The sequence below is a fragment of the Magnolia sinica genome, chromosome 5, assembly GCF_029962835.1.
Source record: "Magnolia sinica isolate HGM2019 chromosome 5, MsV1, whole genome shotgun sequence".
NCBI classification, from domain to species: Eukaryota; Viridiplantae; Streptophyta; class Magnoliopsida; order Magnoliales; family Magnoliaceae; genus Magnolia; species Magnolia sinica.
The window spans coordinates 104866806-105010984 of record NC_080577.1 but is presented as its reverse complement, the minus strand read 5'-3'; the positions used below and the strand labels follow the sequence as shown (position 1 = coordinate 105010984).

General features: G+C 41.7%; 2 protein-coding genes across 9 annotated transcripts; both read right to left on the bottom strand.

Annotated features, from left to right (window-relative positions):
- Nucleotides 1-23147: 23147 nt before the first annotated feature.
- Nucleotides 23148-103086, bottom strand: LOC131246540 (uncharacterized). 5 transcript variants are annotated; one of them, XM_058246769.1, is made up of 4 exons: nucleotides 103058-103086; nucleotides 40150-40226; nucleotides 25895-26267; nucleotides 23148-25363 (listed from the first exon to the last, which is right to left on the bottom strand). In XM_058246769.1, the coding sequence occupies exons 1-4, from the start codon at nucleotides 103069-103071 to the stop codon at nucleotides 23332-23334; spliced, it is 2496 nt and encodes an 831-aa protein (XP_058102752.1). In that variant the 5' UTR covers nucleotides 103072-103086; the 3' UTR covers nucleotides 23148-23331. The 5 variants fall into 5 exon arrangements, with proteins under 5 accessions (XP_058102752.1, XP_058102753.1, XP_058102754.1 ...); XM_058246770.1 differs by lacking the exon at nucleotides 103058-103086 and adding an exon at nucleotides 26406-26535 and having other exon boundaries at nucleotides 40150-40219; XM_058246771.1 differs by lacking the exon at nucleotides 103058-103086 and adding an exon at nucleotides 26406-26520 and having other exon boundaries at nucleotides 40150-40215.
- Nucleotides 82209-103103, bottom strand: LOC131246542 (uncharacterized). 4 transcript variants are annotated; one of them, XM_058246778.1, is made up of 3 exons: nucleotides 102980-103103; nucleotides 84902-85259; nucleotides 82209-84362 (listed from the first exon to the last, which is right to left on the bottom strand). In XM_058246778.1, exons 2-3 carry the CDS (start codon nucleotides 85240-85242, stop codon nucleotides 82334-82336), a joined length of 2370 nt encoding a protein of 789 aa, XP_058102761.1. In that variant the 5' UTR covers nucleotides 85243-85259; nucleotides 102980-103103; the 3' UTR covers nucleotides 82209-82333. The 4 variants fall into 4 exon arrangements, with proteins under 4 accessions (XP_058102761.1, XP_058102758.1, XP_058102760.1 ...); XM_058246775.1 differs by lacking the exon at nucleotides 102980-103103 and adding an exon at nucleotides 88023-88320 and having other exon boundaries at nucleotides 84902-85274; XM_058246777.1 differs by lacking the exon at nucleotides 102980-103103 and adding an exon at nucleotides 88023-88053.
- Between the last annotated feature and the right edge of the window lie 41076 nt (nucleotides 103104-144179).

Genomic DNA, 144179 nt, shown 5'->3' with positions numbered 1-144179 from the left:
GTTGAGTGTCCCGACGTGGAAGTGGGAGCACGTATCTACAGATTTCATTATGGGTTTGCCGAGGACTCAGCGCGGTCATGACGCCATCTCAGTTGTCGTTGATCGTCTGACGAAGTCGGCACATTTTTTTGCAATTCGTGCGACTTGGCCTTTGGACTGGCTTGCGAGAATATTCATCGAGGAGATTGTGAGACTGCACGACGTTCCAGTCTCGATCGTTTCTGACTGAGACCCGAGATTCTCGTCTCACTTCTGGAGGAGTTTTCAGAGAGCTATGGGCACTTATTTGCAGCTTAGCACCGCGTATCATCCGCAGACCGATGGCCAGACCGAGAGGGTCAACCAGATCCTTAAGGATATGCTTCGGGCCTGCGTGATTGACTTCGGGGGTAGCTGGGATGAGCATCTGCGATTGGCTGAGTTCGCATACAACAACAGCTATTAGGCGACCATTGGCATGACTCCTTTTGAGGCATTGTATGACAGACCATGTAGATCTCTGAGTTGTTGGACTGACGTCGGAGAGCGGCGTCTCCTAGGTCCCGAGCTTGTGCAACAGACATCAGAGGTTGTCGATATCATCAGGCAGAGGATGCGCACTGCTCAGAACCGATAGAAGAGTTTTGTTGATCGCCGGCGTCGTCCCTTGAAGTTTGACATAGGGGACCACGTGTATCTCAAGGTCTCACCAATGAAGGGCGTAGTTCGATTTGGAGCGAAGGGCAAGCTTGCCCCGAGATTCATAGGACCTTTTGAGATCACTGAGCGCATTGGCGATGTGGCCTATCGGCATGCCTTACCATCTCAGCTGTCTAGCGTCCACAACGTTTTCCACATCTTTATGTTGAGGAAGTGTAGGTCAGACGTAGTTCCTGTTATTGATTGGCAGCCGTTGGAGGTTCGTGAGGACGCTTCTTACATTGAGCAGCCAGTTCGTATCCCTGATCAGAAGGAGCAGGTCCTTCGAACCAAGGTCATTCCCTTGGTGAAGGTTCAGTGGGGTCACCATTCTATTGATGAGGCATCTTGGGAGCACGAGGCTGAGATTCGAGAGCGTTATCCCCATCTCTTTGACGATTGATTACATGTTGTATCTTATATGATGTCTCTGATTTTATATGATGATGCTATGTTTCCTCATCCTTATGAGTTATGCTTACTTGCAATGATTGTGTAAATTTCGAGGATAAAATTTTTATTTGGAGGGGAGAGCTGTAAGACCCATATCCTAGTCCACACCGTTTTGTTAACTTCTGCGGTCTTTCCGGTCGAATTCCGGCAACCTTTGCACCATATTCGACGTTTGCGCACGATTCTAAGCCAAGTCCCGCATACCGAAGTTGGTTCAAACCAAAACTTGTATCTTAACGACCGCACCGTCGCCGCAGTTCCAACGCCGCGACTCACGCACCGAACCGATACCCAGGCCAGGAGATGTGGGCCTGCGTTCATTCCGAAGAAACGCCGCGTGTTGCGAATATCGAGAGAATCTCTACCATATGTCTCATCAATCAATCAATCAATGTCAAGTACAACCATACCCCAAGTACAACACCTATCCCTCCTTTTCCATAAGTCAACTCTCTCTCTCCCCTCACCATTCCTCCTTTACCAAAATTTCAACCCAACCCATACCTCTCCTTACAACTACCACTCCACTCATCCCTTCATCCATTAATTCTTCATTTCTCTTATTTCTTAAAAAACTCTCTCCCAAGCGACAAAATTTCACATGTCCAAGCATTTCCAAGTTTTCTCAAAAATCACAAGTGTGGCCCACCCTCTCATCTCTCATCCACACCATCAAAATCCCATCAACCACCATCAAAAGTGAAGGCAAGGAGCATAGAAGGCTAATGGAGTAAGGAGGAGGCCTAGAGGTGGGTGATCTACCGTTGTTTTCAATTTTAAGGGCCACTTGTTGTGGGACCCACTTGATGTATCTGTTGTATCAATGGAGGGCCTATAGTGGCGGGGTCCCTCCTCTCTATCACCGTATGTCTCTCTCTCTCTCTCTCTCTCTCTCCTCTCGCTAGAATGAAGTGGGCCCCACCAAATCATGTTAAATCCACTCCATTCATCAATGGTGAGGCCCACCACATTTTAGGCAAATCCACCATCCGGTGGGAAGTCCCACATGCTATACATAATATATTATAGTTATTTTATATTAATACTATATATATAAATATATATATACATGCGTGGAGGTGGGTCACGTTTATGTGGGACCTACCTTGACTAAAATGTGGGCCACGTGCATGTGGGGCCCACCACGATGCTGTGCATATCCATGCTGTCCAGCGTCCTTGGACGCTGGACGTGAGGCAGTGTGGTTGGCTAACAGGGAGTGTATGTACTGACATGGGTGTGTACTAATAAAGCTAACAAAAAGAGATTTTGGCTTTTGGAATAGGCTACCCATGTAGGCTCCACCTCGATGTATGGGGATGATCCAAGCCGTCCATCCTCTTTCTCAGATCATTTTAGGCGTTGAGCCAAAATTTGAGGTTAATCTGATCATCGGGCGGACCATAGTATAACAAATTGTGTTTCTACCATTGAAATACCGTCGGATGTTTGGGTATGCTAAAACCTGTCCAATATTGGACTCGTTGGGATTGTATCGAGCCACAGGGACCAATGACTGGGTTGGATTCGTCCGAGGTGGGCCCTACCTACTAAAAACCACCGAATTTAAGTTTTCAAAAAAAAATAAAAATAAAATAGCAGCAGTGCTGCTGTCAGAAGACGCAGGCACTGCCTGTGGCTGCGTGGGCGGGCGGACGGACAAGCTGGGCCTCACGGCCCTAGCACCGTGATGCTTTTCGAACATCAACGCCGTGCATTAGGTGGGCCCTTAGGGCAGTGGGCCCCCTGCCAAAAATCAGCCGTATACAGAACTAAGGTGGGCCATACCATCTAAAATCATGTGAGGACATGCCTAAAACATATAAAATCACTCGGTGGGGCTTACCTGAAATTTGGATGCGGCTGAAACTTAGTCTGTACCCTCAGCCAAGTAGGACGCACATGATGAGTGGGCTGGATTTGTGAACCACATCACGGTGGGCTCCCTGTCCACGTGATTAAAATAATAATAAGAATAATAATAAATAAATATTACGGTGGGCCCCCGCCCCCTGACCGTGTGACCTTAGAAATAGTTTGGGTGGAAAATAAACATTCCAGTGGGCCCTAGTCCAGTGGGCCCTACCCCAGGTCCACGTGACCTTATAAACAGGTTCAATGGCAAATAAATATTGCAGTGGGCCCTACCCTGGTCCACGTGATTTTATGAATAGTTTGGATGGCATGAACATTACAGTGGGCCCTACCCTGGTCCACGTGACCCCTTTGAACAAATTGTGTGGCAAATAAACATTACTGTGGGTCTAGGTCTGAGTGACCTTATCAAAGGGTTGGATGGAAAATAAATATTACAGTGGGCCCAGGTTGTGTGGCAAATAAACATTACTATGGGCCCCAGGTCTGAGTGACCTTATCAATGGGTTGGATGGAAAATAAACATTATGGTAGGCCCCACATGGGACCCACTTGTGTATGTATTGTAATCCACACCCTCCATTAGTGTGGGCTCCACCATGATGCATGTGTTTCATCCAAACTGTCTAATCATTTTGGAAATTATTTTAAGGCCATGTGTTGAGGCATATCTTGGTGTATTTGTGGGCCGTCCATTGAGGCCCACCTTGATTTGTATAAGGCCCATATTATGGGGCCCATTGTGATGTATGCAAGGCCCATGTGACTAGGCCCATCTTGATGCATTTGTGGCCCGTTGTTGAGGCTCACCTTAACACACACACACACACACACACACACACACACACACACACACACACGAGACCCATGTATGAGGCCCGTTTGATGTACTGGAGGCCCATGGGTTAAGGCCCAATAGGACGTTAATAAGACCCATTATACTGTGTTTCTACTGTGGTTCTTGTGATGATCTCGATGGCGGGCTGTGCCTTGGAAGCAATGTTGGTTTGACGTCCATATTGTAGGATGATGTTGGTTAAATGGCCGCATTATCACTCGCCCTAAGGCCCATTGATAGGCCCATACTTGTAGTGAGTAGGCCGTCTAAGCCCATCTTCGTTTTGATTAGAGCTCATCACCACATGACATGTTTAGTATAGATTCATGACTCATGATCATATGCATCATATGTATGTCTGATATGACAAGTGACTGATCATTACATATGCCTTCGGGCAAATAGTTTATGGGCTCCCTGACAGGCGGAGTTGCCCCACATGAGCGCTCGATACGCGCAGGATTGTTGCATGTCTGATAGTATGATTCATGCACTTGCATTAGTGTGATTGTGATTATTGTACGCCCTAGTGACATTAGAGTCATAGCCTCCACAGACACATCGTGGGTGGCTGAATTGGATACCAGAAATATTGTTACTAAGCATCGGGGCGCCATAGATGTCCCTGAGTGAAAATTTCTAAACCCGATGGTACTAGAGGATGACTCCAACGTCGAGATCGAGTGCATATATGAGCGCACGAGGGCCAAATACCAGGAGGCCGCATCTCCCACTGTGTCGTGGTCGGTTGGAAAGGGGTGTGGCCTTACTCGCCCAAGGGTAGGGGGCAATACTAGGTTATGCTCATTATGAATTAAATTGATATTAGAAATCCTCCTTATAGGATCCCAGGATCGGAACCTGGTAAATGGGTGCCGGGAGCCGAGAATGGGGTTTTATGGAGGCTGTCGGCGCCGGAATCGGCGATCGTGAATTTTGTGAGCCCGGTTTCCGAGTTCGGGGCATGACAGATGGAAGGTGTGGATACAAAATATACATCATGGTGGGGCCTGCAGAACTTGGTAACATCACTTCAGAAGCGAGTCTCGCTACTCGACCTGTCAGTAGCTAATCTGCGATTGCGCTCGAAGTGGATAATAACGGGAGCGCATTAGATACTGAACGCTTCATTAGCCTATTAGTATTGACTACTGTAGTGACGTGGTGAAATAAACGTCTCTCTCCGTTTGGCTGGCAGTGCACACACTCGACCACGTAAGGGTAAATGCTGAAGTGACGTCACCATGATGTATGTATTGTATCCACACTGCCCATCCATTTCGCAAGATCATTTTAGGGCATAATCCAAAGAGTGAGAAAGATCCAAATTTCAAGTGCACCCCACTGCAGAAAACAATGGGGATTGAACGCTTACCATTAAAACGTCTTTGGGCCACAGAAGCTTTCGATCGAGTTAATATTTATGCTTTACCTTATTCCATGTCTTTTTTAACTTATAAAAAAGTTAAATCTCAAATAAACATCATGGTTGGCCCCAGGAAGGTTTCAACGGTGGCTGTCACTGTCCCACTTTTTTCCCTGGCAGGGTCCACTTGAACTTTGGATCAGCCTAATTCTTTGGCTCGCTCTTTAAAATGATCTCTCCAAATGGATGGATGGTGTGGATACAACACTACATCATAATGGGCCCAAAGAATTTAGATCTTTCTCACTCTTTGGATTATGCCCTAAAATGATCTCACAAAATGAATGGGCGGTGTGGATACAATACATACATCATGGTCCAACAGAAAGAGCATTTACCCTTCTGTGGTCGAGTGCGTGCACTGCCAAACTGAGAGAGAAGTCTAACCGAGGTTCAACGGAAAGAGCATTAATTGTAAGGCAACGGACTCTTAGCATTAAACCAATCCTATTTCACCACGTCACTTCAGTACCCTCGTGGTTACTAAAGTGTTCCGTATCCAATTGCTCCCCATAAAAACAGTATGAATTGAACTTCTTTCATTGAAAAATTCTCTAAGTTGTCAGGATTGCACTCTTTACTGTCATGGAACCGTAGTGTTTGTGAGAAATCCACCCCGTCTATCAGTTTTTGGAGATCATTTTAGGATACAGGGACAAAAATGAGCCGGATCCAAGACTCAAGTGGGCCGCGCTAAATTAAAGGGTGGGTAGGAAAATTTCTACCATTGAAACTACCTTGGGTCAAAAGTGATGTTTCAATTGCATCAATACCGTTCATGACAATATTCCTACTTAGATGAACTGAAAATAAAAATATTATTCTAATTTAAAACTTCTGTGGCCCCACAAATATTTCAACTGTGGACGTTCAATCCTCCCGTTTTCGGCCCACTTGAGTCTTGGATCTGGCTCAATTTTGGCCTTGTCCTAAAATGATATGGAAAAATGGATGGACGGGGTGGATTTCTCAAAAAAAAAAGGACCACGGCTAGCCCCACATAAGTTTCTAGCACAAGGTTTTTGGCATAAAATAAGCCTGAGAGAGATAGAGGTGGAGGGGTATTTTAATAACCAGTTGCACCGGTTTTGTTTATCCAATTTTCCTATAAAAATTTCCGGTTTGTTTAAAATTTTCACCATCCGACGAATAACGTGCCGCCAGCACTCAACCTTATGTAAGGTATAATATGGTCGAGCGTATAATACCTTTTCCATATATATATATATATATGGGAAAAGGTACTATGCGCTCGAGCTCATGGGAACTTCCCATGAGGTCTAGCTGTGTAGGCCCCACCGTGATGCTTGTCGAACATCTATCCCATCAGTCAGATGCACCATTCCATGGTGGGCCTAGGTCTCAAAAATCAAGTCAATCCGTGACTTTTGTGGGCCACACCACATATAGAAGTTGAGAGGGGCTACCCACCATTAAAACATTCATAATCATTTGTTGGGCCCACAAAGATGTAGTTTGCAAATCCAGCCCATCCATTATGTGTGTCCCACTTGGATGAGGGTTCAGACCAAGTTTCAGACGCATCCAAATTTCAGGTGGCCCCACCAAGTGCTTTTATATGTTTTAGGCATGTCTTCACACCATTTTAGATGGTATGGCCCCCCTAAGGTCCGTATAGGGCTGATTTTTGGGATATCCCCATAATTTAAAGGGTACCCATCAAATGCATGGTGTTGATGTTCAACACTCATCATGGTGGGGCCCACACAGCTCGACCTCATGGGAAGTTCCCATGAGCTCGAGCGCATAGTACCTTTTCCCATATATATATATATATATATATAATATATCCACTCCGTCCATCAGTTTTTACATATAATTTTAGGATGAGAGCCCCAGAATAATGAAGATTAAATTTACAAGTGGGCCACACCATAGGAAACAATGGGACAGAAATGCCTGCCATCGAAATCTTCCAGGGGCTCACCGTGATATTTCTATGCTATCCAAGCCGTTCATAAGGTGAGTCCAAAGTTGGCGAGGGGAAAAAACAAATATCAACTTCATGTAAAGCCTTTGTGGCTCCAAGAAGTTTTGGACAGTGGGGGTTTAATCTCCACCGTTACTAGTGGTGTGGCTCACTGTAGTCTTTGATCTCCTTGGCGAAACTGATGGACGGAGTAGATTCCACGTGGGCATCGCAGTGGGGTTCAAAGAGCTTTGGGTTTCCAGAGCACACGGTAACACCTGTTCGCGAGGCATGTGTTTGAGATCCGAACCATTAGTGAGGTCGGCCAAAAGCGGATTGGCTGGTGTACCTCACACCAGCTATATAGCTGGTGTATTGACGTCAGCAAGTTATAGGTCTAACCATGAGGTATGTGTTATATCCAAACCGTCCATCCATTTGGCGATTTAGTCTTAAGGCTTGAGACAAAAAATAAGACAGATATAACTATCAATTGGACCACACTACAAAAAGCAATGGGGGATTGAACGTCTACCATTGAAACCCTTTTTGGGGTCAAAGAAGTTTTGGATCAATATGGAAAAAAATTTCCTCTTCATTCAGGTCTTAGTGACTTTATGAACAGATTGAATGGAAAATATATGTTTTGGTGGGCCCTACGAATTTTTAACGGTGAAAATCATTATCTCTACTGCTATTTGTGGTGTGGTCCAGATGATCTTTGGATATGATTCATGTTTTGGATAATGCTCTAAAATGATCTCTAAAAATAGATTACATGTGTCGATATAATAAATACATCATTGTGGCGCCCATGTAACTTTGATCTCCTTTGAACCGTTCGTATGCGTCAGTGCTGGTCTTCTCACGACACGCACCATACCCTAATGGTTTGGCGTCCGAAGCTGTTTTTAATATTTTTTATTTTTTTAGTGAGGGGTGACGTGGACCAATGAGAATTAAGGTATCAGGAATTCTCTGTTGACCTGATTACAGAGGATCCGGACTCATATAACTGATGTTGATGTGAGGTACACCAGCCAATCCGCTTCCCCTTGCATAAGGCTCGTACATAGTACAGCCGTACAGGAGAATAAGCTGCAGTTGTCGTACTACCCAGCAAAGGACGTGTTATTATTGTACATGAATAAAGATATTGAGAATGATTTTCATCATGGAACCATTAAGCTGCCAATGACACAGGTCATTTGATGACGGGGCACCTTCGAAAAACTCAAGAGACAAAAAGTCGCTGAGCAAAAAAGGATTGCTAGAGGAACACAATTCAAGAAGAAGAGAGGAGACCTGGAGGTGATGAGTTAGCTGCCATAGCAGTTGAATAAAGAGAGAAATATCTTAAAGATAGGTGCAAATCAAATCTACAAATGATAAAGTATCCAACAAAATAAATTTTCTTACACCAATTCTATCAAACTTATCAAATTATCTATCCTAATGGTAGTAAGAATCTAGTAACTATAATTCTTAGTTGTAATCCAGTAACAATAATTTTTAGTTGTAATCTAAGTATATACCTTTACAATGTACAATTCCCAATTCTAATTCCAATACAAGCAATTTATCTTTTAAGAACGCATCTTTTATAAAGACAATAAAATTTTTATAGACGATCTTGCACATTTCTGGCAGTTGCCCAGTGAATTGTGTAAAGACTATATTACTTGTTAAAAAGAACAAAAATTTGATGCAAAGTAGTAATAACTGAGGCTAAATTTATACAACGTGCCCAAGATGGTTTGGAGTACAAACTCCATAAAATTTTTGTTGAAATGGAGTTTGTATATCTATATAATTTAATTTGAAATGTATCCCAGTATGAAGCTCTCCTTCAAAACGGAAAAAAGCCAAAAAACTTGTCAGCCAGAACATACTAATATGATCCTAACTACGAGGTGGCAACGACTAAAGTAATGGTCAAATAGTCATTCATTTATTTGGTGTTGCTTAAAGTAGAAGCGACTGTACTGCCCACACAAAAAACTCAAAGGATATATACATTTGATATTACCTGTGTCGATGAGATCTTCGATATAATCTTGGCCAGGAAATTTATTAAAATTCTAATCAACCATAAAATACCCACGATCGATAGTTGAAAAAGAATGAGTATTGCAAATGGCATGGAACTCATTCCCATTCCCCTGATAGTTATGTCGTTTTCAAGAATTTTATCAAAGACAACATTGATCGAAGATTGCTTAAATTGTCTGAGAATGAAAAAGAAGCAATGCAAATCGACATAGATCCATTTCCACATAACATGAAGATTAACATAGCAATAGTCAATCCTCAAAAGTTGGTTCGACTGTGACAAAAAGTCAACATTGGGCTTTGTGATGAACAAGTTGAGATGCGACAATCTAGAAAAGTATTTAGGATGCCTTCATAAACGGCTATGAGAGCGAAACGTGGCCGAAAGTAACTTCATTCATCAATTGCAACAAGCCACATTTGTGAGAACAATGTGCAAGGCCAATTCGACCGACTGGACTGTTTCCTCGTCCAAATAACCAAACCAAATCTTGGTTCGTGCAGATGGAAGGAGGTGACTCTTATCTTCAGTGGAGAGCTCACCATATCCATTCTCGACCAGCTCCAATACTGAGATGTAAGATGGTCAAACCTGGCCCTACCCAGGAAGGAATTTGGAGGAGGGTTAGTCACCCTAAGTCCCCAATCGTGCCTAATTAAAGGGATGACCCGCACTCAGAAATGGCATTGGCAGAGGCAACAGACCACTAAGCGTAGAGAATTGGCTATTGTAGGGAATAAACCTCAGAAAACGACTATGCGGCCACGACCAATACTGACTATTCCCTAACCAGGAGATGAACAAATAACTGTGAACATGGTGAATTTGACTATATAGCCTGCGAATGATTATAGAGCCTGTTTCGCATAAGTCATCTTCAAATAACCAGCAACCCGATAAGGAAGGTGGTAACCTTGAAGAAGCGATCGAGAACCTTAGCGATGAATGCTTTTCGGGTGACGATCTGTTGATCAAAGAACTCCTCACGAAAACAAAATCATTAAAGGAAACTTCACCTAATCCTGGTGGAAAAGGGGTTTGTTCTGACAACTAATGATTTACTTGTGATAAAAAATATGAAGGAACGACTGAATTTTGAAACACCGTGGGGGTAATGTCTAAATTTTGTAATGCAATTTGGGTCGCTTCCACTAGTTGTATTGGACTATAACATGGTATTCACCCTATTGTTGCGTTTTCACGCTAAACCATCTCAGTCCAGCAAGATGGAAAGAGATGTGGAGGAACTCAGTCCTCTTATAATTATAAAACACGATTCCTTTTACTTTGAAGAGAATGTCAATAATGTATCGACTGTCATTGTCGAGCTAGGCACGCCTTCTGAAAAAGTAGTCATAGAAAGAGTTGCTCACAGTATGACTCAACATTTGAAGCCGTTATATATTTTATTTCACTTAGAGGGACGTCTAGTCACCAGGATCCTGGTCGACAATGGCGCAGCTATGAATATTCTCCCGGCTAGAATAATGACAAAATTGGGGGAAAAAAACTCAGGATGTCTAATTTTGACCGAAGCCACGGTCAATAATTTTGTTGGAGTAGTAACGCAGACGCATGGTATCATGCCTATCGATTTGATTGTGGGAACCAAGAAAGTGTTCGCTGCTTTCTTCGTAGTTTACACTTCATCAAATTACAATGCTTTATTGGGGAGAGATTGGATGCATTCTTTCTCATGTATCCCATCATCCTAGCACCAATTCGTGATCTTCTTGAATTAAGGCAAGGTCGAATTGATTTTAGCTGATATCAAGTCATTCTTAGCCACATCCAATGTGAGCGAAGCCTATTTTTATGGAAATGAGCTTGGGCCAATACGTTTTATTGGAAGAGATAAATATGAACGTCCAACTAGGATATATGTTGTAATCAATTTAAATAACATAATGCAAGATATTGCTACTATGTTACATTTAGATAATGATTTGTCAAAGGCTATAATACTCTATTCGGCAATCACACGCTGTACCATAGAAGAAGTCTTGTGATAAGTTCATCATTAATTAAGGAAAGAATGACCGAGTTCAAGACTAGAATAAGCCAACTCAAGGAAAGCTTGAAAGAATATGATAATGGATGCTTCGTCGACATGACAGGAATTATAATACCGACCGATGAGGTAGCCGAGGATGGCATAGAGTTGAAGGATTTGAAACGGGCCCCAGAAAAGTGACGATTCTCAAGCCTTAATCTAGGATCCTCTAGTTAGAGTAAACTTAGGAACATAACAAAATCCTAGGCCTATTTTTATCAGTGGTTTATTGGAGTCAGAAGTTCAGGCCGAACTCATTGATTTGCTCGGAAAAGTTGCCGACTGTTTTGCGTGGGACTACAATGAAATGTATGGACTAGGCCAAAACCTAATCGAGCACAGGTTACCAATAAAAGAAAGGTGTTAACCGCAGAAGCAACCGCTTACGCGAATGACGACCAAAGTTACTCAGAAAATAAAAGAAGAAATCGAACGATTGTTAAATGTAGGATTTATTAGACCCATCAAATATGTCAAATGGATTTCTAACATGTTCTGGTTATCGAGAAAAATGGTGAACTCCAGGTTTGTATTGATTTTAGGAACTTTAATCAAGCCATGCCTAAGGATGATACCTAATGTCCATGGCTGATCAATTGATTGATAGAATAGCAGGGCATAACATGGTTTCCAATATAAGCAATTCATCTTTCAGAAAGGTTTCTTACAGTTGCTCTCTATGATCTATTATTGTAAGTATTTCCTTTGTATCCGATTGTTTCTACATATAAAAATTCTTTCATATTAAAGGCACGGTGCAACCCATTTTCAGAGGAAGAACTCCACCCTCCAATAATCTTGCACGTTGCTGAATAAGCGATCGATCTTCTCAAGTCTCGATCATATATAATCGCATTTGACATATCAGCCTATCTCAATGCTTGGGGTCAAGTTGTTCAGTTTGAATTGAGCCGCATGATCAGTTGTGACACACCCCGCATGCACCATACGTGACCAAAACAAATGGAGAGCCAACGGAGGTGGGCCACATTCATTTCAAGATAACAAACCGTTAAGGAGAACATCAACAATGAGTTAAGGTCAACAGGCTCATGTGGTCCACTTGAGTGGGGCATGCTCACATAGATCTCCTAACATGCGCATGCTCCGGAAGTTGCACATATGCCGCATGTCATTGTGCTTCACCTTCTCTCACCTCATGCGAGTTGCTAGCGATGCTCGGGTGCGTTCACCATAGCCAACAGATACACCGATTGCGTAATGAGTAAACTATGGGCCCACTGTGATGTATGTTTCTTATTCATCCCGTCCATCCGTTTTGTCAACTCATTTTAGGGCACGAACCCATAATTGAAGCATATCCAACCTATTCATTGTGGCCCTTTTAAGGTTTAAACGGTGAACATCATTATTCCACCGTACTTGTACTTCCTATGCTCAGCTCTAGCTGCTCCATTAGATAATGCATTTTATGCTTTGTGCATTTAATGCAACTCAACCCAAGCATATCCAACCTTTTTGGGCTTATACATTAAATGATATGAGAAAATGGATGGATGGCATGAATAAACAAATACATCACGGTGGGGCCCACAGGAGCCCCTATATGGACAGATAATTGCCCAGCCGAGGTCGGACACAATCCGCTTTCGACTTAGAGCTCTTCCTGCATTTAATGTATGACAAACATGAAAGCTAAAAAACACCATCATATTTGTTTTGACACAACAATCTCTTCCTTATTTTAAAATATTTTTCTATAGAACTATGTAATTAGGAAAAAATAATAATTTATATCCATGATTTAACCTAATTCTTACAGGAATATCAGTTAATTGAGTTTTGAACTAATATTCTTTTATTATAAGATTTAAATTAATTCACTCGTATATTTCAATCGATTAATAGATTTTCATAACCAATCTACATGTTATGTCATGTACAAAATTCTATTTCATGGATGTTATAGAGATTCAACCCAAAATTTCACATGAAATAGTTCCACTTCTACAAATGTATAGGTGAATCTACCAGGGACATCTTGTAAACAATCTCTCTCTTTTACAGTTAAATTAGCTATCTCACGTTGTAGTAGTAATTGTTATTGCAAATTATAGATTTACAAATTCTGTAAAAATAATAAATAAACCGGAAAAATAAGGATAGGCTGAAGCACATGTAATCACGCTATTCTTAAAGTGTTATTCGCTCATTCTCAAAGTGAATGAGAATGTTGATAAGTTGCAGGCAAATAGCTTCTAGGACATGATGAACCTGTATGTGGTTCTGCGTTCAACAAACATGAGTAACCATGAATGGAACTCTGTGTACACAAATTTATTTCTGGCAGATAAATGAAACAAAATCCCAGATCATAGAGAAAATTAGAAAATTTGTTGTTGGTTTAGACCACTACTTTCGTCTATTTCTTAAGGACTGTTGGCTAAGGTTCATATTGAACATGGCTGGCTTGATCTTACTCTACTTGTTGGGTCGTATGTGAGAGTAGTTCATATTGTTGGTGATGGTCTAATGAACCACCCATGCACTGTTTATGTAGGCCAGGTGACGGAGGGATGAATGTGATGAGGTCGATCACCGTCTTCCTCAAGAGGATAACTACTCCAAATCCACGGAGCTTCTCTGGACTCCTCACAGAGACTTCTCGAATCCACGAGGAAAGAAAGCAGAAAATAGAAATAAATTTAATAAATTCAAAATTGATTAATTAATTCCAATAAATGAGTTCACAACCCTTTAAATAGGGATACCAAGCAATGGGAGAGAAATCAGAAGCAAACTACAACTAAAACTCCTAGAATTCGCGACTTACTATAAATAGTAAACTTACTATTTATAGACGGTCGTGATGTCTACTAGTGCGCAAGGTTTTCAGCCAAAAATAGTGTCCTATTTGGCTTCACCCAGCCATTCTCCTAATTATTCTAAGATCTTTTCACGTTGGATGCAACTCCTAAAGCCTGATGGATGAAGAGTTATAATCAAACTAAAACTTACTATTCAGAGTAAAAACGAAATTAAAATAGGGAAATGACTGTTGATCCAGGGGTATTTCACAAATCCGGCTTGCACAACCCAACATAGCTGGGTTGGTTGGCTAAAGTAGCTCGTTCTACCCCAAAATCATATATTTTACGCCCATAACTCATTCCGGATTGTGAGATACGCCCGATCTAAGGTCCGACAGTCCGGATCACTTCTATCGTCGACCGACCCTTTTCTGATCCATCTTGGCCATGAAACTATCCGCAACCCACTCTACATCAGTCCCCTCCACTTCAAAAGAACTTGTCCTCAAGTTCTCATCCTGCTTTGGTTCATGATACTTGGTCAGGTTCGCGACGTTGAAAGTCTGTTGGATCGCCAAGATCGACGACATAAGCGTTGTCATTGATCTTTTGAATGATTAAGACGGGTCTAATCTTCTTATTTTTTAACTTGTTGTACGTCCCGTTCAGAAATCTCTCTTTATGCAGATGGACCATAACGCGGTCGCCCACCTCGAAAACTTTTTATCGCCGGTGCTTGTCCGCTTGTTCCTTGTACTTCTCGTTCGAGGCATGTAGCTTGGTATGCACTTCCGCATGGATGCCCATGATCTTGTCTGTCATATGTTCTGCTACAATGCTTGTGCCTAGGTGCTTGGGCAGAGGGACCAAATCAAGTGTCTGGCGAGACACTCGTCCATAGATAATCTGGAACGGTGATTTTCTTGTCGAGTGGTTCACCATGTTGTTGAATGCAAACTCTGATTGAGATAAGGCCAAATCCCACTGCTTCGGTTTTTCTCCTGAAATACAGCGAATGAGGTTTCCTAACGTGCGATTCACAACTTCAGTCTGTCTATCAGTCTGTGGGTGGTAAGCACTGCTGAATTGAAGTCGTGTATCGAATCGAGTTCACAAAGTCCGCTAAAAGTTGCTAATGAACTTCGTGTCACGATCAGAAGTAATGGTCTTGGGGACCCCATGTAGCCATACGACCTCCCTGAAGAATAGATTCGCCACGTGTGTTACATCGATGGTCTTCTTGCATGTACAAAGTGCGCCATCTTTGATAAACGATCTACCACCACGAACACTGAATCCATACCGCGTTGTGTTCGTGGGAGACCAAGTACAAAGTCTATTGATAAATCCTCTCAAGGACCATCAGGCACAGGTAACGGGGTGTAGAGGCCCGTATTCTGAGATTGCCCCTTGAAGGTCTGATAAACATCACAACGTTGTACGGCTTTTCCCACATCACATACTAATTGCGGCCAGTAATACCGTTCTTCCACAAGAGCTCGCGTCTTGTCTCGCTCAAGGTGTCCACCAAGGCCACCTCCATGTAGCTCCTGAATAATTTATTCCCTCAGAGAACTTTGGGGAATGCATAATTGATTCCCTTGGAAGAAAAAGTCGTCCTGTATATGAAGGTCACTGGGGTGACCTTCTTGGCACTTCTCCAAGAATCTTTAAAGTCCTCATCATCAGCATACAGCTCCTTGAGACAGTCGAAGCCGACTACCTCGTTGCTCATCGTAACAAGTAGTGATGCACGACGGCTAAGTGTATTAGCCACCTTGTTCTGCTGCCCTAACTTTTGCTTCAGAACGAACGTGAATTCTTGTAAAAGCGCAACCCATCCAGCATGCACACGATTCATGTTAGTCTGACTATTAATAAACTTTAATGCTTGATGGTCAGTGTACAGAACAAACTCTCTTTGAATCAGATAATGCCGCCAATGTCGCAGTGCTTGAACAACTGCGTACAACTCAAGCTCATAAGTCGACCACTTCTTTCGGGCTTCGCTGAGCTTCTTGCTGTAGAAGGCTACCGGCCTGCCTTCCTGTAATAATACTCCTCCAATTCCAACATATGAAGTGTCACACTCAACCTCAAATAATTTGTCGAAATTAGGAAGCACTATGACCGGTGTTGTAGACAAACAATGCTTGATCTCATGAAAGCTCTTGTCAGCTTATCGGTCCACTAGAACGGTTCTTTTTTCATGCAATCTATTATAGACGCGACTATGGTTCTAAAATCTCGCACAAATCGACAATAGAAAGTCGCCAACCCGTGAAAACTCCTCACCTCATGAACATTTGTCGGGATCGGCCATTCCCTAATGGCTTACACCTTTTCATCGTCCACACGGATGCCTGTGGACGTTACAACAAACCATAGAAACAACAGGTTGTCAGTTAAAACACTATATTTCTTCAAGTTGAAGTACAACTTGTTAATTTATAGGACCTGCAGCACCTGCCTGAGATGTTTCCTATGTTCCGCCTCATCTTGGCTATATATCAATATGTCATCAAAATATACTACCACAAATCAGCTAGCGAACGGTTTTAGAACTTGATTCATCAAACGCATAAAAGTACTTAGTGCGTTCGATAGGCTGAAGGGCATGACCAGTCACTCATACAACCCTTTCTTGGTCTTGAATGCCATTTTTCACGAATCTGATGGTACCCGCTCCTTAGATCTAGTTTAGAGAATACCTTGGCCCCTTCTAGCATATCAAGTATATCGTCCAACCGTGGTATTGGGAACCGATATTTGATGGTAATTTTGTTGGTTGCCCGGCTGTCGACACACATGCTCCAGCTTCCATCTTTTTTTTTGTATTAATAATGCTGGTATGGCACATGGGCTCATGCTCTCTCTCAAGAGACCCTTACGGATCAATTCCTCCACTTGCCCCTGAAGTATCTTACATTCCTTCGGACTCATCCGATAATGAGGACGGTTGGGCAGGCTAGCCCCAGGGACGAGGTCTATATGATGTTGGATGTCCCTCATGGGAAAAATTCATCGGATAAATCTTTAAGCCAGACTTCTTTGAATTCATTTAGCAACAGTCTTAAACTTGGAGGGATGTTTAAGGGTTCCTCTTCCTCGCCCTTCACCACTACGACGTATACCTCGCCGGTTTCCTTGGATTCATCCATGAAATCCTGAATGGTTAAGAGGGAACTCCCCTCCACTTTATAGGCTTCAGGGTGGTTCTCTAGTGTCATAGGGGCAATGATTATTTTTTGACTATTCTCGACGAATATGTAGACATTGTCTCGTCCCTGATGGGTCGCATCACGATCTGACTGCCAGGGTCGACCGAGTAGCATGTGGCAAGCTTCCATGTCGACCACGTCACAAAGTATTTGATCCTTATAATTTTTGCCAATTGAAAACGAGATAGTGCATTGTTCAGTTACCTTGGTCTCATTCACCTTTTTTATCCAGCCAATTGAGTACGGGGAAGGATGTTTTGTCGTTGGTAGCTACAACTTGTCCACCATCACTCTTGAGATGATGTTCTCGCTACTACCACTGTCTATGATCACATCATAGACCTTTTCATTGACAGTGCACCGAGTACGAAATATATTGTGTCGCTATGGATGTAATTCCTTTCGTAGGGTATACAGTAATCGCTTCACAACTAGAAATTCGCCACGATCCTCGCCCGTCACTTCATCCTCACTTGCTATTTCTTCAGTGGTTTGTTCATGTTCATCAAAGCCATGGTCTTTTTCTGCGGCCTCATATTCAGTATCCCCTTCGTTTTATAGTCAAGTGTGCTGTGGGACGTTGAGGACAAGTATTTAATAAATGACCTGGTTGGCCACAGCAGTAACAATTATTCGACCTTGGCCAAGTATAAGGATTTAGAATCTCACTCGGGCTCGCTATTGTGGGTGCTACACGTTGAGGTCTGGATGAGTTGTTCCCCGTATTACGGTTTGCGGTTGTAAGAGGTTGAGGACGTTCTCCTACTGAATCTTTTCCTCGTGCCAGCACTGGATCCTGTGTGAGACCCGTCATGAGGAGTCGAGTTGAAGGATAGGGACGAGCAAGAACTCTTGCAAGTTGTGTTTCCACCTTACCCACCAATTGAACTGCTTCATCCACGGTCCCGACTAGGTACATCTAAACTTGGTCCTGAATTGTCGATCACAACCCACCTATAAATCGTGCCACCTTCTGTGACTCAGATTCTGACAGATCATTTTGTATAGCCAACCGCTGGAATTCTTCAGTATAATCTGTGACGGTTCGATTTCTTTGTCGGTAATTTTTGTATTGTTAGAATAATATCTGCTCATAATCACTAGGGAGAAATCGTGATCGAAGAAGACATCTCATCCGTAGCCATGATGAGATGAGTGCCTTGTTATAGCGGGCTCGTGAGAGTTGTAATTGTTCCCACCATTCAGAAGCACTAGATTTTAATTTAAACGCTACCAATTTTACCCTTTTATGATCTGATACGTCCATATAATCAAAATATCTCTCTACGTCGGCTAACTAATCGAGGAAATAATCTATACGTAATAAACCATTAAAACTAGGAAGTTCAGCCTTACCTCAATAGTCTCTTTCAGCACGATTTAGATGATCACCTTCATGGATTGGTCGTCGGGCAAAACCCTCATTAAGGTCCTCGTCGCTAGAACTTGAATCATCTGGTGTAGCCCTACGGTTTGCCACTGGTAGTGCTCTACGAAAATCGGGGTTGTGTCGTACAACAACTATGGGTGGTGGAGCAACCATAGGTGGTACAGCACCGCCTAGGGCTCGGGGCGGAAGTAGCGCATCCGTAAGACAGTCGAGGGTTACCTGCAATCCTTGCATGGTCGACTGACTCTCCCGGTGGAAAGCTTCCATTCTTTCCGAAAGATAACGAATCTCTGGATCACCATCCACAGGATTTTGATTCATACCTTCATTGTTTGGCATCGGCCTGAGGGGGAATCCTCACTTTGATACCAATTGACGCAGGGATGAACGTGATGAGGTCAATCAGTCTTCCTCAAGAGGATAACTACTCCGAATCCACGGAGCTTCTCTGGACTCCTCACAGAGACTTCTCGAATCCACGAGGAAAGAAAGCAGAAAATAGAAATAAATTCTAATAAATTCGAAATTGATTAATTAATTCCAATAAACGAGTTCACAACCCTTTAAATAGGGATACCAAGCAATGGGAGAGAAATCAGAAGCAAACTACAACTAAAACTCCTAAAATTCACGACTTACTATAAATAGTAAACTTACTAATTATAGACAGCCGTGATGTCTACTAGTGCTCAAGGTTTTCGGCCAAAAATAGTAAGTGTCCTATTTGGCTTCACCAAACCGTTCTCCTAATTATTCTAAGATCTTTTCACGTTGGACGCAACTCCTAAAGCCCGACGGATAAAGAGTTATAATCAAACTAAAACTTACTATTTATAGTATAAACGAAATTAAAATAGGGAAACAACCGTCGATCCAGGGGTATTTCGCAAATCCGGCTTGCGTAACCCGGCATAGCCGGGTTGGTTGGCTAAAGTAGCTCGTTCTACCCCAAAATCATATATTTTACGCTCAATAACTCATTCCGAATTGTGAGATACGCCCGATCTAAGGTTCGACGGTCTGGATCACCTCTGTCGTTGACCGACCTTTTCTAATCCATCTTGACCATGAAATTGTCCGCGACCCACTCTACATCACCAGGGTTGCTGACCATTTTGGTCCAGGATCATAACTAGGCATTTAGACTCACTGGCTAGCCATTTTATGATAGTTGGGCTAGCCGCATGCAACAATTTATGCAAGGTCTAGTTTAATGTTGCATGTGCAGTTAAAACTCTCTCAAATGGCTAGTTTTCAGCCTCTATAAAAGGCACACTAGTCTCATTCAAACCACTTGCCCACTCCAGCCACTTGACCATATTCTCTGTTGCACCATGACTCGCATCAGTTCGTGTAAGGTCGCGAGGGAGCGACCCAATACGCACGTGCAAAGTGTGCCACTACCGCCTTTACAATCACATTGCCTCACATGCCTACACCCTCGCATTGAGCCCGAGACCGTGCGCCTGGAACATGCAAGCCCCGATACTTCACGTATCAACCAAGCAAATAATAAAGTGCACAACACCCCATATATAAACACAATATTTTCTTCTGTTCTTTTCGATATGGGACTATTCCAAAACACTAAAAACCAAGTTTTTCCCACAAAAAATTATATATATATCTATATATATATATATATATATTAATCGACATTTTTCACAACAGTAAGACTATTTCACACCTTAGGAGTGGGACTCGAGAGTGTCAATTCTCATTTTCATGGGATCTCAAATTGCATGCCGGGTTTTTAATCTTAAAATTTAAATTTTTTTACAAAAACTATTAAATTAATATAGAATTTACATTCCGGTTCCTCTTCAAGAAGGTTTAAAAAAAGCTTCCTCATTAATTGACATAATTATCAACTTTGGTGGGGCCCATTGTGATGCCAAGGGTTTAGTTAATGGTTGCACATGGGGAAATGCGTCATTTGGTTGATGGTGAATGGTAGTAATTAGAATCAATGTAAAATGGAATGCAATAAAATTATATAAATTAGAATCCTCTTAGAAGATTGAGAATCGCATGTAAATGCCATGAACAACCGGATTTTCTAAAGTGAGCCCACTTTTATAGGCTACCCAAGGCTTAGAATTTCCTTACCGTTAGCCAAAGTATAGATTTCCATGGTGCTTATTACAATTAGTACGTCAAATGTCAATAATTCTAATTTGGGGTATCAAAACTGATTTACTTAATGCATTTCCATTACAAGCATCCAAACATAATTTTTGGATTCCAATGTATTCTAATTACAGCCATCAAACATAATTCAGGATTCCAATTCACATAAAGTCCTTTTACCATGTGATTTGGATTCTATTGTATTCCAATTACAAGCATTCAAACAAGTCCTAAAATCCACCCCAACTGTCAGGTGCTTCATCTCATGTTCGAAACAGTGTACAAGGCAATGATCACCCTTCAAATTGTTTACCTTGGTATGGCCCACCTAAATCACAGATGGTCCTTTTTTTAAGCTCAAAGCCTAAAGTTTAGTATGACATCTAATGTTTGGAGTGGATTTCATATAATCATCATGGTGGGCCCTATAAAAAGCAAGGTTGGACATTTCTCTTCCAACTATTTTCTTTGGTGTGGCCCACCTGAATCACAAGTCATCTTGATTTTTTTACCTTTGGGCCTAAACAAGGATTATGCTTCGAATAGTTAGAGTGGATTTCGCATGTACATCATGGTGGGCCCTGCGAAAAATCAAGCCTTGACGTCCCATAGGAACTGAAAATGGATATTATTTAGAAACATAGATATTAAAAGGGAACTCTATCGGACATTGCTCTTTATTTTAATGGGGCCCACCATGAGGTTTATGTAAGATCCACTTTGTCTGTTAGATATTTAGTCCCATAAAAAAATCAGGATGACTTGTGATCATGGTGGGCCACATTATAGGAAACAATTGGGAGAAAGACACTCATCCTTAATTTTCATGGGGCCCACTGTGATAATTATATGAAATTTATTCCAACCATTAAATGCACACCAAAATTTAGGCCTGAAACCTAAGAATTAAGCCCATTCATGATTTAGGTGGTTCACATCAAGGGAAATAATTTGGAGTGTGAGCATTGCTCTATACATTGTTTCCAATCGTGTGGTCCACCTGAATCATAAATGGAGGCGATATTTGGGCCCTTGGATCAACATGGGGTGACACTGCAGATGGTTCGGGTGAATTTTACATAAACATCACGATAGGCCCCACCCGAGCCAACGACCAATTTGCTCACATAATGGCAGTGACCAAAGGTACTAGGATGATAATTATACCGATTAATGATATAGCTTTTTGAAAAAAAGAGTGATATAAGGTGTTGGAATGATAATTATATCAATTACTGAGGTAGGTTTCTGAAAACCTTTTTGAAAAGGTACCAAACGTAAATTCTATATTAATTAGGTTGTTCTTTTTATAAAATTTCTTGAATTTTAAAGATTGTAGTCTCATTTCCCTTTATGTATCTTTGATCTTTTCCATTGCAAGGTTTTGTTAGAGGATAAGACAAATTCTGGCATGACCTTACAAAGTCGACAGTTATCACAAAGTTATGGCCTTAGATGTCATAGTCAAATGAGATATAACTGCCTGTTTTATTTTTTTTTAAAAAAACTTCCAAGAGATTGCACCTCCACTCCACTTAAAGTGACAATATAGGCACTAGTAGATTTAGACTCCTCAATGTCACAACTCCAGTCTACATCATTGAACCCTTCTCAAACAACAATATAACTTGGTGGCTAACCTTTCTATTGACATACTCTCCTGTCGACTTGACGCAGTCATGCTAGTTGCGCGCCTAGGTTGGAGAGGGAGATTTGAGCCTAGAACCCTTGTGAGAAAAGCTGCACTATTAATCAGTGCACCATGCTCATTTGAACTATCAACTTCAGACAGTTTTATTACTTAGAAAATTTGTTATTATAATTATTTCTAATGTATCAAAGTATGCATATATCTTTAAACTAATAAATTTTAAAATTTGTTATTATAAATATATCTAATTTAATACTTTAGTTGAGTCAAATAAAGACTCAGCTAGGTCTTCCAGTCAACTTGACGAGATTGGACATCGAGTTGATTCGAGTATATAGTTTTTTAGTTGTTCAAAACCTAAAACCTCGATAAAAAAGGATACTAGAAGGGTTTTAGTCAATTAGGTAATTTAGAGTAAAGTTGTGTCTTCATCCTGTCTCCACCACATCACCAAAAGAGTACTTTTGACAACCTCTTCTCCTCATCTCCCATAGCTTACACACAGCTTCCTTCTCCACATGTATTACTGGCAAGTAATAGATTAGATCATGTGCCTTTATTAGACAATGGGGCACATACTCTTAAAGGATTCCTTGTGCACTGAATAAGTAGAAATTGAGATCAGCTTCTCGAGGCACAAGTAGCTGAAGCAACATGACTTACCAGACACACCTCAACTTTTAAAAAAGTTAATCCCATATTTCACAATTAAGAATGTTGAGCTCATTTTGGTCAAAAGATCCAAGGGTTGATCTTCAATATGGTTTTAACTATCTAAACACTCAAACACCAATACATTCACCTCAAAGCATTAGTATTTAAATCAAACTAAATCGCTACTAAATACAACTGAAATTAACACCTATTCCACCACCTCTCTGCACTTTCTCCTATTGTGCCCAGAACGACCACACCTACCGCAATTTACATGAAGCAATAGCCTCCTACTTGGATCAAGCAATTTTGTCTGCTTCGATTTTGGCCTTGCAGGTGGTGGACTGGGTGGACGAACAATTATTTCGGCGTTGGAATCTTCACTTATAGGATTTCCTATACCTGGTATTGGGTGGATAGATTCTGAATATGTAGAACGGTAACAATCGACTGTGAAGTATCTTGAGCAGTAATCATAAGTATTTCTACCTGTACGATCGAAAACTGCAGCTGCGTGAACGCATGGCAACCCAGACATCTTCCATCTCTGGCATGTACAATCCCGTGTCTCGATGTCCACAATGTTGACTGAATCATCACGGACTTCGAACACGCTCCCTGACAAAAACAACACGCTGAGCGAGTGTGAATTGTATATCTCTAACTCTAGTCTTTGCTCCATTGAAGGTGTGAGAATCGTCGACCATGTGCTTGAAGCCTCTCGACGGGCATAAATCATCTCCATCATCTTACACCGTATCATGTCGATCATATGTATTATTGATAGGTCGCGCTCCTCTGATATCCAACTGTAGAACAACTCTGCAACATTCGATGATAGGTGGTCATATCGCAAGCCCTTAAAGAATGCATTTGACCAATGTTCAGGCTTGCTTTCCAACAAGACCCAGGATGCGACATCGTGTGAGAAATTCCGGATGTTGCCAATGCAAGCATTGAAATCGGTAATGCTGCATGAGTAAGCAGCACGTTTAATCTCATCGGCCAGTGTATCCTTCATCGGCTGTGATGGGCCCTTCAACACCCGCTTGAAGTACTCGGTAAGGTGATGCAGAGAATAGGCATGATAGCTGTCCTCGAAAACCTGCGGCACAGCCTCCTCTAAACTGTTGCGTCTATCAGATACAAATGTTATGGTCCGATTTGTTGACACGGCTGATTTCAATTCTGTCAAAAACCAAAGCCAATTATCATAGGATTCAAAATCCACTATAGCAAAGGCAATGGGAAAGACGGCATCATCCCCATCAACTGATACTGCAGCTAACAATGTCCCTCGCCATTTCTCTCTTAGAGATGTTCCATCGAGAAGAATGAGGGGGCGGCAACCATTATCAAACCCATGCCGTGAAGCATGGAATGAGACAAAAAGGCAGTGAAAACTCAACTTGTCTGTTGTTGTCAGAGTTACAAGACTACCAGGATTTGTCTCCTTTATCCTATTGCAGAACCAAGGCAACTGACTATAAATGTCTGACTGGGAGTCTTGAAGCTGCTTCTGGGCCACCACCTTCCCACGCCGCGCCTTATCATATTTGACATTGACTCCATACTCCTGATATATGTCATTCACGATTTCCTTTCCCGTATACTGTGGCTTATCTCGTAGCTTGTCTTTTATAATGCTCGCAATCCAGTTTTTTGATGCATTCGGATGGTGGTCTTTTCCAACCCCACCTCCACATTTGTGCACATTGTTCATCTTTCTAATCTTGAACCTCTTCGTGGGTGTTATTCTGGAAGCATGCACCCGCCATGGGCAGCCTTCAGCTCGACATTTGGCAGTCACACGGGATTGAGTACTACAAATGGTCGCAAATGCATACCCTTTTGCAATGGCATACCTACGCAATGCATCACGGAAGTCACTGACACTATTAAATTCTTTGCCCACATCAAAGAGAGTGTTTACTGGTGAACTGTATTGAGCTGGCTGCTTATCATTGCCAACGGCAGGGATGGTGGAAATTGGGGTGGTTGGGTCAGTGACTGTAGCAGCATTTGATGTAATCTTGCTCTTGGTCCTACCCGCAATGCTATCACCCCTGGCAGGGTCATCCATGACAGCATTTGAAGCCACTGGATCAGGGACTGTAGTTCTCCTTCCTCTCCCATCACTGTCGACATTTGTAGGAGCTTGCGTGATTGAGTCAGTGGCTGCAGCCCCTTTTGTCGTCCTACTTGTGGGTCTACTTGTTTTACTTGTGGCTCTGTTTGCCCTGCAAGAGAATGCACCCCATTTAATTTCATGCGAAAAGTATAATTCATATAGGGTTCAGCATTGTCAGCAATCACGTATTGCTGATACAAGAGTCCATGGTTCCGTAATCAAAACTATTGATCTGATGACCCCACCAAGGACGGAGAATGCCTTGAAAAAACTTCCAGATTGGAAGATCCCAACCTTTCAGTCAATGGCCTACACCTAGACAACTAAGCAGAAGAATGCAGGAACAGTCTCCACTCAATGGAAGTTTAGTACAAAGATCGAAGGGTTAGGATGTGGAGATTTTCATCACCCACAGTGAGACCTGTTAAATCAATGTTCTGGATCTCAGAACCAGGGGCATCACATTAGCAGGACCCTGTAATTCCTCACAAACAGGATCTTCAGATGTGGGGATTTTCAGGGCATGCCCCATCCACAGCGGAGCCTGTGAAATCAGTGGTATATATCACAGAACCACGGGTCCCATGTGAGCAGGACCCTGTTATTGATCGCAAACAGGAGTTGACCAAGGAAAAGTTACCGGTTGTTATCCATTTTATCAGCATTCTGAGCAATAGTCTCCCCATCCAATACGAAAACATCTATTGTCGCTGAATCCTCGTGAAAATCAATCATGCACTGCATGTGCTTGTCGTTGGATACTGTGATCGGAATCCTTCTGTTGCTTGGGAGGAAGTACTTTATCAATAAGGTACTTGCATCACGATTGCACATTTCAGCTATATCTGACTTGAATTCATCGAATTTCATGTTGGGAACAACCGGTATTGCATATGCTTCTCCACCAGTATATGACATAGATCCATCGTTGTTTGTTACAAACTCGCCACCAACCTGGCAAATAGCAACAGCTTTCCCCATTTTCTGACTGCAACTACCTATGAACAAGCAATCTAAGAGGAATTTAATGTCAATTACAAATAAGGAGATATGAAACCCAAAGAACAATATGATCATTTCTTTTCTAATCTAGACTATCTCGATGAATTCAAGTCAGATATAGCTGAAATGTGCAATCGTGATGCAAGTACCTTATTGCATATGCTTCGCCACCAGTATATGACATAGATCCATCATTGTTTGTTACAAACTCGCCACCAACCTGGCAAATAGCAACAGTTTTCCCCATTTTCCGACTGCAACTACCTATGAACAAAAAATCTAAGAGGAATTTAATGTCAATTACAAATAAGGAGATATGAAACCCAAAGAACAATATGATCATTTCTTTTCTAATCTAGACTATCTAGTCTACTTGAACATGCATTTAAATACACGGAAGGATGACCTTGACCTCAGAAGACAATATACTAGGATTTTCGGTTTGGACAAGTCGAGCCTATAATTTAGTGATGCGGAATAATCATTAGTTGGGACCATTGGTTGATGAATCCTCAATATTATCCATATCTCCAGCTCAGCGATGCTGAGAACACTGGTAGTATCAGAAATTCCAGGTATTGGTGATGTATCGCTAAATATCGCCAAGGTATTGATATCGCCAATATTTTTTACTATGTAAATTCCAGGCGTCGCTTGTATTGCCATGTATCAATATCACCAATATTTTTTACTAGGTAAATTGCAGGTGTTGCTTGTATTGCCAGTGTATCGGTGATACTTCAATAATATCGCCAAAGTATTGGCCTACACCGTAGTATACGATGTTCAATTTCTCAACGATAATATCGATAACACCGCGATATTATTGTTATCACAACATGCGCGATATCGAGACCACGATCTTTCGTTTCCTTTCCAGTTGTCGATGATTTGTCGACAAATATCGTGTGTTGTCCATATTCTGAAATATCGATGGATGTTTGGATAGAAGGTTGGAAGGATAGATGGGATGGTCAGACTGATTTCTTATGACAACACATGCTTTTAGGCCCCTGTTAATTGGAAGCTTATTATTTATATATTCTTTTTGCGATATTTTGATTCCTAAATATGCAAATATGTGTATTTTAGCATCTCCTGAAGTTTCACTTAAAAAATTCCACCGTTTTCCCATGTTTCCTTGCATTTCCATTTTTTTGAAAAAGCATGAGCTTTATTAAAAGGCACACTCACACCAAAAAAAAAACAGCATAAATCACAAAATGAAACCTAAAAATACAATAGACCAGCTCTTTGGTCAAGGATCCCAATCTTTGAGCATCAAAGAGACTTTAGTGAATGTATGATTAAAGGGGATGATTGAGGTCTCTGAAACAACGATCGTTCTGTTCCTTTCAAATGCTCCAAAAAACTGCCAACAAGGCCTGCCGCCATTTCTTGCTATCTTTCACGAAAGGACAGCCCCCAATCCAAGAAATCATCATCTGTTTGATAGACATAGGCATAACCCAATTGATCTTAAACATAGAAAGGATAGTCTCATATTCCCATTGCAAATAAGCAATGCAAGAAAATATGATCCAAAGATTCTGCTGCTTGCATACAAAGAGGGCAAACATTGGGTAAAATCATACCTTTTTTGCGAAGGTTATCTAGAGTGAGAATTTTACCCCTTCCAACAGGCCAACCGAAAGCTGGAACCTTGGTAGGGTCTTGAACACGCCATATAGAGAGGCTAAGAAGTTGAAACCGGACCCCAAATCAACCGGCAGATCACCTTCATGAATGATCGAACTGAAAAGCATCCTAATTTGTCCGCACTCTACTAAGGGGCATCTCTCTCTCGTCAAGTGAAGGATGCACGCCCTCTAAAAGAGCAAGCAATCTAATTATCTCGTTAGCTTCTGTGTCATTCAGATTGCACCTATAGAGAGGAGTCCACGAACTCCATATACTCGTGACTGAAAAGCAATCTGAGACGGACAAGTCTGTCGTGGACTCAAAGCAGCAACCAGGGGAAATTGGGACCTGAGACTAGAGTCCCCCAGCCAAATGTCGTCCCAGAAGCAAATTTTATCCCCCACCTAAAGAGAAGCCAATATGAGGAAAGATTTTGTTAGCCAATCTAGAGATCTATTTCCAACAATGAGAAGCCCTACACATAGATGAGCTTTTGGTCCATCTTCCCTGAATTGAAACACCATATTTGCTGGCTGTAACCTCTCGTCATAAATTGTTTTCTTCCTCCACAAATCTACACACCCATTTACCTAACAACGCACTGTTAACTTGCTCTAAATCTTTGATACCTGAAAACCTCTTCCCAAGAGAGAAGGTGGAACTTGAAAGACAGATTCCCCTCCTTGCCAAAGAAAATTCCTCCGCAGCTTATCCTTCTTAACCAGAACAGATTTGGGGCAATGGAATAGGGAGAAGAAATAAGTGGGAAGATTAGAGGAGGAGGACTTAATCAAGGTGATCCTACCTCCTAACGATAACAATTTGCCTTTCCACAGATCCATTTTTCTATCCATTCTCTCTAACACCCTATCCCATGAGGCGAGAGGAGGTTTACCAAGACACAGAGGGAAACCCACAGCGAAAGACCCAAGTATGAATTGGGGAACGAAGCAGCACGGCATCCCAGAACCTCAACCAGCTCACCTACGGTCTTGCCCTCATTGTTTACACTGGGCAACTCAGATTTAGAGAAATTGACCGTGAGACCAAAGACAAGCTAAAAACAATGAAGGATGAGACTAAGATTGAAGACCTCAGAAACCCCCACTTCACAGAATATTAAAGTATCATTTGCAAACTGAATATGGGATAAGGAAGACAAGGAATTGGATACTTTAAATCCCTAAAACAGACAAAGTTGTTTCCCTTTTTCCAGCATCATACTAAAAGCCTCCGAAACAACTATAAAAAGGAAAGGGGAAAGGTAAAGGAAAGGAGATCACCTTGGCAGAGGCCCGGATGTATCTGAAAGGAGGCCCGTTCATGAGAACAGATAAATGAGCAGAGGACACATGCATGCATCCATCCCTGCCATTTTTCTCCAAAGCCCATTTTACCCAGCATGAAGTCTCCCAATCCATGTGATTGTAAACTTTGGCTAGGTCCAGCTTGTAGACGACTCCCTTTGTCCCAGCTCTATGACAAGATTCTATACTCTCATTAACTATGAAAGAGCAATCAACTATCTGCCAGTCAGCAATGAAGGCCATTTTGTAGGGGGAGATTACCTTAGAAAGCACCGATCAGATATGATTGGATAAGACCTTAACAAGGATCTTATATGCATCTCCTTCTTCAAGCTTGGCATGGGTTAACATTTGGGAAGAAGAAGACTCAGATTTGGAGCATGGCCCTCCTCGCTATATGGTGGTTGGTTTGGACCGAGAGAAATGAAAGATCTTTTAGAAATTCCTCCTCCTCAGCGGAGTCCGTTTCTTTCAAAGCCTCGAACTTGGTGATCGAGTGGGCCACGTACGCTGATTCCCATAGGGAAGAAGACTTCTCTTTTCTTGTTGCTTAAGGGCTTACGCTATCTCAGCGTTGCCCGTTTGTTTCTTTGGTTTGGTTTGGTTTGGTTTGTTTTCTTCTTTTTCCTGCTGTTCTCTCTTTTAGTTTAATGAATGCGTAACCTTTCAAAAAAAAAAACAAGGATCTTATATGGACCATTGATTAGACGTATTGGCCTGAAGTCGTTGAGAGAAGTAGCTCCCTCCAACTTAGGGATAAGAACAATGAAGGAGCTTCCCATTTCCTTAAGCAGCATACCGTATTCATGAAATTCCGTCACAAAATCCACTATATCAACTTTGAGAATTTCCCAAAAGACTCGGAAAAAGGCCAATGGAAATTCATCGGGGACCGGGGCTTTATCACACTCAAGGCCCATCACCGTAGTTCTGCCTTCCAACTCTGTAAAAGGCGATTGAAGGGTGTGGGCATCTTCCTCAGAAATCTGCTTGAAATTTAGAAACTGAAGTTTTGGCCTAACAGTATCTTCTTTAGAGAGGTACAGAGACGTGATCTGATTCTTCTTGTTGGTAAGCTTACTGTAGACCCATGGAGGAGAGTCTGTTATATCTGGCCTGCGCATTGGCAATGCTGTGAAAATACCTAGTGTTTCTGTCCACCTCTTTGAGCCAGACAGATCGCCACCTCTGCCTCCATTTGATTTCCTCTTCTAGCAGCCTTTTGCTAAGCTTCAGGCCTATGTTTCTTTTTGCAATTTCTACTTTAGTTAGAGGCCCCAACTATTCCTTAGCGTCTAAAGACTCTACCACTTGGGAGCAGGCTCTCCATTTTGGCTACTCTCTGATCATAAATCTCCTACCTCTAGGATTTGAGTTTACCTTTAACACATTTGAGTTTTTGACATAGCCTGAATACTGTTAAGCCCCGGACTTCAATAGATTACCACCACTATGCGATCAAACTTGAAAAGCCTTCGACTTCCATCCAGGCCAATTCAAACCGGAACGGATTTGGGCCCCAAGAATCAGCCTCCAACCCCAAGGAGATAGGCCAGTGATCAAAGGTAGACTTCAGAAGCACCACCTGTCGCACCAAGGGAAAGGCCCAAGAATCAGCCTCCAACCCCAAGGAGATAGGCCAGTGATCAAAGGTAGACTTCAGAAGCACCACCTGTCGCACCAAGGGAAATGAATCCAACCAAGATTGGGACACTGGGAATCTGTTTAAGCTGGACATGGTGAGATTAGATTGGCCATTAGACCAAGTGAACTTTACTCCCCCCCCCCCCAAAAAAAAAAAAGAAAAAAAAGAAGAGGGAGATGAACAAGGTTTTGGCTCTGGATCCACTTAGAAAAACCCCTCATGCTACTAGAAGTCTTTCTTCCCTTGTACTTCTCATGAATGAACCTCACTACATTGAAATCGCCCCCCGTGCACCAAGGCAGATGCCATTTATCCCAACTGAGGATAATTCCTCCCAAAAAGATGACCTAAGGGAAGGCTGATTTGGTCCATACACCCCTGTAATCACCCAACTCACCGCAAACTCAGCACCTCTGAAAACAACCGATAGAGAGTAAGAGCCTGACCAACTATCTTCTTTGATCCACACAGCTAGGGGATGATAATTACTCCAGAAGCTCCATTGGCTGGCAAGATCTCCCATTTGTATCCTTTGTGCCTAAGAAAATAATCAACTGGCAAGATCTCCCATTTGACTTCTGCAGGATTTTGATTACTAGAAGCCTCTTTTGAAGACTTCCCAACCCCCTGACATTCCAAGAGATGATCTTCATGAGGAAACAATTCTTGCCCCTCTTCCCTTTCTTGTCCCCCTTGGCAGTGCCTCCTCTGAATTAGCCATGGAAACTCCAAGATTATGTGACTCCATTGGATTGAAGGGGGAGGCGATTTATATTTTATATTTGTAGAAGGCAAAAAAGAATTGAAGGAGATCTTAACCAACCCTTGAGCCTTGACATCATGCAACAGCGACACATAGTCAATGTCACAGTCCTCGAACACGACTCTTAAAAACTTTTTGACATGCACCAAAGCCTCTCTGACCCACCACTTACTACGAATCAAAGCCACCATGTTGCCATCGTCCAACAAAGAGTGAGGAGGAGGGAGTATATGACGCAGGGATGAACGTGATGATGTCGATCACCGTCTTCCTCAAGGGGATAACTACTCCGAATCCACGGAGCATCTCTGGACTCCTCACAAAGATGCCTCGAATCCACGAGGGAAAATAAGAAAATAGAAATAAATTCTAGAAATTCGAAATTTGATTGATAGATCATAAAAACAAATTTACTACTTAAATAGTGATACCAAACATTGGAAGAAGTTTCAGAATCAAACTCCAACTCAAACTCCCTAAAATTCAAGACTTACTATAAATAGTAAACTTACTATTTATAGACAATCATGATTCCTACTAGACTTCATGGTTTTTGGCCAAAAATAGTGTCTTATTTGGCTTAACCATGTTATTCTTCTAATTTTTCTAAGCACTTTTCATGTTGGACACAACTCCTAAAGCTCAAAGGATGAAAAGTTACAATCAAACTAAAACTTACTATAAATAGTAAAAACGAAAATAAAATGGATTTTCGACCGTCGATCTGATTGAATCTCGCAAATTCGGCATGGGCAACCCGGTAGCCGGGTTGGGTGGCTAAAGTAATCATATATGGTACATTGAATAACTCATTCCAGTTTGCGAGATATGCCTGTTTTAGGGTTCTGACGATCCTGATCACTTCCGCCTTCGATCAGAGGCCTTCTCTGGTCCATCTTGGACATGAAAGTGTCCGCGACCAACTGTACATCAGTCCCCTCCACTTCAAAAGAACTCGTCCTCGAGTTCTCGTCCCGCTTTGGTTCATGATAGTCGGTCAGGTCTGCGACGTTAAAAGTATGCGAGATTTCCATGTTATCCAAAAGATCAACAATGTAAGCGTTGTCATTGATCTTTCGGAGGATCGATACCGGTCCAATCTTCTTGTTCTTCAACTTGTTATAAGTCTCGGTTGGAAACCTCTCCTTACGTAGATGGACCATAACTTGGTCGCCCACCTCGAACACCTTTTGTTGTCGATGCTTGTTGGCTTGTTCCTTGTACTTATCATTCAAGGCATGCAACTTGACTTGCACCTCTGCATGATTCGGTCCATTAAGTTTTCTGCTGCAATGCTCATGCCCGGAGGCTTGGGCAAAGGGACCAAGTCAAGTGTGTGGTGAGGTACTCGACCATAAATAATCTGGAATGAGGACATCCCTATCTAGTGGTTCACCATATTATTAAATGCGAACTCTACTTGAGATAAGGCCAAATCCCACTGCTTCGGTTTTTCAACTGAAATATATCAAAGAAGGTTTCCCAACGTGCGATTCACAACTTCAGTCTACCCATCAGTCTGTGGGTGATAGGCGCTACTGTACTGAAGTTGTGTATCGAACCGACTCAACAAAGTTCGCGATAAGTGGGTAATGAACTTCATATCACGGTCAAAAGTAATGGTCTTGGGAACCCCGTGTAGCCGCACGACCTCTCTGAAGAATAGATTTGCTGCGTGTGTTGCATCGAGGGTCTTCTTGCATGGGATAAAGTGTGTCATATTTGATAAACGATCTACCACCATGAACACCGAATCCATGCTACATTCTGTTCGTGGGAGACCAAGCGCGATGTCCATAGATAAATCCTCTCAAGGGTCGTCAGGCACAGGTAACAGGGTGTAGAGGCCCGTATTCTACAACTGTTCGTTGGAGGTTTGACAAACATAACAGCACTGCACTGCTTTTCCCACATCACGTACAAATTGCGGCCAGTAATACCGCTCATCCACAAAAGCCCGCGTCTTGTCTTGTCCAAGGTATCCACTAAGGCCACCTCCATATAGATCTTAAATAATCTGCTCCCTCAGAGAACTTTGGGGGATGCACAGTCGATTCCCTTTAAAGAGGAAACCGTCTTGCATATGTAGGTCATTGGGATGACCCTCTTGGCACCTCATCAATGCATCTTTGAAGTCCTTGTCCTCAATATACAGCTCCTTGAGACAGTCGAAGCCAATTACCTCATTGCTCATTGTAACAAGTAGTGAAGTACAACGACTAAGGGCATAAGCCACCTTGTTCTGCTGCCCTGACTTGTGCTTCAGAACGAACGTGAATTCCTGCAAAAATGCAACCCATCTGGCATGCACATGATTCACGTTAGCCTAACTATTAATGAATTTGAGAGCTTGATGGTCTGTGTAAAGAATAAACTCCCTCTGAATTAAGTAATGTTGCCAATGTCTCAGTGCCTAAACCACTGCGTACAATTCGAGCTCGTAGGTCAACCACTTTTTGCGTGCATCACTAAGCTTTTCACTGTAGAAGGCTACCAACCTGCCTTCTTGAGATAAAACTCCTCAATTCCGACATATGAAGCATCACATTTAACTTCAAACAGCTTGCCGAAACTGGGAAGAACCAAGACCAGTGTTGTGGACAACAAATGCTTGATTTCAGCAAAGCTCTTGTCAGCCTCATCGGTCCACTGAAACGGCCCCTTCTTCATGCAATCTATAATAGGTGCGACTATCGTGCCGAAATTCTGCACGAATCGATAATAGAAGGTCGTCAAGCCGTGGAAACTCCTCACTTCATGAATGTTCGTCGAGATTGGTCATTCCCTGATGGCTCGCATTTTTTCATTATCCACACGAATGCCTGTGGATGTCACGACAAAGCCTAAAAATAATAGGCTATCAGTTAAAAAGTCACATTTTTTTAGATTGAGATACAAGTTGTTTTCGATGAGCACTTGAAGGACTTGTTTGAGGTGTTCCATATGGCTTGCTTCATCCTAACTATATATCAAAATGTCATCGAAATAGACTACTAAAAAACGACTAATGAATGGCTTTAGAACTTGGTTCATCAACCTCATGAATGTACTAGGCGCATTCGAAAGACCGAAGGGCATGATCGACCATTCATACAATCCTCCCTTGGTCTTAAAAGTTGTTTTCCACTCATCACCCGGCCGTATTCGAATATGATAGTAGTCACTCCTTAAATTCAATTTAGAAAAAAAATTTACACCCTCAAGCATGTCCAGCATATCTTCCAGCCATGGTATAGGAAATCTATAATTGTTGATCACTTAACTGTCAACACACATGCACCAACTCCCATCTTTCTTAGGAGTTAATAGGGCCGATACGGCGCATGGGCTCATGCTTTCTCGGATTAGACCCTTACGGATCAATCCCTCCACTCGCCCTTGCAGAATATCGCACTCTTTCGGACTCATCCAGTAGTGAGGATGATTGGGTAAATTGGACCCATGGACAAGGTCGATATAGTGCTGAATATCTCGCATGGGAGGCAATCCATCGAGTAACTATTTGGGCCAGATTTCCTTGAATTCGTTCAGCAATGGCCTTAAACTTGGGGGAATGTTTTAAGGGTTCAGATTCCTCGCCCTTTACCACTACGGCGTACACCTTGCCGATTTCCTTGGATTCCTCCATGAAATCTCAAATGGTCAGGAACTCCCCTTCAGTTTAAAAGCTTCGAGGTGGTTCTCTGGTGCCATAGGGGCAAGTACCATCTTTCAACCGTCCTTGACGAAGACATAAACATTATCTCGTCCTCGATGAGTCGCATCTCAGTCCAACTGCCATGGCCGACTGAGTAAAATACGGTATGCTTCCATTTTGACCGTCCTTATAATTTTTACCAATTGAAAATGAGACAGTGCATTGTTCGGTTACCTTTGTCTCGTTCATCTTTTTTATCCAGCCAATTGAGTAAGGGGAAGGATGCTTTGTCATAGGTAGCCGCAACTTGTCCACCATCACTTTCGAGACGATGTTCTCGTTGATGCCACTGTCTATGATTACATCACAGACCTTGCCGTTGATGGTACACTGCATACGGAATATATTGTATCGTTGTGAGTGCAACTCCTTTTGTGGGGTGTACAATAATCGCCTCACGACCAAGGATTCGTCATAATCCTCGACCATCCATTCCTCGTCACCAGCTCATTCCTCATTGACTTGTTCATCTTCATCAAATCTGAGGCTTTCTTCCGTTGCATCATCTTCAGTGCTCCATTTGTTAATGGTCAAGTGGGTCGGGCGCCTTGTTCTGTCGGGCACGTGAGAGTTGTGATTGCTCCCACCATAAAAAAAAAAACACCAGAATTTTAATTTGAACGCAACTAATTTCATATTTTTATGTTCTAGCATGTCCATGTAATCAAAATATCGTTTTACCTCGGCTAGCGAGTTGAGGAAATCTTCTATACGTAATAAGTCATTAAAACTAGGAAGTTCGGCCTTACCTTGATAGTCTCTTTCAACACGATCTAGTCGATCGCCTCCATATACTGGTCGTCAGGCAAAGCCGTCATCGATGTCCTCGTCACTAGAGCTAGACTCATCTGGTGTAGCCCTATAATTCACCACTGGTAGTGCCCTACAGATGTCTGGGTTGTGTCGTACAACAACCACAGGGGGTTGAGCATCGCCTTGGGCTTGGGGCGGAATTAGCGTATCCGCAAGACGGTCAAGGGTTGCTTGCAGCCCTTGCATGGTCAACTGACTCTCTCGGTGGAAAGCTTCCATTCTTTCCAAAAGATAACGAATCCCTATATCACCGTGCACGAGATTTTGCTCCATATAGTCGTTATTTGCCATCGGTCCGAGGGGAGTCCTCACTCTGATTCCAATCGACGTAGGGATGAACGTGATGAGGTCGATCACCGTCTTCCTCGAGGGGATAACTACTTCGAATCCACGAAGCTTCTCTGGACTCCCCACAGAGATACCTCAAATCAATGAAGGAAAATAATAAAATAGAAGTAAATTCTAGAAATTCGAAATTTGATTGATAAATAATAAAAATGAATTTACAACCCTTTAAATAGTGATACCAAACTTTGGAAGAAGTTTCAGAAAACTCCAACTCAAACTCCCTAAAATTCATAACTTACTATAAATAGTAAACTTATTATTTATAGACGGTCATGATTCCTACTAGACCTCATGGTTTTCGGCCAAAAATAGTGTCCTATTTGGCTTAACCATGTTATTCTCCTATTTTTTCTAAGCACTTTTCATTTGGACACAACTCCTAAAGCTCAAAGGATGAAGAGTTATAATCAAACTAAAACTTACTATAAATAGTAAAAATGAAAATAAAATGGATTTTCAATCGTCGATCTGATTGAATCTCGCAAATTCGGAATGGGCAACCTGGCATAGCCGGGTTGGATGGCTAAAGTAGTCATATATGGTATGTCAAATAACTCATTTCGGTTTGCGAGATATGCCTGTTTTAGGGTTCTGACGGTCTTGATCACTTCCGCCTTCGATCGGGCCTTCTATGGTCCATCTTGGGCATGAAAGTGTCCGCGACCCGCTCTACATCAGTATATGAACTCCGCTAAAACAAGGAATTGTTCTGTTTGGAGGGGAATGACTTCCAGCACAACCTCTTCCCCAACCTAGATAGAGGGGGCATCCTCTCCGATTACAAGTTCCCCAACCCCCTCAGAAAGCCATAGCCTATCGTCCTTAAAGGGGAGTCGAAGATCTGAGACATTGGATGCAACCATTGAAGAAATTGGAGGGATCATGAAGAGTTCTATCACTGAGAATGACCCCACGGTTTCTGAAAGGACGCACGGGTTGGAAAGAAAACCAGCGCCAGTATCAGAGGAATTAGCAGGATCAGGAATATTGTCAATCTTCTCTTCGACCATTATTGTTCCCGAGGGTATATTTGGCAGGAATTTTATAGTTAGACACATGTCAATTTCTAGGCTAGTCACTACCGAACACGCGTCGGCTATCGATGAGGCAAGGGGCGAGCAATCAACTAAAGGTAGAACTATTGGCCACGCATCTGCTATCAGAGGAATCAGGGGAAAAAACTAGGTATCGGTACCAACGGAGGACATGCATCTATTCTCAGGGGATCGAAGGCCGGACACGTGTCTGAAAACAAAGGGAGATGTCGAGATAACAGTCACGACTCTACTAGTGAGAGAAGAAATCGGGTGGATGACCGCCATCTGTCCTGTCCCTGAGCCTCATCGAGAGCTACCAACTGTTGAAAAGATTTGAGACCCGCATCATTACTCGACTTAGTTGTCTCTTTCTCAAAGGAAGTAGGTGATGTGGCTTTTGAATCCTCCACACACGTAGACAGGGTGGCGTTCAGAATCTCTCGGGAGCACCGAAATCTTAGGTCGAAGGGCTCAAACTGGGGCTGTTGAGATCATCAACCTTAGACTAAGTTTCCGAAGCAAGAGAATGTCTCCCTGACTATGCGAACCATGATCCTCTCATCTCCCACCTGGATAGGAACAGAGCCAAGAAGGATGGTCTTCTTCCTCACCCGAACTCTTACCCTAGCTCGGCTGAGATTTCTCCATTTTTCTGTATCTTCATCAATTGGGACCACCTCACCAAAACAAGAAACAACAGTGGTGAAGACCAAGACAAACCAGAGCTCAAGGGTTAAGTCCTAGATCTGGACCCATGTCTCAAAAGATCCAAATGGCGACCACTCCTCCCACCTAGAGATGGAAAGGACAAGGCCATCCCTGTGAATGAAACTCACCAGTACGCATCGATCAATGTTTTCATTAGAGAGGAGACTAAGGTTGTATTGGACCTAAGGGTTCTGAAGTTTCTCTTAGAATCCTTAATGCCGCAGCACTCCTAGAGCCACTCTCCCACATCGTCCAGAGACGATCCTTCCTTAGCCAATATCAGAACACTCCATTTGAGATTTTCCCAAGCCTTGGCAATGACTTGTGGTTGGACATTGATGACACATCTTGTTGTCTCCTCCTCCTTCCAAACCAGTAAATCCTTGGGAAGAAGGTGGGGCGAAGTAATCTTTTGAGTCGGGGGCTTCTGAAAGTCTGCCTGGCTGATAAAAAGTAACGCATCCCGGACATTCTAGCTCCCAAATAGGGCCAAGACTCGAGGGCGGGGGGATGGTTTTCTTGTCTGCCTTCCACCTCCGTTTCTCAAACCTCTGTCTGACCATTATTCCAGGGCCTCATTCTCTATTGATATGTTCAGGGCCGTAGTGTGATTTCTAAACAAATTCTTTAGGCCATTTTAAATTCCATGAAGCCAAATGATCCCCAAATTATACTGGCTATTTTTATTTTTTTTTGAAAGGTAAGTTAGACTGGGTTTATCCATGCAATTCTCAAATGCAAACTTATGGATAAAAAGACACAACAAGATCTGCATCCATACAACTACTTTGAAGAATTCTTCCATGCCCATATATGTCTATCTACTAAACCCATAGAAATGAGCCGTCCATGGGGTAGGATCTGAAATTAAAATAAAACAGACATAAAAATAAATAAAAATATAAAGTAAAATCCCAGCTGGATAATGATCAATGGAATAAGGATTAGACTAGATTTAGTGATATATGGTATTTGTTAGTATCTTTGGAATATCTAAATCTTAGATAGGTCCTAATTTTTATTTTTTTTTTGTATATCTTGCTATCAAATAATAAAAAAGAAATTGATTCCCATAAACCATTGAGTGTCTTGTGCACTTGAAGAGGATCAAGCACTCGTCCCTACTCCTGGAACAAGGACCACATCACCATGCAGGATCTTAGATCTTAAGTCCAAACATCTCAAAATCCTAGGATCTAGCCCAACCTCTAAGATCCACGTTAAAAGACTCCAAACACATTGGAAAAACTACTTCCATATCTCTTTCCACAACTACTGGACGACTAAATAAATAAATAAACAGAGAAGATCATATACCTGAACAAAAGAAAACCCTAGTTTTCCAGAATCTCCTAAAAAGTAAACCTCAGATGAGGGAAAGACGTTCCAGAAGATTCCTTAAACATAAAACAACAAAACCCTTAGATAACCCCAACAAAAAAAAAAAAAAAACCCTGAAGTTTCCAGAAAACCCAAACCATGGTCCTAACCTAAACCAGAAAGAAAACCCAATAAGTTTTCGAAATTTAAAATTTCAGAAATGCTTCGAGATCCCACAATAAATATCCAGATAACCCCTTCCTTTCACAAAATATTCAAGAAAATCCATATCTTTAAATCTCCAGAAAAGCACACAGAATTTTTCCGGACAACCCAAAACCCCAAAAATTTCGAGGAAATTTCTAAAAACACCTAAATCCTGGAAAAGAAACCCCTAAAAAATAAAAAAAATCCAAAAATAAACCACTTAAATTCCTAAACATCCCTAAAATTTCAGGGGAAAAAAAAAAAAAAAACCTCAGCCCTAAAATCGAAACCATTCCATCCATTAATCTAAGAACGGGCAAATGAATCAAACAAATCCTCCCAATTGCACGAGGAAAAAAGAGATCGAAAGTAGTAAAATTTTAAAAATAAATATAAAGAAAGAGTACCTTGGAGGCGAGCATTTTCGAAGAGGGAGAGAAACCCAGGGGGCTTTTTGGCAAAATCGGAGGGGTCATCATTTACGCTTTTCTTTTTCATTTATTATAAACATTAAACAGGGACTAAAAGGCTCAAGGACGTCCAAGAACAGGTCATCACTGAGTGTAGGGGCTTTTTCGTTAAGTGTTCCTGAACGTTGCAGATGTGCGGGACGTGACTTAGGTTTATGTAAGGGAAATTGGCCGTGCTAGCCTCAATGAATGGTAAGATTTTCTAAAAAGATTTAACCTTCAAATATTCTAAGGGTGGCCTTTTGACAAGCTTTCTAAAATTATTTAGACCAAAATGCCCTTTGTCCTTGGTTCAAAAGTTATACAGTTTTTCAATGAAGTTTAATGACGTGAACGGGACCCTATTTTTGGGCATGACAAGGCCAAACTCATAGGGCCCACACCGATGTATGTGTATAATCCATGCCACCCATCCTTCTTGCCATGTCATTTTAAGGCTATGATTCAAATATCAGCTTGATCTAGTGCTCGTGTGGCCCACATAATAGAAAATAATGATAACTGCTGAAACTTTCAAAGTCACTATGATGTTTGTTAGAAGTGGACACTGCCAAAGTCAAGACTTTTTGGGCACACGTCAAGTTGTCCGATAAGGTGTATGGATCGGATCACCCCATTGTGGGTCTTAGGATATGATACTAATGACTATGTAATAAAGGAAGTGAACGCGTTCAAAACCACGATCCATACAACATGATAACCACGACCCATATAACATGACAACTACGACCCATGCAAACTACGATCCATATGGGCCCACATTGATGTATGTGTAGAATTGTAACGCCCCAATTTTCAAAAACCCGAGTACTTGATCTGTTCTCGAAAACCCGGTGTTAATTAGTGATCAGAATAGACAATTTATCAGAGTGCGATTTGTGGAAACAAGTGTAGCATGGATATATCCCTACTCAATGAATATTCAGGGCCACTCAGCTAGGGCCATATACAAAATCCTAAAAATATAATTGTTCAAAAAGTAACCATGATGAATAAACTATTGGTTTAAACCGAAGTAAGCAGCCGTTTCTTGATGCGGCTCCTCGTCATAAAACTCATCTTCGGTGGTAGCTGACTCTGGGTCCGCCACACGTTCGTCAGCTCCTGTACCTGTCTCATCTGTACGATTGAACATTGATGAATGAGTAGTCAGCGTAGTGTGATCTCCCCTCAAGATTAAACACCGCCGCCTTAGACAAGGAATAACATACAAGATAAAGGCAAGCAAAACATTGTAAATGCAGTCTTGTTATACGTATGAATGTGTGAATGCAATCAACGCCCCGGGATGCTCATCCGTGCGGAATTTGGGCTCATCACCCATGCAATGTGGTCGGTCACTAGCGAAAGTACATAATACGTGCATAGTATCGAACTCACCAACCTGACCGGTCACCGGCGAAAGTACATAGTACATGCGTAATGCCAAAACTCACCTATATATCTAGTCATTAGCGAAAGTACATAGTACGTGCGTAGTACCAATTTACCAATATATCTGGTCATTAGCGAAAGTACATAATACGTGCGTAGTGCCAAACTTACCAACATAGTCATATGTTATGTATGCGTGATTAACCAGCCGTTATTAATTCATTTACAATCTGTAGTTTTTCTTAGCTCAAAGGTCATTACGGGGAGCGCACTGCCCAGCATAGGCCGACTGCTCGGGCATAGGTCCCATACCACCATCCCGGCTCATGAGGCTATCACCTTAGGGTGTGTATAGGGTGCATCAGCACATGGCCAGTCAATTCTCAATATAAGGGAACTAATCCACCACTTAACCTTCATGTTAAGGGCCTATACTCATCATAATCCGTTCAGTTACATCCTAAGCATGGACTCTCTTAAAATAAGAGTTCCATAGAGAGGTTTCAAATGATGTATGACTTACAATCAATACAATATTATAAGGATTCAGGCATGCTTTGATATGTGAAGTAAAACTCATGTATACAACTGGTTCAAGAATCATATATTCCTATCTTATCAAGTTCTAAAGTATGTGTCTCAATTAAGCAGTCGAGTATTCTAGTAAGCCTGAATCATGTTTTCAAGTTAAGTCAATCAGCAGTTTAGCGTGATCCAAGACATATAATAGAGTAAACAACTCAAATGATTGGTCCCATGACATGTGGTAAAACAAATACAAAATTTGATCACTACTAAATTTTATAAGCAATAGTTGGCCAATGACTAAACAGAACATGTATTCTAACCCAACAATTTGAATGATTAACCACTCCTAGGATATCATTAACAAATGTTATAAAAGACTATCCTTAATCTAGTTTAGTGATGGAAAGCTCAAGGGGAAGAAAATCATCACCAGACGATGAGTAGTGTGCCACTCGATCCAAGTCCTCATGAGCGTCTAGTGGCCCAACACCAAGCAAGGAATTTCCTGGTTATCATTTTCGATGTAACAGCCCATATTAGATAAGTGTTTCAAGGTTCCTAATTCATTGAAAGTGTATGAGACTTATAGGGCTCATTATGGGGGAGATTTGGGGTTGAATTAAAGTGACCAGGCCCACCATATACTTATCCAAACAAGGTGGCCCTACTAGGCTCAAGCTCATCATCAACTATGGGCTAAACTGGGCCTGTTTTGGCCCAGTTGTTGGGTCTAAATTAAACCCAAGTGGGGCTGGCCCTCAACACCTCATGATGAGGCCCACCACATTCTATGGTGAGGCCCACTCATTTGCATGGTGCAGCCCACACACTTTCATGATGCGGCCCACCTGAATCTTCATGGTGTGGCCCACACATTTGCATGGTGCGGCCCGCTTAACATCAGCGTGCGGCCCTCCTGGTTCTGCACAGGGTGCGGCCCACCTGACGTCAACGTGGTGAGGCCCACACGTCTTGATGTGGTGTGGCCCACCCCTGTTGATGTACAAACGCAGGGCCTGCTTTGGCCTAGTTATGGGTTAATTCTTGTAACACTCCGAAAATCGGCACCCGAGTACAAAGACTCCGATCTGGAGTTCCCAGGTGTTAACCTAATGAGAATACACATGTGACCTCGTTCAGATTCACATTCATTCAACACACGGATAATCAGAGTAATGCAATTTACTTAGCGGACCCAAAGCGAGGTAGATATAGCGATAGATTCAGAAATATAGGGCTAAGAGTCAAAAATACATTTCAAGTAGTGATGATCGCCTAAAATGGGATTATACAAGCCACAATATACATACCCAAGATGATTAAAGTGTAAAGCTTTCAGTTTACGCCCAATTCTCCAAAGCATAACAGTGTCGGCACAACCCGATATAAGCTTACTTGTCTGGGGTCTCACTAGCAACTGCATCAATGATATGCCTGGTTGGTGTTTTAAAACACCGTCCCAGGTGGGAGTGAGTAGCTAACTCAGTGATTCCATTAGTTCTAAGTTACACATGTTATCGACACAATCGGCGCAGTTAATAATAAACAAGAAACAAATAATTTCTAAATACTCTTATTAAATGTGCATATGAAGCTATGACATGATGCATGCCCTTTCTAAACAACACTCCCTCACACGTGACTCCAACCACCTGTTTTGCAAATGATAATACTTTCTCATCATGCGACAACCATACCTGTTTGCCACATTCTAAGCTAATGCAATGTAGTAAATGATCATGTTAGCCGAGTAATTATTAAGTTCAATTCATCCAACATATTGGCGAAGCTAGGATACCTACGTTATATCATGAGTCCTTATCCGGATTACGTGGCTCATTGTCCCACGTAGCGACTTCTTACTAGTGTCTCTTGATCTAAATTTAGGTATCACCCGTTTATCTCACAAATCAACAATTCCAAAGGTACGGTATGATACCTGAATGTATGAAGATAAACCCGGTATGAATCATCATCCAATACTGGGTATGATCACTCAGTTCCGAGGTGCGAGCTTGTCACGTAAAACCAAAACACAGAGGAAAAGGGCTCGTCACCTTCACACCCGGGTCGTTCAAACGGTACTCTAACACGCAACCATCGGCCAGATAATTTCACGAGGGTTGTTCGAACAATGGTCTATCACCTCCATCAGTGCTCACTGGTCACTATGGGAAAGCTCGTCTTCCTAGCATAGGCCGACAGCACGAACACGGTGTCCCATGCCACCATGCCTGGCTATGAGTCTTAGTTGTTCACTGGTCACTACAGGGAGGCCCGTCACCCAAGTGTAAGCTAACAGCTCGGACACAGTGTCCCATACCACCATGCCCGGCTCATAAGTCTTAGTGGGATCGTATCGTATTAACGATTATGAATGGACACATTCATTGGGAACGAGGTATCCTAGATTCTATTTAGTCGTGTCATACATTGTGAACATACATGATCAGTCGACTAGTGGACTAATTTGGTTGATCTGGGAGAACCACGACACACCGGCATTGGTTGCAAGCAGCCCGTGTAGTCCAGCTACTATTGGTCATCCGTGTTCAACCCAAGTCAATCGAACAAGTCCAAGGTGGCTTCCTTAACTTGGGCCACCCTTTTAGTTCATGGGATTAGCCAACTGACCCAACATTGTAGCAATCCTAAGTATCGTTATGGATTAAACACTACATCACACAATTATAGCATACGTTCCACTACACAACCACTATGAGACTCGTATCCTAGTCCGTACTGTTCCGTAGGCTTCCGCGGTCTTTCTGGTCAAATTTCGACAATCATCGACCTGTATCCGACGTTTGCGAGCGATCCTAAGTCGAGTCCTGCATACCAAAGTCAGCTCGACCCGAAACTTGTACCCTGGCGACCCTGCCGTCGCCGCGGTTCTAACGCTGCGACTCCCGCACCGATCCGACACTCAGACCAGGAGATGTGGGCCTGCGTTCATTTCTAAGAAACACCGCGCGTTGCGAATTTCGAGGGAATCTCTATAACATGTCCCATCAATCAATCAAAGTACACATTCTATCACAAGTACAAGTCAAGTACAAGCAACCCATCTCTCTCCATTTCCCCAAAGTCAACTCTCCCTCTCTCCACCAATCCCTTCCTTACACCACCATACCTCACACCCCATCCCTCTCTCTCTCTCTACATCACCCTTTCTCATCTCTCTCTTATTCATTCATTTCAAGCTAACCCCATGAAAATCCAACGTCTAAGGGAGAGGAGAGAACTAGGTGTGGCCCACCTCCATATCACCCAATCCCACCATCCAAAGATCATTTCCACCGTTGAAATGCATCCCCCAGAGCTCTAGGATGCATTGATGGAAGAAGAAGTCCAAGAAGATCAAAGGTGGGTGTTTCTATAGGCCTAGATTTCATATTTTTATGATGCGCCAAGTAAGGCCTACGGATTGATGGTATGGATCTCACTTTGGACCCTAGATGTGGCCGATGGCCATCTTGATTCTCATGATCATTCCATGATGGGGCCATCCTCCATGGACCCCATCATGATGTTTATTCTCCTTGCATGAAGAGGGTCATCTAGACCTTACATTTTTTGTGGAGAAATGATCTCCACCGTTGATTTTCGATTTGATGGGCCCACGTGTAATGGGACCCACTTGATGTATGATTGAATGCAAGAGAGGGCCCATAGTGTCGGGGTCCCTCCATCATCACGTGTCCCTTTCTTACTCTCTCTTTCCCTCTTTTTTTTTAAATTTTTGTGCAATGATGTCGCCGTGTGGCCCACCCGGATGGACCCTATCATGATGTATGTCATATCCACATCATCTATCCATTTGGTGGCCCACCCAGACAACTCATCTGTAGGTGGGGCCCACCTTAATATGTGTTATACCCAAAACCGTCCAACCTCCCTGGACGCTGGACGTCAATGAAGTGTGAACTGACCGTGTAGTGCACTGTGATGAGAACAAAAATATCAGTTTGAGTTGAAACTTGGGGTGGGTCGCTCATGTAGGCCCCACCTTAATCTATGGGTCCAATCCACGCCGTCTATTTTATTCCTCATTTGATTTCACGCGTTAAGCCGAAAAATGTAGCTAATCCGCTCATCGGGCGGGCCATACCTTTCAAAACAGTGATTCTCACCATTTAAATTCACTTTAATTTTGCTACACGTCGAAATATATTCAATATTGGACTTGTTTAGCTTGTCTTAAGCCATGAAATGCAATGGCTGCAGTGGATTCACCTGATGCGGGCCCCACGTGTGAAAATCCTCAAAATTTCATTTTTTTCAAAAAAAATCATATAACAGCAGCAGCGTCTGTTGCTACTGCTGACAGAGGTAGTGTCCTGCTGCCATGGACGCTGGAGGCAGGGACCATGGGTCCTAGTCGTGGCCCCACCTTGATGTGTGTCATCATCAACACCGTGCATTTGGGTGGGCCCCTTAGGGCAGTGGGCCACCCCCAAAATCAGCCATATACAGCACTCAGGTGGCCCACATTGCAGGAAACCGTGGTGCTGAACGTCACCATTAAAACCCTTTTTTTGGTCCAGAAGTTTTGGATCATTATGAAATTTGTTTTTCCTCTTCAATCCGGGTCTGTGTGACCTTACCAACAGATAGGACGGTAAATAAACGTTATGGTGGGCCCCACGTGGGACCGCACCTTGAGGTTTATGGTTGGTCCTCACCGTCCAGATAACTGGACGGTGGCTGTACCATGAAGTATGTGTTTCATCTACACTGCCCCCCTGTACGCAAGCTGCGTCCATGCAGCGTGGGACCTACATAATATATGTATTCTGACCACACCGTCCTCACCATTTGACGGTGGGACCCACTATAATGAATGTGTTTTATCTATGCCGTCCAACCAGTTTGTTGGGCTGTTGAACGGCTAGTGGACCCCACCCTTGATGTCTTTGTTACATCAAAACCGTCCATCCAGTTAGAAAGCTGCCTTAAGGCTTGAGATAAAATGAGGTAGATCTGCCTGTTAGTGGACCACACAGCAAAAAGTAGTGAGGGATAGAACGTCTGCCATTGGACACCCATGGAGTCTAGAAGTTTTGGATAAGTATAATATTTATTTATTTATTTTAGCCTTTGTGACCTTATTAATAGATTGGATGGAAGATAAACGTAGTGGTGGGCCCCACGCATGAGGTATGTGCTATATCTATACCGTCCACCCATGTGGACCCTACCCTGACGTATGTTTTGTGCAGCCATACCGTCCAGACCTTGGACGGTGGGACCCACCATGATGCATGTGTTGTACCCATACCGCCCAACCATTTTGGAAGATCGTTTTGTGGCATATATATATATATATATATATATATATATATATATATATATATATATATATATATATATATATATATATGATGAGACAGATCTATAGTTCAAGTAGACCCCACCATTGAAAATAGTGGAGACAGTGACAATCACTGTTCAAACTTCTAAGGGCCACGGTAATTTTCCAATGAAGTTGATGTTTTGCTTTCACTTCATCTACCTCTATGTTAAAGGTCGGATCTCAAAAATACATAAGGGGTGGGCCCGATTGATATACATGAAGCCCATTTGACTCAGCCCATTTGAATCAGCCCATTTAATTCGGCCCATTTGATTCGGCCCATTGATACAACCCATTTGATGTATTCAGGGCCCATGGGTTGAGGCCCATTGTGATGTATTCGAGGCCCATGGGTTGAGGCCCATTGAGAGGTATTTGGGGGCCCATAAGTTGAGGCCCATTGTGATGTATATGTGGCCCATTGTGATGTATTCCCGGCCCATATGATGAGGCCCGTTGTGATGTATTTCTGACCCATTTGGAAAGGCCCATTGTGATGTATTCAAGGCCCATGGTTGAGGCCCAGTGCGATGTATGTATGGCCCGTTAAGTTGTGTATGAATCCCTTGTATAGGCCACTCCTTAGGAGCAATGTTAGTTAGATGGCCACATTGTTGGGCAATGATGGTTTAATGTCCACATTGTGACCTTCCCTTAGGCCTTATTCGGCCGATTCCAATTATTGAGGCCTAATGTGATATATATGCGGCCCATATTTGAGGCCCATTGTGATGTACATTCGGCTTGTGTTTGAGGCCCAATATGATGTATATGCGACCTGTATTTGAGGCCCATTGTGATGTGTATTCAGCCCGTGTTTAAGGCCTAATGTAATAAATATGAGGTTTATGTGATGAGGCCTGTCGTGATGTATTTGAGGGCCAGGCGATGGAGTCCATTGTGATGTATATTAGGTCCATGTGAGAGGCCCATCGTGATGTGTATTACGCTCTTGAGTAAGGCCCATGGTGTTGTATATTAGGCCCTTGTGCGAGGCCGTGGGTCCACTATATGTTAGGCCCTGTGTGGGTTATTCCTTGGGGGCAATGTTGGTTAAATGTCTACATTGTCCAGGCCGATTGTTGATGCCAGTTATTAATACCGATTATGAGTATATGACAGCATAGCATCATAATACATGCTCATACGCATCATTTGCATGTTTGTTATGAGATATAATTGATCATTGCATATGTTATAGTGCCAGTTGTTATGAGACTCCCTGATAGGCGGATATTGTCTCACATGAGCACACGGTATGCGCAGGATTGATGCATGACTGGATTGTATGACTCATGCGTCTTGCATTGTGTGTTGTGATTATTGTACGCCCTAGCGACATCAGGGCTGTAGCCTCCATAGGCATATCGTGGATGGCCAGATGGGACACCGAAAATCTGTTACTAGCATCGGGCTGCCATAGATGGCCTTGGGTGAAAATTTCTAAACCCTCTTGGTACCAGAGGACGCCCCAACGTCGAGACCGAGTGGATATATATATATGCGCATGAGGGCCGAATACCAGGAGGCTGCGTCTCCTACTGTGTCCTGGTCGGTTGGGAGGGGGTGTGGCCTTACCCACCTGAGGGAGTAGGCGTAGCTAGGCTGAGTTTGACGAGCTCGTGAATGGGTCCGCTATCGACGTGCTCGGTAGATATTGGCTGACTATTGGTCAGACAGATAGTGAGGTCTCTTTCACTTACCCAGTTGTGCACTTGATGGGGTGGCAAGCTGGTGTAGAGTGTACTAAACCCCGGTGATGATCCCAGAAATGAACTATACTGATATGTGGGCTTATTGAGCAGGAGTTGCATACTCATTCATTCATTCATTCATTATCCACTCGGGGTGGTGGTGCGCAACTATTTGTTACGTGTACCTTCGCAATGGCCAGGATTTCGGTAGGGGGCGCGCTACTAACCTGAGATCAGGAGTTTACCACATTAAGTCTAACTATCCAAATTAGGTATGGGACTAGTTTGGATAGAAGTCCCTTGTGATGGACCCCATAGCCTGCGATACTACGTACTATCATCCCGACTTCATACTCTAGCATGGTCATTCCATTCGCACTGCATACTTCATTACAACCCCAGCATATGGCATTTTGGATTATTGTGTTTCTGCATTTATATGGTCTAAACACGCCTGACGATATTTGTGAACTCATCAGGAATTGTATATTGCATTGCATCCTCGGCATTCGATATTTAGCTCTTTATGACTCCTCATTTACATAGCTGATCTGTATTGCGTATTCTGATATTGTTTGACTCATGGACTTGTCAGTATTTCCGCTTACTCTGATATCGTATGATTCATGATCTTACCAGTATTTCTGATATTGTATGATTATGACATTATATTGAATATTTGACACTTACCTTGTGCACACACTTACACCACCCTTTAAGCTTTCTATAAGCTTATGCACGATAGATGCGTGCAGGTGATGTTAGGTTGCAGCAGCGTGGAGATTGGAGCATGTAGCTGACTTATGGAGCTTTGATTTTGACATATGTATTTCCTTTTCAATATTGTACTCAAATGACTATATTAGTGGATATGCGGTGATAAGGTTGTTCTTATGATTCAGGTATACTTGTGGTTATGTTTATGATGAGACAAATTCATGTTAAAAATTCTCCTTATAGGATCCTAGGATCGGAATTTGGCGTATGAGTGCTGGGAGCCGAGAATGGGGTACTACGGAGGCTGTCGGCACTAGATTCAGCGATCGGGATTCCTGTGAATCCGGTTTTCAAGTTTGGGGCGTGACAACCACTTAGGCATTTCATCGAACATGTAAGCATACATAAGATACTATGTTCACTAAGGCATTAAATCAAACATGTGAGCATGCATAAAGTAATACAATCACTTAAGTATTAAATTAAGCACATGAGCATCAAAAAAGCAATACATTCCACTATTCAAGCATTTCATCAAACATGTGAGCATCCATATCTAAAAAATAACATATATTATAGACAAATCAAATGTTTACATATTAGCATATACAAATTCATCTACAAGCATCTAATCATTAACTGAGACCCTCAAGGGTCGATAAATGATAACCTAGAGATAATGGTCCACACCTTTTGACGAACCGCTCGATTCACGGTGCTCGTAGGGTTAGGGTGTTAGGAAAACATGTCGAAAGGCCTAAATAAGCATACAAGCTTGTAAGAATTGGAATGGATTAAACACAAGACCTAAACCTGCAAACATAACTCAATATTTACCTTCAATCGCCGCCAAATCGACACCAATGAAGGACAATGTTGTTATAGAGGAGATGAAAGGGTGAAGGTGCACAAACCCTCATACTTTCAAGCTCTTCCTCTCTCTTTATCCTCTTTTTTTCTCTTTCTCTTCTCCCTTTTTCCTTTTTTTTTTCTTGTTGAAATTCGTATGGGATGAGGGGGTGCCCAAATAAGGGCATTATATAGTGCTAGATGTTGTGCAAATGGCCCTAAGGGCTAAGTTTTCATTATACTAGCCCTATGGGAGAGTGTTTCTAACCTCTAGGGCCCATTATGGGGTGTACATGAAGATATACACTGTAGGATAGTTAACCCTAATGATGATATATGTATGGATATGATCGGCCCGCCATTTGGATGCGCTGATCAACGGGTATGATCAGAAGTCTGTTCAACGGTCACTGATGGTCGATCGGGGCCGCAGCTACATGATTATGGTTTGGATTAACTATGTTCATAATGTAGTTTATTCGTAATTAGTGGAAATGACGATTCAGTTATAATCACTCTAAACCATTAGTTCGTAGGCAAAATGGATAATTAGGTCACTTTGGTTTGCTAATTACGATCTGACCCCTAGTCGTCTTAACTTTGGGTAGATCTTTAATTTAGTTGTTGTCGTCTTGATTAGTCAGTAATAGGTTTGCTAGATTTGGGTCCTATGTGAACAAATCATGTGGTTAAACTCGATGTTTAAGTGATCGGTCGGATTCGTTGGTTTCTTATGGTTGATTAATCGGGTTTGTACGGTTCTTTATTGGTACCACCCATGTATAAACTAACATTGAGTGTTAATGGTCAGTAAGTGATAATATAATATATAAAAAAAAATTCAAGGGTTTTTGGAAATCCAAAACAGTGAAAATCCAGGACGTTACAATCTACCCCCTAAAAACAATTTCGTCGCCGAAATTGCCTAATGTTAATAAGTAAAGATATTCAAATTTGTACACCTATGTTTTATTAATTTTATGTTCATATGTGTGTTAGGGTGTAGGCTGAATACACTAGCATAACTTATTATATTACTACCCCCCTTAAAAGTTTTTTCCCTCAGTTTACTTCAATTTTTCAAAAGATTTGTATTTGTGACGACTGTTCCCCTCTATCTAGACTAAAATTTTCAGTTCTTGGTGTTCGGCCAATACGGAGAGACGGTTGTAGTGGGCTTGAAACTGATACGTCGATCATCTACCTGACCAGGGTAGAAAGCTCATTGTATCTCTTCCTAGTCCTGGTGGATCCTGGTCTTTTGCTCGGTCAAAGTAGTGAGTCCGTTAGTAGTCACCTAGGATTGAGAATTGGGTCAAGCCACGAATACTTCGCAAGTGTATGGTCCCGTGATTCGGTAGTCTGATCAACCTAAATGTTTAGGGAAAATCACATATCATTGAGAAGTTAAAATCTCCTATTTATAAAGTTGTCATTCGGGTCTTGTACAAAGAGAGTTCTCGTCTTACTTAATGTCCAAATTAGTGATTAATAAATCTTTCACTGTGCCTATGGTCAAACAATTATCTTAAAAAGGTTTTCAAGAGACTAAGATTGTATCTTTATGTTATCGTCTCGATCCTATGGCTACTGGGTTATGAGCAAACCGTGCTTGGGTTTCGTTAATTTCGAGAGAGAGTAAAGAATCGAAAGTTGTAGGATATTTCAGAGGTTTGAAGGGATGGTGACCCTAGAAAGGCCGTGGGAATAGAAAGAGGAAGAACATCATCTCCTCAATGTGTTATGAATCTTGAATCCATAAAAAATAAGAAAACTTACAATATTTTAGTGAAGTCCGCCTCGAATACGAACTTAGAAAGTATTAAACGATCAAACTCAACCTTATTCAAGAGTCGTAGTTCAATCGTACTAGAAACTACTTGAAGTAGAAAAATATATTAAAAATAATCTAATTTAATCATACAGGATCATCCCTGGCATGATTAGAAGCAATTTCTAAAAAGACACAAAGTTCTAAAACTCAAATATAAAAAAAATACGTCTGGACTATCGTTAACTCGAAGTTATAGAAATTTTTGGTTTCAACCCATCTATTATTCATAACATCATTGTCACATTTAGTTACTAAATTATTTTTATAATTTTTTTTGTAATCCATAATTAATTTAACACGTATCTCACAAAATTTACTGCATTTTAAGCTCCAGAAAAATTATAAAATTTTTTGGAAGTAACGGTTGTCCAAAACCAATGAATTTTGTATGATTTCAAAATTTCTCTATTTCTTTTAACGTTTCTTATATATATTTAGTAATTGAATTATTTTTAAAATTTTTATAATATTTTATCATTAAGTTTAAACTCACTTCATAAAATTTTATTTTATTTGGAGCTGTGGAAAAAATATTAAAATTCTAAAAGTAAAATTTGTCTGAAACTGACAATTTTTTGTATGATTGCAAAATGTCTCTATTTCTTGTAAGTTTTCTTATACTATTGGTAATTGAATTATTTTTAAAACTTTTCTAATATTTTATCATTAAGTTTAAAACTATTCCACAAAATTTCATCTAATTTGAATTTGTAAATAAATTATTAAAATTCTAGGAGTAATAGCTATCCAAAATTAATAATTTTTATATAGTTGGCAAAACATCCTAAAATTTACTATATTATAATTTTATTATATTTTTTTTTACTTATTTTTATATAAAACTAGACTCATCAACTTTCAATCTGGCTTTTGAATCACTTAAATCGGAGTTGTAACGAACGAGATATAAATTTTTTAAGTTGACCCAAAAATGCAGGAAATTCCGGGAGTGGCGCGCCGATTCCGAGGTGGCGCCGCTGGATTTTTGTCCAGAATCGGTGGTGGCGTGTCGATCCCGCGGTGGCCACACCACTGCTGGCCAAAATTGGCAAGGTCACGCCGATTTGGTGTGGTCCCGCCACTCTTTTTTTTTGAAATCATTGTATCTTGCAATCCGGGATGAGTAACTCGACGTGCCATATATGATTTTGGGGTAGGAGGAGCCACTTTATCTAAAAAACTTAGTTATTTTGTGAGATTCCATCAGGTTAATGGTCAAAAATCTATTTTTTTTACACTTTTACTATTTATAGTAAGTTTTAGTTCAATTATAGCTCTTTATCCTTTGAGCTTTAGGATTTGTGTGTAACATGAAAAATACTTAGAAAAAATTAGTAGAATAAAGTAGTTAAGCCAGATAGGACACTATAAATAACAAATTTACTATTTATATTAAGTTACGAATTCTAGGGAGTTTGAGTTGGAGTTTGATTCTGAAACTTCTTACAAGGTTTGATATCGCTATTAAAATTTTCTAGAATTTATATGTATTTTCTTATTTTTTCTCGTGGATTCGAGGTATCTTTATAAGGAGCCTAGAGAAGCTCCATGGATTAAGAGTAGTTGTCTCCTTCGGGAAGACGGTGATCGACCTCATCATGCCCATTCCTTTTCTTTATTTCTTAGATTTTCATTTTCTTAAGGGCTCGTTTGGAAGCGTGGATTTGGAATCCTGTGGACTGGGAACCTCATGGATTGGAAATCCTCCTATTGTATATGAAACCATTAATTTGGAATCAACTTTAATCCAAAAGTAGTTATACATGGTATATTTAAAAGGGTTTGAATTTAATTACTAAATCAACTTTAATATCTCTAATTAGTGAACGTATGTAATGTTTGACGTAATAGTTGTAATAATCCCATTGAAATATATACTTTGCTCGAAAATGATGAAATTCCAAGTATTGGAGGGACCACAGGCACAAGATCATATCCGGGTGACTAATGAACAACTTTTAACCATTGACTTACATGGATAATGTTTGGATGACACTGATCATTATATTAAAGTTATTATAGTGATGCAATTGATAATCCAGTTGTTTTAGGATATCATTAGTGGGTCATGTGCCCAATGGTTTAATGGTCTAGTGACACACGTATTACACGCAACTCTTGGAAGCATTTTAGATGTAATATAAGCTCTCCCCAAGGATTTCGAATCCTTTCTTTGAAGAGATTTGAAACTCTCAGTTACTTTATGGTGCCAAACAACCAGGGCAGTCCTAAGTTTCTGATTTCTAAGTTAAAGTTCGAAAGCATCACAAAATTGAGGATTTGATCCTATTGTTCATCATTTTTAAGTTTAAATTCAAAATCATCCACATAATAGGAAATTTAATCATAAAATCCAGTGTCTGAGTTTTGAATTTCAAAGCATAACAAACAAGGGAGTTTGGTCCTAAGGTTCATTGTTCCTAATTTAATGGATTTATTACACTGTCGGATACTCCTAAAATTGAGAGAAACTCATTCAGGTCCAAACGTCAAATCCTGAGTTTCTTAACACCTAGTCATTGTGGTTTGTATAGTCCGCATTCCCAAGGTCCTGGTTATCTCAATATTCCGCTCTGATACCAACTTGTAACACCCCAAAAATTGGCACCCGAGTACAAAGAGTCCAATCTCGAGTTCCCGGGTGTTAACCTAATGAGAATGCACATGTGATCTCGTTCAGATTTACATTCATTCCGTACACGGATAATCAGAGTAACGCAATTCACTTAGCGGATCCAAAGTGAGGTAGAGATAGCGAAAGATTCAGAAATATAGGGTCAAGAGTAAAAAATACAATTTAAGTAGTGATGATCGCCCAAAATGGGATTATACAAGCTACAATATACATACCCAAGATGGTTAAAGTGTAAAACTTTCAGTTTACTTCCAATTCTCCAAGCATAACGGTGTCGGCACAACCTGATATAAGCTTACCTATCTAAGGTCTCACTAGTACATGCGTCAATGATATGCCTGGTTGGTGTTTTAAAACATCGTCCCAGGTGGAAGTGAGTATCTAACTCAATGGTTCCATTAGTTCTAAGTTACATATGTTATCAACACAATCAACGCAGTTAATGATAAACAAGAAACAAACAATTCCTAAATACTCTTGTTAAATGTGCATATGAAGATATGACATTATGCATGCCCTTTCCAAACAACACTCCCTCACCACCGACTCCAACCACCTATTTTGCAAATGACAACACTTCCTCATCACGTGACAACCACGCATGTTCGCCACATTCTAAGCCAATACAATGCAGTGAATGATCATGTTAGCCTAGTAATTATTAAGTTCAATTCATCCAGCATATTGGCGAAGCTAGGATACCGATGTTATATCAGGAGTCCTTATCCGAATTACATAGCTTGTTGCCGCACGTAGCGACTTCTTACCAGTGTTCCTTGATCCAAATTTAGGTATCACCCATTTATCTCATAAATCAACAATTTCAAAGGTACGGTATGATACCTAAATGTATGAGGATCAACCCGTCATGAATCGTCATCCAATACTGGGTCTAATCACTCAGTTCCGAGGTGCGGGCTTGTCACATAAAACCAATACACATAAAAGAAAAGGGCTCGTCACCCAATTCCATTTACACCCAGGTTGTTCGAATGGTACTCTAGCACACAACCATCGGCCGGGTAATTTGACGGGGGCTCGTCACCCAATCATCAGTGCTCGCTGGTCACTATGGGGAGGCACGTCACCCCAACATAAGCCGACAGCTCGGACACAGTGTCCCATACCACCATGCCCGACTCATGAGTCTTAGTTGCTTACTGGTTACTACGGGGAGGCTCGTCACCCCAACGTAAGCTGACAGCTCGGATACGGTGTCCCATACCACCATGCCTGGCTTATAAGTCTTAGTGGGATCGTACCATACTAACGGTTATGAATGGATACATCCATTGGGAACATAGTATCCTAAATTCCATTTAGTTGTGTCACACATTGTGAACATACATGATCAGTCGACTAGTGGACTAATTTGGTTGATTTGGGAGAACTACGACACAACCGGCATTGGGTGCAAGCAGCCCGTGTAGTCCAGCTACTGTCAGTCATCCGTCTTCAACCCGGGTCAATCGAATAAGCCCAGGGTGGCCGCCTTAACTTGGGCCACCCTTTTAGCTCATGCGGTTAGCCAATTGACCCAACATTGTAGCAATCCTAAGTATCGCTATGGATTAAATACTACATCACACAATTATAGCATAAGTTCCATTACACAACCACTTAGGCATTTCATCAAACATGTAAGTATACATAAGATACTACGTTCACTAAGGCATTAAATCAAACATGCGAGCATGCATAAAGTAATATAATCACTTAAGTATTAAATCAAATACATGAGCATCGAAAAAGCAATACATTCCACCATTCAAGCATTTCATCAAATATGTGAACATCCATATCTAAAAAATAACATATATTATAGACAAATCAAAACATTTACATATTAGCATATACAAATTCATCGACAAGCATCTAATCATTAACTGAGACCCTTAAGGGTCGATAAATAATAACCTATAGATAATGGTCCGCACCTTGTGATGAACCGCTCGATTCACGGCGCTTGTAGGGTTAGGGTGTTAGGAAAACATGTCGAAAGGCCTAAATAAACATACAAGCTTATAAGAATTGGAAGGGATTAAACACAAGACCTAAACCTACAAACATAACTCAATATTTACCTTCAATCGCCGCCGAATTGATACCAATGAAGGAAAATGTTGCTATAGAGGAGATGAGAGGGTGAAGGTGCACAAACCCTCATACTTCCAAGCTCTCCCTCTCTCTTTCTCCTCTTTTCTCCTCTCTTCTCCATTTTTCCATTTTTTTTTCTTGTTGAAATTCGTATGGGATGAGGGGGTGCCCAAATAAGGGCATTATATAGTGCCAGATGTTGTGCAAATGGCCCCAAGGGCTAAGTTTTCATTATACTAGTCCTATGGGGGAGTGTTTCTAACCTTTAGGGCCCATCATGGGGTGTACATGTCGATATACACATAGGATAGTTAACCCTAATGATGATATACGTATGGATATGATTGGCCCGCCATTTGGATGCGCCGATCGATGGGTATGATCAGAAATCTTTTCAACGGTCACAAATGGTCGATCGGGGCCGCGGATATACAGATATGTGTGGAAAAATATCCTTACTCTATGTGTGAAGTTTGGTCATAAACCGACGGTCCAAAATTCTCAACTTTGCGTAAGAGTGGACGACCCAATTCACTTAAGTTTCAGCTTCTTCGTTTAGGGTACTTGCACTTCTCATGCATTTGTCCCTCGGCTCAAGTTGAGTGGTTCTGGATACTATCTAGGTTCGAATCCCATGATGGACGTTGAACCCAGTAAGATGGACATTATTCTATAGTTTTGAAACTAGTGGCCCAGTAACAAGCGGTTTAGAACTTGTTTGTATAATCAAGACATTTCTTGAATGAATTAGTTAGCAAGATTTCTTGTGCGCAATTATTAGAGTTTGGATTAACTATGTTCATAGTGTGGTTTATTCGTAATTAGTGAAAATGACGATTCAGTCATAATCACTCTAAACTATTGGTTCGTAGGCTAAATAGATAATTGAGTCACTTTGGTTTGCTAATTATGATCCGACTCCTAGTCATCTCGACTTTGGGTAGATATTTAATTTAGTTGTGGTCGTCTTGATTAGTCAGTGATAGGTTTGCTAGATTTGGGCCCTATGTGAACAAATCATGTGGCTAAACTCGGTGTTTAAGTGATCGGTCGGATTCGTTGGCTTCCTATGGTTGATTAATCGGATTTGTGTGGTTCTTTACTGGTACCACCCATGTATAAACTAACATTGAGTGTTAATGGTCAGTAAGTGATAATATACGTTAATTATATAAAAAATTCAAGGGTTTTTGGAAATCCAAAACAGTGAAAATTCAGGACATTACAGTTCTCAGCCCAGAATACAGCCACTGTAGTGCTGATTCCAGGTCTTTGTAGGGCCCAATATTGCTGCCCACGTAAGACCTATTTGCAAGGCCTGATTTCATTTCCTATTTCAGCCATTTGCAAGCTGAAAAATTCAGCTGCTTTCAAGTGCCCAATCTCAACTGTTTTAAAACAGATTTTTAGTTGTTTAAAGTTGAAGTCTCAGCTATTTTCAAGCTGATTTTTTCAGTTGCTTTCAAGGTACAAATCCCAGTTGCTTTCAAGCTGAAAAATCAACTACTTACAGGTACATTTTATAGTTGTTTTTAGGCTGAAAAATCAGCTGTTTACAGGTGCATTTTGTAGCTGTTTTCACGTCAGATTTTCAGCTACTATCAGCCTGATTTTTCAGCCTTTCATATGTCAGATTTCCAGCGATTATCAGGCTGGTTGGAGAGCTGATTTTTAGCTGCATTCCTCAGCCATTTCCAGGTTGGTTTTCAGTTGTTTTCGAGCTAGGTTTTTAGCTGTCTAACCAGCTGGTATTCAACTATTCATCAGGCTGATTTTCAGCTTATACCATAGCCCAAAACGTGGTGGGTTTCGACCCTGTTTCAGCCTGATGAACGGCCCAGCTAGGAGCTGTTTTTCATTCTGAATAATGGCCCAGTTAGGAGATGTTTTTCAACTCCAAGCATAACCTGCCTGAGTCCATTGCAGGGCCTAGATAAGGGACTGCTAGTAGCCCAAATCCAGGCCTATTACAGCCCGAACCTCAGTCCATGACAGAGCCTCAAATAGAGCTCATTTTTGGCTCTGTCAAAACGTCTCTACAACCAGCTTTCTAGCACAAAACGTGGCAACCAATCACGGATGACTTTTATACCAAATGAAGGAGAAAATGGAAGAAGAAATAGGGAGTTTGGCCGATTTTACCTGGCCGGACAAGGTGCTCATGCCCACTCTTTCTCTCTCTTTTCTTTCTCTCTGTTTCTCTCCTCTTTTCTTTCCTTCTATCCTTTCTTTCCCTCTCTTTCTGTGCGAATCTGGGAGAGCTGAGCTTCCCTTTTATAGGCTAGGAGAGGTGCATCTGACGGTTGTAAAAAGCTCTCCACAGGCAACGGTTGTGATCGAGAGATGGCTATGCATGAGGCCCATCTATGTTTGGGGATGCATTGGTGGCATCCAGGGCTACCTAGAAGTACAATTTCTAGGCCTGGCGGGGTCCATCTCGTGATCGTGTTTGGATGGGTCATTGGGGAAGATGACTCACCCATCAATGGTGGATTGTTAGTTAAGGGGTTTTAAGGTAATCCGGACTGTTTGATCGGTCTAGATGGGTCTCATAAGAGGTGTGGGGTCCACTTTTCGGACCCCACGCGATACTTGGCTCCATCTCATGAGAATCTTCTGATTTCTCCTCTCTTTCTCATGAGATGAGAGAGTTGGTTATCTCATCTCGTACCTTCCACTTGGGAGGGCTAAGATGAAGTCACGTGGCCCATTGGATGGTCAGAAGTGTGACAGCCTTCACTATCCAAAAGAAGGAAATCTTCTTTTTCTTCTTTCTTAGTCGTCCAACCATTTTTGGGCTGTGAGAGGACTCCTCTTAGCTAACAAAAGGGGAGAGCCATAATCCTTTGCTCAATAGGGTGTTGGCTTGCCCAACAAGCCACCTGATGGCCGCTCACATTGAATCTCAACCCCACGTGAAGGAATTGGATGGTTGGGGCTGATCTTCACTTTTTCAATGTATGGGTCGAAGACCCTATATCGTTTTGTTCAGTGGGCCACCATGAGTATAATGGACGGTTTGGATCATCTGGAGAGTGGCCAGGGCCACTTTGGGGTTTGAAATCTATCAGATTCAAATCTTTGAAATGGCGGGAGGGAACTCCTTCTATTTGCAAAATGTATCGGTCAACAGCCATTTGACTGCTAGTTGTGGTCCGGTGCACCCCGCACAAAGTAATTTTGTGGTGCACATGCACCGTGTATGGGGTCCATGGCGATGCTCACCTCAGATCTATTCCATCCAAACCCTTTAGGGGCCCTATTTGGAGGTCCTGGCCTACTTTGGATTGATGGTGAGGTCCAGGTGGGCCATATTACACACTTTGGAGCTTTGTTTGGTCCATACATCGTAATCCAATGGTCGGATGGGCTCGATACTCATTTTCAATGGTTAAGTATGTATTTAGAGTACGGTGGTACTTCATTGGCTACCCACTAACCCTCATCGAATGAGTTTTAGAATATTGCTATCACTAGTGGACTTAGAAACTGATCGAGCTTAAGGTATTCACTCGAGGTTACCTCCTTGCCTGGTGTGGAGTGCAGCTCGAGCTTCTAGGGGTCATGGTGGATGGTCTCATCGTTGACGGAGGGTCTTACAGTTGGTATAAGAGCATAGTTTGGACAAGCTTGGCCTTGGGAAATGATCTTATACAAACTTTAAATGTCTCAAATTTGGATGTTGGAAATTAGAAATTTGAACTTAATCTTCCCTAGACTTAGAGAAATTTTGAAGAATCTAAAAGCCCAAACTTAGTTTCCTTCATAAATAATTAAGATAGTTAGTCCCTTATATGTAGAAGAAATTGAGAATACAGGAACCCCAAAACTTTAGGCCCCCTAGAAATTTGTTTGGAGGACTGAAGAACTTAGGAATGAACTTAGGTCCCCCTTAGAAATTATTAGAACAATCATTTGAACTTAGAGACTAAAACCTTGGTCCTCTTGCAAACCATAAGAATAATTGTTGGACTTAAAGACTAAACCTAAGTGCCGTGGGAGGACTAATACCCACTACGATGTACATAACAACAAACAAAGACATTCCCTAGACTTCACCCCCAAGAAATAATTCTTAGGGACTTAGGATTTGGACTTTTCTAGAAATTTCATCAACTAGGAAAAACATCATCACAACATTCAACAAATGAAATGAACTTAGACATTTAGGAAATCCTTTACCGATCATATTGTACTTTAGGTTAAACTTAAGTATTCCCTTACACTTAAGAAAACTTATTAGTAATTATAACTTGAATTCCCTAATACCTACCGTTAATTGGAAAATGATAATTCTCATAAATTTCAACAATTAGGGTCAACTAAATGTGAAGATATAGAATTTTGGGTGAATTTTAATCTTAAACTAGGCATGAAGGAGCTAGATTCGGGAAGACAAATAAGACTTAGAAGAATTTAAACTTAGGTTTCATGTAGGAAGCCCCGTGAGATCATCTTAGGGCATGAGCCTAAGAATGAGAGAGATCCAATGCTTGAGTGGACTTCACCGCAGAAAATAGTGGTCTTGAAATTTTTACATTAAGCCTAGGTGATCAGAGTGTGCAATGGAAGCGTAATGGGCCACATAGACTTGTCCTTTATAAGGATATAAGATTACATGATATTTTCCATGAGTCTGAAATAATCGGGATCATGAGTCGATGGAACCATATTTATGCAAAGTTTATATGGTTTGGCTTAAGTTCTAAGTCCTAGAAAATCTCAACGATCTCAATGCTTCGATCAAGTAAAGGATCGAGATTTAACGAGATTATGAATGGATACTAAAATCTTCTGTCCTGCGTAGACAGATGATCGATGTATCGAGCTCAAACCCACTACGACCATCTATTTGTGTTAGCCTGAACACTGAAAAAATAGAAATTGTATTATACTTTGGACAACGGGGAACTATCATTGAGACAAGGGAAAGGAAAGATAAAACATTACTATTATCAACCACATAAATGAGCTTGTAATCCTAGTAAATACTATAATATTGGTAGTTGGGTGTATATCATCAAGTCTCAGGGTAAAAATTTTCTTTAAGGGGGGTAGATTGTGATGACCCTGTCCTTGAGCACTTGCATACACAAATAAACTTAATATGGAGGACTAGCGGATGCATACAGACACCATAAGATAGATTGTCGTTCACATTCATAGAGGAAGTGCTGAATTTCGGGGGTGAAATTATCTTTAAGGGGGGTATATTGTAACACCTCGTACTTTCAAATACTCGGGTGTTACCTTTTAAACCCACGATTATTGACACCCAAGACTGGTTAACCAAATGACTTAACACGTACAGGGTAGGATTTTCAAGTGACGTTGAGACAATCCTCCATGACCCTGGAGACTCAGTTTACACTCCACACCAGTCAATGAGGTAAGCATGATCGAATCACTTAAGTCCAATCAGTTTTTAGGACAACTTGTGTTAGCAATATTTTGAAAACTCAATCCACAAAAGTCAGTGGGTAACCAACAAAGTATCCCTATGTTTTAGACATATATTTAACTGTTGAAAACAAATATCAAACCCATCTGACCCTCAGATCCCGTCATATGGGCTAAATACAGTCCCAAGAGGTGTGTAGCGGCCCACCTGGGCCTCACTTGTGCCCCAAACTGGGTCAGGGCCCCTATATGTGGACCCCTAAACATATGAACGGTGTAGATTTATCACGAACATCACATTAGACCCCACACGCGATGTATGTGTAACATATACCACCATGCGTGAGGTGCACCGAGCCAAGCTTGCTCGGTCAAACAACTTTGACCCAGCAAAAACGGAAAAAGAAGAAAAATTACAAAAACTCCCGCCATTTGAAATTTAAACTAGGAGATTTTCAAACCCTAAATTGGACCACCCTGGCTACTTTCCGGACGATCCAAACCGTTCATTTTACTCACGTGGGTCCACTTAACAAAACGGTATAGGGTCCTTGACCCATGTATTGAAACAACAAAGATCAGCCCCATCTGTTCATTTCCTTCATGTGGGGCTGAGATTCAATGAGAGGAACCATCAAGTGGCTTGTTGGGCAAGCCAACATCATATGGACCAGAGGTTTTCAGCCTTCCTCTTTGCCAGCTGAGAAGAGTCTTCTCACAGCCCAAAAATGGCTGACAACTAAGAAGGAAGAAAAATGAGATTTTTCTTCTTTTGGAAAGCAAAGGCTGTCACATTTGTGACCATCTGATGGGCCAAGTGGCACCATCCCAGCCCTACCAGCAGGGTGTTACGAAATGAGAAGACACCATATCTCATCTCATGAGAAGATGGTGAGAACCAAGCTTTCTCATGAGATGGATCAAGAAACACATTTTTTATCCGATAAGTGGACCCCAAACTGCTTATGGGCCCCATCTTGACCGATCAAACGGTCCAGATCGCCCAAAGACCCCTTGAAGGACAATCCACCATTAAAGGGTGGGTCATCTTCCCCAATGACCCAGCAAACTACGATTGTTAGATGGGCCCCATTAGGCCTGGAAATTGTACACTTAGGGAGCCCAGGGCTTTATTAACACATCCCCAAGCATGGATGGGCCCCATGCATAGCCATTTTTAATCCCAACCGTTGCATGAGATGGGCCTTCTCCCAACCGTCGGTGATCTAAATAGAACACCACTGGCTTCAGGTTCCACACAGAAAGAGAGGAAAAGAAAGGGGAGAAGAAAAGAAAAGAGGGAGAAAGAAGAGAGAGAGAAAGTGTGGACGTGAGTGCACCAGTCCGGCCAGGTAAAAACGGCCAAACTCTGTTTTTATTCTCTTCCATTTTCTTCTTCATTTTTCCATACTGGTAGCCACGTTTTGGGCCGGAAGGCAGGCCGTAAATGGGGCTGCGATAAACCTTTGGGTGGGGAAATGGGATTGCGTACTGTGTTACTCAGTACGCTTTTATCGTACTGAGTAAACTCAGTTGGGCCTATTATGGATATATGTAGATTATCTACGCCATCCATCCGTTATTAAAGATCATTTTAGCAGTTGAATCCAAAATATAAGTATGCCCAAAGCTCAACTGGACCATACCAAAGGAAACAGTGGGAATAATGACTTCTACCGTTGAAACCTTGCTAGGGCCGAAAGTGATGTTCATTTGTCATCCAACCTGTTCATAATATCACAAAGATATGGATAAAGGGAAAACACAAATATCATTTTGATCCAAAACTTCTGTAGGCCTCAAGACATTTTCAACCGTGGACTTTCAATTCACACTGTTCCCATGGTGAGGTTCACTTAAGATTGATATGTTTTATTTTTGGGCTTCAGCCATAAAATTATCTGTTAAAATGGGGCCCGCACTTCTTCATTTTTCCATACTGGTAGCCACGTTTTGGGCCGGAAGGCAGGCCGTAAATGGGGCTGCGATAAACCTTTGGGTGGGCACCTAATCTCAGCTAAAATCAGGCCTGAAAAACGGGCTGAAAGTCAGGCTGGGATCACACCAAACCCGGGCCGCTTCTGGGTTGGAAACAGAGCAGAAAATGAGCCTCTGCTTGGGCTCTAAAACAGACTGAAAACGGCCCAAGAGTGGGCCGCGTTTGAGCTGCTAATCGGGGCCGGAAATGGCTCTCAGTTGGGCCATTAGCGGAGCAAAAAATAGTTAATCATTCCACTTAAAAATAGCTAACGATCAGACCTAGGTGCTGCCATGGAAACAGCTTGCAAACAGCTGGAGTTTCAGCTCAAAAACAGAAACAGAGGGAGCTGAAAAACGGCCTGCAGCATGGGCCGTCTGCACGTTGGCAGCAGGTGGGCTGCACTGTCTGGTGGGCCGCACCATCGAGTCACGGTGGGCCGCACCAAGTTCAGACCGTCCATCAGTGGTTCCTGGCCGTCCACAAATGGACGTTGTGTCCATACCGTCCATCACTGGACGTCCAGCACCGGACGTGTGACATGCATATTGAAAAAAGAAAAAAAAAGAAAAAGGAAAGAAAAAGAGAAAACAGCCTATATATATACATATAGTACCATATATATGGGGTGGGTCCCACGTACGTACTGTACCCAGCACGTGGGACCACCGCGGTGCATGTGCTTCCCTCACACCGTCCAGCCGAGGACGGTGTGGCCCACTGGGACGTGTATTACATCAATACCGTCCATCTGTTTTGCATCCGGCTGTGAGGCCCATATATGATGAATATATCATATCTAAACCATCCATCCAAATGGGCAAGCTCGTCTCAAGGCTTGAGACCAAGATGGGACAGATTTATCAGGTGGACCACACTGCAAAAATCTGTGGAGATTGAACGTCCACCATTGAAACTGTTTGGGGTCACAGAGTCTTTTGTGACCTTATGAAGGGATTGAATGGAAAATAAACGTTATGGTGGGCCCTGTGCATTGTTAATGGTGGAAATCATTATCTCCACTGCTATTTGTGGTTTGATCCATGCGATCTCCCGATATGACTCATTTTTGGGGAACGCTCTAAGATGATCTCTATGAATAGGTGAATGGTGTAGATAGTCCAGTTAGGCCCAACTCAAACTCATGGGAGCCAAGCCTAGTTTTTGGACCACCTTGGAGCCCCCAAGTTGGGCCAGATCAGGCCCAGGTTAAGCCTAGTCAAGCCACTTGTTGGGGCAAGTATTTGGTGGGCCTGGTTCTCTTGTCGAAGGTCCAAACAATTTTAAATATGGGCCTTTCAAGCCCCACCAATCCCTTATGTGCTTAAAGCTTTAGGAATCGTTGTCTAATATAAACGAATTCTCTAGGGGACTAAGTGAGTGATTTGGAGCCACTAACTTCACGTGGAAAAATTGAATCAAGAGGTGTACTACGACTCTTCGGTGATGATTCTTCCCATTGAGCTTTCCATTTTCCCATTAGCTTAAGTTATAGTCTTTATTTTAAATTTATAATTGATATCTCCATTTCATAGTTACATGTGTTAATTGTTGGAATTGAATTGCTACATTACATGCTTAATGTTTATCCTACATATTTATTCATGCTTGTGGATTATTTGTGGATTAGTTATGGAACTTAAACTGGTACATCAGTGGGAAACCCCCACTTATAAATGTACACCCATACTTGGGATGCAACTCGATTGATTGTGGTTGTAACGGGCCTTCGACTTTGTGGTTATAGAATGGTGGTTTAATTTAGATATTAATGTGGGCCTACCATTCAGGGTCGTTGTGTCTAAGTGGTTTTCAAGGATGGTCTTTTATCGCATGGTTTTGATACTTGCCCTATGTGGCCTATTTTGATAATTGCCCTATGTGGCTTGTTTTGATATCGTCCTATATGGATTTGTCTTGGTATTTTTCCTATATGGGTTCGATGTTTTATACTGTGCAACCATGTGATGGTAAACCCCATATATTTTAATATGATTGGCCACTAGTCGACAGGGTTCCCTTAAACATCCTAAGATGGTAATCTCATGAGCCGGGGATGGTGGTATGGGACCTATGCTAGAGCTGTCGGCCTACGCTGGTGACGAGCCCTCGTAGTGACCTTGAACTTATTTAAATTGGATGATTGTAACTGAACTAATAATGGTTTGACTAATCATGCATCCATAGCATATTGCGATAACGAGTGGCTAATTCTGGATGCTGTAGCATGTACCCTTAGGATCACTGGGGTATCGTTTCGCTAGCTCCCAGACCATCGACTATCAATTTGTTCCGACTGGATGATTTTTCCAGGTTCGATGATTGCATGGGTGACGAGCCCAACTTCCGCATGGATGTGCATCCCTGGGGTGTGACTGCATTCACGCATCCATGCATCTAATAAGACTGGCATCGTGTATTGTTTTGTATGCTTTACTTTTATACTATTTCTTACCTAATGCGGTAGTGTGTAATCTTGAGGGAAATTCACACTGAGTTGGCCACTCATCCATCAAATATATAACTGTACAGGTAAAACAGGTGGCCCAAACGACATTCATGTTCATATTGATGAGGAGCAGGCTATGGTTGATAGGGGTGCATGACTGTATTTGTTAAGAGTTGCTACATGATTTCACAGTTCAAGATTGTTGCAGTTTACCTTGTTTCAAATGTAATGTTATTTCATTTTGTATTTGTAAGAATGAGGACATTGGTTTGTATAAGTCATTATGGGAAGCTCTTGTATATTTAAATAATAATGCAAACTTCTTTTATGTTTGATTTGTCCATACTACGCTCATCTACTTACTCTGAATGGAAAAAAAATTGTGCATTCAAATTTGACCATCCTTTAAGGTTAACACTCGGGTTGTTGGGAAATGGGTCATATACTCGGGTCCTGAAAATATGGGGCGTTACAATACTACCCAAGTTAGGACTTTTTGGGCCCAGTGGTCGACAAAGTAGATGGATCAGATCAACCCATTGTGAGCCTTAAGTTATGGTACCAATGGTTTAGTAAAAAAGGAAGTGAACACGTTGAAAACCACGATCCATACAACATTACAACCATGACCCATATAACATGGCAACTATGACCCATGCAAACCACGACCCAAATGGGCCCACATTGATGTATATGTATAATCTATGCCGCTCATACTTTTTGCCATGTCATGTTAGGGGTATGACCGAAATATCAGCCTGATCCAATGCTCGTGTGGGCCACAAAATAAAAAATAATGGTGACTGTTGAAACTTTTCAGACTCACAGTGATGTTTGTTAGAAGTGCACACTGCCTAAGTCAGGACTTTTTGAGCCCATGACAAGCTACTCGTGTGGGCCAGTTCGCCGTGGGCCGAAAGAGTCTTAACTTGGGCAGCATCCACTTCTAACAAATATCACAGTGAGCTTGGAAAGTTTCAACAGTCACTATTATTTTCTATTTTGTGGCCCACACAAGTACTGGATCAGGGTGATATTTGGGCCTTACCCCACACATACATCAATGTGGGCCCATATGGGTCGTGGTTTGCATGGGTCATAGTTGTCATGTTATATGGGTCGTGGTTGTCATGTTAAATGGATCGTCGTTTCCACATGTTCACTTCCTTTACTACCCAGCCATTGGTACCATGCCTAAGGCTTAAAATGAGGTGATCTAATCCATTCACCATGATGGCCAGCTCACCGTGGGCCCAAAAGGTCTTGACTTTGGCAGTGTCCACTTCTAATAAACATCATAGTAAGCCTGGAAAGTTTCAACAGTCACCAGTATTTTCTATTTTGTGGCCCACATGAGCACTGGATCAGTTTGATATTTGGTCCCTAGCCCTAAAATGACACGACAAAAAGGATGAGCGGCATGGATTATACACATACATCAATGTGGGCCCATATGGGTTGTAGTTTGCATGGGTTGTGGTTGTCATGTTATATGGGTTGTGGTTGTCATGTTATATCGATCGTGGTTTTCAAGTATTCACTTTCTTTACTACTCAACCATTGGTACCATAGCCTAAGGCCCAAAATGGGGTGATCTGTTCCATCCACTTTGTCGGCCAGCTCGTCGTGGGCCAAAAAAGTTAGGCCTTGTGTGGTGTCTACTTCTAATAAACATCGCAGTGAGCCTGGAAATTCTCAACAGTGGGTGATACTATCACCATTATTTTCTATTATGTGGCCCACACTAGCTCTGGATCAGGCTAATATTTGGGCCCTAGCTCTAAAATGACATGGTAAGAAGGATGGGAGGCATGGATTATACACATACATCAGTGTGGGCCCCACGAGTTAGACCTTTCCCACGCCCCAAAAAAGGATTCGGTACTCGTCATTAAATACGACGTAACTTCTAATTCACTGAAAAACCGTACAACTACTTAACCAAAGACAAAGGGCATTTTGATTAGGGTTGTTCACGAGTCGAGTGAGCTCGAAAAACTCGCTTGACTCGGCTCGAGTCAGCTCGGATTGACTCGACTTGAATGGCTGATTCGGATCGAATCAAGCTAATTTTTGGAAGCTCGAGTTGAGTTCGAGTCGAGTTTGAACATGGGGCATTTCAACTCGACTCGACTCGAAGCTCGAACTTGAGCTCGAGCTCGACTCGACTCGATTAATAAGTATATTAATAAATATAAGTTTAAAAAAAAAACAAAACAAAACAAAATAGCAACCTGACCCAACCCTAGCCTCCCTTTTTTAACTGAGTCTTGGATTTTCCGGCATGTGGGTTAGATTCCCGATCGTTGCTTTTTGCAGCTAAGTGGTCTGAAATGTGTACTTTTTAAGCTGAAAGTCAAAAGGCTCTTTGATTCGACCGCATTTTCTTTTGAAAAAAAAGAGAATGCGAATCTACTCTGCCTACTTTCTGGCCACTGGAATGTAGATCCCGTGATCTGCATTCCCTTGTTTTTGAGTCCTGAAACTCAAATATGCTTTTGTATTTTCTAACAATGCATAAGAAAATCAACATCTTGTTTGGCATTTTTTAACAATTCATACAAAACCAATATCAGGCTCTACATTTTTCAACCATTTATTCAATAACCGTCTCAATCTCTGCCTTTTTCAACCATTCACGAAGAACCCATCGCACCCTAAGCATCTTTCACATACATTTGTGGAATGCCCTATTTTTCTGCATTTTTATATAGAACATACAAAATCCACAATCTGCATTTTCAAATCATTCGTACAAAACCCGACTCGAGGGAATAAGCTCGAGCTCAACTGGAGGTCAACTCGACTCGACTCGAACCACTAGCTCGACTAGAACTCGACTCGACAGCTTTGACAAATAGCCAAGCTTCAATGTTGAGCTCGAGGCCGAGCTCAAGCTCAAGCTTGAGTACAACATGGACAAGCCGAGCCGAGCTTGGCCGACCTCGACTCAACTTGGCTCGATGCCCACCTCTAATTTTGATCCACATAATTTTCAAAAGCTTGCAGGAGGCCACCCTTGGAATATGTGAAAGGTTGAATCTCTTTAGGGAATTTGACCATACATTGAGGCTAGTACAACCAATTTCCCATATGTAATGTAACCCAAAGATATGTGACGCACACTTTCGGTTTTAGAGCTCATGGGAACTTCCATGGTGGGTCCCATCGTGATGCTTGTCAAACATCTACCCCATCATTTAGATGCACCATTCCATGGTGGACCTAGGGCTTAAAAATCAAGTCAATCCGTGACTTATGTGGGCCACACCACATACAGAAGTTGAGAGGTGCTACTCTCCATTAAAACATTCATAATCATTTGTTGGGCCCACTGAGATGTGGTTCACAAATCCAGACCATCCATTATGTGTGTCCCACTTGGATGAGGGGTCAGACCAAGTTTTAGACACATACAAATTTTAGGTGGGCCCCACCAAGTACTTTTATATTTTTTAGGCATGTCTTCACATGGTTTTAGATGGTATGGTCCACCTGAGTTCCATATACGGCTGATTTTTAGGATATCCGGTAATTTAAAGGGGAACCATCTAATGCACAGTGTTGATGTTCAACACACATCACGGTGGGGCCATATGTCTTCACATGATTTTAGATGGTATGGCCCACCTGAGTTCCTTATATGGCTAATTTTTAGGATATCCCATAATTTAAAAGGGAACCATCAAATGCACGGTGTTGATATTCGACACACACACACAGGAAAAGGTTTTATGCTGTTAAGCTCATGGGAACTTCCCATGAGGTCGAGCTGTGTGGGCCTCACCGTGATACATGTCAAACATCAACACCGTAAGTCAGATGCACCATTCCATAGGCCTTGGGCTTAAAAATCAAGTCAATCCATGACTTGTGTGAGCTACACCACATACAAAAGTTGAGAGGGGTTACCCTCCATTAAAACATTAATTCATAATCATTTGTTGGGACCACGAGATGTGGTTCACAAATCCAGCCCAGTCATTATGTGTGTCCCACTTGGATGAGCGGTCAGACCAAGTTTTAGATGCATCCAAATTTCAGGTGGGTTCCACCAAGTGCTTTTATATGTTTTAGGCATGTCTTCACATGATTTTAGATGGTATGGCTCACCTGAGATCCGCATACAGCTGATTTTTGGGATATCCCATAATTTAAAGGGAAATCATCAAATACAATGTGTTGATATTGGACACGCATCACGGTGGGGCCCACACAGCTTGGCCTCACGGGAAGTTCCCATGAGGTTGATCGCATAGAACCATATATATATATATATATATTCCACTCCATCCATCAGTTTTTACATATAATTTTAGGATGAGAGCCCCAAAACAATGAAGATTAAATTTACAAGTGGGCCACACCATAGGAAACAATGGCACAGAAATGCCTGCCATCGAAATCTTCCAGGGGCTCACTGTGATATTTCTTTTCTATCAAGCCGTTCATAAGGTGACTCCAAAGCTGGGGAGGGGAAAAAACAAATATCAACTTCATGTAAAGCCTTTGTGGCTCCAAGAAGTTTTGGACAGTGGGGGTTTAATCTCCACCGTTACTTGTGGTGTGGCTCAGTGTAGTCTTTGATCTCCTTGGCGAAACTGATGGACAGAGTAGATTCCACGTGGGCATCGCAGTGGGGTCCAAAAGAGCTTTGGGTGTTTCCGGAGCACACGGTAACACCTGTTCGCGAGGCATGTGTTTGGGATCCGAACCATTAGTGTGGTCGGCCAAAAGCGAGACCCAGATCCATTACTCAAGTGGTAGACTGCGTGAAAGATACCTCGTTTCAACAAAGGCCTTGGTATCGATTCCCTAGTGGGGGGCTAACAGTGAAGTGTTAACTGACAGGGGGTGTACTAACAAGCTCACGGAAAGGCTAAAAAAAAAAAAGGTGTTACAGCTGGTGTATTAACGTCAGCAAGTTACGTGGGTGTTATAGCTAAACCGTTCATCCATTTGGTGAGCTAGTCTTACTGCTTGAGACGAAAAATAAGGCAAATATAACTATCAATTGGACCACACTACAAAAAGCAACAGGGGATTGAACGTTTCGGGTCACAGAAGTTTTGGATCAATATGAAAAAAAAATAAAATCCTCTTCATTCAAGTATTAGTGACCTTATGAACAGATTGTACGGAAAATAAACGTTTTGGTGGACCCTACGAATTTTTTAACAGTGAAATTCATTATGTCCGCTGCTATTTATGGTGTGGGCCAGATGATCTTTGGATATGATTTATTTTTTGAATAATGCTCTAAAATGATCTCTAAAAATAGATTAACTGTGTAGATATAATAAATACATCACTGTAAAGCCCATGTAACTTTGATCTCCTTTAAACGGTTTCGTACACATCGTCTCTGCACGACACATACCTACAGCAGCTATATAGTCTGAGGTACACCAGCCAATCCGCTTCCCCTAGCATGCGGAGATGGATTGGCTACCACCCCTGCCACCAGCCAATGGGTGGTGGTCAGTGCTCTATGGGACCCACCATGATGTTTCATCAATTCTATCCTATCTCTTATTTTAGATCATTTCATGGTCTTATGAAAAAGGTGGTCAGTGCTCTATGGGACCCACCATGATGTTTCATCAATTCTATCCTATCTCTTATTTTAGATCATTTCATGGTCTTATGAAAAAAACAGGTATATCCCAATCTCAAGTAGACCGTATCATAGGAAACAATGTTGAATGAACTTCAACTATTAGAAACTTTTTGGGCCCCATAAAAGTACTGGATCACGATTATCTTTGTTTTTCCCTTCATCTGGGTCTTTATGACCTAATCAACAAAGATTTGATGTCAAATAAACAGTACAGTCGGCCTTAGTAGGATTTAAATGATAGATATCCAATTACTATTGTTTTCCTGTGGTGTGGTCCACCTAAGATTTATAACCCTTTAATTTTTGTCATAAAGCCCTAAAATGATCTTTAAAAATGAATGAACGAAGTAGATGAAATACATACATCATAGTGGGGCCCGCAGATCACCGACCACCAGCCACGGGGATGGTGTCATGGGGAGTAGCCAATCCGTTCCCATGCATAAGGCTCGTACAGAGTACAGCCGTACAGGAGAGTAAGCTGCAGTTGTTGTACTAACTAGAAAAGTAAACGTGTTATTATTGTACATAAATGTAAAGATACTGAGAATGATTTTCATGGAACCATTAAGCTGCCAAGGACACTGGTCATTTGACGACGGGGCACCTTCCAAAAACGCAAGAGACAAAAAGTGGCTGAGCAAAAAAGTATTGCCAGAGGAACACATTTCAAGAAGAAGATAAATAAAAGACCAGGTGGTGATGAATTAGCTGCCATAGCAGTTGAATAAAGAGAAAAATATCTTAAAGACAGGTGTAAATCAAATCTACAAAGAATAAAGTATCTAACAAAATAAATTGTCTTACATCAATCCTATCAAACTAATCAAATTATTTATCCTAAGAGTAGCAACGATAATTCTTAGTTGTAATCTAATAGTAATAATCTTTACTTGTAATCTAAGTCTATACCTTTACATGGTACAAATCCTAATTCCAATTCTAATTTAAGCAATTTATCTTTTAAGAAGGCATCTTTTATAAGGACGGTAAAATTTTTATAGACGATCTTCATTTTTGGCAGTTGCCCAATGAATTGTGTGAAGACTATATTACTTGTTTAAAAGAACGAAAATCTGATGTAAAGTAGTAACAACAGGTTGAATTTGTACAACATGTCCAAGATGGTTTGGAATACAAACTGTATAAAATTTTTGTTGGAACGGAGTTTGCATATTTATATAATTTAACTTGAAATATATCCCGGTATGAAGCTCTCCTTCAAAAGAGAACAAGACAAAAGAACTCGTCAGCTAGGACATACTATTATGATCCTAATGACGAGGTGACAACGGTCAAAGTAATGGCCAAATAGTCATTCATTTATTCCGTGTTGGTTAAAGTAGAAGCAACCGCATTGGCCACATAGAAAACTCAAAGGATATATACATTTGATATTACCCGGGTCGATGAGATCTTCAATATAATGTTGGCCAGGAAATTTATTAAAATTTTAATCAACCATAAAATACCCACGATCGAATAGTTGAAAAGGACCGAGTATTGCAAATGGCATGGAACTCATTGCTATTCCACTGATAGATGTGTCGTTTTCAAGAATTTCATCAAAGACGATATTAATCGAGGATTGCTTAAAATTTTTGAGAATGAAAAAGAAGCAATACAAATCGACATAGATCCATTTCCACCTAACATGAAGATTAACATAGCAATAGTCAATCCTCAAAAGTTGGTTCAACTGTGATAAAAAGTCGACATTGGGCTTTGTGATAAATAGGTTGAGCGCGGCAACCTAGCAAAGTATCTAGGATGCCTTCACGAACAACTATGAGCGCGAAACGTGGTCGAAAGCAACTTCATCCATCAATTGCAGCGAGCCACATTTGTGCGAACAATGCACAAGGCCAACTCGACCAACTGGACTGTTTCCTTGTCCAAATAACCAAACCAAATCATGATTTGCGCAAATGGAAGGAGGTGACTCTTATCTTCAACGGAGAGCTCACCATATCCATTCTTGACCAGCTCCAATACTGAGATGTAAGATGGTCAAACTTGACCCTACCCAGGAAGGAATTTGGAGGAGGGTTAGTCACCCTAAGTTCCCAACCGTGCCTAAAGGGATGACCCGCACTCAGAAATGACATTGGCAGAGGCAACAGACCACTAAGCGTAGAGAATTGGCTGTTGTAGAGAATAAACCTCCGAAAACGACTATGCGGTCACGGCCAATACTGAGTATTTCGTAACCAGGAGATGAAAAAATAATTGTGAACATGGTGAATTTGACTATACAACCTACGAATGATTGTAGAGCATGTTTCGCATAAGTCATCTTCAAATAACCAGCAACTTGATAAGGAAGGTGCTAACCTTGAAGAATCGATCAAGTACCTTAGCGATGAATGCTTTTCGGGTGACGATCTGTTGATCAAAGAACTCCTCGCGAAAGCAAAATCATTAAAGGAAACTTCACCTAATCCTAGTGGAAAAGGGACAGTTCTAACAACTAATGATTTACTTGTGATAAAAAATACGAAGGAATGATTGAATTCAGAAACACTGGGGGGTAATGTCTAAATTTTGTAATACAATTTGGGTCGCTTTCACTAGTTATATTGGACTATAATATGGTATTCACCCTACCGTTGAGTTTTCACGCTAAACCATTTCGGTCCAGCAAGATAGAAAGAGATGTAGAGGAACTCAGTCCTCCTATAATTATACAACACGATTCCTTTCACTTTGAAGAGGATGTTAATAATGTATCGACTGTCATTGTTGAGCTAGGCACGCCTTTTGAAAAAGTAGTCATAGAAAGACTTACTCACACTATGACTCAATATTTGAAGCCGTTATATATTTCATTTCACTTGGAGGGACGTCTAGTCACCAGGATCCTGGTGGACAATGGCGTAGCTATGAATATTCTCCTAGTTAGAATGATGACAAAATTGGGGGAAAAAAACTCCGGATGATCTAATTTTGACTGAAGTCATGGTAAATAATTTTGTTGGAGTAGTAACGCAGACGCATGATATCATGCTTATCGATTTGATTGTGAGAACCAAAAAAGTGTTGGTTGTTTTCTTCGTAGTTTACGCTTCATCAAATTACAATGCCTTATTGGGGAGAGATTGGATGCATTCTTTCTCATGAATCCCGTCATCTTTGTACCAATTCATGATCTTCTTAAATTAAGGCAATGTCAAATTGATTTTAGCTGATATTGAGCCATTCTTAGCCACATCCAATGTGAGCGAAGCCTATTTTTATGGAAATGAGCTTGGGCCGATACATTTTACTGGAAGAGATAAATATGAACGTCCAACTGGGATATACGCCATAATCAATCTAAATAACATAGTGCAAGATATTGCTACTATGTTACATTTAGATAATGATTTGCCAAAGGCTATAATACTCTATTCGGCAGTCACATGTTGTACCATAGAAGAAGTCCTGTGATAAGTTTATCATCAATTAAGGAAAGAATGGCTGAGTTCAAGACTAGAATAAGGCAACTCGAGGAAAGCTTGAAAGAGTATGGTAATGGATGCTTCGTCGACATGAACGGAATTATAATACCGACTAATGAGGTAGCCGGGGATGACATAGAGTTAAAGGATTTGAAACAGGCCCTAGAAAAGTTAGAGGATTCTCAAGCCTTAATCCAGGATAATCTGGTTAGAGTAAACTTAGGAACATAACAAAATCCTACGACTATTTTTATCAGTGGTTTATTGGAGCCGGAAGTTCAGGCCGAACTCACTAATTTGATCGGAAAAGTTGTCGGCTGTTTTGTGTAGGACCACCATGAAATGTACGGACTAGACCAAAACCTAGTCGAGCACAGGTTACCAAGAAAAGAAGGGTATTAACCGCAAAAGCAACTGTCTATACGAATGACAACCAAAGTTACTTAGAAAATAAAAGAAAAGATCGAACGATTGTTGAATGTAGGATTTATTAGACTATTAAATATGTCGAATGGATTTCTAACGTGGTTCCGATTATCAAGAAAAATGGTAAACTCCAGGTTTGTATTGATTTTAGGAACTTTAATCAAGCCACGCCTAAGAATGATACCTAATGTCCATGGTTGATCAATTGATTGATAGAGTAGCAGGGCATAACATGGTTTCCAATATAAACAATTCATCTTTCATAAAGGTTTTTTTACAGTTGCTCTCTATGATCTATTGTAAGTATTTCCTTTGTATCCGATTGTTTCTACATACAAAAATTCTTTCATATTAAAGACATTGTGCAACCCATCTTCGGAGGAAGAACTCCACCCTCCGATAATCACGTGGCTAAATAAGCGATCGATCTTCTCAAGTCTCGATCATATATAATCGCATTCGACATATCTGTCTATCTCGATGCTTGGGGTCAAGTTGTTTAATTTGAATCAAGCTGCATCATCAGTTGTGGCACACCCTGCACGGACCATACGTGACCAAAACAAATGGAGAGCCAACGGAGGTGGGCCACATATTCATTTCAAGATAATGAACCGTTAAGGAGAACATCAACAATGAGTTAAGGTCAACAGGCTCATGTGGTCCACTTAAGTGGGGCATGCTCACATAGATCTCCTACTGCGCACATGCTCCAGATGTTGCACATATGCCGCATGTCATCGCACTTCACCTTCTCTCACCTCGTGCGAGTTGCTGGTGGTGCTCGGGTGCATTCACCATAGCCAACGGATACACCGACTACGTAATAAGTAAACCATGGGTGCACCGTGATATGTGTTTCTTATCCATGTCGTTCATCCATTTTGTCAGCTCATTTTAGGGCATGAACCCATAATTGAGGCATATCCAACATATTCATTGTGGCCCTAGGAAGGTTTAAACGGTGGACATCATTATCCCCACCGTACTTGTACTTCCTGTACTCAACTCTAGCTGCTCCATTGGATAATGCATTTTATGCATTGTGCATTTAATGCAACCCAACCCAAGCATATCCAACCTTTTTGGGCTCATACCTTAAATGATATTTGAAAATGGATGGATGGCATGGATAAACAGATACGTCATGATGGGGCCCACAGGAGCCCCTATATGGACCGATAATTGTCTAGCCGAGGTCGGACACAATCCGCTTTCGACTTAGAGCTCTTCTTGTGTTTAATGTATGACAAACATGAAAGCTAAAAAACACCATCATATTTGTTTCGACACAACAATCTCTTCCTTATTTTAAAGTATTTTTCGATAGAACTGTGTAATTAGGAAAAAATAATAATTTATATCCATGATTTAACCTAATTCTTATAGGAATATCAGTTAATTGAGTTTTGAACTAATATTCTTTTATTATAAGATTTAAATTAATTCACTCGGATATTTCAATCAATTAATAGATTTTCATAACCAATCTACATGTTATGTCATGTACAAAATTCTATTTCGTGGGTGCTACAGAGATTCAACCCAAAATTTCACATGAAATAGTTCCACTTCTACAAATGTACAGGTGAATCTACCAGGGACATGTTGTAAACAATCTCTCTCTTTTACCGTTAAATTAGCTATCTCACATTGTAGTAGTAATTGTTATTGCAAATTATAGATTTACAAATTTTGTAAAAATAATAAATAAATCGGAAAAATAAGGAAAGGCTGAAGCACATGTAATCACACTATTCTTAAAGCATTATTCGCTCATTCTCAAAGTGAATGAGAATATTGATAAGTTGCAGGCAAATAGCTTCTAGGACACGATGAGCCTGTATGTGATTCTGCGTTCAACAAACACGAATAACCATGAATGGAACTTTGTGTACACAAATTTATTTCTGACAGATAAATGAAACAAAATCCCAGATCATAGAGAAAATTAGAAAGTTTGTTGTTGGTTTAGACCACTACTTTCGTCTATTTCTCGAGGACTGCTGGCTAAGGTTCATATTGAATATGGCTGGCTTGATCTTGGTCTGCTTGTTGGGTTGTATGTGAGAGTAGTTCATGTTGTTGGTGATGGTCCAATGAACCACCCATGCACTGTTTATGTAGGCCGGGGTTGCTGACCATTTTGGTCCTGGATCATAACTAGGCATTTAGACTCATCGGTTAGCCGTTTTATGACACTTGGACTAGCCACATACAACAATTTATGAATGGTCTGGTTTAATGTTGCATGTGCAGTTAAAACTCTCTTAAACGGCTAGTTTTCAGCCTCTGTAAAAGACACACTAGTCTCATTCAGACTACTTGCCCACTCTAGCAACCTGACCATATTCTCTGTCGCACCATGACTCGCACCAGTTCGTGTAAGGTCGTGAGGGAGCGATCCAATATGCACGTGCGAAGTGCGCCAGTAGCGCCTTCACAATCACATTGCCTCACATGCCCACACCCTCGCATTGAGCCTAAGACCGTGTGCCTGGAACACACAAGCCCCGATACTCCATGTATCAACCAAGCAAATAATAAGGTGCTCCACACCCCATATATAAATACAATATTTTCTTCTCTTCTTTTTGATATAGGACTATTCCTAAACACCAAAAAACCAAGTTTTTTCCAAACAAAATTCTATATATATATATATAATCGACATTTTTCACAACAGTAACACTATTTCACACCTTAGGAGTGGGACTCGAGAGTGTCAATTCTCATTTTCGTGGGATCTCAAATTGCATGCTGGGTTTTTAAGGTTAAAATTTAGAAAATTTTACAAAAACTATTAAATTAATATAGAATTTACATTCCGGTACCTCTTCAAGGTCTTAACAAAGCTTCCTCATTAATTGACATAATTATCATTTAACTATTTTTCCTTATATTCTTTGACGGATGGTTGTGTGGGCGTGCGAGTAATGGGTTGGTGACTTCGGTAGGCCCATTGTGATGTTTATGCCAAGGGTTTAGTTAATGGATGCACATGGGTAAATGCGTCATTTGGTTGATGATGAATAGTAGTAATTAGAATCAATGTAAAATGGAATGCAATAAAATCATATAAATTAGAATCCTCTCAAAAGATTGAGAATCGCATGTAAATGCCATGAACAACTGGATTTTTTAAAGTGAGCCCACTTTTATAGGCTACCCCAGGCTTTGAATTTCCTTGCCGTTAGCCAAAGTATAGATTTCCATGGTGCTTATTACAATTAGTATGTCAAATGTCATTAATTCTAATTAGGGGTATCAAACTGATTTACTTAATGCATTTCCATTACAAGCATCCAAACATAATTTTTGGATTCCAAATGTATTCTAATTACAGTCATCAAACATAATTCAGGATTCCAATTCACATAAAGTCCTTTTACCATGTGATTTGGATTCTATTGTATTCCAATTACAAGCATTCAAACAAGTCCTAAAATCCACCCCAACTATCAGGTGCTTCATCTCATGTCCGAAACAGTGTACAAGGCAATGATCACCCTTCAAATTGTTTCCCTGGTACGGCCCACCTAAATCACGGATGGTCCTGTTTTTTAGGCTCAAAGCCTAAAGTTTAATGTGAAATCTAATGTTTGGAGTGGATTTCATATAATCATCATGGTGGGCCCTATAAAAAGCAAGGGTGGACATTTCTCTTCCAACTATTTTCTTTGGTGTGGCCCACCTGAATCACAAGTCATATTGATTTTTTTACCTTGGGGCCTAAACAAGGATTATGCTTCGAATAGTTAGAGTGGATTTCGCATATACATCATGGTGGGCCATGCGAAAAATCAAGCCTTGACGTCCCATAGGACTGAAAATGGATATTATTTAGAAACATAGATATTAAAAGGAACTCTATCGGACATTGCTCTTTATTTTAATGGGGCCCACCATGATGTTTATGTAAGATCCACTTTGTCCATTAGATATTTAGTCCCATAAAAAAATCAGGATGGCTCGTGATCATGGTGGGCCACCTTAAAGGAAACAATTGGGAGAAAGACATTCGTCCTTAATTTTCATAGGGCGCACTGTGATAATTATATGACATTTATTCCAACCATTAAATGGCACACCAAAATTTAGGCCTGGAACCTAAGAATTAAGCCCATTCAAGGTTTAGGTGGTTCACATCAAGGGAAATAATTTGGAGTGTGAGCATTGCTCTATACATTGTTTCCAATCGTGTGGTCCACTTGAATCATAAATGGAGGCGATATTTGGGCCCTTGGATCAACATGGGGTGACACTGTAGATGGTTCGGGTGAATTTTACATAAACATCACAGTAGGCCCCACCCGAGCCAACGACCCATTTGCTCACATAATGGCAGTGACCAAAGGTACTAGGATGATAATAATATTGATTAATGATACAGCTTTTTGAAAAAAAAAAGAGTGATACAAGGTGTTGGAATGATAATTATATCAATTACTGAGGTAGGTTTCTGAAAACCTTTTTGAAAAAGGTACCAAACGTAAATTCTATACTAATTAGGTTGTTCTTTTTATAAAATTTCTTGAATTTTAAAGATTGTAGTCTCATTTCCCTTTTTCCATTGCAAGGTTTTGTTAGAGGATAAGACAAATTTCTGGCATGACCTTACAAAGTCGACATTTATCACAAAGTTATGGCCTTAGATGTCATAGTCAAGTGAGATATAACTGCCTGCTTTTTTAAAAAAAAAACTTCCAAGAGATTGCACCTCCACTCCACTTAAAGTGACAATATAGGCACTAGTAGATTTAGACTCCTCAATGTCACAACTCCAGCCTACATCATTGAACCCTTCTCAAACAACAATATAACTCGGTGGCTAACCTTTCTATTCACATATTCTCCTGTTGACTTGACACAGTTATGCTAGTTACGCGCCTAGGTTGGAGGGAGATTTGAGCCTAGAACCCTGGTGAGAAAAGCTGCGCCATTAATCAGGGCACCATGCTCATTTGAACTATCAACTTCAGACAGTTTTATTACTTAGAAAATTTGTTATTATAATTATTTCTAATGTATCAAAGTATGAATATATCTTTAAACTAATAAATTTTAAATTTTGTTATTATAAATATATCTAATTTAATACTTTAGTTGAGTCAAATAAAGACTCAGCTAGGTCTTCCAGTCAACTCGACGAGATTGGACATCGAGTTGAGTCGAGTATATAGTTTTTTAGTTGTTCAAAACCTAAAACCTCAATAAAAAGGGATACTAGAAGGGTTTTAGTCAAATGAAAGGGTGTTTAGGTAATTTAGAGTAAAGTTGTGTCTTCATCCTCTCTCTGCCACATCACCAAAGGAGAACTACTTTTGACAACCTCTTCTCATCTCCCATTGCTTACACACAGTTTCCTTCTTCACATGTATTACTGGCAAGTAATACATTAGATCATGTGCCTTTATTAGACAATGGGGCACATAAAGGATTCCTTGTGCAATGGGTAAGTAGAAATTGAGATCAGCTTCTCGAGGCATAAGTAGCTGAAGCACCATGACTTACCAGACACACCTCAACTTTTAAAAAAGTTAATCTCATATTTCACAATTAAGAATGTTGAGCTCATTTTGGTCAAAAGATCTGAGGGTTGATCTTCAATCTGGTTTTAACCATCTAAACACTCAAACACCAATACATTCACCTCAAGGCATTAGTATTTAAATCAAACAAAATAGCTCCTAAATACAACTGAAATTAACACTAGTGATTTCCCTATTCCACCACCTCTCTGCACTTTTTCCTATTGTGCCCAGAATGACCACACCTACCGCAATTTACATGAAGCAATAGCCTCCTACTCGGATCAAGCAATTTTGTCTGCTTCGATTTTGGCCTTGCAGGTGGTGGACTGGGTGGACGAACAATTATTTCGGTGTTGGAATCTTCACTTATAGGATTTCCTATACCTGGTATTGGGTGGATAGATTCCAAATATGTAGAACGGTAACAATCGACTGTGAAGTATCTTGAACAGTAATCATAAGTATTTCTACCTGTACGATCGAAAACTGCGGCTGCATGAACGCACGGCAACCCAGACATCTTCCATCTCTGGCACGTACAATCCCGTGTCTCGATGTCCACAATGTTGACCGAATCATCACGGACTTCGAACACGCTCCCTGACAAAAACAACACGCTGAGCGAGTGTGAGTTGCATATCTCTAACTCCAGTCTTTGCTCCATTGAAGGTGTGAGAATCGTCGACCATGTGCTTGAAGCCTCTCGACGGGCATAAATCATCTCCATCATCTTACACCGTATCATGTCAATCATATGTATTATTGATAGGTCGCACTCCTCTGATATCCAACTGTAGAACAACTCTGCAACGTTCGATGATAGGTGGTCATATCGCAAGCCCTTAAAGAATGCATTCGACCAATGCTCAGGCTTGCTTTCCAACAAGACCCAGGATGCGACATCGTGTGAGAAATTCCGGATGTTGCCAATGCAAGCATTGAAATTGGTAATGCTGCATGAGTAAGCAGCACGTTTAATCTCATCAGCCAGTGTATCCTTCATCGGCTGTGATGGGCCCTTCAACACCCGCTTGAAGTACTCGGTAAGGTGATGCAGAGAATAGGCATGATAGCTGTCCTCGAAAACCTGCGGCACAGCCTCCTCTAAACCGTTGCGTCTATCAGATACAAATGTTATGGTCCGATTTGTTGACACGGCTGATTTCAATTCTGTCAAAAACCAAATCCAATTATCATAGGATTCAAAATCCACTATAGCGAAGGCAATGGGAAAGATGGCATCATCCCCATCAACTGATACCGCAGCTAACAATGTCCCTCGCCATTTCTCTCTTAGAGATGTTCCGTCGAGAAGAATGAGGGGGCGGCAACCATTATCAAACCCATGCCGTGAAGCATGGAATGAGACAAAAAGGCAGTGAAAACTCAACTTGTCTGTTGTTGTCAGAGTTACAAGACTACCAGGATTCGTCTCCTTTATCCTATTGCAGAACCAAGGCAACTGACTATAAATGTCTGACTGGGAGTCTTGAAGCTGCTTCTGGGCCACCACCTTCCCACGCCACGCCCTAGCATATCTGACATTGACTCCATACTCCTGATATATGTCATTCACGATTTCTGTTCCCGTATACTGTGGCTTATCTCGTAGCTTGTCTTTTATAATGCTCGCAATCCAGTATTTTGATGCGTTCGGATGGACATCTTTTCCAACCCCACCACATGTGTGCACATTGTTCATCTTTCTAATCTTGAACCTCTTCGTGGGTGCTATTCTGGTAGCACGCACCCGCCATGGGCAGCCCTCAGCTCTACATTTGGCAGTCACACGGGATCGGCTACTACAAATAATCGCAAATGCATACCCTTTTGCAATGGCATACCTACGCAATGCATCACGGAAGTCACTGACACTATTAAATTCTTTGCCCACATCAAAGATAGTGTTTACTGGTGAACTGTATTGAGCTGGCTGCTTATCATTGCCAACGGCAGGGGTGGTGGAAATTGGGGTGGTTGGGTCAGTGACTGTAACGGCAATTGATGTAATCCTGCTCTTGGTCCTACCTGCAATGCTATCACCACTGGCAGGGTCATCCATGACAGCATTTGAAGCCACTGGATCAGGGACTGTAGTTCTCCTTCCTTTCCCATCACTGTCGACATTTGTAGGAGCTTGCGTGATAGAGTCAGTGGCTGCAGCCCCTTTTGTCGTCCTACTTGTGGGTCTACTTGTTTTACTTGTGGCTCTGTTTGCCCTGCAAGAGAATGCACCCCATTTAATTTCATTCGAAAAGTATAATTCATATAGGGGTCAGCATCGTCAGCAATCACGTATTGCTGATGCAAGGGGCCATGGTTCTGTAATCAAAACTATTGATCTGACGACCCCACCAAGGATGGAGAATGCCTTGAAAAAACTTCCAGATTGGAAGATCCCAACCTTTCAGTCAATGGCCTACACCTAGACAACCAAGCAGAAGAATGCAGGAACAGTCTCCACTCAATGGAAGTTTAGTATAAAGATCGAAGGGTTAGGATCTCCCGATGTGGAGATTTTCATCACCCACAGTGAGACCCGTTAAATCAATGTTCTAGATCTCAGAACCAGGGGCATCACATTAGCAGGACCCTGTAATTCCTCACAAACAGGATCTTGAGATGTGGGGATTTTCAGGGCATGCCCCATCCACAGTGGAGCCTGTGAAATCAGTGGTATTGATCACAGAACCGCGGGTCCCACATGAGCAGGACCCTGTTATTGATTGCAAACAGGAGTTGACCAAGGAAAAGTTACCGGTTGTTATCCATTTTATCAGCGTTCTGAGCAATGGTCTCCCCGTCCAAAACGAAAACATCTATTGTCGCTGAGTCCTCGTGAAAATCAATCATGCACTGCATGTGCTTGTCGTTGGATACTGTGATTGGAATCCTTCTGTTGCTTGGGAGGAAGTACTTTATCAATAAGGTACTTGCATCACGATTGCACATTTCAGCTATCTCTGACTTGAATTCATCAAATTTCATGTTGGGAACAACTGGTATCGCATATGCTTCTCCACCAGTATATGACATAGATCCATCGTTGTTTGTTACAAATTCGCCACCAACCTGGCAAATAGCAACAGTTTTCCCCATTTTCCGACTGCAACTACCTATGAACAAGCAATCTAAGAGGAATTTAATGTCAATTACAAACAAGGAGATATGAAACCCAAAGAACAATATGATCATTTCTTTTCTAATCTAGACTATCTAGCCTACTTGAACATGTATTTAAATACACCGAAGGATGACCTTGACCTCAGAAGATAATATACTTGGATTTTCAGTTTGGACAAGTCGGGCCTATGATTTAGTGATGCAGACTAATCATTAGTTGGGACCATTGGTTGATGAATCCTCGATATTATCCATATCTCCAGCTCGGTGATGCTGAGAACACTGGTAGTATTAGAAATTCCAGGTATTGGTGATGTATCACTAAATATCACCAAGGTATTAATATCGCCAAGGTATTGATATCGCCAATATTTTTTACTATGTAAATTCCAGGCGTCGCTTGTATTGTCGCTTGTATTGCCATGCATCAATATCACCAATATTTTTTACTATGTAAATTGCAGGTGTTGCTTGTATTGCCAGTGTATTGGTGATACTTCAATAATATCGCCAATGTATCGGCATTGCCAAAATTTTGTTTACTAAAATTTTTTTCATTTAAAAAACTTTTTATGGGCGCATGGTAGTAATAATATATGATGTTCAATTTCTCAACGATAACATCGATAACACCACGATATTATCGTTATCACAACATGCGCGATATTGAGACCACAATCTTTCGTTTCCTTTCCAGTTGTCGACGATTTGTCGACAAATATCGTGTGCTGTCCATATTCTGAAATATCGATGGATGTTTCGATAGAAGGTTGGAAGGATAGATGGGATGGTCAGACTGATTTCTTATGACAACACATGTTTTTAGGCCCCTATTAATTGGAAACTTATTATGTATATATTCTTTTTGCGATATTTTGATACCTAAATACGCAAATATGTGTATTTCAGCATCTCCTGAAGTTTCACTGAAAAATTCCACCGTTTTCCCCATGTTTCCTTGCATTTCCATTTTTTTTTAAAGCATGAGCTTTATTAAAAGGCGCGCGCGCGCGATCACACACACAAAATAAATAAAAAAAACCAGAAAACAACATAAAGCACAAAATGAAACCTAAAAATGCAATAGACCAACTCTTTGGTCAAGGATCCCAATCTTTGAGCATCAAAGAGACTTTAGTGAATGTATGATTAAAGGGGATGATTGAGGTCTCTGAAACAATGATCGTTCTGTTCCTTTCAAGTGCTCCAAAAAACTGCCAACAAGGCCTGCTGCCATTTCTTGCTATCTTTCACAAAAGGACAGCCCCCAATCCAAGAAATCATCATCTGTTTGATAGACATAGGCATAACCCAATTGATCTTAAACATGGAAAGGATAGTCTCATATTCCCTTTGCAAAAAAGCAATGCAAGAAAATATGATCCAAAGATTCTGATGCTTGCATACAAAGAGAGCAAACATTGGGTAAAATCATACCTTTTTTGCGAAGGTTATCTAGAGTGAGAATTTTACCCCTTCCAACAAGCCAACCGAAAGCTGGAACCTTGGTAGGGGCTTGAACACGCCATATAGAGGCTAAGAAGTTGAAATTGGACCCCAAATCAACCGGCAGATCACCTTCATGAACGATCGAACTGAAAAGCATCCTAATTTGTCCGCACTCTAGTAAGGGGCATCTCTCTCGTCAAGTGAAGGATGCACGCCCTCTAAAAGAGCAAGCAATCTAATTATCTCATTAGCTTCTGTGTCATTCAGATTGCACCTATAGAGAGGAGTCCACGAACTCCCTACACCCATGACTGAAAAGCAATCTGAGACGGACAAGTCTGTCGTGGACTCAAAGCAGCAACCAGGGGAAATTGGGACCTCAGACTAGAGTCCCCCAGCCAAATGTCGTCCCAGAAGCAAATTTTATCCCCTACCTAAAGAGAAGTCAATGTGAGGAAAGATTTTGTTAGCCAATCTAGAGATCTATTTCCAACAATGAGAAGCCCTACACATAGATGAGCTTTTGGTCCATCTTCCCTGAATTGAAACCCCATATTTACTGGCTATAACCTCTCGTCATAAATTGTTTTCTTCCTCCACAAATCTTCACACCCATTTACCTAACAACACACTGTTAACTTGGTCCAAATCTTTGATACCTGCAGACCTCTTCCCAAGAGAGAAGGTGGAACTTGAAAGACAGATTCCCCCCTTGCCAAAGAAAATTCCTCCGCAGCTTATCCTTCTTAACCAGAACAGATTTGAGGCAACGAAATAGGGAGAAGAAATAAGTGGGAAGATTAGAGAGGGAGGATTTAATCAAGGTGATCCTACCTCCTAACAATAACAATTTGCCTTTCCACAGATCTATTTTTCTATCCATTCTCTCTAACACCCTATCCCATGAGGCGAGAGGAGGTTTACCAAGACACAAAGGGAAACCCACAGCGAAAGACCCAAGTATGAATTGGGGAACGAAGCAGCACGGCATCCCAGAACCTCGACCAGCTCACCTACCGTCTTGTCCTTAATGTTTACACTGAGCAACTCAGATTTAGAGAAATTGACCATGAGACCAGAGACAAGCTAAAAACAATGAAGGATGAGACTAAGATTGAAGACCTCAGAAACCCCCACTTCATAGAATATTAAAGTATCATTTGCAAACTGAATGTGGAATAAGGAAGACAAGGAATTGGATACTTCAAATCCCTAAAACAGACCCGCTTGTTTCCCTTTTTCCAGCATCATACTAAGAGCCTCCGAAACAACTATAAAAAGGAAAGGGGAAAGGTAAAGGAGATCACCTTGGCAGAGCCCCATAGAGGTCTGGAAGTATCTGAAAGGAGGCCCGTTCATGACAACAGATAAATGAGTAGAGGACACATGCACGCATCAATCCCCGCCATTTTTCTCTGAAGCCCATTTTACCCAGCATGAAGTCTCCCAATCCATGTGATTGTAAACTTTGGCTAGGTCCAGCTTGTAGACGACTCCCTTTGTCCCAGCTCTATGACACGATTCTATACTCTCATTAACTATGAAAGAGCAATCAACTATCTGCCTGTCAGCAATGAAGGCCATTTTGTAGGGGGAGATTACCTTAGAAAGCACCGATCAGATATGATTGGATAAGACCTTAACAAGGATCTTATATGGACCATTGATCAGACGTATCAGCCTAAAGTCGTTGAGAGAAGTAGCTCCAAAGTGTCCCGTATCCGTTACAATACGGCCTTATCGGCCGATACGTAACGGTAACGACCGACACCGTTACGTGATACGGGGTCGAAACGGGCACCTCCCTGATTCTGTGACCGTAACGGCCGTTACGGACCCATAACGGCTGTTGTGGGCCTTGAAAAATAGGGGGAAAAAAAAGGGAAAAAAAGAACCTTTTTTTCTTTCTTTTCTTCTTCTTCCTCCTCCTCTTCTTCTTCTCGGGCAGCTGCGGCTGCGGCTGTGGCTACAGCTGCCTTCTTCTTCTTCTTCTTCTTCTTCTTCTTCTCTCTCTCTCTCTCTCTCTCTCTCTCTCTCTCTCTCTTCTTTCCCTCTTTTTTCTTTTCGGTTTCCCTCTCTCTCCTTTTTTTATTTATTTGCAGGTGTACCACACACCAGCTAGCTGCTGTAGGTACGTGTCATGCTAAGACGAGTGCTGACACTCCTCGAGCTCTGAGTTGTACGAACGGTTCAAAGGAGATCAAAATTACATGGGCTCCACAGTGATGTATTTATTATATCTACACCGTTCATCTATTTTCAAAGATCATTTTAGAGCACTACCAAAAAAAATGAATTATATCCAAAGATCGTCTAGACCACACCAAAAATAGCAGTGGAGATAATGATTTTCACCATTAAACAATTCGTGGGCCCCACCATGATGTATATATTTTATCCATGTCGTCCATCCATTTTGCCAAGTCATTTTAGGTCAGGATCCAAAAAATTAATAATATCCAAATCTCAGGTGGACCACACCATAGGAAACAATGGTTATAGAATGCTCACCATTAAAATTTTCTTAAGGTCCACTGTAATGTTTATTTTCAATCTAACCTATTAATTGGGTCACACTGACGTGGATGAAGGGAAAACACACATGTCAGCTTGATCTAAAACTTTTGTAGCCCCCAATAAATTTTTAATGGTGAACGTTTAATTATTGTTGTTTCTTATGGTGCAGTCCACTTGAGCTTTGGATGTGCCTCATTTTTGGGCTCATGCCCTAAAATTATTTGGCAAAATACATGGACGGTGTGGATATAACACATTCATCACGGGTGGGGCCCAAAAAACTTTGACACGTGTGCTACGCTACAATCCGAGTCCCGCCTAATTCGGGCCCTTAAAAAATTGTACACGAGACATATATTAACTTAAAATTTACCAATTAAATTATGGACTGCAATTGCTAACTCACAATGCCAAAATCAAATTGTTTGAATAGTTTTAATTGTTAATTTGTGGACTTTTATTTTTTAAAATACGCCCTTCTGATTTTTTTTCATGATTCACTATCCAATAAATGTCCACCAATTCATAAGTGGGATAATGGCAATAAATTGCATGAATTTGAGGCTGATTTAGGGCACAGATTGGTCCTCCAAGTCAGCCCCAAATTGGTAACGCCATCTACTTGAATTTAATTTCATTTTTTAAAGAACTATTGGGAGAAATGATATCAAATTGTTAAGTATATAAATTAGATATTTAGAAAATTAAATATATGAATTTTGTAGTCAAATTCAGGTTACCTGGTTCAAAAATTAATCAGACAGTCCGATACAACTTCTCACCAAAGAGTGGACCGTTACACCAACATAAACATGTTCCAGTTTATAAATGAATGCATATTTGGAATGCTTAGAATATTCCGGATTTAATCCATATTTTTTCATATTTTTTTGGCAAAAATAAAAATAAAAATGCACCGTTATAGGCCATTACGCCCCCGTATCGCCGTTACACCCCCATATCCGTATTGGTATCGGAGGGCATCGTTACGCCAACCGATACCGATACGGGATACCTTGAGTAGCTCCCCCCAAATTAGGGATAAGAACAATGAAGGAGCTTCCCATTTCCTTAAGCAACATACCGTATTCATGAAATTCCATCACAAAATCCACTATATCAACTTTGAGAATTTCCCAAAAGACTCGGAAAAAGGCCAATGGAAATTCATCGGGGACCGGGGGCTTTATCACACTCAAGGCCCATCATCGTAGTTCTGCCTTCCAACTCTGTAAAAGGCGATTGAAGGGTGTGGGCATATTCGTCAGAAATCTTCTTGAAATTTAGAAACTGAAGTTTTGGCCTAACAATATCTTCTTTGGAGAGGAACAGAGATGTGATCTGATTCTTCTTGTCGGTAACCCTACCGTAGACCCATGGAGGAGATTTTGTTACATTTGGCCTGCGCATTGGCGATGCTGTGAAAATACCTAGTGTTTCTATCCCCCTCTTCGAGCCAGGTAGATTGCGACCTCTGCCTCCATTTGATTTCCTCTTCTAGCAACCTTTTGCTAAGCTTCAAGCGAGAGTGTTTCTTTTTGCAATTTCTGCTTTACTTAGAGGCCCCAACTATTCCTTAGCATCTAAAGACAATACCACTTGGGCGCAGGCTCTCCGTTTTGGCTACTCTCTGATCATAAATCTTCTACAGCTCTCCGTTTTGGCTACTCTCTGATCATAAATCTCCTACCTCTAGGATTTGAGTTTACCTTTAATACATTTGAGTTTTTTACATAGCCTGAATCCTGTTGAGCCTTGGACTTCAATAGATTCCCACCACTATGTGATCAAACTCGAAAAGCCTTCGACTTCCATCCAGGCCAATTCAAATCGAAACGGATTTGGGCCCCAAGAATCAGCCTCCACCCCCAAGGAGATAGGTCAGTGATCAAAGGTAGACTTCAGAAGCACCACCTGTCGCACCAAGGGAAATGAATCCAACCAAGATTGGGACACCAGGAATCTGTTTAAGCTGGACATGGTGAGATTAGATTGGCCATTAGACCAAGTGAACTTTACTCCCCCCCCCCCCCAAAAAAAAAAAAGAAAAAAAAAAAGAAGAAGAGGGAGATCAACAAGGTTTTGGCTCTGGATCCACTTAGAAAAACCCCTCATGCTACTAGAAGTCTTTCTTCCCTTGTGCTTCTCATGAATTAACCTCGCTACATTGAAATCGCCCCCCATGCACCAAGGCAGATGCTATTTATCCCAACTGAGGATAATTCCTACCAAAAAGATGACCTAAGGGAAGGCCGATTTGATCCATACAACCCTGTAATCACCCAACTCAGCACCTCTGAAAACAACCGATAGAGAGTAAGAGCCTGACCAACTATGTTCTTTGATCCACACGGCTAGGGGATGATAATTACTCCAGAAGCTCCATTGGCTGGCATGATCTCCCATTTGTATCCTTTGTGCCTAAGAAAAGAATCCACTGGCAACATCTCCCATTTGACTTCTACTTTTGACTTTTGCAGGATTTTGCTTACTAGAAGCCTCTTTTGAAGACTTCCCAACCCCCTGACATTCCAAGAGATGATCTTCACGAGGAAACAATTTTTGCCCCTCTTCCCTTTCTTGTCCCCCTTGGCAGCGCCTCCTCTAAATTAGCCATGGAAACTCGATTATGCGATTCCATTGGATTGAAGGGGGAGGCGCTTTATATTTTATATTCGTAAAAGGTGAAAAAGAATTGAAGGAGATCTTAACCAACCCTCGAGCCTTGACAACATGCAACAACGACACATAGTCAACGTCACAGTCCTCGAAGACGACTCTTAAAAACTTGTTGACATGCACCAAAGCTTCTCTGACCCACCGCTTACTACGAATCAAAGCCACCATGTTGCCATCATCCAATGAAGAGTGAGGAGGAGGGAGTATATGATGCAGGGATGAATGTGATGCTGTCGATCACCGTCTTCCTCAAGGGGATAACTACTCCGAATCCACGGAGCATCTCTAGACTCCTCGTAGAAATACCTCGAATCCACAAGGGAAAATAAGAAGATATAATTAAATTCTAGAAATTCGAAATTTGATTGATAGATGATAAAAACGAATTTACGAGCCTTTAAATAGTGATACCAAACATTGGAAGAAGTTTCAGAATCAAACTCCAACTCAAACTCCCTAAAATTCAAGACTTGCTACAAATAGTAAACTTACTATTTATAGACGGTCATGATTCCTACTAGACTTCATGGTTTTGGCCAAAAATAGTGTCCTATTTGGCTTAACCATGTTATTCTCCTAATTTTTCTAAGCACTTTTCATGTTGGACACAACTCCTAAAGCTCAAAGGATGAAGAGTTATAATCAAACTAAAACTTACTATAAATAGTAAAAATGAATATAAAATGGATTTTCGACCGTCAATCTGATTGAATCTTGCAAATTCGGCATGGGCAACCCGGTAGTCGGGTCGGGTGGCTAAAGTAGCTTCTCCTACCACAAAATCATATATGGTACGTCGAATAACTCATTCTGGTTTGCGAGATATGCTTGTTTTAGGGTTCTGACGATCTTGATCACTTCCGCCTTCGATCGGGCCTTCTCTGGTCCATCTTGGACATGAAAGTGTCTGCGACCCGCTGTACATCAGTCCCCTCCACTTCAAAAGAACTCGTCCTCGAGTTCTCGTCCGCTTCGGTTCATGATAGTCGGTCAGGTCTGCGACATTGAAAGTATGCGAGATCTCCATGTCATCCAGAAGATCAACAATGTAAGCGCTGTCATTGATCTTTCGGAGGATCAGTACCGGTCCAATCTTCTTGTTCTTCAACTTGTTGTAAGTCTCGGTCGGAAACCTCTCCTTGCGTAGATAGACCATAACTTGGTCGCCCACCTCGAACACCTTTTGTCGTCGATGCTTGTTGGCTTGTTCCTTGTATTTATCGTTCGAGGCATGCAACTTGGCTTGCACCTCTAGATGATTCGGTCCATTATGTTTTCTGCTGCAATGCTCATGCTCGGAGGCTTGGACAAAGGGACTAAGTCAAGTGTGTGGCCAGGTACTGTACCATAAACAATCTAGAATGGGGACATCCCTATCGAACGGTTCACCATGTCGTTAAATGCGAACTCCACTTAAGACAAGGCCAAGTCCCACTGCTTCGGTTTTTCACCTGAAATACATGGAAGAAGGTTTCCCAACGTGCGATTCACAACTTCAGTCTACCCATCGGTCTGTGGGTGATAGGCACTGCTGAACTAAAGTCGCATACCGAACTGACTCAACAAAGTTCGCCAAAAGTGGGTAATGAACTTCATATCACGATCAGAAGTAATGGTATTGGGAACCCCATGTAGTCGCACGACCTCTCCGAAGAATAGATTTGCCACGTGTGTCGCATTGAGGGTCTTCTTGCATGGGATAAAGTGTGTCATCTTTGATAAACGATCTACCACCATGAACACCGAATCCATGATGCGTTCTGTTCATGGGAGACCAAGCGTGATGTCCATAGATAAATCCTCCCAAGGGTCCTCAGGCATAGGTAACGGGGTGTAGAGGCTCGTATTCTAAAACTGTCTGTTGGAGGTTTAACAAACATAACAGCGTTGCACTGCTTTTCCCACATCACGTACAAATTGCAGCCAGTAATACCGCTCCTCCACAAGAGCCCGTGTCTTGTCTCGTCCAAGGTATCCACCAAGGCCACCTCCATGTAACTCTTAAATAATTTGCTCCCTTAGAGAACTTTAGGGGATGCACAGTCGATTCCCTTTGAAGAGGAAACCGTCTCGCATATGTAGGTCACTGGGATAACCCATTTGACACCTCATCGATGCATCTTTGAAGTCCTTGTCCTCAGTATACAGCTCCTTGAGACAGTCGAAACCGACTACCTCATTACTTATTGTAATGAGTAGTGAAGTACGACGACTAAGGGTATAAGCCACCTTGTTCCGCTGCCCTAACTTGTGCTTCAGAACGAACGTGAATTCCTGCAAAAATGCAACCCATCTGGCATGCACACGATTCACGTTAGCCTGACTATTAATGAATTTGAGAGCTTGATGGTCTGTGTAAAGAATGAACTCCCTCTGAATTAAGTAGTGTCGCCAATGTCGCAGTGCCTAGACCACTGCGTACAATTCAAGCTCGTAGGTCGACCACTTTTTGCGTGCATCACTAAGCTTTTCACTGTAGAAGGCTACCGGCCTGCCTTCTTGAAATAAAACTCCTCCAATTCTGTCATATGAAGCATCACATTTAACCTCAAACAGCTTGTCGAAACTAGGAAGAAACAAGACCGGTGTTGTGGACAACCGATGCTTGATTATAGCAAAGCTCTTGTCAGCCTCATCGGTCCACTGAAACGGCCCCTTCTTCATATAATCTGTAATAGGTGCGACTATCGTGCTGAAATTCCGCACAAATCAACAATAGAAGGTCGTCAACCCGTGGAAATTCCTCACTTCATGAATGTTCGTCGAGATCGGTCATTCCCTGATGGCTCGCATTTTTTCATCATCCACACGAATGCCTATGAATGTCACAACAAAGCGTAAAAACAACAGGCTATCGATTAAAAGCTACATTTTTTTAGATTGAGATACTTGTTTGAGGTGTTCCATATGGCTTGCTTCGTCCTGACTGTATATCAAAATGTCATCAAAATAGACAACTACAAAATGCCCAATGAATGGCTTTAGAACTTATTTCATCAACCTCATGAATGTACTAGGCGCGCTCGAAGGACCGAAGGGCATGACCGACCATTCATACAACCCTCCCTTGGTCTTAAAAGTCGTTTTCCACTCATCACCCGGCCGTATTCGAATATGATGGTAGCCGCTTCTTAAATTCAATTTAGAAAATAATTTCACACCCTCAAGCATGTCCAACATATCTTCCAACCGTGGTATAAGAAATCTATAATTGTTGATCGCCTAGCTATCAACACACATGCACCAACTCCCATCTTTCTTAGGAGTTAATAGGGCCGATACGGCGCATGGGCTCATGCTTTCTCGAATTAGACCCTTACGGATCAATCCCTCCACTTGCCCTTGCAGAATATCGCACTCTTTCGGACTCATCCGGTAGTGAGGATGATTGGGTAAATTAGACCCGTGTCAAGGTCGATATGATGCTGAATATCTCGCATGGGAGACAATCCATCGGGTAACTCTTTGGGCCAGATTTCTTTGAATTCGTTCGGCAATGACCTTAAACTTGGGGGAATGTTTAAGGGTTCCGATTCCTTGCCCTTTACCACTACGGCGTACACTTTGCCGGTTTCTGTGGATTCCTCCATGAAATCCCAAATGGTCAGGAGGGAACTCCCCTCCACTTTAGAAGCTTCAAGGTGGTTCTCTGATGCCATAGGGGCAAGTACTATTTTTCAACTGTTCTTGACGAAGATGTAAACATTATCTCGTCCTCGATGAGTCGCATCACGGTCCAATTGTCATGGTCAACTGAGTAACATATGACATGCTTCCATTTTGACCGTCCTTATAATTTTTACTAATTGAAAATGAGACAGTGTATTGTTCGGTTACCTTAGTCTCGTTCATCTTTTTAATCCAGCCAATTGAGTAAGGGGAAGGATGCTTTGTCGTAGATAGCCGCAACTTGTCCACCATCACTTTCGAGACGATGTTCTCACTGATGCCACTGGCTATGATTACATCACAGACCTTGCCGTTAACGGTACACCGCATACAGAATATATTGTGCCGTTGTGCGTGCAACTCTTTCTGTGGGGTGTACAATAATCGCCTCACAACCAAGGATTCGCAGTGATCCTCGGCCATCCATTCCTCGTCACCAGCTCATTCCTCATTGACTTGTTCATCTTCATCATATCCGAGGCTTTCTTCCGATGCATCATCTTCAGTGCCCCATTCGTTAATGGTCAAGTGGGTTGTGGGGCGTTGAGGGCGGGTGTTTGATAAGTGGCCCGGTTGGCTACAATGGTAACAAGTGTTCGGCCTTGGCTAACTATAAGGATTTGGAATCTTACTTGGGCTCGCTATTGTGGGTGCTACACGTTGAGGCCTAGATGGGTCGCACATCGTATCATGGTTTGTGGTTGCAGGAGGTTGAGGACGTCCTCCTATTGGTTATTTTCCTCGTGCCAACATTAAATCCTGCGTGGGACCCGTCATGGGGGGCCTAGTTGAAGGATAAGGCCGAGTAGGGACTCTTGTAAGTTGCGTTTCCGCCCTACTTGCCAACTGAATTGCTTCATCCATGGTCCCAACCGGGTGCATCTGAACTTGGTCCGGAATCGTCGATCGTAAGCCACCTATAAATCGTGTTACCTTCTGCGATTCGATTTCTAACAGGTCATTCCGTGTTGCTAACTGCTGGAATTCTTCAGTGTAATCTGTGACAGTTCGATTCCCCGGTCGACAATTTTGGTACTGTTGGAATAATACTTGCTCGTAATCACCAAGGAGGAATTGTGATCGAGGAAGGTGTCTCATCTGTGGCCATGATGAGATGGGCACCTTGTTCTGTCGGGTATGTGAGAGTTGTGATTGCTCCCACCATACAAGAGCACCAGATTTTAATTTGAACGCTACTAATTTCACCTTTTTATGTTCTGGCATGTCCATGTAATCAAAATATCGTTTTACTTCGGCTAGTCAGTTGAGGAAATCTTCTATACGTAATAAACCATTAAAACTCGGAAGTTCGACCTTACCTCGATAGTCTCTTTCAACACGATCTAGTCGATCGCCTCCATAAATCGGTCGTCGGGCAAAGCCGTCATCGATGTCCTTGTCACTAGAGCTAGACTCATCCGGTGTAGCCCTATAATTCACCACTGGTAGTGCCCTACGAATGTCTCGGTTGTGTCGTACAGCAACCACGGGCGGTTGAGCATCGCCTTGGGCTCGGGGTGGAATTAGCGTATCCGCAAGATGGTCAAGGGTTGCCTGCAGCCCTTGCATGGTCAACTGACTCTCTCGGTGGAAAGCTTCCATTCTTTTCAAAAGATAATGAATCCCTAGATCACCGTCCACGAGATTTTGCTCCATACTGTCGTTATTTGTCATCGGTCCGAGGGGAGTCCTCACTCTGATACTAACTGACGCAGGGATGAACATGATGAGGTCGATCACCGTCTTCCTCAAGGGGATAACTACTTCGAATCCATGGAGCTTCTTTGGACTCCTCACAGAGATACCTTGAATCAACGAGGGAAAATAAGAAAAAAAAAAAAATTCTAGAAATTCAAAATTTGATTGATAAATAATAAAAATGAATTTACAACCCTTTCAATAGTGATCAGGGTGTCCCATATCGGTTACGTATCGGCTGTAACGGTAACGGTGGGGTCCGTTAAGCGATACGGAGGCGTCATGGCCATTACGGCCCCGTAACGGCTGTTACGAGCAAAAAAAAAAAAAAAAGGAAAAAAAACATACCTTTTCTTTCTTCTTCTTCTTCTTCCTCTTCTTCTTCTTCTCGGACTGTTGTGGCTGCGGCCGCGGCTTCTTCTTCTTCTTCTTCTTCTCTCTCTCTCTCTCTCTCTCTCTCTCTCTCTCTCTCTCTCTCTCTTCTTTCCCTCTTTTCTTTTCGATTTCCCTCTCTTCTTTTTCATTTTCGGCATCGAAAACGGAATGGACCGCGTGGCTGTGAGCTGCGGCCCTGCTGCAGCTTCTACTTCTTCTTCTTCCTTCTTCTTCTTCTTCTTCCTCTCTCTCTCTCTCTCTCTCTCTCTCTTCTTTTCCTCTTTTCCTTTCGGTTTCCCTCTCTCTCTCTCTCTCTCTCTCTCTCTCTCTCTCTCTTCTTTTCCTCTTTTCCTTTCGGTTTCGTGCACGCTGAACAGTGCACTTGCACTATTTTGTTACACGGTCCGCTATAATGTTTATTTTCCATCTAACCTGTTAATTAGGTTACACTAACATGGATGAAGGGAAAACACACATGTTAGCTTGATCTAAAACTTTTGTAGCCTCCAATAAATTTTTAATGGTGGACGTTTAATTATTGTTGTTTCTTATGCTGCGGTCCGCCTGAGCTTTGGATCTGCCTCCTTTTTGGGCTCATGCCCTAAAATTATTTGGCAAAATGGATGGACGGTGTGGATATAACACATTCATCACGGTGGGGCCCAAAAAACTTTAACACTCGTGTGCTACACTTCACAATTCGAGTCCTGCCTAATTCAGGCCCTTAAAAATTTGTACACGAGACATGTATTAACTTAAAATTTACCAATTAAATTATGAACTATAGATGCTAACTCACAATGCCAAAATCAAATTGTTTGAATAGTTATAATTGTTAATTTGTGGACGCTTATTTTTTAAAATAGGGCCTTTTGATTTTTTTTCATGATTTACTATCCAATAAATGTCCACCAATTTATAAGTGGGATAATGGCAATAAATTGCATGAATTCGAGGCTGATTTGGGGCATGGATTGGTCCTCCAAGTCAATCCCAAATTGGCAACGCCATCTACTTGGATTTAATTTCATTTTAAAAAAAAAAACTATTAGGAGAAACGATATCAAATTGTTAAGTATATAAATTATATATTTAGAAAATTAAATATATGAATTTTGTAGTCAAATTCAGGTTATCTGGTTCATAAATTCATCAGACAGTCCAATACAACTTCTCGCCAAAGAGTAGACCGTTACACCACCATAAACATGTTCCAATTTATAAATGAATGCATATTTGGAATGCTTAGAATATTCTGGATTTAATCCATATTTTTTCATATTTTTTTGGCAAAAAAAAATTGCACCGTTATGGGCCGTTACGCCCCCGTATCCATATCGATATCAGAGAACACCGTTACGCCAACCGATACCGATACGGGATACCTTGATAGTGATACCAAACATTAGAAGAAGTTTCAAAATCAAACTATTTATAGACAGTCGTGATTCCTACTAGACCTCATGGTTTTCGGCCAAAAATAGTGTCCTATTTGGCTTAACCATGTTATTCTCCTATTTTTTCTAAGCACTTTTCATGTTGGACACAACTCCTAAAGCTCAAAGGATGAAGAGTTATAATCAAACTAAAACTTACTATAAATAGTAAAAACGAAAATAAAATGGATTTTCGATTGTCGATCTGATTGAATCTCGCAAATTCGGCATGGGCAACCCGGCATAGCCGGGTTGGGTGGCTAAAGTAGCTTCTCCTACCCCAAAATCATATATGGTATGTCAAATAACTCATTCCGGTTTGCGAGATATGCCTGTTTTAGGGTTCTGACGGTCCTGATCACTTCCGCCTTCGATCGGGCCTTCTATGGTCCATCTTGGACATGAAAGTGTCCGCGATCCACTTTACATCAGTATATGAACTCCGCTAAAACAAGGAAATGTTCCGTCTGGAGGGGAATGACTTCCAGCACAACCTCTTCCCCAACCTAGATAGAGGGGGCATCCTCTCTGATTACAAGTTCCCCAACCCCCTCAAAAAGCCATAGCCTATCGTCCTTAAAGGGGAGCCGAAGATCTAAGACATTGGATGCAACCATTGAAGAAATTGGAGGGATCATGAAGAGTTCTATCACTAAGAATGACCCCACGGTTTCCGAAAGGATGCACAGGCTGGGAAGAAAACCAGCGCCAGTATTAAAGGAATTAGCGGATCAGGAATATTGTCGATCTTCTCTCTGACCATTATTGTTCCCGAGGGTATATTTGGCAGGAATTTAATAGATAGACACACATCAACTTCTAGGATAGTCACTACCGAACACGCGTCGGCTATTGATGAGGCGAGGGGGCGAGCAATCAAGTAAAGGCAGAAATATTGGCCATGCATCTGCTATCAGAGGAATTAGGGGAAAAAACGAGGTACCGGTACCAATGGAGGACATGCATCTATTCTCGAGGGATCGAAGGACGGACACGCGTCTAAAAACAAAGGGAGATGACGAGACAACAGTCACGACTCTACTAGTGAGAGAAGAAATTGGGTGGATGACCGCCATCTGTCCTGTCCCTGAGCCTCATTGGGAGCTACCAACTATTGAAAAGATTTGAGACCCGCATCATTACTCGGCTTAGTTGTCTCTTTCTCAAAGGAAGTAGGTGATGTGGCTTCTGAATCCTCCACACACATAGGCAGTGTGGCGTTCGGAATCTATCGAGAGCACCGAAATCTTAGGTCTTCCTCCTCCACCGTCAGAGAAGGGCTTGAACTGGGGCTGTTGAGATCATCAACCTTAGACTGAGTTTCCGAAGCAAGAGAATGTCTCCCTGACTATGCGAACCGTGATCCTCTCATCTCCCACCTGGATAGGAACAGAGCCAAGAAGGATGGTTTTCTTCCTCACCCGAACTCTTGCCCTAGCTCGGCTGAGATTTCTCCATTTTTTTGTATCTTCATCAATTAGGACCACCTCACTAAAACAAGAAACAACAGTGGTAAAGACCACAACAAACCAGAGCTCAAGGGTAAAGTCCCATATCTGGACCCATGTCTCAAACGATCCGAACGGCGACCGCTCCTCCCACCTAGAGATGGAAAGGACAAGGCCATCCCTGTGAATGAAACTCACCAGTACGCATCAATCAATGTTTTCATCAGAGAGGAGACTAAGGTTGTATTAGACCTAAGGGTTCTGAAGTTTCTCTTAGAATCCTTAATGCCGCAACACTCCTGGAGCCACTCTCCCACTAGGGGTGTACATCGAGCCGAACCAAGTCGAACTGGGCTCAACCCGGCCCGGCCCGGTCACCAGTCAAACCCAGCCCGAACCCGGCCCGGCCAGATCATCGGGCCAACATGAGCTTGAGCCTGACATGAAATATTTATACTGGCCGGAGTCCAAGCTTCAAGGGGGCTCACACAAAAAAATAAAAATAATATATATATATATATATATATATATATATATATATATATATATATATATATATATATATGTAAACGATTGAGTCGGGCCAGGCCAGGTCGGGTCGGGTTTCGGACTGAGTCGGGCCAAACTAGGACCTGTTCGAACTCAGCCCGAACTCAGTTTTGAGCTGAAGAAAATGGCCCTTCCCGGACCAAACTCAGTTCCGGGTCGGGCCGAGTCGAGCAAGTTAACCGGGCTAGCCCGGTTCATGTACAACCCTATCTCCCACCTCATCCAGAGACAATCTTTCCTTAGCCAATATCAAAAAACTCCATTTGAGATTTTCCCTAGCCTTGGCAATGAGCTGCGGTTGGACATTTATGACACATCTTATTGTCTCCTCCTTCCAAACCAACAAATCCTTGGGAAGAAGGTGGGGCGAAGTAATCTTTTGAGTCGGGGGCTTCTGAAAGTCTACCTGGCTCATAGAAAGTAACACATCCCGGACGTTCTAGCTCCCAAATAGGGCCAAGACTCGAGGGCGGGGGGATGGTTTTCTTGTCTGCCCTCCACCTCTGTTTCTCGAACCTCTGTTTGACCATTACTCCAAGGCCTCGTTCTCTATTGATATGTTCGGGGCCGTAGTGTGATTTCTAAACAAATTCTTTAGGCCATTTTAAATTCCATGAAGCCAAATGATCCCCAAATTATACTGGCATTTTTTTTTTTGAAAGGTAAATTAGACTGGGTTTATCTGTGCAATTCTCAAATGCAAACTAATGGATAAAAAAACACAACAAGATCTGCATCCGTACAACTACTTTGATGAATTCTTCCATGCCATTTATGTCTATCTACTAAACCCATAGAATGAGCCATCCATGTGGTAGGATCTGAAATTAAAATAAAATAGACATAAAAATAAATAAAAACATAAAGTAAAATCCCAGCTGGATAGTGATCAGCAGAATAAGGATTAGACTAGATTTAATGATATATGGTATTTGTTACTTTCTTTGGGATATCTAAATCTTATATAGGTCCTAATTTTTTTTGTATATCTTGCTATCAAATAATAAAAAAGAGATTGATTCCCATCAACCATTGAGTGTCTTCTGCACTTGAAGAGGATCAAGCACTTGTCCCTACTCCTGGAACAAGGACCACATCATCATGCATGATCTTAGATCTTAAGTCCAAACATCTCAAAATCCTAGGTTCTAGCCCAACCTCTAAGATCCGCGTTATAAGACTCCAAACACATTGGAAAAACTACTTCCATATCTCTTTCCACAACTACTAGACGACTAAATAAATAAACAGAGAAGATCATATACCTGAACAAAAGAATAATCTAGTCTTCCAGAATCTCCTAAAAAGTAAACCTCAGATAAGGTAAACAAGTTCCAGAAGATTCCTTAAACATAAAACAACAAAACCCTTAGATAACCCAAAAAAAAAAAAAAAAAAAAAAAGAAGACCTGAAGTTTCCGGAAAACCCAAACCATGGTCCTAACCTAAACCAGAAAGAAAACCCAATAAGTTTTCGAAATTTAAAATTTCAGAAATGCTTCAAGATCCCACAATAAATATCCAGATAACCCCTTCCTTTCAGAAAATATTCAAGAAAATCCATATCTTTGAATCTCCAGAAAAGCACACAGAATTTTCCGGACAACCCAAAACCCCAAAAATTTCGAGGAAACCCTTAAATTTCGAGGAAATTTCTAAAGACACCTAAATCCTGGAAAAGAAACCCCTAAAAAATAAAAATCGAAAAATAAACCACTAAAATTCCTAAACATTCCCCCCCCCCAAAAAAAAAAACCCCAGCCGTAAAATCGAAACCATTCCATCCATTAATCTAAGAACGGGCAAATGAATCAAACAAATCCTCCCAATTGCACAAGGAAAAAATAGATCGAAAGTATTAAAATTTAAAAAATAAATATAAAGAAAGAGTACTTTGGAGGCGAGCTTTTCGAAGAGAGTGAGAGAAACCCAGGGGGGCTTTTTGGCAAAATCGGAGGGGTCTTCATTTACGTTTTTGTTTTCATTTATTATAAACGAGGACTAAAAGGTTGCTCAAGGCAAGGGCGTCCAGGAACCAAGTCACTATTGAGTTTAGGGCCTTTTTCCTTAAAGTGAGCTCCTCACAGTTGGTTGAAGATAGGGGTGCACATTTAACCGTTGGAATCGTGTAACTGGACCGGAACCATTGGATCGGTCCGGTTTAGTCCATTTCCAGGGTGCTAACGGTCCGGTTCCAGTTCTCAAATTTTCTGAACCGTTGATTACAGATTAGTTCTGGTTTAGGGTCCTGTAGAACCGAACCGAACCGTTGATCCGAACTGTATATCCAATCCATAGAAATGATCCATGACAGGAACCATGGATCCGAACCATCGATCCGATGTATTTAAAACCAAAAAAAAAACCTAAAGATGCCTAAGTCATTTAACGCCTTACCCTCTCTCGCGCAGCACTCCCTCTGCCCCCTCTCTCTCTCTCTCTCTCTCTCTCTCTCTCTCCGTCTCTATCTGGAACCGTGGAACTGAACCATTTTTCACGGTCTGGTTCCCGTTTGGTTCTAGGGTGCTAATAGTCCATTTCCGATTCCAAAAATTGTAGAACCGTTAAGAACGGTTCAGTTCCGGTTTCACCCTAGAACCGGACCGAACAGGGGTCACGGTCTGGTTCCCGTTTGGTTCTAGGGTGCTAACGGTCTGTTTCCGATTCCGAAAATTGTAGAACCGTTAAGAATGGTTCAGTTCCGGTTTCACCCCAGAACTGGACCGAACAGACCCCTGTGCACCCTAAGTTGAAGATGTGCGGGACGCGACTTTTGTTTATGTAATGTAATATATATTTCTGGGTTACATTACATAAACAAAAGTCGCGGTGTATATATATATATATATATATATATATATATATACACACACACACACACACACACGGAAACACTCACCTGCGAACCAGTTCGTACGTACTACATACGAACTTTTTTGAGAACCCATCATACGTGATGTGGATCTAAAATCTGAACCGTTCATGTGAAGCAGCACCTCGTGAAACCCCCCAGGACCAAGTTTTAATTTGATCTAAAACTTTGATGGGCCATGAAAAATGAAAACAGTTTCCTCCCTTGATTTGCATTTCTCTTTGCTATGGCCCATCAGAATTTTAGATCAGGGTGAAAATTTGCCACAGGGGGTTTCATGAGATTCCGCATCACATGGACCGTTCAGATTAGACACCCATGACACGTGTGCAAAGGTGCGCACGTGCGTAGGTGTGCAGGGGAGCATCTCTCTCTCTCTCTCTCTCTCTCTCTCTCTCTCTCTCTCTCTCTCTCTATATATATATATATATATATATATATATATATATATATACGGTCGAGCTCATGGGAACTTCCCATGAGGTCGAGCTGTGTGGACCCACCGTGATGCGGGTCAACTATTAACATTGTGCATTTGATGGGAACCCTTTAAATTATGGGATATCCCAAAAATCAGCCAGAACTCAGGTGGGCCATACCATATAAAATCATGTGAAGACATGCATAAAACATATAAAAAGCACTTGGTGGGGCCCACCTAAAATTTGGATGCATCTGAAACTTGGTCTGACCCCTCATCCAAGGGGGAGACACATAATGGATGGGCTGGATTTGTGAACCACATCTTGGTGGGCCCAACAAATGATTATGAATGTTTTAATGGAGGTTAACCCCTCTCAACTTTTGTACGTGGTGTGGTGCACACAAGTCACGGATTGACTTGATTTTTAAGACCCAGGCTCATCATGGAATGGTGCATCTTACTAATGGGGTTGATGGTAGACACGCATCACGGTGGGCCCACACGGCTCGATCTCATGGAAAGTTTTTTTTAAAAGATATTGAGAATGATTTTCATAGAACCACTAAGCTGCCAAAGATACTAGTCATTTGATGATGGGGCACTTTTGAAAAACTCAAGAGACAAATAGTGGCTGAGCAAAAAAGAATTACTAGAGGAACACATTTCGGGAGGAAGAGAAAGAAAAGACTAATGTGGTGATGAATTCACTGCCATAGCCGTTGAATAAAAAGAGAAATATCTAAAAGATAGGTGCAAATCAAATCTACAAATAACAAAGTATTCAACAAAGTAAATAGTCTCACACCAATCCTATCAAACCTATTAACTTATCTATCCTAAGAGTAGCGAAAATCTAGCAATGATAATTCCTAGTTGTAATCCAGTAGCAATAACGATAATTCTTAGTTGTAATCCAGTAACAATAATCTTTAGTTGTAATCTAAGTTTATACCTTTACACTGTATTATTCTCGATTCCAATACAAGCAATACATCTTTTAAGAAGGCATCTTTGATAAGGATGGTAAAATTTTTATGGCCGATCTTGCACATTTCTAGCAGTTGTCCAGCGAATTGTGTGAAGACTATATTGCTTGGTTTAAAAGAGCGAAAATCTGATGCAAAGTAGTAACAATTGAGGTTGAATTTGTACAACATGCCCAAGATGGCTTGGAATACAAACTCCATACAAAATTTTATTGGAAAGGAGTTTACAGATCTATATGATTTAAGTTGAAATGTATCCTGGTATGAAGCTCTCATTCAAAAGGGAACAAGACAAAATAACTCATCAGCTAGGACATGCCACTATAATCCTAACTACGAAGTGACAGCAGTTGAAGTAATGGCCAAATAGTCATTCATTTATTCGGTGTTGGTTAAAGTAGAAGCAACCGCACTGCCCACAAAACTCAAAGGATATATACATTTGATATTACCCGAGTCGATGAGATCTTCGATATGATGTTGGCCAGGAAATTTATTAAAATTCTAATCAACCATAAAATACCCACGATCGAATAGTTGAAAAACACCGAGTATTGCAAATGGCATGAAACTCATTCCCATTCCACTGATAGATGTGTCATTTTCAAGACTTTCATCTAAGACAACATTGATCGAGGATTGCTTAAATTTCCTGAGAAGGAAAAAGAAGCAATGCAAATCAACACAAATTCGTTTCCACCTAACATGAAGATTAACATAGCATTAGTCAATCCTCAAAAGTTGGTACAACTGCGACAAAAAGTTGACATTGGGCTTTGTGATGAACAGGTTGAGATGTAACAACCTAGCAAAGTATCTAGGATGCCTTCACAAACGGCTATGAGCGCAAAACGTGGCTGAAAGCAACTTCATCCATCAATTGTAGTGAGCCACATTTGTGCGAACAATGCACAAGGCCAATTCGATAGACCGGAATGTTTCCTCGTCCAAATAACAAAACCAAATCATGGTTCATGCAGATGGAAGGAGGTGACTCTTATCTTCAGTGGAGAGCTCACCGTATCCATTCTCGACCAGCTCTAATACTGAGATGTAAGATGGTCAAACCTGGCCCTACCCAGGAAGGAATTTGGAGGACGGTTAGTCACCTTAAGTCCCCAACCGTGCCTAAAGGGATGACCCGTACTCAGAAATGGCATTGGCAAGGCAACAGACCACTAAGCGTAGAGAATTGGTTGTTGTAGAGAATAAACCTCAGAAAACGACTATACAACCATGGCCAATACTGACTATTCCGTAACCAGGAGATGAACAAATAACTATGAACATGGTGAATTTGACTATACGGCCTGCAAATGATTGTAGAGCATGTTTCGCATAAGTCATCTTCAAATAACCAACAACCTGATAAGGAAGGTGCTAACCTCGAAGAATCAATCGAGTACCTTAGGAATGAATGCTTTTCGGGTGACGATCTGTTGATTAAAGAACTCCTCGTGGAAGCAAAATCATTAAAGGAAACTTCACCTAATCCTGGTGGAAAAAGGGTAGTTCTGACAACTAATGATTTACTTGTGATAAAAAATACGAAGGAACGACCAAATTCAGAAACACTGGGGGGTAATGTTTGAATTTTGTAATACAATTTGGGTCACTTCCACTAATTGTATTAGACTATAATATGGTATTCACCTAACCGTTGAGTTTTCACGCTAAACCATCTCAGTCCAGCAAGATGGAAAGAGATGTGGAGGAACTCAGTCCTCTTATAATTATAAAACACGATTCCTTTCACTTTAAAGAGAATGTCAGTAATGTATCGACTGTCACTGTTGAGCTAGGCACGCCTTGGTGAACGCTGGGAAATCGGTGCCCACGAAAATTTTGTCGTTGGTTTCCTAATGATGGGGGTTATCAAACTGTTTTAGATTGTTGATGCAAAATAGACTTGGAGTCGCCACTAGCCACTTAACACAAAATCCTGCAGCTGGCTAGAACCTGCAGAATATGTGAAGCTAAAGAATCCGAAGACTCTCTTGCTTTAAATTGACTCCTGATCTACGGTTTGAGATTCTGAGTAAGAGACCTTGGTTACAAAGAGGGAAGGTGTTAGGCACCCTCTTTGCCCGTATGGATGTATGGTCTCTACTTCGTGTGGTAAAATATTCTTAAGGGATGGAATGATAAATCAGATGGGACTAAGCAGACTCGGATTTTTGATGTGGCAATGTCCGAAAATTCGGCAAGCCATAGAGCATACGTCCAGAGAGTGTCTAGAAGGGTTTTAAAATAGATAATATGATGATGAAATATGGACTAGGCTACCATGAGTTTCTGATGTGACAGGATCTAGGGCTCTAGCAAGTCACAGAGCATACGTTCAATGGTAGTTTAGAGGAGCAGGGGGGTTAAGGAAGGAAGTAATAATGTGATAAGAAGTATGATGATTGTTTGACTTTTGGCTTGCACAGGCTTGGATGTTTTGGTGTGCTATGGTTAGGAGGTTTATCTCAGATGGAGGTGAGTAAGCTAAGGGATGGCTGAGGAGGCTAGAAGGATAAAAGCTTAAAAACTCGAGCCCTCCTCTCTCTCACTTGCTCACTCTCTTTCTTTCTTCCTCTCCTTCTCTTGCCAGTTAGTTGGTTTTCTTTGATTGTTGATAAGAAATGAAGAGAAGTGAAGGCTATTTATAGCTTTTTGGGATGACATTTTGGTAACTCTAAGGACTTTGGAGGGTAAATGATGATGTGGTGGCTTATGATTGGTTGAGGAGAGGGCAATGCCATATGGCACTCTCTTATTGGTCCTTGGGCTTTGGTAGGATGGTAAATAAGGTGAATTCTGGGGGTAATTTTGTGAGAGAGTTGACTTTGAGAGGGAGGAATAACTGTGTGGTTAGAGGGCACATTTGTCGAGAGAGGGTGATAATCGGATTACCGCCCGACCACTTTTGGCTCAGGATTTCATTTTGTGGGCTTTAGTTTGAGCCCTAGATATGGACTTTTGGGCTTTTAGGCCTTTCTTGGCTTTTTGGGCTTTTGGGTAACCTAGGTTTGGTGTAAGATGTGGGGTTCTGGTTAAATTCATAAGGATCATCCATGCCTTATCTAGCTGCTAGCCTGGGTGGGGTGTCTACAGATGCCCCTCTTTGGCAGAGGTTGGGTGCAATCTAATACCAAAGTGAGTGGACACCCCACCCTTCTGGTCAGAAAAGATTGTAGTTTAGATCTAGTGCCTGCCATAGTATCATAGTCAGCTTACTGTTTGGAAAAGAGATAACTTGCACATATCATGAAGGTTTAAGGAAAACTTTATGATTGTCCCTGCGCTTTATGCGGCATTGCGGGCTACAAATCATAACCTTTTTGCATCAGAGGATAAGTGTGAAAAGTAGGGCCCTAACGCATTTGCGACTTTACTGGGATTCTCATACTGTTTGGATCTTGTTGTTCCTTTGCTACATAATCACCCTAGGAGTACTTGTTTCATTTGGTCATCTAAGTGGTTAGCTACTCTGCTCGTTCTGCGACCTTACGAGGAACTCACTATGCCGACTTGAACTCGATATGACTTTCCAAGTATTCGTGGACTAGGTATGTGCGAGTGACCTTTTTCCATGTAGTCCTTTGATTCTGACATTTTGGTTACAACAGATTTTCTCCACTTTTGAAAGAATTATTCCAACTAGAGATGGGTCAAGTTTGTCATCATTTGCATTCTATTCCTTGTACGACTGTCCTGATATTGAGAATCAAGTCAATTGTACTTACATCGCATACGGATTTGACTATCCCCTGGGGAAACCAGAAGAGGTCAAATCTTATTTTATTATTTGCGCTAAATGTTACTGGGAAATATAGGAGATTTTTGAGTATTTTGCATGCCGAGCACTAATTTTCTGAAAATTTTATTTATTTATTTATTTTGGTGAAAACTATCTTCTGTGGAGCTATATTCCTTAGGGATTTTATTGCCAAATATTTTTAAAAATGTTGAAAGGATCCGTCTGATCTCACGGGAGGGCGTCGTCGTTCAGTTTTTTTTTTTTTTTTTGTGTGTGTGTGTATTGGAATAAGTTTAGATAGTTTTGTTGCCTCCATTAGTGAATTAATGGGGTTGATCAACAAATCTGGCTGTTATTTTTGGTTTTGTCATTTTTTTTTGTAATTTCCCTTCATTTTCCTCAAAATTCTCAATTTCTTGTGAGATTTTGCAATTTCTCATGAGATATTCTTTTTTTCCTCTTATCTCATGAGAATCTGTCATTTCTCTCTCATTTCTTCTCTTTGCCCGCCAAATCAAAGTATTTTCCGGGCTCCAACATCACATCAGAGGGAGCAGCGCACAGGGTCGTGAGTTGGGCAGTGGGCGGTAGTCCGATTACTGTCGGCGGTAATTGGATTACCACCCCGCACCCGTTTGACCGTTGGCTTGAGATGGGGTACTGGTCAGGGATTGGCTTTTCTCCCCTATTTCTTCTCATTGGTCTCTCCTTCAAAGACACCATTACTGTTTCGTGCAACTTCGCCCTTTCTTCCTTCAAGTGTTTCTTCCTTGCTTCCTTCAAGTGCTTCTTCCTTGTTTCCTCTTTCCTTGATCCTAATATTTCTTCTTAGGTGGTTATCTCTCCTTTGTGCAACGATCTTTCTGTTTTGATGGATTTCAGTATCCATGTCCAAAGAGTTTTGAGATTCAACTTATCTATGGCCATGGATCCTTCTTTTTTGACAGGAGAGACCAAAAATGTGGGACTTTGGAATGTTTGCCTGGAATTCCAGCACTTTGATCTTGCTAGAAAATCTTATTTTGCCAAGAAGTGTTATATTTTTGTTTTTTGTTTTTTATTTTTTATGAAGTGGGGTGTGATAAGAAAAGTGCTTCACTTTTATTTGTGCATGGATTATTTTTTTGTCTTTCAATTTTTTTTTTTTTTTGAAGAAGATCCAAGCCTTACACATCATGAAATGGTGGCCACTAGAATATGATGGATTGGATGGCCCACTTGGATCTTCCCATTTTGTGGATGTTGATGGTGGGCCATTATTTTGGACTGGGCCCCACTTTCTTCCTTGGCATGATTTTGGTTCCATTGGGTAGATTTTGGATTTTGTAAGTGAGTTTGGATCATGGACCTTGGAAAGGGTTTTGGGTAATGATTTTTGGACAATGGGCCTTATAATGATTTTAGGTAATGGGCCTTAGAATGGGTCTTGGACAATGGCTTTTGGATAATGGGCTTTTAGAATGGACTTGGATCATGGACCTTTTGATAATGGACTTTGGAATGTAGGCTTGGATAATGGGCCTTGCAATGGACTAGGAATGTGGGCTTCGATCATGGGCCTTGGAATGTGGGCTTGGATCATGGGCCTTGGAATGTGGGCCTGGATCATGGGCCTCGGAATGTGGGCTTGGAATGTAGGCCTGGATCATGTACCTTGGAATGTGGGCTTGGATCATGGGCCTTGGAATGTGGGCCTGGATCATGTACCCTGGAATGTGGGCTTTTAGAATGTGGGCTCGGATCATGGACCTTGGAATGTGAATGTGGGCATTCACAGTACCATTCATGATGTGTTTTCCTCTTTTGTTTGAGCCATCTGTGAAGGTCGGGGTGGACACTTACATGTGAATGATGACCTGGCAGCATGCCCCATCGTGGTCGAAGTGAGGCGGGGCCTTCTAGCCAGTTTGTCGATCCTTGTTATGTACCACGGGAGGGTTGACACCTTTCTGATGTGGCTTGAGGAGGGGCTCCTGCTGTTGTGGGGTCCACAATTATTGGCCAGATCGGTTCATGGATCATTAGCCACTGTTTTTTTAGGTGTTGGAGCGTACTCCACTCTATGGCTTGTTCAAAGTTCGTCTGAGCAAGACAAACATAGTGCTCTTATCAGTGCTGACCAAGCGATGGCGTGCTGAGACCCGTACATTTCATCTCCCCTTTGAAGAATGGGGAATCACCCCCTATGACAATTTTATCCAGCTTGGTCTTCGATACGAGGGGGGATCCATTCCCTTCGAGGAGGATCTCCCTGTTCCCACTGAGGATGACTGGATGGGTCTTCTAGGGGTGCACACGGTTCGGTTCGGTCCGATTCTGGGGTGAAATTGGAATTGAACCGTTCCTTATGGTTCCAGGATTTTTGGAACCGGAACTGGACCATTGCACCCTAGAACTGAACCGGAATCGGATCGTGAAAACCGGTTCGGTTCCGAATCAGTTCCACGGTTCTGGGCTTTTTATAATCTGGCCCAATTGAATGTTTTATTTTATAATTTAGCCCATGTCCATTCGTGTTGTGATCCACTTGATGAATGGTTTAGATATTGTATATGGTGTAAAAAAATACATTTATGAAAACAAGCAAAGGGTGCATTGTAAACTATAAATCATGAGTCAAATAAACAACTAAAATATATTGTAAACTCACGGTTCCAAGGATCGGATCCAAGGTTCGAATTCATGGTTTGGATCACGATTCGGTTTGGTTCTACATACCCCCAAACTGGAACCGAACCGAAGTAAACGGTTCTTTAATTTTTGGAACCGAAACCAATGCACTCTAGAATCGAACCAAACCAAACCATTTTGGTCAGTTCCGGTCCGGTTCCACGGTTCTACCGGTTCGATGTGCACCCCTAAGGTCTTCTAGGGATGGTTCCTCATTCTTCAGACTTCTCGGGACCTCGATTCAAGTTGCTCTGGCTATCAGCAAATTTCCCTCGGCAGGTTTCGTGGACTGAGGCCGAAGCTATTGTGAAAGCTCGCGCCTTGATTTTGTATACTTTGTGAGCCATGATCTTCTGTCATGGAAATGAGTTAGTGAGCTCTCGTCCGCTATCGCTGGTGGCAGATATCACTTTTCCCATGCCGTATAACTGGAACGCTGCGCTTCTGGCCCATTTGTACGAAGGGCTAGACAAGGCCAGTTGTTGCAGAGCAGGTTGATGACTAGCTTTTATCAAGTTATCGAGGTGCATATCAACCTCCTTTCCCTCATCTTTTCCTACTGAATGCACATTTTGATGATCGATCCTTGTGCAGGTTTGCTTTTTTGACCATTTTCCACATTTGGAGCCCACTCTGATAAACCGCACCCCTCCTTTCCCTCGCATGATGTTGTGGTATAAGGATAACCGCAGCCGTACCCACCAGTTTTCATATCTCGCCTGGAGATCTAATGTGGATGCCCCTGTTCCCGATGATGTGAGCAATCATCTTCTCATGCCTCTTTTTTTTTTTTTTTTTTTTTAATACTCTGATCCTAGATTGTTTTTGCCAGTTCCACACTAGGCCTTACTTTCGATCGGCCGCCGCTCTTACTCCTGAGGCCCAGGAAGCTTTCCAAGCCTCATGTCGTCGTCTCATTTGGGAGGATCCTCGGGTGACAAAGTGGTACTTGGGGGAGAGACTCTTTTGGCAGTTGACTGGTAGTCCCCTTGTACCGTTCAACCCACCTTCTGAACCGGCAAACTGGAGAGCGATCCCCGATCTTGAGTTGGCGGCTGCTTTGGAGGGCTATGATGCTAGCGCTTTCGTCGATCCGGTGAAAGAGTATAACTCCTGGTGCGAGTAGTACGGCATTGGTCCGATTCTGAGGAATGCTTATGCTCCTGGTGGTGGTGCGCGCTTTGCTGGAGGGAGTCTTTTGGGCCCTGAAGTTCCTTCGAAGGACACGGATGATTATGTACCTGATGAATAGTGTCTTTTTATCTTTTCTGTCCATGTATCTTCTGTGTTATCCTTCCGTATATATCAGAATTTGCTTATCTAGTGTGGCTTTTCGCATTGCTTTTTAAGCCCTCGTGTTGATCTGATTGCACAACATGTTGATTTTTTTTGCTTCCCCTGACATCCATGGCGGACCCCATGCACGACCGGTGTGAAATCCACGTCCGGGCGGTAGTCGGATTACCGCGGGTGGTAATCCGAGTACCGTCGGTTGACTTCTAGGGTACATGATGCACTTCTTTCCCTTTTTTATAATGAGATGGTGGGTGAGAGTTCATTTATGGATGGATCTCTTAATGATGGTTGGTGGGTGTTAATGGTGAGGTAAATGCCATAAATGAAGGGGCTTTATCTTCCATTAATGGGGGAGGGATGAATATTGGAGAGGTTGGAGGGCATGGTATGGGAGATGGATGGGTTTTTTATGGTTTGGATGGACCTACATTTGGTGGGCCATTGGGTAGTGAGGATGGAGATTTTAGTGGGTTGATTTTTGGGAGTTTAGGTGTGGACATGCCATTGGATGGTGTAGATGGGACCATGATGGTGGTGGATGGCTCAGATTTGACCATGATTGATGGCATGGGTTTTGATGGCTTGATTGTGATGGGTGGAATGGACCACGGGGATGGTTTGTTGGATGGTATGTCCCACCTTGATGGTTTGGATATGATGGATGGTTTGGATGAGATGGATCATGGGGCTTTGATGGGTGGGTTGGATGGGATGGATCATAGGGTTCTGATGGATGGGTTGGATGGGATGGATCATGGGGCTTTGATGGATGGTGCGCCCCATGTGGATCGTTTGGGCATGATCTTTGGTTCGGATTACGTGGTTGTGATGGGTGGTGGTGGTGCTGTTGTTGATCTAGGTAGTGGTGGAGATTTGGGCGGTGGGGCGGTGGGCTTGATGATTCTTTGTACTGGAGTGGCCCTGGTATTGCGACTCCCGGGGTGGGTACTTTCTTGACAACCTCAAATGTGATGATCATAGGTGACTTAGGTTCGCCTATTACTGCTTTTTAGGACACGCTTCGCAAGGTTATGAGAGCATCAAGCTTCTTTTGCCACCATGAGATTGACTTTTTGGACGAAGGGATGCCTATTTTTTTATGATTCACCAGCTGATCCAGGCCTTTAGATTGTTGAGGGTGTGCCCGTTCCTACTTGTCGCCTGCAGCCACGTGGTACATGCTCAGAGAGACTGCGCATTTGGATAGGGAGTTTGACTGCCTCTGAGAGTCGCGAGCTGCATCTTCTAGGGTTTAGGGAGGTCCTGCATCTTTATCGGCTTTGCATGGATTGGCAATTGCTGAGTGCTATATCCTATGACTAGGTTCAGGCGTTTAACTTGTTTCTCCTTTAATGACCTGGAGTTAGGACCTTCTCTGGAGGAGTTGTCTCATTTGATTGATCTCCCTTTCTCCTAGGAGCCGTATCTTCCTCCATCCCGTCAGGTGCGGTCTTCAAATTTTGAGCCCTGGTTCGGGTTTTCGGCAACTCTCCCCACAGTTGATGGTGGTACTAGTGAGTTCACCCTTGAGCTCCCGTATGATCAATGTTCGTCTGCTCGAGGAGGCGATGGATCTACTCGTCAGCTTCAGTGCTTGAATGCACTGATATTTTGTGTTCTGGCAGAGCTACTCTTCTCGGGATGGCGGCAATCATCTTTGACAGTTCTTTTTTACACCTTTCGCCGTGTCCTCTCTCGTTAGAGTATCATTCCAGTGTTGCTGGCGGAGCTTTTCCTGGGCTTGTCCGAGTGTTCTCTTGGGCAGACCCGCATCCTCAGAGGGTGTTGTTCTTTCCTCTAGGTACTCCCCTTTTCTCTCTTTGTTTTTCTTTTCTGCTTTCCCATTCCTTATGTATGAGTTTTTTCTTTTTAGGTGTGGTTATGGGAACACCTGTTTATGACGCCTCATCTGTCTTGGCCTGATTCTCATCGTACCAATGTCCTGTCTTTGCTTCTGGATGGGGTCCCTTTTCGGTGTTGAGGCTACTGAGTCCCTTATCGCCAGATGTTCTCCCGTCTTATGGATGGGAGGTCAACTGGGAGGCTTCGTGGCTCTGTTGAGTGCCTTTGATTTGCGGTGCCACTCGTACTCCTCTGCTCCTACTGGGCTTCCAAGGAAATTGTTCTTATCACCCATTTCGCTTCCTTCGTCAGTTTGGCTACTGGCAGGACATCCCTACTTTTTCTTTCTTGGGATTTGGGCACGCTTCTCTTCCTCTGCGCATGTCGGCTATTCGCTAGCGGATTCAGACTTCAAGACAGGATTGTCTGGATGCAACTACATTGGAGTTCGAGTCTTGGGCTCCTCCTTTGGTGACGGTCCCATATTAGCGTTGGGTGGCAGAGCAATCGCTCTATTGCTAGGTTCCTGGTTGGCACCTGACAGATGACGAGGATGATAAAGACATCATCGGGGATTTTGCTTCGTCCTCTTTAGGGGTCGATGACTCCTTTGAAACATTCGAAGAGAGGCACTTCAATGACCCTTCCTTTTTGTCAGCTACACACGACCACCTCTTATCCGAGCTTTCTGTGCTTCAGCACGCCTGCGAGGATATGGCCCTTCGTCTAGCGGTGGGGCGTCGATATGATGAGAGTATGATAGTGTCCCGCAGATTGGAGAGAGATGAGGTCTTCTACCTATGCATGGAGGTTGATAGACTTACCGGCAGTGGTCGTCGATGTATGAGGGAGGAAAGGGAAACTTACCAGCAACGGCTGTCGATGTATGAGGGAGGAAATGACGACTTACCAGGCAGTCTTTGACTCTACTTGTTGTTTGTCTTTTATTCAAGAAGGTTTATATATATATATATATATATATATATATATATATATATATATATATATATATATATATATATATATATATATATATATATATATGTTTGTTTTGAGCAGCTTTGTAGAAAAATAGTGAAATTTGGAGATGTATAAAAAAGCTTTGAAAGTAGAAGAAATATTTTTGTTTGTGCCATATTTGTCAGTGTGTGTTTGGATTTGGATTTGTCTTTTAGATGATGGGATCAGAACATTGGACTCAGCCCATGTCGAATCCGGTTTTCTGAGTTGTTTACTTAGGATTCCAGTTCCTTGAAGGTAGCGCGTGCTTAGATCATGCCCCCTTGGATTTGGGTAGAGTCTGATCGAATTTCGATCCATGATTTATCTTTTCTTTGTGTTTCTTCACTTCGACCATTACCTTGACCTCTTTTGTACATGCACTTTTTTTTTGTTTCTTGCCATTTTTGCTCGTAGCGCCCTTTCGGGTTTTCACTATGACCGACCTTCCGTCATTTTTGCCCGTAGCGTCCTTTCGAATTTTCACCACATCCTAGATTTTTGCTCTTGCCTGCCCCTTGGCAACTATGCTCCTTTTACCCTTGGTACTCTTTCAGGTTTTCACCAAGTCCACTACATGCCCGTTATTTTTACTCAAGACGCCCTTTCGGGTTTTCACCTCACTCCTTTTGCTTAGGCATACTATATTATTATTTTTCTTTTGAATATGATTGGAGGGGGGGACTAGATTTCCTTTATTGCCTGCCGATTGGTTAACCTCATGACTTTATCTCTGATTACAATCATAAGCTGTTGTCTGGGTCAATCTATCTTGTGGGGAGAATGGGATGGTTTTGTAAGACTTGCATGTTGAGCTTGGGTTTTTTTTTTTGGACTATATTTTTCTTTTTTCTTTTTTCTTTTTGAACTATATTTTCCTCTTCTTTTTTTTTTTAGTTCTTTTTTTCTTTGGGGAAGGAATGATGGGAATGTCTCAGGATAGCCTATTTTTTTTCTTTTTTTGGTTTCCTAGCTTTATGATTGTAATTATTGATGAAGTCAAGTATGGTTACCCGTGATAGATTTTCATGTTGTCGGCGTTGATGGGCTCGGGAAGATCTTCTCCTCTCATGTTGGTGAGCTGAAGGGTGCTGCCCGAAAGCACTTATTGGATGATTAGCAGTCCATCCCAGAAACGTTTAAACTTTCCTCTGGGGTTTGGTAAGTGCGACGGTGAGATGTGCTTCATAACTATGTCACTGACCCTAAAGCTCCTCTTTCGAACCCTCTTGTTATAGGCCCGTGCGATCCTCCTTTGGTAGCATTGTGACTGGCTTAGTGCGCGCATGTGCTTTTCATCTGCAAGGTGCAGTTGATCATATCTTGCTTGTTGCCCTCGCCTTCCTCGATTTCGCTTTCCAGTATTACTCAGAGAGATGGTATTTCGACTTCGACTGCTCGCACTGCCTCCATTCCATATGTGAGTTCGAAAGGAGTTGCGCCTGTAGCAAATAGTATAGACGTCTGATAAGCCCAAAGTGTATATGGGAGCATTTTTGACCAGTCACGATATGTTTTGACCATTTTCTCTAGTATTCGAATGATTGTTTTGTTGGCGGCTTCGACATCACCATTCATCTGAGGGCAGTAGGGACTTGATCGATGAAGCTGAATTTTGAATTTTTCGCGAAACTCGTCTATCCTTTTATTGATGGAAGGCGACCCGTTGTCTGTAATGATGGCATGAGGGATTCCATACCGGCTAATGATGTTGTTCTTCATTAATTTCACCATATGGGATGCTACGATGGTGGTATAGGATGCTACTTCAATTCATTTTGTGAAATAGTCCTCTGCCACTAGGATGTATTCGTGCCCATTTGAAGGTTTTAGATTGACCTTCCCGATGATGTCGAGACCGCATATAGAGAAGGGCCACGGTGTCGTCAGATTGTAAAGTTCAAAAGCAGGCGCGTGGATTTGATTTGCGTGTTCTTGACATTGAACATGTTTGCAGCAGTCTGTCTCCATCGTTAGCCAATAATAGCCGAGCCGTATAATCTTTTTCGCCATCATGTGACCATTCATGTGTGGGTCGCATACCCCTTCGTGGATTTCTGACATGATTTTGGTTGCTTCTATTTCATCCACGCAGTGAAGGAGGACTTGATCGAAGGATTGCTTGTAGAGGATATCTCCACTAATTATAAATTGAGTTGCCAGCCGTTGGATGGTAGGACGATCAGTTGATGTAGCTCCTTCAGGGTATTTTTGGTGCTCGAGATATTCTTTGATGTCTGCGTACCATGGATGGCTGCTAGGGGAGACATTTGTTTCATCGATTTGCAGACAGAAAGCGGGCTCTTCTTGAAGCTCCATGGTAAGTTCCAACTCAGAAATTCCCTTAGGAATATTTAGCATTGAGGCAAGGGTGGCAAGGGCATTCGCGAACTGATTTTTGGCTCGAGGCATGTATAAGAATGTGACTTCATCGAATTCCTCGCTTAGATTCTCCAGATAGACATGATTGGGGATCAACTTTTCATCTTTGGTCCTCCATTCACTATTTGTCTGGTTGATGATGAGTTGTGAGTCTCCGAAGACTCACAATCTTTTCACATTGAGGATGATGGCTTCTTTCAAGTTAGCGATACATGCCTCATATTCAGCCACATTGTTGGTGCCATTAAATGCCAACCGCCTACAGATAGGGATCTGGATGTCGTCGGGGGAATAGAGTATTGCTCCTATTCCACTTCCTCTTGAATTGGCGGCTCCGTCGAAGAAGAGTGTCCACTCTCCTGCCCTCCTTCTTCTCCCTTGATAAAGAGGATGTCCTGTCAGGGAAGAAGGTCTTCAATGGTTGATAATTAGGTAGGGACTATGCTGTTAGGTGGTTGGCTAGTGCTTGCCCCTTGATTGCTTTCTGAGTGACATAGGTGATGTCGAACTCAAAAAGTAGCAGTTGCCATTTCGCGATCCTGCCTGTTAATGCTGGCTTTTCGAACAAGTATTTTAATGGATCCATGCGAGCAAGTAGAAGGATTAGGTAGGCAATCATGTATTGACGAAGCCGTTATGTTGCCCAGACCAGAGCGAGGCAGGTTTTTTCTAAGCTAGAATACTTGGAGTCATAGCTAGTGAACCTTCGGCTTAAATAATAAATCGCTTGTTCCTTCCTTCCTGAGACGTCATGTTGGCCAAGGGCGCATCTAATCGCTTCTGCTGCAATAGAGATATAGAGCAACAATGGTCTTCCTAGTGTAGGTGGCATCAGCACTGGAGGTTTCAACAGATATCCCTTGATCTTATCGAAGGCAGCTTGACAATCGTCGTTCTATTCTTTTGGGGAATTTTTCCTTAGGAGCTTGAATATGGGCTCACAAATGGGCGTGAGCTGAGCAATGAATCAGCTGATGTATTGTATTCGCCCGAGGAAGCCCTGAATTTCTTTCTCAGTCCTTGGAGATGGCATTTCGATGATTGCTTTTGTCTTGGTTTCGTCAACCCTAATGTCGTCCTCGCTAATGATGATGCCTAGTAGCTTGCCTCCGGTTGCACCGAAGACGTATTTTTATAGATTGAGGCGGAGCTTGAACTTTTCTAGTCTATCGAAGAGTTTTTTGAGGTCTTCAAAGTGTCCTTCGATTGTGCGAGACTTGATGATCATGTCATCCACGTAGACTTCCATTTCCTTATTTTTCATGTCATGGTAAATAGCAGTCATAGCTCGCTGATATGTAGCCCCCGCATTCTTCAACCTGAATGGTATAATGTGATAGCAGAAGGTCTCCCAAGGAGTGATGAAGGATGTCTTCTCGCGGTCTTTAGTGGCCATCTTGATTTGATTGTAGCCTGAGAAACCGTCCATGAATGAGAAAATTTTGTGTCCTGCTGTATTATCTACCAGTGTGTCGATGTGAGGTAGTGGGAAATCGTCTTTGAGACTGGCTTTGTTCAGATCCCTAAAGTCAATGCACATCCTGACTTTGCTGTCTTTCTTTGGAACTGGTACGATATTTGCGAGCCATTCCGGGTTGTTGGAGACTACCAGGAATCTCACGTTGTATTACTTGATGACTTCATCACAGACTTTCAGGGCCCATTATGGCTTCATCCTTCAGAGCTTTTGTTTCACCGGCTTCATTTCAGGCTTTGTTGGTAGGTGATGTACTACCAGTTCTTCGTCGAGCCCAGGCATGTCTTCATAAGAGAACACAAAGTTGGATAATCTTGGCTTCAAAAATTCCATCATCCTCTACTTGTATTCCTGAGGCAAGGATCAACCGATGTATACTTCTCTAGGGAGTTCTGGTGATCACAAGTTTTCTATTTCGAAATCGTTCGCAATGACATTGGCTTTTGTTTTGAACTTTTTGAGGGAATCCTCTAACTCGAGAGCCGGGTCATCATTTCCCTCATCTTGGGCTTCACCCAAACCCATGAGTTTGAAATCTAACTCTAGATCAAAATTATATGAGTTGACTTAGAACTCTAGTGTTGTTACTGGTGTATTTGGCACATTGTTGTTTCTGGGTTTTGAAAAAAAATCTGTTGTTTTTGGTTTTTGAAGAGTTTCTGGTTTTTTTGGATTTTGACAAATATCTGATTTATTATTATTTTTTTTAATTTTTATGTTTCTGAAATATCTATTGTTTTTGAATTTTGGGGATTTTCTGATTTTTTGCTCTAAGGGATCTCGAACAGGATGGTGTTGCAAACCATGATTGATCTTGAACTGGTTCGGAATGTCAATTGCTATTTACGTTTGCGTTTTTTTTAGATCGGTGCCCTTGGATAGCTCATTGGCTGATTCGATTGTCAGGGGAATGGCTGACCAAATTTGTTTCTCCCCCCCTCTTGATCTTGCTGGCTTGATCCAGCTGTATTGACAGGTCATCTGATCCAATGACCATGATATCTGCTGGGCTGGGTTCAGAATCCATGTCTGACCCATTTTCTTCGCTCAAAAGTTGGAGCTCTTCTGATCCATAATCCCGTGGGATCTTGATGTCTGTCCAGTCAAGGGAAGGCCACTTCCCTTTTTCGGTCCAATGGATGGGCTGCTTTTGCCCCTTACTGCTCTGAGTGGCTGGTGGGAGGTTCTCTCCTTGGCTGATGATGGGGATGGGTGACTCTCTGTCCTTGTCTGTTGGTCCTGTAGAGGGCACCTCTTGCCCTCGGTTGTGGTCTTTTGCAAGTGATCTCGCTCTCATGCCCCTAGCTTTATCTGATGGGTCGGGTGGTTTTGCCCCTTGCATTGGATGTTCTCTTGGGGTCCTGATGATCTTATCCCATTGTATTGGTGGCCAGATGGATTCCTAGCTATGATTTTCGGATAAATTCAGCGCCCGAAATTGTTCTTCTAGGGTAGACACCATGTCCCCACAAACCATCCTAGATTTGACAAACCGGATGGGTGTGCATTTGAATGCTTGTCTCTTCTTGGGCCTTGCGGCTTGCTCCTCTAGTGAGGGTCGATACCCCAGTCCCTGTCTTCATTCATTTGCCACGGCTTGTCTTACTATCTTACATTTTTCATTGAATTCGGTAGATAGTTAAGGATTTGGTGATAGAACTCACTGTTTCAAACTCGAAACTATGATATGGTTTGTCAACCTCTGCGTGCTAAATATCGATTACCGGGATATCAGGTTCTGGGGTAGCAATTGCTGTTTGTAGGATGATTTCAGGTTCAACCAGTACAAAGATGATTCTATTCCTATAAGGAAATTTAACCCTTTGGTGGAGAGTTGATGGGATGGCCCCGATGGCATGGAGCCAGGGTTGTCCCAACAAGAGGTTAAACGAGGCAGAGATATCAAGAACCTGGAAAGTGACAATAGATACATCTGGTCCGATTTGTATCTCTATGTCTATTTCTGCCTTTACTTGCCTTCGAGAATTGTTAAACCATTTCAGTCCAGCAAGATGGAAAGAGATGTGAAAGAACTCAGTCCTCCTATAATTATACAACACAATTCCTTCCACTCTAAAGATGAAGTCAAGAATATATCGACCGTCATTGTTAAGCTAGGCACACCTTCTAAAAAAGTAGTCATAGAAAGACCTGCTCAAACTATGACTCAATATTTAAAGTCGTTATATATTTCGATTCACTTAGAGGGATGTCTGGTCACTAGGATCCTGGTCGACAATGGTGCAACTGTGAATATTCTCTTTGCTAGAATGATGGCAAAATTGGAAAAAAAAAAAACTCTAGATGATCTAATTCTGACCGAAGTCACGGTCAATAATTGTGTTGGAGTAGTAACGCAGACGCACGGTATCTTGCCTATCGAGTTGATTGTGGGAACCAAGAAAGTGTTGGTTGCTTTCTTCATAGTTTACACTTTGTCAAATTACAATGCCTTATTAGGGAGAGATTGGATACATTCTTTCTCATGTATTCTGTCATCCTTGCACCAATTCATGATCTTCTTAAATTAAGGCAAGTTCGAATTGATTTTAGCTGATAACAAGCCATTCTTAGCCATATCCAACGTGAGAGAAGCCTATTTTTATGGAAATGAGCTTGGGCCAATATATTTTACTGGAAGGGATAAATATGAACATCCAACCGGATAGACGCATTCTTTAACTTGTGTAGCCTAGATCGCATACATCCCACTCTCTATATGTTTAAAGTGTAAGTTCTTATGAGTGGTGGTTTGGCATGCCTTATATATAGGATCCAAAGCCCTCTTACATCAAAGCACATGCACATGTAACATGTGATAAACACATATTAAGTGAATGTAACTCTCATCTTAATAGTGAGAGGTTTTAGGATGGCTGATGGTGCAAACAACATGTGCGTACATGCCATGGAGATGTGGGTCCCACAAGTATAGTTTTCTTGATCTAAGCGCATGATTAGATTGTTTATGCCTTATGTCATCTGGTAAAAATGATTTCTTGATCAAAATGACTATAGTTAATTTTACGAAAAATCACAAGTTTTCGTAGAAGCAGTGATGCACCAATTATTGTACACATGTGTTCATGTGAAGCAGAGTGTATTAATCGAGTGTGTACATGCCACGATCGTGTGGGCCATACCAAAAGTTTTTATATCTGATCATTATATCAAAATGAAGTTTTTATTACAAAGATTATGGGAAAAATAATTTCAAGGTAAAAAAAATGAGTATATAATACTATAGGTCATGCCCAAATGTATGGTTACAATACATATGGTTAATTTCTATGATTTTACATATACTAAAATAATTTAAAATCATGGTCTTGAAGATCTACTGGAGTCATGAAATAAGAAACTAGTATACTCTGCTAGGGTTCACAAAATATGCTAAAATTAACGGTTCAAGAATTCTTGGCCTTATATCTCAGATTTTTATCCATGTTCAAGTCAAGATTTTTATATGACATTGTTGATATTGTGTCAAATAACATATTAAACGATGGTCTATAGAAAGATCAAATGGTCCAATGAGAAATTCTCAAGATCTTGATGATACATCTATCAAATGATAATTTTAACGGTATAGTTGAAAAGTAATCAGTTATTATTCAATTTAGATGGTTTGGATTAATGATTCATGGTTTGGATTGGTGATCCAACAGACAAATTGTCACAGATCTTAGTTTAAATGATTAAATGACCCACTAGATAATCGGTTATGATTAAATAATCTGAAGAAAAAAATACCCCTCAAAATTGCTATATATATTACACATGATCAGTTCAATAATATCCAACAAACGTATCGAGTAAAGGCCCGGTATCTGTTGACGCCCTCCTCAAGCAGACCAAGCCACCACTCAATGACGGCATCATGCAGGCTTAACTTCCACATAGATTTAGAATGCCCTAAATACAAACCTATTCGGGTTTGGGCGACCCTACCGAGCAGTCGTTCCGAGCATGGATGGATCTCCATAACGCTTTCAGACCTGTGATGTGTGGGGCATTCTCCCTGACACTCACCGGGGCAGCTCGAAAGTGGTATAGGAACCTGAAGCTAAAGTCCATAAGCTCTTTCGCCCAACTTAGCAAAGCCTTTGCCACCCAGTTTATCGGAGGTAAAGACATTCGCAAGCCAGTGACTCACCTTCTTACTGTGACCGAAAAGGACGATGAGTAGCTGAAGGATTACATCATTCGGTTCAACACTGAGGCTATCTAAGTTAAAGACTACTTTGACGAGGTACCCATCACGACTATGATGGCCGGACTTAAGTGAGGGAGGTTCCTCTTCGCACTCGATAAGAACCCCCTAAAGCCCTATCCGACCTGATGAACCGAGCTCAGAAGTACACAAACGCTGAGTAACTGTTCGGTGCCTGCAAAGATGCGAAGGGCGAGAGCAGGTTGGCAAAAGATAAAAAAGAGAAAGGAGGCTAAGGAGGAACCCAACGCCAATCTTAAAGGAAAGAGATACAATGACCAGGGTGGCACTCCCCAAGCTCCCTGAGTTCCAAAGAGCCAGTTTCACCGATATACTCCATTGAACACCATGCTCAAGCAGGTGCTCATGGAGTCAGAGACGAGAATTCTAAAGTAATCGAACAAGATAAGGACCACTCCAGAGAAAAGAGATGGGTTAAAGTATTGCCATTTCCATCGAGATCACGACCATAACACGTCCGATTGCTTCGACCTCAAGGATGAGATCGAGTCCCTCATCCTAAGGGGCTACCTCCACAAGTTCGTTGCCAGGCATATAAAAGACCAACCAGCTCCTTGGAAAGAACAACGAGAGGGGCATAATGATAATGAGCCAGCAGGGGAAATCCATACCATTTTCGGTGGACCTGCCGATGGAGGAGATTCAAAATGAGGACATCGAGCTCATGCTCGAAGTGCAAAGCTTACCGACACGGTCCATTAGGTGAACCTCACCAACCATCCTGGGAAGGAGCACATGATAGAATCATGTACGATTACCTTCACTGAAGAAGATGCAAGGGGGATCCAATACCCCCACGGCGACGCGCTAGTGGTCACCATGACTATGGCCAACAACAAAGTACATCAAATGCTGGTCGACACAGGGATCTCAACAAACATCTTTTTTACAGTTGCCTTCGACAAGATGGGGATAGGGAGGTCAATATTATAGCTCGTGCGAACCTCTTTTCTCAATTTTGCAGTAAAGAGTGTGACCTTAGAAGGGAGCATCCTGCTGCCAATCACATCAGGAGAGGGCCCCAACAAGGTCACCACCATGATAGACTTCCTTATGGTGGACTACCCTTCGATGTACAATGCAATATTGGGTAGACCATCCTTGGACGTAGGCTATATTCTCCATCTATCACTTAACCATGAAGTTTCCAACCGAACATGGGGTCGACAGAGTCGGGGTGACCAACATAAAGCCTGATAATACTACTCGATAGCTCTCCGAGGAAGAGCATGACAACAAGTAATGCAGATTACCTTCATAGATCCCAGGGAGGATGGTACAAAAAGAGGATCGCCTATACAGCTCTCTGAGAAAGACCCAATAAGGACAATTCAAGTCAAGTCACTGCTTAGTCTCCAACTCCGAGCTATGATGACAGACCTTCTGAGAGATCACGGTGACGTGTTCGCATTGTCTCATCAGGACATTCCTAGGATAGATCCAAGGATCATGGTCCACCGCTTGAATGTGGATCCCAACTACAAGCCCTTCTGACAAAAGAGACGAGCTTTTGATGCAGAAAGGTACACCACAATCAATGAGGAGTTCAGCAAGCTTCTTTAGGTCGGGTTCATTGAAGATGTCCACTACCCCGATTGGTTAGCCAATGTAGTGCTGGTGAAGAAGGCCAACGAGAAAGGGTGGGTCTGTGTCGACTACACTGACCTGAACAAAGCTTTCCCCAAGGACAATTTTTTGCTACTAAGGATCGACCAGCTGGTGGACACCACCACTGGGTACGCACTGTCAGCTTCATGGATGCATTCTCAGGGTACGACCAGATTAACATGCACGAGCACGATAAGTAGAAGACTACCTTTATCACAGATAAAGGTCTATACTGCTACTGGGTCATGTTGTTTGGCCTAAAGAACACCAGAGCAACATACTAGAGATTGGTGAATAAGATGTTTGCCAAATAGATCGGGAAGATTATGGAGGTCTATGTTGACGACATGCTCGTCAAAAGTGTTGAGGCCGCAGACCACATAGCCGACCTGAAAGAGACATTCAATATTTTGAAGATATATAAGATGAAGCTCAATTCGAGCAAGTGTGCCTTTAGTGTCAACTCAGGGAAGTTTTTGGGTTTCATGGTCTACTAGAGAGGGATCGAGGCAAACCCCGATAATATTCGAGCTCTCACAGAGATGAGCTCGCCCAGCTCGATGAAGGAAATTCAGCCCCTCATATGTAGAGTGGCAGCATTGAATATATTTGTCTCCAGAGCCACAGATAAGTGTCTACCCTTCTTCAAGCAGCTGAAGGAAAGTAAGAAGCCGACCTAGACAAAGGAGTGAGAGTAGGCATTCTAGCAGCTCAAAGCCTACATAGGGACTTCACCCTTACTCTACAAACCTATGCAAGGGGAGGAGTTACTGTTATACTTGGCCGTCTCGCCAATAACAGTCAGCTTGATCGTAATCAGGGAGGATGGGGGCGCTCAATGACCTGTTTATTATGTAAGCATAGTCATGGTTGATGCCAAGATGTGCCATCCCAAGATCGAGAAGTTGGCCCTGGCCTTGATCATATCATCTCGTCATCTCAAGCCCTACCTCCAAGGCCACATTATCGTCATCCCGACCAATCAACCCCTTCGACAGGTGCTACAGAAGCCAGAAGCTTCAGGTCAACTCGCCAAGTGCTACAGAAGCTAGAAGCTTCAAGTCGACTCACCGAGTGCTACAAAAGCCAAAAGATTTAGGTCGACTCACCAAGTGCTACAGAAGCCAGAAGCTTCAGGTCGACTTGCCAAGTGGGTGATCGAGCTTGGCGAGTTTGACATCAAATATTGACCTCGAATGGCCATCAAGCGACAGGCTGTCGCCAACTTCATCACAGAGTTCACCCACTCTCCAAGTATTCCCCCCCACAGACGAGGGGAAAGAGCAGAGTCCGACAACTCCGATGTGGACCCTTTATATAGATGGGTCCTCAAGTGCACAGGGGCGCAATGTGGGGTTAATTTTGACCTCCATTGACCAGATCAAGATTGAGTATACGCTACGATTCGGCTTCCGAGTTTTGTACGACATCTAATGTTTGGAGTGGATTTCATATAATCATTAAGTGAGCCTTATAAAAATCAAGGTGGACATCTCTCTCCCAACTATTTTCTTTGGTGTGGCCCACATGAATCACAAGTCAACTTGATTTTTTAGCTTTGGGCCGAAACAAGGACTATGCTTTTAATGGTCAAAGTGGATTTCACATACACATCATGGTGGCCTTGCTAAAAATCAAGCCCTGGCATCCCATAAGAACTGAAAAGGGATATTATTTAAAAGCATAGATATTAAAAGGGAACGTATACGACATTGCTCTTGATTTTAATGGGGCCCACTATGATGTTTATGTAAGATCCACTTCATCCATTATATATTTAGTCTCATATTAGGCCCATAAAAAATTAGGATGACTTGTGATTTTGGTGGGCCACACCAAAGGAACACAATTGGGAGAGAGACATCCATCCTTAATTTTCACCAGGCCCACACAGTGATAATTATATGAAATCTATTCCAACTATTAAATGCCACACCAAAATTTAGGCTTGGGGCCCAAAAATTAGGCCCATTCGTGATTTAAGTGATTCATACTAAGGAAAATAATTTAGAGGGTGAGCGTTGCCCTATACATTGTTTCCAATCATGTGCTCCACCTGAAACATAAATGGAGCCGATTTTTCGGCCCTTGGCCTAACATGGGGTGAGACACTTGAGGGTTTGGGTGGATTTCACATATACATCACGATAGAGCTCACATGGTGGCAGTTACAAAAGGTACTAGAATGATAATTATATCGATTAATGAGGTAGCTTTTTTGAAAAATGAGTGGTAGAAGGTGTTGGAATGATAATTATATCAATTAATGAGGCAAATTTTTTATAACCTAAAGGTACTAAATGTAAATTCTATATTAATTAGGTAGTTCTTTTTATAAAATTTCTTAAAATTTATTTTAAAGGTTGTAATCTCATTTCCATCAATGTATCTTTTATCTTTTTTGTTGCAAGTTTCCGTTGGAAGGTTTTCGTTAGAGGATATAAGCCAAATTCTCACATGACTTGACAAAGTCGATAGTTATCACTTCATAATCTAACATTCTTGTATAGTTATGCTTTAGTAACACGTAAAAATTTCTCATTGTATATTTTATTTTGAACTTATTGACAACTGCTTTATAATTACTATGTATAACAATGGGAGGAATAGATTTCACCCTAAGGGCAAATTACTCAATGAATTTTAATTCACTCAACTTCTTCTAGAGCTATGGCCTGAGATGTTGTGGTTGAATGAGATATAACTATTTGTCTTTTTAAAAAAAAAAAAAAAAACTTCCAAGAGATTACACCTTTGTTATTAGATGTCTTAAATTTATCTTTAACTGAGTCTATCGATGTCATCGATAGACCACTCGATCTCATCGAGCAGCTGTTGATCCCATCGACAATCCATTCGATCCCATTGAGAAAATCCCGATTTATTCCAGTTGCTCGCTAGACTATTTTTGGGTCTAAATCGATTTGATCAAGGGTGGCTTCAATTCCATTAATGGTTGTCGATCCCATCGACAAAAATGCATGGTTTTGAGGAATTGCGGGAATTGATTCCTACTCCCAGTGCGACACTATATATGGGTGTAATTGCGGGATTATGGTAATCCTAAGCTATTCTAAGGAGGGCTAAAAAATTTGGGGGGCTTAGGAAAGATGAAAATACGAGTTTATGAATTATTGTAAGTAATTTCATCTCTTGTACTTTTACTTTCATAGTGATTCGTTGTTGCTTTGTGCTGTGGTTTTTCCCATAAGGGTTTTTCCACGTAAAATTATGTATGCTTTGTGATTGCTTGATTTCGTTTACTTAATCTCGTGTGATCCAAATTCGGGTTTTGCTTCCGTAGATTCCCAACAAGTGGTATCAGAGCATATATTGGAATTCGAGTTTGGATTGACATCATGATGATTAAGGGATCAAACGTGAAGTATGAAACAGAGACGTTCATTGGAAAAAATAATTTCAAACTGTGGAAGGTGAAGATGAGAGCCTTTCTAGTTCAGTAAAGATTGTAACATACACTCCTTGGTGTTGAGAAGCGTCCAATGTCTATGAGCGATGAAGAAAGGTGAGAGTTGGATGAAAGAACAAAAACCTTGGTCCAACTATGTTTGGCGGATAATGTCCTTTATAATGTCCTGGATCAAAAGACCACCATAAGACTTTGGAAGAAGTTAAATAGCTTGTACATGACAAAATCATTGTCGAATCATCTGCATCTAAAGAAGCAATTATATAATCTAAAGATGGCAGAGAGCTCATATATTAATGAACACATCAGCACATTCACTCAGATCCTTTAAAAATTGACGAGTGTGGAAGTGAAGATGGGCGAGGAAGATCAAGCCCTAATTTTGTTGAACTCCCTTCTAGTGTCTTATGATAGTTTCGTAGACGCTATATGCCACGGTAGAGAGACCATTTGTAATATATGAGCAATTTCGAGGGGTAATTTTTTTTCATTCTGATTATTTAATCATAACTGATCATCTAATGGGTCATTTTAACCATTTAAACCAAGATCTATGACAATCTGTCCATTGGATAACCAATCTAAACCATGAATCATTAATCTAAACCATCTAAATTTAATATTAAGTAATTAATTTTCAAATCTACCATTAAAATTATCATTTGATAGATGTATCATCAAAATCTTGAGAATTTTCCAATGGACCACTTGATCTTTCTATATACAACCGTTTAATTTATTCCTTGACACAATATCAATAACACCATATAAAAATCTTGACTCAAACAAGGATAAAACGTTAAGATCTAAAGTCAAGAATTCTTGAACCGTCAAATTTAACATTTTTGGTAACACTAGTAGAGTATACTAACTTCTTATTTCATGACTTTAACAGATCTTCAAGATAATGATTTTAAATTATTTTTGCATATGTAAAATCATAAAAATTATCCACATGTATTATAACCATACATTTGAGCATGTCATATAGTATTATATACTTATTTTTTTACCTTGAAATTATTTTTTCCATGATTTTTATAAGAAAAACTTCATTCTGATATAATGATCGGATATAGAAACTTTTGGTATGCCTACACGATCGTGGCATGTACACACTCGATTAATTCACCCTTCTTCACATGAATGCATGTGTATAATGTTTGGTGCACCGCCGCCTCTACGAACACTTGGGATTTTGTTACAATTAACCATGGTCATTTTAATAAAGAAATCATTTTTACAGGAGAGTATAATGTATAAACAATCTAACCATACGCTTAGATCAAGAAGACTATACTTGTGGGACACACATCTCCATGGCACGTACGCACGTGTTGTTTGCACCCTCATCCACCCTAAAACCTCTCACCATTAATATAAGAGTTACATGCACTTAACATGTGTTTATCACATATTACATGTGCATGTGTATTAATGTAAGAGGGCTTTGACTCTTCTATATAAGGCATGCTAAACTACTTCTTGTAAGCACTCACAGAGAGAGAGAGGGGGGGAGAGAAAGAGATTAAAAGAGAAGTTTTGAGAGCTTACATACTGATCTAAACCATTTATCAAGTAAGTGTTTTAATACTATATCTCTTAGATATTTTAGATCAAATATAAGTGGGCCTCATGTCTATCATATTAAATCATTTCTGTTTCCCATATATTGCATTATGTTATAATCCTGTAAGTGAAAAATCCATCATATACATTTAGTATGAAGGTGAGCCTCATATAAAATTAACCATATACTTAGAAATCTTATTCATTAAGTGAAAATATAGATTGAAGACCTTATAAATCTATATCCAAATTGTTGAAATTAGCGAAAAGATCATAATAATGATCTGATCGTTAAATCACTGATCGGGTTCAATCCAACTATTGATCAAAGGTTTAATAAACCAATTAAGGGATCGAATTTAAGAAAATTAAAAATTCATTGATCTAATGTTAGATCGGACCATCTGATCGAAGATCAGTCAGGATCATTGGACCAAAATCGTAAAAAATAAGGAAATAAATGATCGAATCGGATGGATCTAAACATCCGATTGTCTTTAAGGTGGATCTTGATCTCAAGTCAAGCTTAATAAAGATTAATACATTTGATATATACTTAGAAATATAATAAATTGACTATTTATAGCTCAGATCTAAGAAATTAGGGACTTGAATGACCGATTTAGTGGATTAATGTAACAATATTAGAATCTTACTCATTTTTTCAAGTGTTTTAAGATAAAATAGACACTAATGAAGAAATTAACTTGGTGTTTGCATTTTAGCTATGACTAAAAAATGGAAAACTTTCTATGGATCATAGACCCAAGTGCAGTCATCAAATACATGAAGAAATTATCAAAAGGTCAAATGGTCGAATAAGAAATGGACGTTATGTGTAAGTAGTCACTATCACGGATAAATTTTTTCGCATGCATTGCATAACATTACATGCTTACTTTTGCTTAACTTTTATAATATGTTAATCTCTGTTTAAGTATGCAACTGACTTGTATTTGATATATCATTCTGAGAACACGAGACAACTCGGGGATTGAGTTATCCTTTAAATTATTGGGCAAACTTCCCAATGGAACTCGGGTTGATACCAATAGGGCCTCCTCATTGGACTACGGTTGAGGTTAGGGAAGAAGATTGGCCATCTCTAGAGTGGGCCACTCATTGCTAGACTATATAGTTACACATGGTACGTGAGATACCTCCAGTGTTCATGCAGGATGTGAGTAAACTTTTACATGCGTTGGGCTCATATGGATCTCGGTCGGATGGGTGTTGGCATGCTGGACGTTGTGCACAGCTATAACCCTGGTGGTTCACTAAAGAACCTGTTTGTGTGATAAAAGGTGAGCTAACAGTCCTAAAGGAGGGGGGGAGGGGGAATAGGACTATGCCAAATAAAATTTCAAAGTACTGAAATAATGAATAAATCAAAATAAATCACTAATCTCAATAGCAGTAGTATTGAGAAATTGATTCAAACTTTGTTCATAAGAAAACCTTACACCAAAAACAAAAGTTTTATGTAGGACAACCTAATTTCATGAACGTAGTGAGGATCAAGATCGCAAACTAAGCAAGAGACAAGAGAGAGCTATCTATTACAAGCATTCACCACACAACCAAATTACAATCATTCACCACATATGCAGAAATTTAAACCATTCACCACAAACACTAAAAGTTATAGTGGTTCGGTGTGTACACCAACTGTTCTCAAATAGTCACACCTACTCCACTCCCAATATTCACAACCCACGTGATATTGGCGTTTACTAATAATCAAGATATAGGTTCACCTTAAAACCTATACAGTTATGTTTTTATATGAGTTATCACAAATAAAACCCCACGCTGAGATTTTCTGGCTATCTCAGTCAATACCAATACACGAGATTTTCTGGATATCTCAAAGAAACCAAAAAATAAAAGTACAGAATGATACTTATCTTCCTTTTTTAAGACATTCTTAATGTAGCTCGTAAAACTGCTTTATTTGATGTAGAATATTCAATGTCCAGTAATACAATGAAGGGTTTTAGGTTCTAATTGTTTTAAATTAGTTCAAACCTCAGGCTACTTGTTTGAATCCTCTAGATCTCAAAAAGAAGAGTGATTACCATTTCATGCATATAATTACTTGATGGGCTGTTAGCTCATTCTGTTGATTGGAAAACCATTCAAGACAGGGAATCGAACTGAAGTCTTCGCACGTGGAGTGAAGACTTTGAAAGGCATGCTCTTGGAGATTTGCTGTGAGAATAAAAGATTTTCCATTTTATGTTTATTGTTTTAAATAATGATGTACGAACTTGGGCTGAATATCAACCAATAGATTCTTGATACTTTTGACTAGATGCATGATGATTAATTTACTATTTGTGATGATTATTATGGTTATGCGTTTAATATTATCTCATCCCCATCGAATCACACCATTGACTAGACAACCGAGTCAAGAGAACTCAGGTTTTTAAAGTCGGGGTGTGACACTATTGATGTTGAGACTATCATCTCAGCCTTTTAGTAGAGGGTGTTGAGAAAGAAGGACAATAGTGTGGGTTTCTCTATGGATGCGTTGGTAACTAGGGGAAGGAATTCAGAGTGGAAGAAGGCTAATTCATCATGTTAACGGTCCAAGTCCAAGGATAAGGGGAAGATGAAATGTCGGAATTATGGAAGACAGGGACACATGAAGAAGGATTGTCGGAATTTTAAAGCCCAAAAGGGAGATAAGGCGGATGAAGCGTCGAAAGAGGCCAATGCAGCGGAGTCGAGTTAGGATGTGGACACCAGTGACGTTTTGATCGCATCTAAATCCAACTACCTTAGCGATGAGTGGATTTTAGATACGGGGACGTCAAACCACATGACCTTGTATTGGGATTGGTTAACCACGTACAATGAGCATGACGGTGCCCAGACATTTATGGGCAATGACGTTGCCTATAAGGTCATTGGAATAGGATCGGTGTGCATCAAGATGTCTGATGGGATGGAATGCATCCTGAAGGATGTAAGGCGCGTTCCTGAACTGCGGAAGAATCTGATCTCTTTGGGTGCTCATGAGGTAATTAAGTGTAAATTCACCAAATTTGATCATGTCCTGAAGGTTTTAAAAGGGGCGCTCGTAGTGATGAAGGCGCAACAAAATGGTAACCTTTATAGGATGATCAGGAATACCGTATCGGATGGAGCTGCGACATCTGTAGTGGAGTCCACATCAGCACGTTTGTGGCATTCATGTCTAGGCCACATGAGCTAGCATGGATAAATGTACTTTCTTATAATTCTTTAATTCATGTATTTAAAAGCATTGATTTGAATATATGTGGGCATTATATATTTGATAAACAATCAAAGTTATCTTTTAAGTTGAGAAAATATGTTAGTAAGGGTTGTTTAGATTATGTGCATTATGATGTATGAGGGTCTTCACTCGTTGTTTATGGAGGAGACTCATTATTCTTTGTGTCATTCATAAATGACTATTCTAGAAAGGTGTAAGTGTACTTTATGAAGTACAAGTCAAACGTTTTTGCTACCTTCAATGTGTGGAAGGCGATAGTGGAAAAATAGTTAGGGCGAAAGTTGAAAATCTTGAGGACAGATAATGGAGGTGAATTCACTTCTAATGAATTTAATCAATTTTATAAAGATAAAGGGATCATGCAGCATAACATAGTTAGGCTTACACCAGAGCAGAATGGTATAGTAAAATGGATGAATCGAACTCTATTGTAGAGAACCCAAAGAATGTTGGGCAACATTGGGTTAGGCAAGGAGTTATGGACTGAGGCTATTAACACAACATGTTGCTTAGTGAATCGGTTTGCGTCTACGCCGAACGGATGTAAAATTCTATAAGAAGTGTGAAGTGGTCGTGATGTTGATTACTCGAGGCTGCGAGTTTTTAGTCGTAATACTTTCTCTCATGCACCATTAGTTAAGAGAGATAAGCTAGACCACATAGCTAATAAGTGTATCTTTGTTAACTATGGTGATGGTGTGAAGGGATACAGGTTGTCAGACTTGTGTCCTAATATCTTGTTGTTCCGTAGGATCCCGCAGTCCTCCTGGTCGAATTTCGACGACCCGTGACCTGTAGATAGCATTTGCGAGCGAGCTTTAGTCATATCCTGTAAACCCTAGTCGACTCAACCCAAGACTCATGCCATTGCGACCGCATCGTCCCAACGCCTCGTCTCGTGCGTCAATGCGATGCTTAGATCATGAGATGTGGACCGCGCATTATAATGGCCGTGGACCACACGTTGCAGGACACACCTATCCCATATGGCACCATTCCCTAGGTAATCATGAGGGTGATGACGTCACCCTAGCTATAGCCACCCTACCCTAGCAAGTTATGATTGCTAGCCTATCTCTTACAAGCCATGATGGCAAGCTCTTCCCCATGCTCTTACAAGCTATGATTGCCCTACCATCATCATTACCTCTCTCTCTCTCTCTCTCTCTCTCTCTCTCTCACCCTCCCATTCTCCATTGCTAGAGAGACCTTGGGACGTCCAAGCAAACCCCCAAAATCCAACCATCTTCACCCTCCTTTCCTCCCAATCCAACCATCAAAAGTCAATCTCAACCATTGAAACATCTTCCTTAGCCCACTAGGATCCCATTGGTGGAAGGAGCTTGAGATTTGAAGGTGGATGCTCTCTAGGGTTAGATCTTACTCTCTTCCTACATCTCCTATTTTTCCTGATGATCATGACCCATTTGATGTGCTCAACACATCCAGACCGGCCAACAGGGTGGGATGCCCCTACTATCCAATTTTTTAAACGCAGGCCGGCCCACCTTGCTGCCCTATTTTGTATGCAAGGTCTGATACATGTGGACCTTGGTCTGAGTGTGTGGGGCCCATCTAGGTGGTCCAATCTTGAAGTACATGGTGTTATTTTTTTTTCCAGCAAGTTTTTGGCCTGGAATTGGACAGCAACATGTTGCTGTCCAGATTTTTCTCCAAGCCCATTTGATGTTTGTAAAGGGGTTTTGCTTTGATTTTACCTGGAATTTATGTGTTGGGATGATGCATATGGACCCCACGTGATGTGTGTATTTTATATCCATGTCGTCTACATGATGGGCCCCACCTTGCTGCCCGTCTAGCGGCAGGCCCACTGCCTGCCCATCTGGATAGGCCCAGGTGGAGAGAAAACATAAATATTAGCTTTATTCAAAGCTGGTGGGTCCCGCACGTGTGGATCCACCTTAACGTATGTTCCGTCCGCATCATCCAAATAGGCTGGATGGTGGGACCCACCTTGACGATGTGTTTTATCCTCACTGTCCATTGTCTGGATGGTGGGTAGTAGATTGGCTGGAGTACGTCACACCAGCTATATAATTGTTGTAATGATGTCAACAAGTTCTGTGGGCCCGATCATGAGGTATCCGATACATCTACATCATCCATTGTTGGACGTGGGACCCACCTTGCATGTGTGAGCTCTCCATGTCCAGCTGGGACATGGACCCAACATGATTTATGTATTATATTCGCATTGTCCAGCTTGCTGGACGGTGGGCCTTGTCATGATGCATGTGCTCATCCATGCTGTCCACCATCCAGATATGGACGGTGGGACCCATATGATGTATGTGTTTTAATCAGGCCGTCCGTCCAGGGCCTGGACGTGAGGCCACCATGATGAATGTGTTTCATATCCTCATCGTCCAGCCCTTTTGACGGTGGGACCCACCTCATGTATGTATTTCATAGCCATGTCGTCTGTCCATTTGCTGGACGTGCAGGGCCCCATCTGCACTATGTTGGCCCACCATGATGCATACATTGTATCCAGACCGTCCAACTAAGGCCCATCTTGCAAGCCCACCTGATGTATAAGAGACCCACCATGATGTATGTGATGATATTCATGTTGATCATCTATTTTGCTGGTCCGTATGAGTTGTCCTAAGAGGCCCACTACGATGTATGTGTTACACACACTACCCACCCCATGTGATGAGCCCATTTTGTAATGTGTAAGGCCCACCTTGCGGTATATGATGTACATGTGGCCCATCTATTTTGCTAGATTATGGGCCGCCCCAAGAGGCCCAATGTGATGTTTATGTAGCCCATGTGGTGAGGCCCAATGTGATGTATAGGTGGCCCATGTGGTGAGGCCCAATGTGATGTACATGTGGCCCTTGTGTGAGGCGCAATGTGATGTATATGTGGCCCATGTGTGAGGCCCATTGTGATGTATATTAGGCCCTTGTGTGAGGCCCATTGTGAAGTATATGAGGCCCATGTGTGAGGCCATGGGCCCCACTATATGTTTGGCTCTATATAAGGCCACTCCTTAGGAGTAATGTTGGTTAAATGTCCACATTGTATAGGCAATGATGGTTAAATGTCCACATTGTGATCTCCCTAAGGCCCATTGTTAGGCCCATTCTATCTCCCTTTAGTGGGATAACCCAAATTGATGGGCCCCCACTATTATTAGTATGATCCATCTTACCTTATTGGGCTATCCCAATTCTTTGGGCCCCCATTGATGCTAGAAGGATTGACCCAAACCTTGAAGCCCACCTTGATGGGTGTATCATATGCACATAGTCCCTCCATTTTAGACCATAGGGCTGCCCTGTGCGGGCCACCATGTTGTGTATATGCGCACTAATTATCCCTTTTCTAGGCTTTGGGCTGCCCACCTTGACATATGTGTGTTCTACACAGGCTAACCATCCGCCTTCCCAGCTAGCCTGAGGGCTAGGGGCCCCATCATGAGTCAGATGCAATCCCAAGTGGACCGCACTATTAAGTCTCCCTAGGGCCCATTGTTAAACCCATTCCCCGTTCTTCCTCTCTTCACTCAGACCCCACATGAGTGGCAGATATACCTTGTCATGATTAGGCTAAACCAAACCGTTGGGCCCCCATTAATGATGGTGTCTTACACCATGCCGTGTAAGATTACCCACACCTTAGAGCCCATCTTGTGCTTATTGGGCCCCTTAGGAAGCCTAGTTTACTACGTAATGGAGCGGGTGAGGAAACCCACTCCTTGTTCTTAGGCCTACTCTTGATATGAGTAGGCTATCTAGGCCCATCCTTGATATGAGGAGAGTACATCATCACCCCTTGCCATAGATGTAAGAATATGTATATCAGATTAGGCATATCCACTGTTGATGTTATGGATTAGAACCGCTATCCTTTTATGGACCCTGCCATGTATATAGGCCGATTATTCGTAGCTATGTCAATATACTTTATCTAGTAAGACTCACTAAGTATGTGCTAGTATAACATCATGATATAGGCCTATTGTGATTGTACGAGGCCCATTGTGATTGTATTAGGCTCATTGTGATTGAATGAGGCTCATCATGATTGTATGAGACCCATTGTGATTGTATGAGGCCCATTGTGATTGAATGAGGCTCATCATGATTGTATGAGACCCATTGAGATGGTATGAGGCCCATTGTGATTGTATTAGGCCCATTGTGATTGAATGAGGCCCATTATGATTGTATGAGACCCATTGAGATAGTATGAGGCCCATTGTGATTGTATGAGGCCCATTGTGATTGTATTAGGCCCATTGTAATTGAATGAGACTCATTATGATTGTATGAGACCCATTGAGATGGTATGAGGCCCATTGTGATTGTATCAGGCCCATTGTGATTGAATGAGGCTCATCATGATTGTATGAGACCCATTGTGATTGTATGAGGCCCATTGTAATTGTATTAGGCCCATTGTGATTGAATGAGGACCATTATGTTTGTATGAGACCCATTGAGATGGTATGAGGCCTATTATGATTGTATGAGGCCCATTGTGATTGTATTAGGCCCATTGTGATTGAATGATGCTCATTATGATTGTATGAGACCCATTGAGATGGTATGAGGCCCATTGTGATTGTATCAGGCCCATTTGATTGAATGAGGCTCATTATAATTGTATGAGAGCCATTGAGATGGTATGAGGCCCATTGTGATTGTATTAGGCCCACTGTGATTGAATGAGGCTCATTATGATTGTATGAGATCCATTGTAATTGCATGAGGCCCATTGTGATTGTATTGGGCCCATTATGATTGTATGAGACCTAATTCTAATGTATAAGACCCATTATATACGCGAGGCCCATTATATGTGTGAGGCCTAATTGTGATGTGTGAGGCCCACCATGTATGGGTGACTATGTGCACACCACCCATTCACTTATACGGGCCATGGGCCGTCTTATACTGGCCCACCATGATGTATGTGAATATAATCATGCTTAATATAATTCATGATACATGCCCATACGCATCATCTGCATGCTTGTTATGAGTAATTGAGTATAACATGTGTCATTGGGCTGATTGTTTACGGGACCCCCTGAGAGATGGAGTTGCCTCACATGAGCGCACGGTATGACAGGATTGATGCATGACTGGATTGTATGACTCATGCACCTTGCATTGTGTGTTATGGTTACTATCCGCTCTAGCGACATCAGGGCTGTAGCCTCCGCAGGTATAACATGGATGGTAGGATTGGACACAAAAAATACTTGTTAAAGCACGGGGGCGTCATAGATGTCCCAGGGTGAACAGACCCAAACCGTTATAATACCATGGAGGATGCTCCGATGTCTAGACTGAGTGGATGTATAAGCACATGAGGGCCGAATACCAGGAGGTCGTGTCTCTGTCGTGGTCGGTTGGAAGGGACTGTAGCCTTACCCACCCGAGGGTAGGGGGCAATACTAGGCTGAGTCTGACCAGCTCGTAAATGGGTCCGCTACCGACGTGCCGGGTAGATATTGGCAGACCACTAGTCAGGTGGGTAGTAAGGTCTGTTCCACTTACATGGTTGCGTGTCCAGTTGAGACAGCGATCTAGTGTAGAGTGTATTAGACCCCGGTGATATTCCAGAGAAGAATTGTACTGATATGTGGATCTACTGAGTGGAGGTTGCACGTTCAACATCTGACTCATTCATTCATTCATTCACTATCCACTCAGACTAGTTGTGCGCAACCAAATCATTATATGTACCTTCGCAATGGCCAGGATTTCGGTTGGGGCGCACGACCAACCTGAGATCAGGAGTTTACCACATTGAGTCTAGCTATCCAAATTTAGGTATGGGACTGGTTTGGATAGAAGTCCCTTGTGACGAACCCAACAACTTGTGATACCATGTACTATCATCCCGACTACACACTCCAACATTGTCATTTCTTTTTTGCATGGCATATTGCATTGCATCCACAATATATAACATTTGGCTTATTATGACTTTGCATTGCATGGTCGATCTACATTGTTTCCTTAGTATATGACATTGCCTTGTTATGTCTTTACACCGCATAGCCTGGATAAGGCTGATGATAATTATGTAGTCTTACCAGTACTTCCGTTTACTCTGATAATTATTATGCTTGGCATGTGCATTGCACACACTTAAACCACCCTATAAGCTTCTTATAAGCTTACGCACGATAGATGCGTGCAGGTGATGAGAGGACGCAGCCGAGCTGAGGCAGGAGCGTGCAGCTGAGTTTCTGGAGTTTTGGATATATATCTTGTATTTCCCTTTATGTATTGTACTCTAAAGTTTTTTTTTTTTCATAGTGGATATGTGGTGGTGTTCTTGTTATTGTTCGTGAGTTATGCTTATTATGAAATAAATTCATGCTGAAAAATCCTCATTGTATGATCCCAGGATCGGAACCTGGTATATGGGTGCCAGGAGCCGAGAATGGGGTACTATGGAGGTTGTTGGCATCGGATTCGGCAATCGAAAATTTTGTGAGCTCGGTTTCTGAGTTTAGGGCGTGACACAGGTTATATAACCAGGTCACATGGAAGATCACAATTAGCCATGACGCTAAGTTTGATGAGAGTTCTTTGTTCTGTAAGGAAGATCACAATGAATTTTAAAAAATCAACAGTGATGGACGTTGAAATTGACAAGGTTGAAACGGAGGTTGAAGATGACCAACAATAAGAGGTATAGGAGCAAGTGGAGTAGCCACCTATGGGGAGAAATTCACCTAGAAATCACAGATTACTAGTGAGATACAGGGATGACTTGAACATTATATTCGCCCTTGTTATAGATGAGAGAGATCCATCTACCTTCCAGGAAGCACCAGATGATTCAGATACTGAGAAGTGGGTGGCGACGATGCAAGATGAGATGAAATCTTTATACAAGAATGAGACATGGGAGTCAGCGGAGCTTTCGATTGGGCATAAAGTGATTGAGTCTTAGTGAATTTACAAGAAGAAATATGATAGATACAAGGCAAGGTTAGTAGCGAAGGGTATGCTAAAAAAAGATGTTATTGACTTCAATGATATATTCATGTCAGTTGTCAAGCAGGTATCTATTAGGTTTGTGTTGGCGCTAGTTGCCCATTATAAACTTGAGCTGGAACGGATGGATGTAAAGATTGCTTTCCTACATGGGGATTAAAAGATCAGATATACATGAAGCAACTAGAGATATTCAAAGAAAATGAGTCAGAGAATAAAGTTTGCAGGTTGAGAAGGTCGTTGTACAGCTTTAAAGAGTCACCTAGGCAGTGTTACAAGAAGTTTAATACTTTCATGGTGAGTCAGCGGTTTATCAGGAGTGAATATGATCATCGTGTCTACTTTAAGACATTAAGTGATGAAGGATTCATTCAATTTATATTATATGTTAAGAACATGCTCATCGCCAGTCAAAGCATATCTAAGATTAATATATTGAAGACTCAGTTGTCAGGGACATTTGAAATGAAAGATCTAGAGACTACAAAGAAGATTCTTGGCATAGACATACATAGAGACAGATAAAGGAGCATATTACATTTATCTCAAGCAGAGTACCTTGTTGAAGCATAAAATCAAAGTGAAGAGAAGTTGGAAAAGTAAAAAAATTAAAGCAAAAAAGAAGAGAGAAGATAAATTTTCAAGGAGAAGGAGAGACACATTACATGTGCGCAATGAATGTGTTGTAAGGGCCATTGCACGATGCAATGAGCCCCTGTTTAGGGCGGCATGATGGAGGTGGATGGCACATGGATTAAGGCCATACGTGTGAGATGCCTATAAATACCCCTTCACCCCCTTCATTTGCATCATTCATAAGTTTTGAGATCTAGAAGACTTTCGAAGACCTCTGGGATTTCACCTGAAGCACTTCAGGTATTCAGCAGGAGAAGAAGAAGTGCAGGGGAATCCCTGTTGCACCAGGTGCACACAACAGAGAGCCAATGCGCGCCACGCAATGACTCAATTGCACACACACTCAATTCGTTGGGATTGCATATTTCGCTATTCCTATATTATTCGCAGCAATCTGTCGTGGAAATATGATATGCCCTGCAAGATTATTATTTCAAATAAACCAGAGAGATAAAGGATTTTTAAAGGATCCTAAATCAACACATTGCTTCCTCCTTTAAGAAGAACATGCCATAAGACGGAATGCTACCGAAATCATTATCTGGATTATTTTAGATATAACATCGTTTAATTTGTCAAATACACTTTGTATTGGAATCAAGGGAAACATGAAGATATAAATGAACCTTTGAATCAATAAAACATTTAATGATGATCGTTCTCCCATTATTTATTTATTATTATTGAATGAGATATCCCCAATGGCAATAACTTTATTTCTCGTCGAAACAAAATGACGACTTTGCTCGGATCTATCTTTCATTCAATATTAATTTAGAAATTATTAAGAGTACTTTTATCATCACTTGGGGTCGTAGCGATGCCAAAATGACGACTCTCAACGGGAACATCCTCCCCTTCATCTTCGATATAAAGTGTATCTTCGCTTAGCCTGCATTACTAACATGTCATTATTCACTTCAGGAACTTCAACTTTTCTCTGATCGTAATAGCCTTTCTATAAGACCCGTATCATAGTCCGTACCGTTTCACAGGCTTCCGCGATCCTCTCGGTCGAATTCTGACAACCCTCGACCCGTATCCGACGTTTGCCTGCGATCCTAAGCCGAGTCCTGCATACTAACGTCGACTCAATTCGAAACTTGTATATTAGCGACCGCGCCGTCGTCGCGGTTCTAACGCCACGACTTGTGCACTGAAATGATACCCAGGTCAGAAGACGTGAGCCTGCATTCATTCTAAAAAAATGCCGCATGTTGCGAATTTTGAGAGAATCTCTACAATGTGTCCCATCAATCAATCAATCAATGTCAAGTACAAGCCATACCCCAAGTACATCACCCATCCCTCCCTTTTCACAAGTCAACTCTCTCTCTCCTACCCATCCCTCTTTTACAAGATTTCAACCCAACCCATACCTCTCCTTACAAATACCACTCCATCCATCCCTTTAATCCATCATTTCTCTTTTCTCTCATTTCTCACAACTCAATCCCAAGCAACCAAAATTCCATACGTCTAAGCTCTTCCCCAAAGCCAAGTGTGGCCCACTTTCCCTACCCTCTCATCTCTCATCCCCACCATCAAAAGTCCGTCAACCACTATTAAAAGTGAAGGCAAGGAGCATAAGAGTCCAAGGGAGCAAGAAGGAGGCCAATAGGTGGGTGATCCACCATTGATTTCAATTTTAAGGCCACTTGTTGTGGGACCCACAATAATGTATGCAATGTAGCGAGGGGCCCATAGTGGCGGGGTCCCTCTATCTCACGATCCTTTCTCTCCTTCTCTCTCTTTCTTTTACTTTTATTATTATTTATGTTAATAATGAGGTGTGGCCCACCTTGATAGAAGATCCACACTGTCCAGTGGGACCACATGCCGTCCATATAGTGGGACCCACAGTGATGGATCCATTTCTTCTACTCACACTGTCCAGGGCACCCTGCTGCCGTGAGGACAATCTGGATGATAGAAAAACACACATATCAGGTTGATCCATCAAGTGGGCCACGTTTGTGTGGGACCTGTAAGACCCGTGTCCTAGTCCGTACCGTTCCGTTGGCCTCCGCGGTTTTCCGGTCGAATTTCGGCAATCCTTGACCCGCATCCGACGTTTGTGCACAATCCTAAACCGGGTCCTGCATACCGAAGTCGGCTCGAACCAAAACTTGTATCATAGCGACCACGCCGTCACCGCGGTTCCAACGCCGCGACTTGCGTACCAAACCGATACCTAGGCCAGGAGATGTGGGCTTGCATTCATTCTAAAGAAATGCCGCGCGTTACGAATATCGAGGAAATCTCTACGATATGTCCCATCAATCAATGTCAAGTACAACCATACCTCAAGTACAACCAACCCATCCCTCCTTTTCCCTTAAGTCAACTCTCTCTCCCCTCACCATCCCTCTCTTACAACTTTTCAAACAAACCCATCCCCTTTTTTCAAAAATTCAAACTCACCCATACCTCTTCATTACAATCACCACTCCATCCATCCCTTTAATCCCATCATTTCTCTTTCTCCCTTATTTCTTAAAACACTCTCCCAAGCAACAAAAAAACTCCATACGTCCAAGCCTCTCCAAGTCTTCCCAAACAATAAGTGTGGCCCACCCTCTCATCTCTCATCCCCACCATCAAAACCCCATCAACCTCCATCAAAGACGAAGGCAAGGAGCTTAGGAGCCTAAGGGAGC

Excerpts from the sequence above, each read along its gene's own strand:
- LOC131246540 (XM_058246769.1), bottom strand. Across the intron at positions 26,268-40,149 it reads CGAAAATGCTCGCCTCCAAG|ATTGCTTGTTCATAGGTAGT; the intron begins GTACTCTTTCTT and ends AATTCCTCTTAG. Across the intron at positions 25,364-25,894 it reads GATAAAATGGATAACAACCG|GGCAAACAGAGCCACAAGTA; the intron begins GTAACTTTTCCT and ends ATTCTCTTGCAG.
- LOC131246542 (XM_058246774.1), bottom strand. The coding sequence starts at position 85,338 with ATGATCATATTGTTCTTTGGGTTTCATATCTCCTTGTTTGTAATTGAC. Across the intron at positions 84,363-84,901 it reads GATAAAATGGATAACAACCG|GGCAAACAGAGCCACAAGTA; the intron begins GTAACTTTTCCT and ends ATTCTCTTGCAG.